Source organism: Anas acuta, chromosome 3, assembly GCF_963932015.1.
Source record: "Anas acuta chromosome 3, bAnaAcu1.1, whole genome shotgun sequence".
NCBI classification, from domain to species: Eukaryota; Metazoa; Chordata; class Aves; order Anseriformes; family Anatidae; genus Anas; species Anas acuta.
In genome coordinates this window covers 42,503,970-42,634,456 of record NC_088981.1, presented here as the reverse complement: position 1 = coordinate 42,634,456, position 130,487 = coordinate 42,503,970, and the positions used below count along the sequence as shown (strand labels likewise).

Sequence of the window (130,487 nt, the reverse complement as noted above, 5' to 3'; positions counted from 1 at the left end):
TCTCTAAATAGCACGGAGGGGAAGAGAGGAAGCACAGCACAGAGGGAAGGGGCAGCTTGAGGGGACGGTCAACTTGAAAAGGAAACAAAAACCACGTTCTTCACGTGGCAGCAAAAGCTTGTCAGTACTCTGGCACCTAAAACCAGAAGACTCCAAACCTTGGCTCAGCTGTGGCTTAGCCTAGCAGGCATCTCCTCTTGATGCCTCGGCTTTCAACAGTAAATCCCCTTTCAGCCTACAGGTCTCCTTCAGGGTACGCCTATGAGGAGCTCCCTCTTGGCAGCAGGGAGGTGTTTGGTGCTGTCAGTAAGATGCAGACATTCCTCTGTCCTGCCTGAAGGGCTCCATTCAACAGGCCTACTTCCTTAATGCTCACAAGAGTAAGTTCTTTAGAAGCCAGCTGGATTTTTCGCTTTGTTTTAAAACCCAGTCACTCAGTTGTGCAAGAGCTTAGCAGTTAGAGTACTCAAAAAAAAAAAAATCTGAAACTAGTTAAACAACTTGTTCAAAAGACCAATTCAAATTCACAGCAGCCTTAGGAGGGGGTCATAGCATCAGGACGACCTCGGCTTGGAGGGCACACGTAGCTTTCTAACCATGTTGAAGAAGCTGCTCCATTTCGTGCAAGTCAGACACGGAGCATGAAGCACTTTTGCTATGGGCTAGGAAATTATCCACAAGCTTCGTTCCAGCCTCCACTCCAAAGGCTGTTTAATATAAAGCACATTAAGCGAACACAGAAGTAAGCCACATTTCTCTCAGTCTCGCAACTGTCGGGCTCGCAACTTGCTTTCTTCTGTGTCACAGCCTCTGTTTTAGGAACTGTTTCTCTAACCACTAAGCAAGTGAATCAGACTCACTCTTTCCAATCGACAGCCCAGTGATCTGGCTGGTAAAAGGAGTGAACTGAATCCCTGGCTTTCACGGTTACAATCGTCTTAATTGGAGATTCACCAGAGGAAAAAGAAAACAAAAAGCCACCTCTAAGTACATTCTGAATGAAAGGCTTAGGCTCTGCCCTTCTCTTCTTTTAAGAAGAGAAGAAGAAAGCCTGTCATACCCTAAATTCCAGAATCGGAAGAAGCGATTTCATTCTACTGCAGTTCTGTGCCCAGGTCTGGAAGCGTTGCTCCTTCACGTTAGTTTTTAGTCATTACTATTTACATATTTACTAATGAGACAGCTCCTACTTTGTGTGCTTTAGCTCCAGTTACGTGTGCTCAGCTCCCGCAGCCCCACGACCTGCCTAGCCAGAGCACCACACACACAGCTGCGGCTTCCACCACTGCTGCCAGAGGCCAAAAACTTAGGCAAGGCTGTCCTGCACGCCGCAGCATCCAAATAGCTCGAAAGGTTATAAATAGAGAACCAAAATAAGTAGGAGCTTACATTAACTCTGGCGCTCCTCTAATAGGGGAAAGGAAAAAAAATAAACCGCTCGTCTCTCTTATTCAGGTGCAGTCCTGGAAAAGGGCAAATACCCTCACCTCTTCTAAAGGTAATGGGAATTGATGGCGTTCATCACAGGACTGGATGTCATACCGAGCAAGTCCAGTACGTCTGAAAAACACCCTAGGTCTGTATACGAAAAAAAATCACCCTCATGGAAAAACCATTCTGTTTCCATAACTAGATCTGTAATTAACATGCAAATTACTTATTCGCATAAATGAAGAACTATCCCCTTCTGGCTTCTGTAATTTTATAGACTGAACACGGCAGAGACTCCAATTTATAAAAAGTGATGTTCTTCTGTAAGCAACTCTGTTTTCATTATACTGAAATAGTGGGAAAGTAATAAGGACTACATGAAGTCATACCAACCAAGAAATTTACTACAGCAGGGTTTCTGTTCGTAAGTTTAAGGCGGTTTGTGTTTTTGCTTTATACCAGGGCCTGACACTAAGTTAATAAGCCTTTTATTGAGATTCAAAAGCTATTACATTACACACATCTTCCTCTACTTACAATTGCTAACCTACTCTGAGGCCCAGGATTAAATTTTACGCTTCGCTGACAGAAAATAGAATCCTAAATCAGCAATCCACACGTAATTGTTAATTTCCCCACTTGTTTCTTACGGTCACAGTACCTGTTTTCTTCCTTACCGTGGCCTTACTTCAAACTTCCACATTTTTAAACCTAGCACGGAGCTTCAGTTCAGGCTTATGAAGTAACTCATTTTCTTTAAATTTAATCTTTGCTAAACTTTCCCAGTTACCCACATCAGGAAGGTTTATTAAATTTCAAACAGAATGACGGCAAATAATCCCAAGGAAAGTATCACAGGATCATAGTTCTCTTAAATCCATAAGAAAAGTTGTACTAATAGCAGCAAGAAGCAGCGGCAGGTTCCAGGAGACAAAGTACCAGACTTGTAGCCAGAATAACTGGTTTCCTCTCTATTTTGTTCTCACCTGGTCTTCTAGGTGACCTTGTGCAAATCACTATCCCCACAGCACAGTTTTCCCATCAGAAAAAGCGAATTGAACTCATTTGCAAAGCTGACTGGAAGCTCCCAGTGAAACACACTAGGAGTTAAACATATATTCCCCTGTCTGCAGATGTATTTGCCTTAGATAGCATTCCTTTATCCCATTATGCATCACCAGCAGCACAAGGTTGCTTTTACTTTCTAAACACACTCGCGTTGTTCTTCAAGAAAGGCTTTAGGCTACTGCCTTACTTCTCATCACGCGCTTGATCCATTTCCACCGCTGCTGTATCTACTCTGATGGAGCATGTTTAACACTTACGTTAATAAATTGTGTCAGAAGTTGCTGCTGAGAATGAAAGGGGAAAACCAGAGCAGCGAGCCAGTTATGAATGAACAGAGACTCCTTCCGCAGACCCTTGCGGGAGTGACTTTGTCCATAATGGTGCAAACATTTCCTCCCATGACTGGCTGCGGGAACCGGTCCTCACCAAAACCCAGCGGGCTTTCACCTGGAATATGAAGTAACTGTGCAAAGCCCTGGTGCGCTACACGCTAGCGGAGCGCAGAAAGGCCGCGCTGGCTACCAGGGGCACGGCGCTCCTCAGCCCGGGTGCCCTTTGCCCACTGCCCTGTGCCATGGCGGGGCTCAGCCGGGCAACTCTGAAGATGCAATTTAGCAGCGAGAGGCTTCGCTGCTGCTCCTAGCACACCACAGACGGCGGAACGAGCCTGGTCCGGGGGGGCAGCGCACACACACACACACACACACACACACACACACACCCCAATTACTCCCCGGCAGCAGCAGGCTGGCGGGCAGGGGCAGGAAGCAGCGGGTGCGCGTCCAGCCCCCGGGGCTGTGCACTCAGAGCTCTTCCCGCACGGCCGGGGCGTCACTGACCGAAACACGAGGGGGGAGGGAAAAATAAATAAAAAAAAAAAGGGGGAAAGAGGAAAAAATGAGGGGGATGGGGGGGACACGGCACGACCCAGCCCTGCCGCGCACCGGCATAAGGAGGGCATGAATCGTTAAAAAAGGCAATAATTAAAAAAAAATAAGGGCAGGAGGGTGCGAGGAGGGGCAGGGGGCACGCTACCGACTGGCGCTCACCTTCCTGCCGCCGCCGGCCAGCGCGGCGCTGCCGCCCGAGTACATGTAGTAGGCGATGCCCAGCACCCAGAGGAAGGCGAAGCACAGCAGCAGCCGGGACCTGCGCCGCATCCTCCTCTTCTTCTTCCTCTTCCTCCTCCTCCCCGCCCCGGGCCACCAGGAACCGGGCAGCAGCCGCCCGCCGCTCCCGCCGCCCGCCGCCGCCGCCGCGCAGGGTCAGGGGGCAGAGGGCGAGCGCCCGCCCCCCGGCCAATCCCGCGCCGCCCGGCCCCGCGGGGGGCGGCACAGGGCGGGGAGAGGCGGGGCGGGGCGGGGGGAGCGGCGTCGCCATGGTTGCAGCACGCCGGGAAGCCGCCGCCGCCTCCCCCCCCCCTCTCCCCTCCTCTCCCCTCAGTGTGGGGGTCCCCGGGGTGTTGCCTGGTGGGGCTGCGCTGCTGATGTGGGGTCGCCTGGGTGGTCGTGGCAAAAAGCAGGGCGCAAAAGTCAAAAGGGAAGAGGGTGATGGTTAAAAAGCACCACACGATTAGCACCACGTCATTAACCCTAATGGTTAAGGAACATCACAACTGTATCTGTGGTACCCACTCAAAGCTGAACATCACAGAATTATCACAGAATTTCTAGGTTGGAAGAGACCTCAAGATCATCGAGTCCCACCTCTGACCTAACGCTAACAGTCCCCACTAAACCATATCCCTAAGCTCTACATCTAAACATCTTTTGAAGACTTCCAGGGATGGTGACTCCACCACTTCCCTGGGCAGCCTGTTCCAATGTCTAACAACCCTTTCAGTAAAGAAGCTCTTCCTAAGATCCAACCTAAAACTCCCCTGGCGCAACTTAAGCCCATTCCCCCTTGTCCTGTCACCAGGCACGTAGGAGAACAGGCCAACCCCCACCTCGCTGCAGCCTCCTTTAAGGTACCTGTAGAGAGCGATAAGGTCACTCCGGAGCCTCCTCTTCTCCAGGCTGAACAAGCCCAGCTCCCTCAGCCGCTCCTCGTAGGACTTGTTCTCCAGGCCCCTCACCAGCTTCGTCGCCCTTCTTTGGACCCGTTCAAGCACCACGATGTCCTTCTTGTAGTGAGGGGCCCAAAACTGAACACAGTACTCAAGGTGCGGCCTCACCAGAGCCGAGTACAGGGGGGTACGCCTGAGTTTAAAGCTGTTCTCCACCATCTCACCGTGTTTTCCCAACAAGCTGTTTGATCACTACCCGTTTTGACCAAACCCCACCTTTCTCTGCCCCATGCCAACGCCAGGCCTCCCCCTCTGCACCGACAGCCTCTCTACAGGTCTGGACTCCAGACCATGCCAGGGTGGTGTCAGCATGGGCCTGGTGCTGGACCTGGTGGCAATTCCGCTGTGTTATCAGGAAAAAGATCCAGCAGCCCAAAGAAATGGCATCAGGAGCTCACCTGCTCACCAGCACGGTTGCTCTGCTGACAATCCCCCCAGGGAGGTGAGCTGTCAGAGGGCTGGCACAGCCTGGGCAGATGTTGTCTGGTATGCAAAGGTTTCGGTGAATAACCACATGCCTTCCTACCTGCCAGGGCCGCGACAGAAAGAAGAGATGGACAAAAAGGCAAACGAAGAAATCCGAGAGAAGTACTCCTTCAGGAAGTGCAAAAATAGAGAGGTCTTTCTTCAGCACAAATGACTCTTCCAATAAACTCATCTTTGTGATTCTTGGTTCTGGAGGGAGCTGGAGAGAGACACCCAATTTGTGCAAAACACAAGTTTTGGAATCAAACCACTGGCATCTATTGAAGTGAGGTACACTGGAGAGTAAGGGCTGCCAGGAGACACGCAGATGTTCTGGATGAGATTTTTTGATTCATCCAAAGCATGTTTGATGCAAGGGAGCAACAGTAACTGCAAAAGCCTTTGTCTAAAAAGACACACACACACACACACCACCCCAAAGGCTAAATTTTCATTAGCAACATTTTCTATGTAATTTGGAGCAGGCTCAGCAGCCCAAGACTGTCAACAAGCTGATAAACTCCAGCCTGTTAAGCTCTGCCATCAGCTTTTAGAAGCGGCTTCCTGCTGCTGGGGGACTCCTTCATCAGGCAGATCTGCTGGGGGAGAGGGTGCCCTTCCTCCCATGGCTCCACACAGAAAACATCACACACCCAGCTGTGTAAAGTGCTCGTTCTGGAGCCATAATCCCATTTAACCTTACAAATTCTGCAGGCCACTTACTCTTTAAATGCCTCGCAAAGCCTACAGAATCTTTTCTTGCCCTTTACACAGCCTAAAAGATCTTGAGACGGCCTTCAAAGGTCTTCCTGAAGCCTCAGGTATTTTCACTGATTTTAGCAATGTGCTTAGATAGATTTTTCCCTTTCCAGCAAAATTAACCAGCCATGCATGTACAGAAAATCCTTCTGTAGCTGCACACTTCACAAGCTTACCGAAATAATCCACTGCACATGCTCAATCACAGTTTTCAAAGGTTTATAACTCAGCCAAATCAAAACTAATTTCCTCTTGAACAAGCAAAGGCACATCTACTTTAAAGGAAGGCTACTTCCGTGTCAGAGTTCACTTGTCAGCCGTCTGCTGATAAAGTTGCAGAAATGCTCAAGAAAGGCCGTAAGGATCTATTTAGCTGAAAGAACACTTTTTAATTGTTGTTGTCTTTGACTCTTTTGATATTCTGAACTGGCTGAACCAGTTTCGTTCAGATCCTTCCAAAATATTCACATTTGGACAAAGTCCAAAGCCAGAAGATTTCATCCTGAAGTATTTTTATTTCAGAGACCACAGGAAGCACAGAAGTTTAGAATGGAAAATGTTATATAGCTTTAACTCTAGGAAAAGCTGCCTGTTCTGTTACGCCACATTCGCATGCACATACTTCTTTGCCTCAAAAGTCTTAACATGTTTAGTCAGCAAAGCAAAACTGAAAAAAAAAAATCAACCCAACCATTTCAATTAAAGCAAGAAAGTCAAGAAAAAAAAAAAAAAAAGACATTTTTTTTAAATGTTTTTTTTTCCAGTGCATTTCAGAAGAAAATATTAGCATATTTTAAGAGCAGCATTGCTAGAATGAATCACAGATTATAAATGTTTCTGTATCAACCACAGCACTTTAAACAAAAGAGAGATCAATCATGTGAGAGTGCAAATAGGGGTGACATTTGCAGAAGGAATCATCAAAACTTTTCCTTTGATCTGTAATGCGGACACCTAGATTCAATAGGCTAAATTCTGATCCAGTTGGCTAGGCTGCAAACCAGAGGTTAGCTCGCTGTATTTGTTTGAGAGCAGGCATAAAAACAGGTACAGCCCAGATCAGAGTCTAGTTCAGGGTGTCAGTGTTCATTTTCTTGTAAGTAAAGAGCACAAAAATTGCTCATCCTTTTCTGGAGTTAAAGGACCTAGTCAGAGGTAAATGAATCCTCCAGCAGTGGGAACGGAAAGTAGTCCTCACCTTTAGGAATAAGTGAGTCAGTTCCTTACTCATGCAAGCAATCTTGCACTTGGAAAGACAGGAATGAGGATTTTCAGATCAGGACTAAAACTCAGAAAATAGGTTTGAAAGACTTTAAAAGGCCCCAATTCCAATCATGCTGTCTGGAACCTCTTTGATATACAGAAGCTGATGTGTTACTGATCCATTGCAGATTATAGTTTTTCAAAACCATGCGGTTATGTCAGAAAGTATATCACTCCTCTCTCAAGAAACTCATTAGTAGGATGTGTTATGACACAGGAACCACACATTAGCATGAAATTTAAAATACATCTGCAGGGATATAGGTTTATTAGTACATTGAGAGCTTGGGCTGAATACCCAGCCTGAGCTGCGCTTGTGTTTGTATTGAAAGAATTGCATTTGTAGCGAAAGATCCTGATCCTGCAAACATTTATGCAAATGTTTAACTTCATTCAGTGCATATTCCCATCGGAGTCAGTCGGACTACTCAGATGTTTAAAATTATATGCTCATGGCTGAGTACTTGCAGGATTAAAGGTTAAGTGCAGCTAGCAGGTCTGAAAATCTATGTGGGTGTTTTGCAATTCCTCACTGCACAGTGGTAACAATGAGAAACAGCCTACCTCCTCAGCTAAAGACTTGGGAGTCAACATGTCCTTTCCCATCTGTTTAGATGCCAAGAACTATGTTTGTTTAATTTTTCAGCACAGTTTCTGATGCTACCCAGAGTAGGCAGACGTGCTGGCAATAGCATTCTAGAGTGGCTCACTTCCAGAAAATCTTTCAACCCTCCAAGAGTGTTATTTGAGCTGTTAAAACCCCAAGTAGCAAATACTGTATCATGCACATTTTACCTTGAAAACTGTGTGTCATCCTGCCTGACCACGGAGCGTGCCGTGCAAGGTCTGAATGCGTTTGGGCCTGTTAGAGCTAAAGTTACCTCATCCCAGACTTCGATATTGATAAGGCAGCATCTTTGGTTTTAAAGCACGAAGCAAGGACTCTTTCCCCTGGTAGCAGGGTTTTTTTTGTGCTGTTTCCCCACCAGAGATCAATCGACGCATTATGTCACGCAATGCAGATACAGCAAACGCCGTATTTTCTTTCACAGGCTTCCAGGATCAGCTTAAGCCCATGTGCTCCCAAGGCAAACGATCCAAATCTGGAAGTCCTTCCTCCCTATTAAAGTTGAAGGTTCAACATTCCTTGCAGTTTTTTGGTTTTATGAACAGAGGAAACGGATCCTTTTCCTAGGGTGGTGAAGACAAAGAAAGAACAACTCAGCCTTTGGTCGGCCTCCTGCTAAAGATGGCAGCAGCCAGCACAAACTACTGTCCCACTGCCAGCGATTCTTCCTGAGCTGAGTCACTTAGCGGGTTGCACTGAACTTCAGCAGCACAAAACAAACCTCTTGTGGCATTCTGGAGGCTGATGATCAGATTTCAAAATGTGATATGGCTCAGAAGCATCTCTCGCAGGGGGGTGATGATAGATGGAAGAGAGAATCAGCTGTGGAGAGAGCCTTGCTGAAACAATGACCTCACCTTTGATTGAGGTAATTTGATCCCCGTTCGCTGCGTTTATCTGAATTCTTAAGGTCATGCCGGATTCCTCACTGCTGCCAGGAGTGGTAAAGACTGATGATCTATGGTCTGAGACAGGGCAGGAAATTCCATCCTCTCCTCTCCAGCACGACTGCATCGTGGTGGTGTGCAGCCATAGCAATGTAAGGCATTTGAGTCTAGGGGTAAATACTGAGTGCTAATGCATAGTACAGCAGCCTATTTTTGAGCGACAAAGATGAATATGAACACATCACACAATGGCTCTGTAATCTCAGTTGGTGCTTTATCTGTTCAAACTCATAATCCAGATCAGTAAGGCTACAGTCAAGTAATGTGAGGCTATCTATCTGTGATACAACAAAGCACAGAAACTGATGCTAAATTAGCCTACAGTAAGATTCCTGGAGACGAAGAATGAGATTTCCCCCAGTCAAAGTGTTCTGCCAGAAGCGGTTTTTGCTTATCTCTCTAAATAAAGTCTTTCCTAGCTATTGGAACCATCATCAGCTAAGCACAGGAAATGTGAGGGAATGAGGGGAAAAAAGAAAGATAAAATGGAAAGATGAATGATAGAATTGTGTTAGGAAGGGAGCTGAGTGTACGAGGAAGCCATATAGAGCTTTTTCTTCCAAAGTTACCGGGCCGTATTCAGACTATCTGTGTGCAGCACCTGAAGTGAGAAGAACAGTAAGTGATTCAGATGGCCAGGTCCCCAGGATGTCAGACCCTGGCTTCTTGTACAGACGGCTGGGAGAAAGTGATGCTTAACAAGTACTTAACCTAGGTATTGTAAATGCTTCTCTTCTGTGACTGTACGTGATCCAGCAGGGCAGCCAGAGAAGACCTTTCCTTGCTATACAATACTTCAGTTTCAGCTGGAAAGTGGAAAACATCTCCTTACTTCTTCCCCACTTCCCTTGCAGTAGGTGTTAAAGAAAGTGCTTTCAGCCTAAGCCACTGAAAGCAGGTCTCCCATTTCCTGGAGAAGCATCCTAAATCACTGACAGTGAGTTACTTCCAGAGGTGCCGTAGCAGACAAGCTGAATACAGCTCAGATGGTTTTGATTCACTTTATATATATATATATATATATATATATATATATTCTTCACATTCTTCTGTGTTCACAGTGCTGGCTCCCACTCAGATGCACACAGTGCAGCCCATGCCTCAAAACCAGCGTGCTGCCTGTAGCAAGTTACCCCTGCTACCCATCCTGGTGCACAGTCCAGCCTGATGTCAGCAGTGGTGCTCACCTCCAGGACTCCTCCAAGCCTGGTGAAGGACTCCACTGCACACACTCCTGCCCTACCACCATGTCTGCTTTTTGCATTACAACCATGGCTAAACAAAGAACCCCCAGTGATGCATTTTTATCAGCACTATAGGTTGTACTCCCAGATATTGCTCAAGAATATTTTACGTTGTGGAATTAAAAGTAGTATTTTCACACAGCACACATTATCACTAAACAGATTACTTTATCATGTTCTTTTGCAAATTTGCCAATTTGTAAACTGTTGTTTGGATCCCACAGTCATTATAACAAATTACACAGGTCTTCTGTATCACACTCAAGAGCATATTTCATGTAAGGAAGAAAAGAGATGCTCACAGCTATTTTGGTTCACATACCCTCTAGAAGTTGTATATTGATTTCTCCCAAATATAATTTTTCAGTACGTTGGAACAGACAGTAAATAGGCTCACTCACCACAGGGGAAGGAAATTGACCCCCTTGTAGCCTTTATGACCCTTTTGGCTTCAAACCTTTATCATCATCTGTTGAAATCACGAAATACATTGTTTCTGAAAAGAGGGCCAAAACCAACAAATCAGGAGAAATTACTTTTACAGCATTCCACTTCCAGCAGAGGTAGCCAGATCCACCCTCTGTGTAACACTCCTGAACCATAATGAACTTGGCCCCAGTGCCTATTACACGAAATAATTTAAAAGAGAAACTGCGATCGCACCAGAGAGACCATGTATTTTCCATGCCCTTTGTTCTTTCAAGAGTTTCAGGTAGAGTAGCAAGTGTTTTCCTCCAAGAAGGCAAACAGCCAACAGAAGACCTTTCTGTCATGTTTCTGTAAGCTGAAGGTGTGCAGGTTTGTGAACTGAGGTGAAGATCTTTTTTTTTTCATTCTACTGCAGTATCCTCCACTGATGTCTCAGGCTTTCTGAACTATTGCTGAGCTGAGAGACACATGCACCACATGGAGAGGTGGCCATATAATGATTTTAGTTTCACTTGCAAACTTCCAGTGCATGCAGGTACAAATGAGGCCTTCACTACCAAAATAATATTTTTGGCATCAGAAAATCCCCAGCAAGGTCATTCCTTCTTTAAGTCTGAGAGAAAGAGACTTTGATTGCCATCTCATGTGCACTGGTGTAAACTAGGAGTAACTCTGCAGAAGGCCACGTATCTGTGACAGGGAGAAACTGGTGGAAGTGGAGAAACAGAACCAGCTTTCCCGGGGAGAGGGAGAAGAGGAGGGGAGACTCAGAAGAGAGGGCATGCCTTCTGCTTGGGTACACACAGGCATATCCTGATTGTGGTGGGACAGCCCAGCACAAGGGACATGTCTTCCCACTGCACCAGCAGAAGCGCTACCTCTAACCAGTAGAGCCTCTGCCAAGCCCAGCATTTCCGCACCTAAAGCCTGATCTCTCTGAGTCATCTGCCCTTTCGGGCTCACGCCTGCTCCGTGGCCTGGAGCAGCTCAGACCCAGAGCTCCTGCTGACGAGAGCGCAGAGCGGTGCGAAGCTGCACACGCCGCACCTGAAGGCAAGGATCCCGTCAGGAAGGGGCTCGTGTCACAGCACGCTAGCCAGGCACACACCTACACACCACGGGGAAACCCTGAACTCAAGAAATAACTCCCTTGGCTCCTGCCCTTCCCCAGGGCTCTGTGAAGCCACTGTTAGAGGATTTCAGCCAGAACAAAAGCAGCATCCTCCGTGCTTGGGTGTCATGGTTTTCCTACTCTCTGATGAGATCTTGGCAGGGGCTGGATGCAATGGGAAGCCTCACCTGCTGCAGAACCACTGTCAGCTTTATCTCCCGCTTCCTTGTTTCTGTTTCAGCTTGTTAACTTCGCAAATTTCATCTTTCTTCCTGGCAAGCAGAGTCCTTTTTAAAGTCAACGAAGGGCAGTGCATTTTCTTGCTGCAATTAATCACATGCTTTCTGGCATGTGACTAAATAACAATAATTAACCCAGCAGCTGGAGTTTTCCTGGGCTGGATCATGATGCTCTGTGCTGGCTCTCCATAGTGTTTGCTTGCTCTTAGTTTGTCTACACTCCTTTCTTGGCCAGCCTACCTTCAGGCATACCATGTGCTTGAGTAACAATAATAAACAGGAAAAAATGAGGCAGTTCTTACAATTATTATTTTAGTTAGATTTTCTGCTCCAAAAGCCAAGAAAACATCAGCAGGCCCAATACACCCATGAGAGCTGGTTTTTAACGATACTCACTAAAACATTGAGTTGTTGTATAGCTGTATCAAAGAATTTGATGGGACACCAAATACATTCAGGATCCCACTGGTACTTCAGCTGCTGGATTTGATCAGCCACAAGCTCGTATCATTGCTCATGAAGGGAGAGAGAGGAAAGATGGGGAGTTTCCATCTGAAAGACACGAACAGATTCAGATCTCACATACTTAGCAGGGTCAGTCAGTCTTTCAGTTCTTAAAAATTGCACAGCTCTGCTGCACAGAAAAAATAAAAAGCTCAAAATGGAGTGCCAGGAGAAGTCCTGATAGGGCTCTGTACTGTGTTGGTGACAGAGCCCTGGCACAGGCTGCCCAGAGAGGCTGTGGGGTCTCCTCCTTTGAGATCTTCAGGAGCTGCCTGGACATGGCCCTGGGCAGCCTACCCTGGGTGTCCCTGCTGGAGCAGGGGTTGGACCAGGCGAGCTCCAGAGGTCCCTGCCAGCCTCAACTCTTCTGAGATCCTGTGATTTTGTGACTCCTGCAGCCCACTGCCGTGGCCTAGGAAGCAGGGTCCTGGTGGGAACTTGAGGTAATAGCTGATACACATCTGAAAGGAGTCGGTGTGCTTCTGACAGCCAAAGAAATGAAAAACCAAAGGGCTCACATCTACACACACACTAAATTCACCAAAACCAACCAAGCAACCAACCAGTAAAAAAGAAACCTCAATCCCCCCACAAAAAAAACAACCAAAACAAAACCATATGCAATTGAAATTTACTGTGTTTTCACCTCATCATTCCCTTTGGCTCTCCAGGCATAAAAACAACCCCACATAGGAAAAACAGCATCAGGTAAAGGCAGGATGAGCACCTTCTGGAAGCAAAAAGATTTGTTTTGTCAACTGATTACACAGATGGGAAAATCATCTGAGTAGTGGCAAAGTTGACGACGGTTTAGGCAACATCCCAAAGGCTAGTGAAAGTATTCTCTTCATTCAGTGCTTCTTGACATTTCCCCAGAGAGCAAGTTCACAAACTGTGCATTTTTGAGTTCAGACAACATCTCCTAGACTTGTCAAAAGTACAGATGCCACAATTGCCAACCCAGGGCTGTAAGACTTACAGAAGTATTGCTTTTTTGTTGCCTTTTTTTTTTTTTTTTTTTAAGAGATGGCTCTTGTAACATCTTGACTTCTGAGCAAGATGAATTCTGTCACTGTGCCAATTCTTTGCACTAGGCAATGGAGGGCAAAGATAAGGTTTCAGATGTGTCCCACTTATACGTCAAAATACTGCAACACTGACAAGTATTTTAGTGCTGTATATTCCCTGAATACTAAACTTCTCTCTAGTTGTATCTTGTGCTGTACAATATGGCTCCTTTCATACTTCTGTTTACCAGCATCCATTTTCATTTGCAGTTAGGCTGGTAGGGGAAGAAAGCCCCTCACAAAAATTATGATTACGTTTTTCCAATCTTTACTCCTCTACGTAGCACGTGTGAACTATCCACACAAGTAGGGATTAGAAGTCATAGAGCTAAGATATACTTACACCTTTTTCACCCCAAAGTGTTCTTTATCAAAGCTTAACTCACTATTTATCTTTGCAGGGTTTAAAAACGAATGTTTTATTACCTGGTTTGGTACCTTCTTGCCATCCTCAGAGATGATGGAGTGGAGAGTGCACTTATAAAATTTGCGGATGACACCAAGGTGGGAGTGGATGTAAGTACCTCAGAAGATGGGATCAGAATTCAAATTATCTCAAGACATTAGAGAAATATTCCCAAACTAGCAAGACAGAATTTAGTAACAACGTGTACAAAGCACTCCATGAAAAAAAAAAGATGAAAGATCAAACGTACAAATATAAAATGCAAAATCACAGACAAGGTGGAAGGACTGCAAAAAAAGAACGTGAGAGCTACAGCAGGACTCAAAGCAAATACAAGCAAACCAGGTAAATCTCCTGAGAGGCAAATATCATATGGAGATGTATTATTACATGAGCACCATATGCAACAGGGATTTATTCGGCTCTGCAAGGCACCGGTCTTCACCCAGCTGGAGAACTGGATCTAGTTCTGGGTGACTTTAAAAAGGAGCACCAAGAATATAAGAGATTTAGGGAATGTAACCTATCAGAAACAGCTCGGGTTGGTCCCTCTAGAAGCTCCGAAGGGAGATTTGATAATAGTTCACCAGCAGGTGAAAGATTGTCCAAGAAAGGACAAGGACCAGTTATTCCCTTTGAACACTTCTCAAGAAAGAATTAACTAGACCCTGCATAATGGCAGATTTAAGTTAGATATTGGCCAAAAATCCAAGGCTGGCTTCTAATCCTTAGGGGGACTGGGAGCTCTCTGCTACTGGAGGATTTTAGGAGGAGATCTGGCAGTGCTACAGGTATATTTGATCCCACTTGGAGCAGGGACATAGGCTCAGTGGTTTCATCCAGCGTCTCAGCTTTCTTAATCTTATCTTATCCATCCAACTCCTTTTTATTTTCAGCTGCACACAACTGAAGCTTAGCTGCAGGTGCTTTTCTGTCTCTTCAACACTTCGGCAGTTATGAATTCAGGATCACGCTCTTGTGGACAAGATGGGAGTGCTCTCATCACCTAACTCTGCTCCCTGTTTTCATACGTAGGTGAGTGTTGTGAGGGGGTTGCTTTTCCCCTTCTTTCCCCAGCACACTGCACATACTCACAGCTATGTGGCATGGGTACAGCTGAGTGCCCATGAAGACCCTCTGGCTCCAATCACTACCCGCTGAAGACAGAGCCTGAGCAGCTGGGATGCTGCAGCCCCCAGCCTGGCCCATGGGCTGCTGTGTAGGTACTGTGTGAGCCCTCAGCTGCTGTGAGACCTGAAACCCTGCCTGCCAGACCCAAGAAGTGAGGATTTCACAGGATTATTCCACTTCATCCCCTGTAAGCTGCTGGGCAAGGAGTTTTGTAAAACAGATATCTCTGCCAGAGCCTGAAAACCCAGCACCCCCTCAAACAAATTCCTCCTCTCCCACTGCACTACAGACCTGTAACAGATTACAGTTACCTGGAGGAAAGGACCAGGCTTGTTCCTCCCTGCAGCACAAGAACATGGGAGAGCCTGTGCAGCGAGGAAATGAAGATGCCACCATCCCCTCACCTGCTGCCTGTCTTAGTGGCAGGGAGTAGCTTGAGCGATGGTTTTCTGGGTCTCTGCTGTGTGCCGCAGACTGTGGTGCAGTATCACCGTGTGCGAGATAACTTTAAATTATGAGAAACAGTTTAGCTGCAGGAGGAAGGAGCACCATGCAGGCTGATTTGCCCTGTTTCACAGTGGCTCTTACAAATGATTTTGTTCGCGGCCCCCAGAACCCCAGCAATGCAATTAGCACAGAGCATAAAACTGGATGGCAACCTCAGGAGTGCGAGCGGTGCGAGTAAAGAGACTGAAGATCTTCCTTGCATCTCCTGCAGTGCGTTTGTTATGGTTGGAGAATATCCTCCCCAGGCCATGACAGACAGCCAAACCTGTGTGAAGAGGTAGTAAAGAGAAACGTAGAAGTTTTCCCACAGTAATTCTTTTTCCTGGGCAAATAAATAAATAAATGCAATTGTCTGCATTTTCAGAAAGCTTTTTTAGTTCAGAAAAAGGCTTTAAGTCAGAAAAACAGAAGGAGCCTGGTGGAACTCTAACTTGCTCATTACATGCTGTTGGGCTTCAGAGACATCAGAGAGCAGTAGCAGGAGAAGTCACTGCACAGTGCACACAGGTGAGCCTTAAGCCACCAGGGAAAAGCACAAGAAAACCTCTGGAGAGGGAGATTCACACCTGCACTCCTGTGCAGACCATTCAGCCACCCCCAGACCTGCCCAGTCTCCAGCCTCTCAAACATGCTGCAGAGAGAAAAAAATCAAAATTTCTTTCCACAGCATCCTGGCATCAGCCTCCCTACAGGAACATGAATTTGTCTCTTCTGTTGCACTTTCTCAGCCATCCAATACTCCGCCTGCCTCACCTTCTTGCTCCCTCCTCTCAAGCAGCCCGTTGCTCTGCAGAGCACCCCCCTGGGTTCATTGGCTTACCCAGACAGCAAGGTGTTGTGGATAACAACAACAAAGTCTGGCTCTCCATGCTTTTTACTTCCATTCACAGTTGATTTTTCCCATCCTATAAATTCAACATGCCGTTATTAACATTTTTAACCTCCTTTAATATCTTCCTTTTTATCCTTCTTTTCACAGCTCATCATTTTTCTAGTTTCTTTCTTCCCATTCCCCAAATTCCCTCCCAGCTTCCCCTAAGAAAAATGAACTCTCAGTAAAATCCTTTTTTTTTTTTTTTTTTTAAACCAGTCTCTTCCCCATTCCTTCTCTTCCAGCTCCATTCTCTAATTTATCCTTTCTTCTGCTTTTCTTACTGCACCCGGGGATGCGTTTCCTCAGCTCTTTGCTGATCTATTTGCTTATACATTAACTGCTTTTGGCTGACGTCCTCACAGAAGCCGTCACGTTTCCTATCGGTTCCCAGATTTGACTCATGCCCCTGGAGCTGGGACGAGTCCAGCTGCAGCTGATGTGCCACCTAGGCTTAAGCCAGCTCAGTTTGAACGGCAGCAGGACTACAGCCATGCAGGGTGTAATACGGACTGCGAGGGCTGCTCAGCACCCTGCAGAGCCCACGTAGAAATAATCTTCCCCCAGGAAGACTGGGACCCTTCACAGCCCCTTGGTGAGCAATGTCTAGGGGTGTGAGAAGGAAGAGGGTAATGAAGGGTAACTTGTTTTGGCGAACAGCTCTCATTACCAAAAGCCCTGATCATGTGCTATTCATGTCCATGAGAAGTTTGTTTTTGTGTTCAAAGGAATAAGAGAAGCCTTGTGGCGTTGGCTTCTGATAAGATACAGCACGCAAGAAGGGGGATGAAAAATGAGAGAAAATAAAAGGGAAAGCAGGTCGGTGTGGTTTAGGAATGAGGTTCTGGAGTTCCCACTGGTGCTGATTTAAGTCCCAGTTTCTCAGCAAGGCCAGATCCCCTAAGGTGCTTGAATGTAGAGCTAGCAAATGAAACAAAGAAGAGGTTGGTACTTAATACACCCGTGTGAAACCCTTTGATGGTAAGCCCTGAAGATAAGGGAGGGAAACTCAGACTCACCAGAGCACAACACGCCAGTTTAACTTGGCTGAGAGTCAGGCACTGTATGCTTTTCCTTCGCAGTGTACAAAACTGAGTGCATTGGCAATGCTCAATAAATAAATAACGATAACAAAATTTGAAGCATAACCAAAAAGATACAAGGAAATGACTTCCGTATGGGATTCCCATAGATACAGGTCATTGCCTTCAGTACAGCGAAATATACTTCCCTTGTAAGCTTATAGCAAAGCAACTATCACTTTTAACCAAATATTCCAGAGCAATAAAAACAACAACCTGTGACTGTGATAGGTCAAATAGTGTATAAGTTATCAGGCAGATTATAGTGCAGGTCCATGAAGCAAACTGGTGGTGTTCTGGGGATAATGAGTGAAGCATTAAAGATATCTGAATTCTTCCCTTAACATACAGTCCAACCTTTGCATCATGATGACCTGCCAGACTTGCCTACAGTGTACCACTTGTTATTTGTGAGAGAGGACTGGGGGAAAATAAAAAGGCTGGATGAGTGCAAAAGGCACAAAAGCCTTGATGGAACAACATCAGTCTCAGAAATTGTCCTTTCTTCTCCTGCTGTTCAGAAATGCTGCAGTGAAGCAAGGGATTTCTAGTCACAGGGTACTGACAAGGGAGATTTTTCTGTGGATTGGTACTTTTCTTTTGAACATGAGCGTAAGGCACAAAAGAAAAAGCTGCAGTAATAAAGCGCTGTTCAATGGGTGATAGATAAATGACTCGGGGCTACGGATGAGCAGGTGAACGCCAGCTGTTTCACTCTGGTATTAAGTGCATCTCACATCGCAAATCAGTACCTTGGACTGGGAGCTACTCGCCGTCGATACACATCTCGGCTGTTTGAACTCAGACACTGCAGGCAGGCGCTCAGGGCCACTGCCCTCTCTGATGCCAGCAGAAGCATTGCTGTGTTGGAGCAAGCACCCGGCCATCCCCATAGCTTGGCCTCTGACCTCCAGCTGTGACCAGAGTGGCACAAAGCACAAGACATCCCTGCGGACTCAGCCAGGCTCCCGAGCCCCTCAACACACGCTTCGAAGGGCGATCCCAATGACTTGCAATTGTCATGGACTCATGCTTACTCCTACCAGAGATAAGGGAGATTTCCCACAGAATTCATCTGGGAGTAGGATAAAACCACAAGATCATATCATCCCTGCTGCTGTGATAATGAAATATTGTGTAGCTGTTATTAATACTGCATCCAGACGGGAATCACATGGGCAAACGTCTCTGAATCAAATACATTTAAATCAGTTTTAAGGCATATCATCAAGTGCCAGAAGAAAACCTGTAATGAAGGAATAGAGAAATAAAGAGGATTAGAAATGATAAGACACTTGTGCATAGGCCAGGTCTGTGCACGAGGAGCACAGTTTTAGTCTTCGGAAAATACACTTAGGAAATACCGAGCCATGTATTAGTGTCTAATAAATATTTACTCAGAACAGTTGACTGCACTTCACAAACAAAGTGAGATTTTCATGAATGAGTTAGAGAAATTTATTCTGTATGTAACAGAGCAAAAAGTACAAAAGCCATCTGCTGGAAAAGCACTTGTTAGTGGGTCTTGTCTTCCATCTCTCCACAGAGAGGAATGTTTACCCCCACTGCTTATAGTGCAGGTTTCCTTTAGATGTTTCCTGACATGCCCACCCTGCTCACGTAAAAGCCACCACCTGGATAACCAGAAGACGTGGATTCTCAGAAAGGGAGTTTCCACCAGGTGAGAATAGCTTCTGGACAGGGGACAGGACCAGGGATCTTCTAGGTGAAGACCACCAGCTCTTTCCAAAAAGCCTGTGCACCAGCAGAGAGGCTGTCTGACAGCACCCGCCCATCAGAGGTGAGTCCCACCTGTGCCAGGACACGTCCCACCAGCCCAGGAGGGCTGGGATGGGAAACACGGAGCTGGAAGAAAGTTGGCTCCAGGGCTTGCAGCACGTGGCTTTTCAGCATGGTTTGCAATGTGGGGTCAGACCAAAGTGAACCAGAATGAATTAGAGGTTTTGTGAAACAAGTATCAGCCCCTGTAATGCATTTTCCTGAAATATTTTGTTTGACTTGAAATAAAGTAACTTGTTTCCATCTCAAATTATGCCATCCTTTAATAGGAATAATAATAAAGGAGATTTCCACAGGCTTCCCCAAGCAAAACATTCAACTTTAAAACCACAAACACAAGGTGTTTTGAAATCTTTGATTTGAAAATTTGACTGAAATTCAGGAATAGCTTGGCTCTCTTCCACAGGTTCCATGATGTTCCAAGCAAAAAATTTACTACTTCTGGAAGAACTGCACCTCACTGTATCTGCACCCACTCTTCCCCTCCACGCATCAGAGGCTCGTAGCACACACTGCTGGGGGCTATGACGATGGGTGCCAAAAACTTCCCCATTCTGGTTGTGATGAGCAGCTAGTGGTTTGGGGGACAGTATTCAAATGGACCTCTCAAACAAACATTTGATTTAAACGTACTTAAAAAATATGAGACCAGTCCCCTGCTGCGATGTTCTGAACATGCAGTTTCCAACAGCAAAACTAGCATTTTTGTACCACCACCCCCCAACACTCCACAGTGCTTTCTTCTGTCTGAACTGGCTGACTTTGACCCATATAAATAGCAGTGCAGCAGTAACAAATGCTGTGTTATCACTGTCATTCTATCTCAAAACACAAACACAAGATTGTCAGTTTTACTTCACTATCAGTATACCTCTATATTTTAGTCAAATCTGCACAGTTCTTTCAGAAGTGATTTTGAGGCCTTTTTTTATGCCTTTTTATGTTACACATGCATGGGGAATCATCAAAGTGCTCTTTACTGAGCTGAGGGTCTGCCACCCAGGTATAAAAGTAGATCTAAAAGATTCAAATGGGAAGGTTTAAGTACTGTTTACAACCTGAAACCTGCAAGAAGCAGGGGAAAAAAGAAAAAAAACAGTAAAATTTGCTTGTTAAACAATATCTGACTCCGCTTAAAATTCACTGCAGCTGTCAAGTTTGTGGGCAGAAGAACGCGTGGTCAGGTAGGGTGCTGCTGGCAGCTGAAGGCTCTGCTCAGCTGAGGAGGGGGCTCTGGCTCCTGCTCCTCTGCTCACGCTGGCAGCTCGAGAGTGGAGCCCCCCACCGATGCGTTGCACCATCGGTAACGGCAGCTTCAGAAAATGGGAATCCTGACTGACCCTAAATATAGGTTCTGTTTGAAAAATCCCTTCCTCAGCAAAACTGGATGTCTCGGAGGACGGGTAATGGAATCACCATCCTCGGCAATTACCAAAAATTGGTGCTGTTTGACAGCATCCTTTTTGTGATCGCACACCCCAAGGAACAGCAGCAGCGAGCCCATTCCATGCCTTCTGCCAACGCGCCATCACTTCACTGGTGTCGCTCCAGACTCCTTCACGTCTGCTCGCCCAAGCAAAACAGCAGTGAGTTCAGATTCAATTATAGGTATTTTATAGTCTGGGAACTCGCAGGTTATTAGCAGGCAAGTTTTTATTTGTACAGATCCCAGCTACAGTCATACATGGAAATTCCACCCGTAAGCACTCTCAGATCATTCCTCTAACATGAATTTTTGCGCTTGCTAACAGTAAAATTACTCACAGAAAGAGGTCAAACGTACAGGTGACTGTTTCCCTTAGCATGTGGGTGCTCAGATTGTGGTAATCACTGTGGCCATAGGTCCTTAGCCAGGATGGTTTTACTGCTTTTGCATTAAATATCTGTCTCTTGCCTGAATGTGTACAACCTTTGTATGACTGCAAATCACCGATTGCATGCATGCAATAATATGCACGCCCTCCTCTTTCCAGTGGTTGAATTTAAGAGTCTTAATATGCAGTCTACTTGTTTGATTTGGTAAATTAGAGAAGAACAAGACTGTGTCTGAAGTGCAATAGGACAAGTAATCACATCCCAGCCTATTCGAACAATGCTGTGCCTAAATATATATGGAGTGTTTTGACAGAATAACGCACGCGTATACACACACATGCACAGAGACAGACAGGACGATATGTCATTTATATGTATGTGTACATACCCATATGTACATATAGAGAGAATATTTCAAAACTGAAAAGGAGATTTAGTCACGCAGCTTCCCGATGCTAACTGATACTGTATATCTGCATACACTGCTGGTACTGCAAAAAAAGCCATCTGCACTTGCACTGTATAGCAATTTTTAGTCATATTTCCCATGGAAATAATGATTTATGAAATCATCTCTTTCTGCATGCTTGCTCTCCTTGTAATCCCAAACCTTTTTAGCAGCTTCAGCTACACCTGGAGCTAACTTATTTCTTACAGAATCCATGAAAATAGGCATCCAGACAGAGGAGAAAGCCACTATCTGTATCATGCTGATGTAAAGGATGTAATATGAACTTATCCTCATCTTAACCCACAGAATCTGCAAGAGACAGCAAATTTAAAAGTCTAGCAATCCTAGGAAAGTTTAAATGGGAACTTTCATTCAGCCACCAGACCCAAGCGGATGGGACTGGCTGTCTTCATCAGTTCCAGTGCTCATGGCACTACTTTGTTTCTGCTGATCTGAAGGAGGTTGTTTCTCCATCCATTTCTGGCTTGGACCTTCAGCAAATTCATTTATCCTGTACAACCATGCTTCTACCCAACATTTTTTCTGTTTGTGAGGAGCTGAATGACTCACTTCCAGATTGTGGGTGAGTGACATATATATTTATGTCAGAAGGAATTAGACCAGTGCTTAACTGATGGAGGAAAAATTGGTCCGAGTATATGGATGACTTCTGGATTTGGCAGCTAGAGAGGAATTAAGCAATACAAGAAATTTCAAGTTTGTTTTTCTTGTTCCACATCCTGAACCTTATTTAGTCCCTTCCCAAAGGCATAGAGGTTAATAAAAATGATACACACCTTAGCAAAGCTTGTCCGCCAAGAAGGGACAGGTAGGTTTAGAGTCCCCACGAAACAGTCGAGAATCTCAGCTGAACTGGAGACTTACAAATCCTGGAGTCCGTCCCAGATGATGATGGGAGGAAGATGGTTTCTTATTTCCAGCTCTTCTGGGGCTCCTGACCAAAACCCGGACCAGACCAGAACAGTACCGTATGAATTGGCTCCTGCACGGCAATTTCCATGCTCTGTCCTCCTGGAGAGGCAGAGGCAGGAGCTATCTGGGCATGGGTGCTCATGAGCAGGTCATGGTACCAAAGAGCTGCCCAGGAATTTATACAGCAAGTGGCTTTAATTGTGGATCTCTAAACTTGCTGAGGGTTAGGCACCTGTGCCTCTGAAGAGCCCTCCCAGTGGAGCAAATCATGCACTTCCACGCTGCATAAACACTACCATATTGTGGACTGTGCATGCAATGGTAGGATAGAGCTCATTGGGATTCAAGTCACCTCATTCCCATTAATCATGTTAATAATTGAAAACATATGTTCAGCTTGAAAGCACAGCAAGAGAGTTAGGCAACCCTACACGGAAGCACATCGTTACCTAATTCAGATGATACTCGTTAGCGTACCCTTGCCAACCTCAGATAGAAAATCCTCCCACCCTCATCAGCTGCAGTGTCTGCTGTTAACTTCTAATCCAGCCTGACAAAATCCTTCCCTGGGTGCTCATTTCACCTCAGGAACTCCTCTTCAGTTGGGTCTGAACCTTCTCCCACCGCAGGGATGTGTCTGCAGAATCATGCCTCTGGTCGTGGTTGGCAGGAGCCAACACCAGTCCTCCTCACCTGCTGGTGAAGCCCTGTCTGGCTTAGACCAAAAGGTGAAATGAGATATAGAAAGGCTGGTTAAAGAGTGAGCTTCAGCTTTAGGAATGTGCTACTCTTGACTTGAGTGCCTGGTTCAGGCCTGGGTCCCCTCGGCTGCTGCCTCTCCCAAGGAAGACTTTCAGATTTCCCAAGACAAAACAGCCCAAGCAAGATTAAATCATCACAGCCAGCAATATTGCCCTCTCATCGCCCTAGCTAAAGTGAAGTCAATGTTTCTGTTATCAACTCCTTTTCGCCAGAGCTTGCATGATGTAATCATTAAAATGAATTCCAGGTGAAAGCCTACAAAACAAATCCATAACAGAGCAGCGAAGCTCCATTCAAACCTCACTGCGTGTAGGCAGGTTGTGTTCCTAACTCAGCACCTCGGCTTTTCCCAGCTATTGAAGCAAAAAGGGGGGCATTTTGCCTCGAATAAGGCAAAGCTGGGCTCTTTGTGAACCCAGACATGCTATCAAGTTGCCGTGGCACCTGCAGAAGCCACAACAGCCTCTCATGTGCCTGAGCCCCAGCAGGAGAGCACAGAGGAGGGAGGAAGTTCAGCTACAGGTGGAGGAGAGGACGGCTGGTTTTTCTCTTCAGGTGCCCCCCTTTTCCCCAGCGTGCTTATAAATCACTGCTGCTACTTTTAGTAACAGGAAATAAATAAGTCTGTTTGGAAAAGAGTTTTGCAATCCCGTAACGGAAAGACAGGAAAAAGGAAAGTAAGCAAGCCTTGTCAAGGTATTAATAATATGGTTTAGAGAGACTTCAAAATCCTGGCAAACAATCTGGTTTAGATTGTATGCTGTCCTTTCCTCAGCCCTCCTCTCCTCCTGCACCCTTTCTCCATTGTTTCATAGGCACTGAGGGACTAAATTTCTCCTCACTGGATAGCAAACCTCGGTTGCTGCCTACCCTTGTGCTGGCGCACCTCAAAGGGGCACAGTGTTTTGTGGGGAAGCTCTGGATGAGGAGCTGGAGGGTGGTGAGGGGGATATGCGTGATGACCACAGCAGGAAGCAGGAGCCTGGGGGAGATGGAGCTTGCAGGGGCTGCTCACAAGCAGAGACGGGCTCAGCAGCACCGAGGGCATCTCCTTCTCTCTCCAGTCATGCCTCTTCTCCTTCTTCCCACCTCCTGCCAAATGGTTCCCCCTGGCAGCCACCAGCAAGGGCAGTTCCCTGCTTCCGAGCTGCACAGCAACAGGAACGTGCAGAATAAGTCGAGGCCCAACTGCTATTCCATCTTCCTTCGGGGAGTAGGATCTTGCAGGCTCTAATGCACTGTTGGCCCATTTCTGCCTCATTTAGGCAAAAGGAGGCGGCTGCCTCTGGGGTGCAGTTTGGAACTGGAGGAGATAATCAACATCAAAACGTCTAAATCCAGGGCCCACTACGGGCTGCACCACAGCTTTTGAAAGCTGGAGTGCCACAGGTAGGGGTGAGACCCAGCAGATAAGGTCCTGGCACCCTGGTGCCTCCAGGCCTCATCCTGCGTCCCTACGAAATTGGTTTGTGCCTTGGGCTTCCCCAGGGGAGGCTGGGGGGAGAAGAGCTCTGCACATCCAAGCCCGCAGACCACGGTAACCCAGCCCTCTGCTGATTAGACCACTCTGGTATTTTTCATCAGGAAATGTTGGAGGATCCTTTGGAAAATATAGGCCAAGGCCTCAAGCAGTGTAAATCAGCGTAACTCCCCTGAAATGAATCACCAGGGATCTGTCACGTGAAGTGCTCGGGATTACTATTGTATAAACAAACTGCAGAGGCTTGGGCAAGGCCCAAGGAGACGGGATTGCAGACAGCCCCAGCACCCTCCATCCTCAGCGTCCCTGCCTCCTCCCGCAGCTAGCAGGTATTTCCCTGCATGGTTTGCTCAAAGTGCCCGCGCTGCTCAGCTCCCACCAAGGGCTTTGCTCCATGCCCTGTGCCGAGACTTGCTTTTGCTTGGGACGTAGAGCTCGTTTCATGCATTAGCAACGAGTCAGAAGATATTTCAGTTGTCAACACGAATCAACAGACCACGTGCTCTGTATCCACCTCACCCCCTTCCTGTGATAATATTCACCCACAAACACCCCAGCAGCTACTCCCTGTAGCAGGCCTTTCCCCCCACCACTAAGATCTAGGGCCAAACCTGAGGTGGGAAGGGACCATCTTGGGGCTGCTCCCACCTAAGGCCCCTGGCAGAGGATCTGCATGCTGGGGGAGCAGATCAGGCTTCACCCCGCAGAGGAGGGGGAAACTGAACCAGCCCCTCTGACCTGAGGGGAAAATCCCTCCTAGCCCCAAATCTGGCTGAGGGTTTAGCTGAGCATGTGAGCAAGGCATATGAGGCAGGCGCTTCTGTTATCAGCTTGGAGGAAAGCCACACTAGTGATCTCATGCAGGGGGAGGCTATTTTGCCAGAAGGAACAGAATTAGACCCGAATTGTTGTTTCCTCTCTGCTTCCCAAAACTCCTCTCCCTGATTAAAAACACGTTTATAGTATCTTTTCCTTTAAGACTCTAAACTTTTTGGCTACATCTTCTCTTTTCCATGTCTGGTGAAGGCCAGAGCTATGAGTGCCAAAATGTTGAATGAAAGTTGTTGGTTTTTTTTGTTTTGTTTTGTTTTGTTTTCTGAGGAACTCTCTCGCTGTTATGGCTTATCCCAAAGCTACAAATAGTTGAACAGAGTTAAAGAGCTGGGAGAGAGGTGGTGACCGAGCCAGAGACACAGACCTGGGAAATTTTTTTGTTCCAGACCTGGCCCTGCTGCAGCGCCATCCGCCTCCCGGAGAATCCCCCTTCGGCCCTGGCCCCGCCAAGCACATGAGCTTCCTTAGGAAAGTCACAGGACTACGCCAGCGGAAAGCCAAGCACGTGCATCGCTGCACTGCCCAGCCGGGGGCCCAGGAGTCTTAAGTATAAATCAATGGGCCCACTCACGTGCTTAAAATAGGGGCATATGTTTAAACACCTTGTTGGATCAAGGACTTAACCCCTCTTTCTCACAGCTGAGCAAGCTTTTAAAAGGCTTCCAGCGTGCTTACCATTTTGTTTTATTATTTTATTTTTTGCTGGCAGTATTTGAAGCATCAAGACTAACTTAAACCAGTGTATATAAAGCACAACACTAATCCAAATGCCACACGCCTAAGGGGATAAGTGGGATGAATGGATAATAACTGCATTTACTAACTCCACGGCTTTCTCCATTTTATTTCTTTTGTCAGGGGGACCTTAAAATCTTTTCTTTTAATCTAATCTCTTGGACATCCTTGCATGGGAACATCAGGAAAAAAACAAGATTCAAGTCCCAGTGCAATCATGTGTCCAAGCATTTTGATCTGCTCATCACAAAAATGAGCCTGATCCTATTTTCCCTGAAGGTCAGTAAAATTCCCTACTGACATCAATGGGAGTGGGAACAGGCAGTCAGACTTGTAGTTAATAATGCAATTATTCCAACTCTTGGGATCCTTTCTTGCCTGAATGGCTTTCATACCTACCTGTCTTCTCTAATGACTCTGCCGAACCCCTGCTCCTGATGCTGGAGCTGGTGGCACTTCGCAGAGTATGGAAAGGAGCTGATGCCGGATCACAGCTTCCAGAGGTTGATGAGCCTAAAGTTAAAGATAGATTAGAGGTTGCAATCCATAAAACTCCCTCTCTATTGTCTTTCTCAGTCTTGTCCCCATGTGTTTACACCCATCAAGTCATGGCTTAAAGCGTTACAAAGGACTTCTGCCACAGTAGACACCTGGAGCTGAAATGAGGAGATTAATTTTGTGCTTGTTCATTACCTGGAAATGTAAACGGCAACACCGGGATGTAAAACAGGCAAGTGAACACCTCCATTGGAGCTGCGGAGCCTTTTGGATGAAATTATTTCTCTTTGCAGATACCCTTGTGGCTTGCCGCTATTCCTTTTGTCCCTTTTCCATTTGCTTGATTTCTTCTCTTTATGCTGCGTCTGTAACATTTTGTTCAGGGTTGCTGCGAATGAACAACAATTTAGGATGATGAATTATGGATTGAAAGAGCAGGCTGGGCTATTCTGGAAATAGTGCTCAGTGCCTTCTGAAGGGACAAAGGAATTCCAAAATGACAGATTTTCAATTATTTGTATTGAAGAAGAGAGGGAAAGAAGGGAAGGGAAGTAAAAGAGGATTGGGAAGGCAGGCAGGAAGAAAGGGAATGAATGAACAAAAGAAAGATAATTTCTTCTGTTCACGGCACTGAGAAAGCTCTCCATTCTCTAAATAATTTTCCCTAGAAGACTTTCCAGGGAAAACATTGAAACCCATGTGAATTTTTAGTGGTGCTTACAAACGCAGTCCCCTGAACCTAATGGGAGTGACTCACGGGATCGAAAGCCGCCCGGTGCTTGTGGGGGTTGCAGATGGTTGTCCTCCTCCTCCTCCTCTGCCGCTGAAATCCCGATGCATAGGACTGTGAAATAACCCAGGAGGGCTCTGCTGGAAATTTGCAGTCCTGTGTTAAAAACCACAAACAAACATTTTCTCAAGTACTGCAAGCAATATCTGCATAAATACTCCCTCCCTTGGCTGGCAGATTATGGGGAAAACAATTGCAATTTTGTTGACTTAACTTCAGCATTTGAAAACTATTAATAATGAGGCATGGGGGAGGCTTCTGTTGGGGAACAGAAACTGCCATCTAATTCAACTGCAATTTAGTGAGCTATAGGCATTTTTGAGGGCTGCTGTGCAGAAATGTTAATCCTTGTCTGAAATGAAAGGACATCATTGGATAGGGGGGTGTTTTTTAAGTAGGTAATTTGTTGCTCATTTTAGCAAGCGCAGCAGTGTGGCTGATGAGGTACAGCACACAACCAGCACACAAAAACCCTGCCCAAAGCCCGGTATTGCTCTCAGACTGTGAACAGGCAGTGGACAAGTGAATTTTGCCATCCTGATCCCCATCTGCAACCGAGAGCTGCAGTGTTCAGACCAAGGTGTGCTTTGGGAGCCTGGGGCAAAAAACTGCTGTCTATGTACATGAGGGTGGTGCTGCAACAGCTGGCTTTTGGAGACGTGTCCTCTTTCTTTTAGACTGCTTAATATCAATTTGTTTTGTTTAATAAATTAACAGTAATGTAGTCATTTCATGCTCCACTCTGCCTGTTTCTGTGACCCTGGTAATATAAGTGTCAGGAAGACACAGCCATGCATCTAACCAATTCCCCACTGTCTGCTCCTCCAGCTTTCCTCTAATCTCGGCTGAATAGTTTCATTACATGACATGTTAACGCACCAGCAGAGCTGGAAAGGCTGAGTGCTCCGCTAGGTGTACACAATGTAAAATCATTAGGGTTGCTTAAGAAGCTTCCCAAATGCTTTCTGTCAGCAGTGAGATCGCAGTTACAGAATTAACTGGAACAGACCACATCTCCCCCTCGCCGACCCACAGCTTGCCAATGAGGGGATACCGTTTCAGTGGAAAAAAGGTATCACCTGTCAGAAGAACAATAAGAACATGAATAGCATATGGAAACCATTTACTGGCTACCACAGTATGCTCTCACCGAGCACCCTGAAAATTCGAGTACTGCTCGGACCAAGATGGGGTCAAGCAACCCGGTGCTGATGCTTGTGTCGCCCTTCCCCTGGAGACCCATGTGGATGAATAAATCTGTGAGGAGACTTTGAGCCACTTGTGCTGATGGGGCAAAGGCATCAGCTTGTGATGATGGACATGTGGGATGGGGTAGGATGGTATGGGGCATGCCACTCCCTTGCCCTCCCCTCTGCCTGGGTATCGTGGGGCCGTGTTGCTGGTGGGGGATGCTGTGGTGCTGTAAGGCAGGAGGAGAGCTCCCTTGGCCTGCCACTGTGGTCCACGCAGAGCAGGGAGGTCTTACAGAGTGCTTCATGGAGGTCCTGAGGGAGGCCCCTGCTTTGAGTTATTCGCTCTAGTCATTTTCCCTGCCTCTCCCTGCATGCCAACCAGGGCCATCCCACTGGTTCTCCCTCCCCGAAGGGACGGCTAATGGAGCTGCTCTGGCCATGGGCACGCTAATCCTAGCCAGATGTTACCCAGAGCAATTAAAATCCATGGACAGCTCGCTACTTCATACTGGGCCACACAGTCACCAGGCTGTTACTGTCACCTCAGCCCCATCCCCACAGAGCAACCATAATCCTTCCCCAGGCCACCACACACATAAGCCAGTATAATGGATAGCTTCCTTTCCTGGCATTTTAACCTTTCCGTCTCCTCTCCAGGCCTGGACCTTATGCACCACCCTTCTTCCTTTCCTATATCCCATCCCAAAGCTCCCCTTGGTTCCCTTTGCTACAGCATCCACCATCAAAGTCTTCCTCCAAGTGGCTCACAAGGTGGCGTTCACACAGAACAGCCACTGCTGTGGGTCTTTTCCCCTCTTATTATTCTGCATTGCTCTTATTTTGACCCTTGTGTATTATCCGGAGAGCTCCTGAGGCATCCCCACCTTGCACACTGTACTGACAGCTCATATATAGACCAGACACAGGCCTCCAGGGCTATTCACCCAGCCCATGGCCTGCTCCTGGTGCCTTTTCCCTTCCCTTCCTTTCCAGAAAGAAGATGGGAACCAGGCCCACCAGGTCGTCCTGGTGATGGCCACCTCCTGGGGCACCCCAGCAATGGCAAGAGCATCATGAACAGCACACTCAGCCCCATGGCTGAAGAGACCCAGCGAGCCATGAGGCCTGTCAAGCCTCATCGTATGCTAGGCCTGACAAGGTATTTCCCCACAGTGCTCCTATAGACAGCTGGAGCTGGGGACTGGGCACCTTCCCCAGGCAGCACACAGTGCAAAACACATGTTTGTGTGATAAACTGGGGAGTGGTGAGGGGATCTGTGGCCAGAGGCTGGGCAGGGGCTCGGTCAGGTAGAGGAGAAACAGTTCTGGCACCCAGCCCACCCTGACACCAGAGTAACAGCACCACCCACCCAGCTGGAAAGTTTGGGCTCCCTGCTTTGTATTTGTCTAGGCAAGAGCTTGCTAAGTGTTTTTACACTCTCTGCTTATTGTAAGGAGCCGTGTATGTTTCTGCTTCCCTTAGAGGTAGGGGAGGGGGTTTGAAAATATTCAGCTCTGGTTTGTTCCATGAGGGACAGGGGGGGCAGAAGGACGGTGCTTGAGGAAGGCTGCTCCTGAAATGCAGAGGAAAACCAATTGCCAATCCATAAAGCTGCTAACAGAGCAGCTGTGAAGGAGGACAGGCCTTAAACAACACAGGGCACCTCGGCTCAGGAAAACAGAAGCAGCAAAGCTGCAGGCACAGCAGCTGGCTGGGCTGCAGCTGGGTCCTGCCTAGGGGAGAGTGACAGGTGTCGAGTTCATTTTTCATCCCTTTCCGTCCTTGTTCTCTATGTCATCAAAGTGGCCTGGAAGTGGAAAGCAGAGACAGAGGAAAGCCTGACCCTCTTGGTCAGCTCAGTCCCAGCCACCGCCAGGCACAGACACCCTGTGCACCCATGGGCATCCAAATCCTCTGCCTGGACACATGGTCTGAGGGCATCTCATGGGGGTAAACACCTCCATGGAGCCACCACATGGCCCTGTGGCTTCCCTGACCCCTCCAGCAGCCCATGCAGGTTAAGTGCAGTGCACGTGTAAAGTGACACAGGGCTGGGGCATTAGACATTTAGCTGCCACTGGCAGCTAAACTTTCTTATTTCCTCACTAAAGCACCTTACAGGTTTTTGCTGATACACAAGTAATCATTTTAAAAGGCACTGAACCTCCTCAGCCCAGCTCAGGTACCACCTTCTAATCAACATGAGAAATTTCATCCTCTGTGTACAAAAAATTTTCGGCAACAGACTTGCCCGCCACATGCCCACAGAGATAATTAAATGTCAATGCCAGAAAATACGGAGCTAGAGGTTGGCAAAATTTCTCTAAGCCTTTTCATCCCCAGCTTTTGAGTTCATAGAGAAGGAAAATGGGAGTTTGGCAATGACTGGAGATACAAGGGAATCTGTGAGAACCATTTTTTCTGCGAGCGGAGAGGGAAGATTTCATTTATCTTTTTATCTGTCAAGGTACTGCACTAACTTATGCACAGCCACGAATCCTGCTCAGTGTATGATATTATACTACATGACTGCTGATGCTTCTTTTTTTTTTTGTAAAATATGTTTTGGCTTATTGAGTTGCTCTACCAAATCACTCACTTCTCCGTTTTTCTGCCTCTTTTTTAATAAAGATCGCCTGACATATATTGTATCAAGGCTCTCCCCATCTCACACACCACAAAGCAGCAGTGTAAATACAAATTTGAGGAAAGAGAGAAGAGAAACATAACTGGATATAAATGCCATCAGGCCTGTGTCACTAGCAATCAGTGGAAAGTGTAGGTTAAGTTAAAAAAAAAAACACACACAGTGGCTGGGAAATGGACTGTTTCGTGTGTGTACTTTGGGGCAGAGGCAGTTAATCGACAGAGGGAGAAAGTCACAGCAGAACCAAGCCTTTGGCTGCACACCAGCCACGTGCCTTCTCTCCCTGGCCAAAATCTTAGTCCAGAAGCGGCTTTGCACAGCCTCCTTGGAGAAGACAGCGAGATGATATTTTTGGTCACTGCACAGGCTGCTGTCCACACATGCGTGGGGTTGTGTTGGCATGATCCTGCCCCTTATCTTTTGTTTTCCTTGTTTCCTCTCCCTCCTCATCCTGATGTTCTTGATCTCTTGCTGGACTTCAGCACTTCCCTTGCCAATGATATTATTGGCTTCTCAATTGTTTTCCTCGTGTTTCCTGTTCCACATGCTTTTGACAGCCTCAGCCTGGTCTCCCACCACTTCCACCTTCAATTACTGCCACTGCTCTCAGCTTGTGGAGCACTTCCCACTGCTCTGTTTCCAGCACTGGGCAGCTGGGAATAACTTGCTTCTCCTCCCTCCTTTTCCTCTCTCTTTCCTGCACAGCCTCAGCTCTCCATCAGGGATGGAGATGTCTGCAGATGTCTGCAGATGTCTGCTTATTCCACCAGGCTGTGAATAGCCTTTTCTGCTTTACATGTGGGAACTGAAGACATGGACGTTGCACGTTTTTGGTGTTCAGATATCACTAGGGACAGGGGTGAGCAAGGGAAATCGGTAATGATCTATTGTAAATCAGCTTGCAGGACTCCACCCTCCTCCTCCTCCTCTATCTTGGCCTCTCCATCACTCTCAACACAGGCAACCACACATTTCTTGTCTTCCCTGCATGTGATTTTCCCACCCCTTCAACTGGGAGGTCTTCTTTGGCCTTTCTTCAACTTTGGGGACTTCAAGGCTCTGACCTTGGTTCCTACTCTTTCACTATCCCATTCTGTCTCTGGGTGGTTTCATTTGCAAGCTGAATTAAAATTCCTCATCATTACCAGATCTACCAGCTATTGCAGTTTAGTCTCATGGCCAGTCTTTCAGACATTTCTTTCTAGATGTCTGTTCAACCCCAACATGGCTAAAAAAAAAAAAAAAAATGTATCTTTATCCCTCTCTTCTGTCCTCCACTCTATCCAAACATCCTAACTAGTCCCTTGTTTAGTTGCTGCAGATCATATCCCTGGTTCAGGTCATCCATGGGTATACCCAAGAGGAGTCACATCTGATATAACCAGCTTGGAGATTCATTTTGCATCATTTATTTTACAGGATGTGATGCAATCACCCAGTGAGAATCTTATCTGGTTCCTCATCTTCTCACATCTCCATTGGTGCAACATCCATTTCTGCAGCTTTGACTTCACTAGAGCAATCCTGTCCTCATCCTTTTGTAAGGCTACTACTCCAGGGATGCACTCCCCTACCCCATAACCCCAAAGCTTCACTATTGCTTTGATGATTGTTATTCCCTTATCTCCTTCTGCTCTCCAGATGGGTTTCTCTCTCTCTCTCTCACACACACATAGTAGAGTATTCAGGGCAAGGACTATCTTTTTGTTTTGTCCTTGCACAGCACCTAATATAGCAGGGCTCCAGTCCACAGAGAGAGTCTCAGAAAGCTATCACTAATCAAAGTGACAAAATAAATACTCCAAAACTGCCACTAGGAGTAAGTAGCCTGCTCTAGCTTGTCTCTTCTGCACTCACACATCTGGTCAAAACTGGTGGATAATGCTGTTACCAGTGGGAGATTTCAAAATTAGAGGACGTAGTACCAGTGGGAATACCAAGGTACTGAACACGTGTGTACCCAGGCACCATCTCTAGTATCTCTGTGCTTATCTGCATAATAAATTTACCCTGATAAGAAACCTGCCAGGTACCTCTCCAACTGTCACATCCAACAGGCTGCAGGCGGCTGGGCTCGTATTGTCACAAACATCTCTCTAAGGCAGTTGTCAGTAAGAAAACCTACCCCTATTTTGGCTGTAGAGCACACTTTTCCATGATAAATCTCTTCTCCCATCAGCACTCTTGCTGAATACTTCTAGAAGTGATGGAAAACCAGAGACGTGGTTTTACAAAATAGAGCAAAGTCATGTTCATTTCACTGAGCTTAAAATAGAGCTCTTTTCTAGCTCTTTTCTATTTTCTTTTTTTTTTCCCTGCAAATATTTTTTATTGAATTTTACCATAATATTTTTCTTTAACCCACCCCTTCTTCACACTAAATTATACATTTTTAAGGTTTTTGCTGAGTTGCGACATGATGCAGGGAAAAACAAATAAACAAACAAATAACCTTTAATCTGAACAACTTCCAGAAATCAGAAAATGCTTCGTCTGTCTTTCTCAGAGACAAGCAGCTCTGTGTCAGGTCCTGTTGCCTCTTCCTCATTCTGCTGGTGCCTTGAATGGAAGGCAGCAGCCCTCTGTGCTCCTCAAACCCCCTTAAACACGAGTGCCATAGGTGTATTCAGAATTACGAGCAAGAGAGTCACTCGAATCAGATGCGAGCAATGCTGCCAATGACATTGTCCAGGGCTCAACATGCAGTGATTTAGGATAGATGAAATATACAAGGCTCTGTTCTTTTGGGGGAAGAGATGGGGGAAAAGGGAGAAGGAAGAAGAAAGGTATCTTCTGACATCAGTAAATATTTGAAGTAAATGTAAGAATAATTTTGCAATCTCCCAGCATATTAAACCAATGTTGGATGTGGTTTGTTTGACTTTCATCTGCCAAACCCAACAAATTCTATCGGGGTGGAATTTGGCCATACTGAAGGTATTCCAGTAAAGAAGCCATGGTGTAACTGTGGGTAGAGAACAAAGCAGTGCAGTGATCCCGGGAGCATATGAGCAGAAACGTAAGTAACTGTAGGACACGAAGAGCAAATGGGGAAAAAAGAAACCAAGAAGAAAGCCACATAAATATTTAAAAACAGGAAATGCCATCAATATACTGGAGGAATGGAAACTGCAGAAAAATAATGGGTCAATAAATAGAGCTCTTGGAAGAAAAAAGTGACAGCGGCACTAAATGTTTTCTTTGCCTTTGAATTTGTTAAGAAAACGTATTAACAATAAGCCTGCAGAGGATGTGTGGGTACTAATGAGCACAAACGGGAGGTTACAGAGATTAATGAAAATGCAAAAGAGCCTCTTGTGTAGGATACAGATAAAAAATGCCAGACAAGTATGAGTTAACCTACAGTTAATATTGGAGATTAGGGACCAAAGAGTTGGACCACAAACTGTACATTCTGAGAGAATTATTTATTAATCATGAGTCAGGAGAGTTTTTTGAAAGGCAAATCATATCAGACAGATGTGGGTTTCTCCACAAAATAACTGGCTTTAGGAAAGGCGAGGTAAAAATTCAGCCAGATTCTTCTGTCAAATAAACTCAAAACCACGTGGATGGCACGGCCAGGGGCTACCTTGAAAAGCCTGGCCTGTCAAGTCTCGGTTCACATTAATGTCAGAGTTCAGTACTAGCAGCCCTGATTTTCTCAGGGGTAGCAAAGAATGACTGGAAAAGCACCAGAAGCTTACTACAGATGAATTGAAAAAATAAAAGCTTGATAAATTGTTTGGTAAGACACAGAATTTAATTTCAGAGTTAAGTGCCAGATAATTTTTAAGAAACCTGAAAAGACTGTAGGTAGGTGGATGCTGGAGTGAAATATGATTTTCTTTGCAAGAATTGGTAAGCTGCGGTCCTGTCTCCAGCTGTTAGGAAACAACTACTTTTGGAGCCATTTTAATACCGGTTTTGACATAAGAATAATGTGTAAAATGCATTTGGAAATGATACTAAAATAGAGTGGCAAAGAGCGCTGTACACCTTGATTAGTACAGTACCCTGAGCAACAATAAAAGGCTCCAAGTTAAAAATGAATAGCCCTAATACCAATCTCGATTTTACCATCATAAATTACAAGCATTTCTAATGAAAGCAAAAAAAAAGAAATGTTGATATTAAAAATGCATGTATCTTTATATGAGGCCTGGTTTAGTATGATTATATAATTAGAGAAAATAGTATCCCCTCAAGGGTATAAAAAGGAAAACTACAACCTTAATTATGGCATTTTTAATTCCTTTTTGCAAATTAAATAATTATCTTCTAGTAAGTTTTGTTTTAAGGGAAGGTAATGACAGAAGCTAATGAGTTGCAGATGAGCACAAATATACAAAGTGGGGCTTGGAAAAAAAAAGCAAGAAAGGACAAGACAAACCGAAACCATCTCCACGATATTGTATGTTTAAGCAAGAATTTCTAATTGAGGTCATTTCGCTCACGAGAATTAGAACACAAGCCGAGGGGCAGGCAGAATATGCATCTAAATAATTTAAGGAGGATTATTTTACAGAGAGAGCAATCAGTAGGTGACACAGATATTCAGCAGAAATGGAGAGGTCAGACAATGCCGACGTGAGCAAAATCCTGCCCTCCACATGGAGCTCTAACGGATACGTGCTTGAGGTTAGCCGAGAGCCCAGAGCATTGCGGGGAGCAAAGAATTTGTCAACCACCACATTTTTCTTACGGGCCGGCTGTGCAGGGCCATTTGTTTTGTATCGATTCCTGAGAGTGCCTTGCCCTCCTTTGGCACACTCTTCCACGTTTATAGCCCGTGTAAACTGGATATAGTCATAAGCTTTGTAAATGTTATTATATGAATTATATTGTTTATAAAAGAGGAAGAGAGATTCCAAATTCACATTTTTCAACATGTTTGGTGAAAAAGAAATGCCAGATCTGACATCGAACTCTTCCCAGCAGGAGGAAAATATGGCCTTTTTCAAAGAGCAAAAAACTGTAATTACATAGACTTCCCCTTCCACCATGAGCCCAACTGCTCTGCCCAGAAGAGCTCACGAACTTGTATTTCTTCCTAGCTGTCTGAGGTCACCTCTGAGCAAGCACTGTGGAATCTTGCAGGGCTTACCTGAAAAAATAAAAATCAAATCAATTCGGATTAAGTCACCTCATGGTTGGAGAAAGAAGGTCTCAGTTCCCGGTTTACACATTCATGAAGAGATATGAAAAGCTAATATCTGTCGACAGTCAGGAAAAAAAAAAAAAGGATTTATGAAAATTCATAATGAAACTCAGGACTTGTTGACTTTTCAGCTTTCATCTGGAGTCCCCCAGCCACTTCAAACGTGCCGCACATCACGCTATCCCCATCCCGCAGCACGGAAACCCGGGCTGGGGAGGATTTCCCAGGGACCGCCTGCCGTCCCAGCAGGAGAGCTCGAAACCAGGGCTGAGTGCCCTTCCCTCAGGTCCCGGCTTTGGTCCCCAGACAACGCTGCCTCCTGTTATCATCACCCGGGGATGCATGCAACCCACACAGGTGCAAGCACTGAAAAGAAGGGGCTCCTTGCTCGAAGAACGGCCCATTGAGCCCGACCGACGCCGCATTGAGACTTCACCCTTCTTGGCCTCCACCCAGCGCCTGCTTCCACGGAGCCAGGAGCCCGGATCAATATTGCCTATAACTTCTCAGCTTGGCAAACGCGCCCACAACAAACGAGCACTTTGTGTGCTTCTGCAGAAAGAAACAATCCCGCACCGCTGACGATCATTTCTTGTGCCTTTCGTTCTTGTACTTAATTGAATTCTGGCTTTGTCCCGCAGTGCTGTTAGAGAAATAACTGAGACAGAAGTGTTGTCTAGCAGTCCAAGCAGGGAAACAAACCAATTAATAAATGTAATCCCAATTCTAATATTACTTTCTTGGTCAGATCTTAATCCAGCTCCTACTGAAGTCAAAGCGCCTTCTAGATGGTAAGGAATTAGCCTGAACAATAAATCTCCCTGCCTACCATCAGTTTGCAACCAGCCACGTTTCATACTTTTATCTGAAATAAATTATAAAAGTCATCACCATCTTTAGCAGCCTAAAAATAAGGGAGAACAAAGCAGGGAGGAAGGGCCCAGCTCAGGGAGTGGTTTGTGCCTGTACTGCGGTTTGGGCCATGGCCTGCTCCTAAGAAGTCTGACACAGAGCACAAGAAGAGCAGTCAAAGTCCCAAAACTAAAAAAGGTAAAACTTGCTGTTCTGGTTTACCTCCTGTATAAAACACCTTGATCTGCTCTCTTGGATAAAAGGTTTAGAGGGACAACGCTTTCCCCCATCGTAGCTCTCTTCTGAAGCCTTTCACGCTGCTGGAACTGGGCGTGTGAGGAGCAGAACTGGGTGCTGACACCAGAAATGAACATTTCCCTGTGGCCAAGGATCGCTGCAGCTGTTTTTGCTGCAGAACAGCAAGCGGAGGCTTGCTTTTATCTGACTTTGCACCCTGGTTGTCCAGTCCTTCAGGGTTGTGGATACCCAAGGCCGTGTCCCCTTTCTGTGAGGGCAGCCTACTCGCCTCCTCCTGAGGCACATCACTTCACTTCTGGCTGCACTGAAATATTTTCAGGCTCCTGTTTTTAGAAGTATTTCAGTTCAGTGGCATGTCTTCTTCTTTACCCTCACTCCCCAGCCTCCAGCAATATTTGCAGGTCTTCTTCTGGGTCATTTCTGTAGCAACGGGTTGAAGAGAACAGGTCAAGAAAGCCCGCAGTTGCCTACAGAAGATGTCTCTACACTTAACAGCATGTTTCGAGCCCAGTCCACTAAACTATTTTTAGTCTCATTTACCACAACTTGTTCATTTGAATAATTCTTGATAAAAACCCTTTTCAGTACCATAACAAACACCTTAGAGAAATATAAACACATTCTCCCCAACACCCCTATTGCTAAACAAACATGATGCCATGCTGGTATTGAACAATTTGTTTCCCTTGAGGCTAAACTGATCGCTGTTGGCTGCAGTTTGTTGGTTTTTTTTTTTCTCCTTGTTGTTGATGACATTGCATTATTTTGCTGCGGATCGGGCTGACACGCATAGTGTTATCGATATCTGTAACTTCTGTATCTCCAGACAAGCAAGTCTTTCCGGTGCTCCTAGGGTTTACCAGTTTAATAGCTCACAGCTCTCCTCACGCAGCTCTTCTAAAACTCTCGCTGCAACCAGACCTACTGGTTAAAAACAGCCAGCTTATTAGCGCATTTAGCACATTGCCAAGTTGCTGTTGGAAGGGAACAGATTTCATCTTCGCCCTTGGTGAATTCTTCACGCAGACTTTTCAAAAAAACATTTGGAGCAACAAGATATATTGAATCTATCTGCCATTTCTACATTAAAAACATGTTTTTACAGACTAGAATCATTGTTAGGATTTTTTTTTTATTAATAGGCATATTAAAAACTTTGTTTTACTGCCATTAGCTCTCTCGCCTTAGGTTTTTCCCTGTGTCCTGTCACTCCACCAAGACATTTTCTGGTTTTCCACCCTTCTAATTTATATTCATTACTATCTCTTTTTTCCCCTATTTGTGTGTGTGTGCGTGCATTTGTATTCAGCTACATTTGCCTACTTCAAGCCAGCTTGCTTCTTTTTACCAGTGTAACTTTTTTCTCACACTTGGGCAGCTGTGTGGCTTTGGGGCATGTAATCAACTCTTGCATAAAATTCCCAGTTACCCTTCACATTTTAGGAAGGCGAGAACGGCTGGACAGGGCGCGATCAAAGGGCCGCCGAGCCAGCCTCCAGCAGTGGCCAGCTCGCCCGGGCTGCACCTCCCCTCCTCATCCTTGTATGCAGTCATTTCCATTCACCTTTTCCGCACCATTTTTAGTCTTGTTACATCATGTTCACTCCTCAGTCAATTCCTTTCCAAGCTGACAAAGTCTGGTCTATTTAACATTTCTCTGAATGAAATGATTTTGGCTGTATCTGTGATCTCCCTTCCTGTCCTTTGCTGGACCGCGCTACTTCTCCTATTTCCTTTTGGAGATAGATGGAAACGAAACTACACATACCATTATGATGTCTTGCATTTTAAATTCTTTCTCCAGGATGATTATATTTATTTTTTTATTCAGCTTCATGAAACCGGATTTTTAAACCGTAAAGTATTTGTATGCTGCTGGTTTGGACTTCAGCTTCTTTGGATACAGAAGACACTCGAGACACCATCACCTGTGCTCCAGCAACCAGCAATTTTCAGTTGTGTGCCCTTCATGTTAAGTTAATGTCTAGTTCAGAGCCATGTGAGGCTGGATGCAGTCCCCACACAGGGAACTGCCAGCTGTGGGCTTTGGCAATTCTAAGGAAATTTTGTGTCAGCCTCATCAAAGCACAAGCCAGAAAAGGTTCAGATGGAAGCTGCAAGTATAATCTGAGATCAGACGACTGGCTGTATAGCAAAAGGCTAACAAAGCTTAATGTTGCTAGCTTATTCAAGAGAAAATAAAAGGTGATGTGATCATGACTCACAAACACCATTATGAAAGGGGTTTCTGGTGGCAGATGGATCTCTAATCTAGTGGTGTAAAGGCGTAATAAGATCCTGTGGCTGAAAGATGAAGCAGGACAAATTCAGATTAGAAACAAGACAAAAATGTTGGCAACAAGGGTGATTATACAAACAGCTTAAAGGGATGTACCAGATTCTCTAACACACAATGTTTTCAAATCATAATTAGCTGTCTTTTTAAAAGATGTGCTGCTGCTCAAGCAGAAATGATGGTCTCCATGCAGAAATAATCAGAACATAGTTTTTAGCCTGTATTAAGCTGGAGGTCAACCTAGATGATCTTAATTACCCCCTTGGCCTTAAGATCCATGAATCTCGAAAACTGAGAGATAACGGCACATATTTAACTACCTTGTGTTTTGAATGAGAAAAATTGGGACAATTGTTCATGGTGAATAATTGATTCTGTAAATGTAGACCATTTTTCTGCTCGTAAAATATCTGGGAACAGACCATTAACTCCTCTGACCTATTATTCACGTTTGATGGACAGCTGTCTTGCCCAGTACCGAATCTAGAGCGTGTGAGTTCTGCTGCCTAGCTGGCTGGAGGACAGGCGATGTGTCAGCTCACCTCGGTGACTGATTAGCATGAAGGCAATCCAGACAGGCATATTTAAATGTTTCACGTTCAGTTTAAGTGAACATGTGTAGGAACACAATTTGGAAACGCATGTTCCTTTAATCAAGCTCCACCATGTAATGGCTACTGAGGAGTCGGCGGAAAAACTGTGTAAGCCTCCCTAAAGCGGATGCATTTATTTTAAATGCTAAGGTCTAATCAAGCCATAGCCACAACATTATTTTGCTCATCAGTCATCCAGGTCCAGGTCGAAGAATGCATTTTGTTTTGAAAATGAACAAATTCCCTAGCCATTTGCATATACAGTGGGTAGTATAGTGGTGTCCTTCTAGGGGCTAATGCAATTGAAACTTCAAATATTCAAGATACTAGGTATTAAAAAAAAGACTTCTCTCACTTACCGTGTGTCAATATGCATGTGAGGAAGTGCAGCATACTGGGAGATGAAACAAGAGCAGGGGCAACTCACAGGGGCTGTAGTTAAATATTACAAAAACAAGGCTATAGTACCAGGATAGGATAAATACAAAGAGGAACATGTGTTAATGAGGAAAAAAAAATCCCTTTAAAAGCAATTTTCTTTAGCTAATTAAACCCATTTATGTGATTTTAGGACCAAGGGAACACATGCCTGGTGGCGATGAGGCACACCTGGAAGTGGTCCACTGTGGAAAGAGGAAGACTCCTCCAGGACCCCAGCACCAGCAAGGCATCCCTGGGACACTGGAAAGCATGGCAAAGCAAAAGGATGGGTGCTCCTCAGAACCGTGTAACACAAAACCCTCTTCTTCAACAAGGCTTTAGCTACGGGGCACTGGCAACCCCTGCCTCATGCTTGTTGCCCATCGGGCACACACAGCTGTGCATGCCTCCGTGCCAAATCACATTCTGGGCAGCGTGGGCAGGACACAGCAGGGGCAGGAGTGTTCCCTCCTGGCCAAAATCCCCGGGTTTTGCTGCCAACCCGACCTCATCCCACCAGGTACTGCATCACCATCAGCACCAAGGTGTCCTCCCTCCATCTCACCCCACCACCAAGCATGACCATGATGAGCACAGGCACAACTGAGCTGCTTGGCTCAGAGCTTGAGTTTCCTTTGGCCAGGACGTGTCCAGACCCCCAGCACACTTTTCCAGCCCCCTTTGAAGCCTGTGCTCCTGCAGCACCTGGTTTTGCAGCCGGCTCTGGACTCCCAGTGCCCTGGGTGTTGCAGCAGGAAGGGTAACGCTGCGCTCCGGCTGCACGTGGCGATGCCCCGCGTAGGAGATGAAGGGCTGCAGATGATTAGAGAAGCACAGGCAGGGGTGACGAACAGCCATTTGGCCTGCGGTGAGCCTGTGAAATGAGCACGGTTTGTATTACAGAGACACCAGGGAGCAGCAGGAGGGCTGCAGTAGGTGGGAGGGAGTATCTGCCTGTGTCAGGGGCCACTTCATTTTTCACCTGCTAGATGGCTTTTCTATTACATCTCCAGCCTGGCATGGAAATTACGCCTGTTCTCTGCCTCCGGTTCAATGCCAAATTGGAGGAAATATATGGCTGCCCTACTTCCCCTACACTTCTCTGCCAGGAGACGTGAACATCGGTTACAAAACTGCTCGGCGCTGCCAGCACCTGGTGGGAGCGGTACCCCCTGGTGCTCAGCATAAAGCTGATGTTTGGGGCCAGACTCATCTCTGCGCCGTTGGCATCGAGAGCATCTGTGCTCCTGGAGACACCCCGCGGTACGCAAATGAGAAATAATGCCGTGAGTGCCCTCTCCCCTGCCTGTGATGACAAACTTCTAAGTCATGGAAGCTTTGAGATGACAGAAACCCATATCGAGGGCAGTGGCTGAGCAGGGGGCTGCTGTTCCAGCAACCCCAGGACCGCAGTGCACAGACCATGCGTAAAACGGGAGGCACAAAATTTGTGTGCCTGAAGGAGCCAGTTCCCGTCCTAGTAGAAGGAGGCTGCTTTTGCACCTGCAGAAAGCCACTGACGCCAGCAAAGTCCCTCGTGTGACCTCCAGTGGCAGAGTGACCTCAGAGGAAGGTTTGGTCTCTGATGCTTCCCCACCAAGGAGAGCACGAACTGGTGGGTGTGCAGCCTGTGTGCTGCCCGTGCATCTGTGCACCACTGGGTAGTAAAAACCTGTGCCCTCAGACCATACCAGCCTGACCAGCCAACACAAAAATAACAAAACTGTGTGTTTTCAGCCAGCAAAGCTGCTCTTCGGTTTCCTTCTGGGCTCGGTGTTTGAATTAGGTGGAAGCAGAGCTAACCCCGGGTCTGGACGCTTTTCTGCTAAATGCTGTTTCGCTGCCAGGAGTAATGGTCGTGGTTCAAAGCACTCTTTGAAGCCTCCTGTTCTGCCCTCGCTGGTGGAGGAACGGTGCTGGGTCTCTGCAGTGGGTCTCAGTCCCCGTCATGGCCAGTGCTGTAATTAGAAGCGTAATTAGAGCCCCAAGGAAACAGCCTCGCTCCGCTCCTCCCCAGATGCGGGCTCATCTCCCCGGGGTGCAGATGGGGAGGACTCGTGTGATGGGGAGGGAGGGCTGGGTGTCTTCGTCCTGAGAATTAGGCAGGAGTGCTTATGGCAGGCAGAAATTTGGAGTCATTACCAGTCTGGGTCCGTTACAGCAACTCCTACCCGTTCTCCCTCTGCATTCGTCAGATTGATGTAGGCTGCCTCAGGCAAGTACCTGCTTCATCTCCCGAGCCCGGTCTCTCCAACACCGGTGTGACTCTGCTGCCTTGTGCTCTTCATGTGCAGTGCTGCGGGACCAGCCCAGCCCTCCGTGTGGCCAGGGAGGTGACACGGGTGGAGGGCAGCACCAGGCAGAGACTTTCACGTCCTTTGTCATCCCCTTTTTACTAAAACCTTCCCTAATTACTCACCACGTGGCCAAAGCCTCGGTCTGGCTCTGAGGAGAAGCCTGGCCGTGGAAAATTCAGGCAACAGGGTCCCAGGTCTGCTCCTGTTTTCCCAAGGGTGCATTGGGAATGGCTCTGCTTACAAATCCAGGTTTGTTCCTGCGTGACCAAGAGCTGGGTCCGGCCTTGCCCTCCTCCTTCGCTCCGCGGGGCAGAAAGCAGCACTGTTTATTTGCCCTTTTGCAGAAAACAGGCTCCAGAAAAAGGCAGCCTCTCCCTTCCCCCGTGCTGACTCACCTTCAAAGCCAAACCCTGGGCTTTCTTCCTACCACAAGGCTGCGGAGACCTGACAGCATGAAAACTCGAGGAAGTTTGCTGCTCATTTTGGGGATTTTGAAGTCTCGTTTCAGCCCAGTGGGCTGACAGAGATGCTCAGGCATCGCTTGCTTGGGATCCATTCATCTACACAGGCAATCAAGCTATTCCCACCAGCTGCCGCGTGAAGGCCAAGGGGACTGGAGATACATATGCGGGACCTGCTCTTTGATTAGTCTGGTTTGTACATCAAGGTTTTATTAGCTTTTACTGCCCTACTGACTGCTGCCTGCAATTGCTTCACGCTAGCCTCCTCGCTAATAGCTCCTCTGCACTCTCTGCTTCCCTTCCTGCTGAGTTTATGTGAGCCTCTTTATTGTCAGCCCCGGCGAGATGATCAAATCTGGCATCTGTTGCTGGACATTTCAGGTTTATTAAATCCGTTAGAAAATCTTTAACTCCCTGAAATGTGCACGGGGCCGGGTAATCGCGGGGAAGCAGCAGGGCCCTGCGCGCTCGAGGCTTGTGCTGGGTGAGTTCTGCACAGCCACCTGTGTGCATGGCCACGGCCACAGAGACACCCTTCGGATAGGTGTGCTCAGCACCCAGATTTTCCTGCCTTCCCTACTGCCTGTGCCTCCATTTAAGGGGCATTTTTCAATGCACAACTCCTGTACTATTCATTATCCCACAGCATTTTGAAAGGCTGAGGTTAATCTGAGGACTAGGTCGCCTGAGTTTTTTCTTCTCCCCTTTTTCCAGTGACAGGCGGCTCCTGGTCTGCTGTTTGTGAGCTCTGGTGACCCCAGGAGGTTCCTTACTTTGTCCTGTTAGCCTCATACTGAGCTTTTCTCTTACCTGCCTGCACTCAGGCTGCTGCTGCCCGCTGAGCTGTGGGAGGCTCTCAGCTCTCCTCCAGAGGATCAGTCTCCTCACCACCAAACTTTAGCAGCTCATTAAAACAAGGCAACATAAACACCTCCAACATGTGCCTGTTGCAGATCTTGGTCCTTTTTTTTTCCTCAGCCACATTCAAAAGAGTGTCCATAGAGAGGGTTTCCAAAGTGACAAAGACATTTTTCTGCCCCTTTCCCCCCTAAGCAACTAAAACCTGAAAGAACTGGAAATTTTTGCTCCCCAGAAAATTCTCAGCATTTCCAGAAATCTGCTAAAAAGATATTAAAAAAAAAAAAAGCCAAAAAGCTGGGTGAAACTTCTCACGCTAGGAAATCTGCATGCTTCCAAAAGTTGTGAGGATGTGGAAATGAGAGATAGTCAGGCAAAGTGCTTTAAATTTCACACCGAGTGGTCACTCTTGGCAGTTCGAAGAATAACCCTGGGAAATAAGCTATTATGCTTGATGACAGCAGCAATAATTAAATGCCAGGGCTGGTCATTACAAGAGTTAACCACTGATTAATTAGTCTGTTTATATTAAAAAGTAGGGTTGGCTTCACTAACTAATAAATTGCCTGTGTACAGCTGCTACCAAAAAGATCACTTGTTAGATAATTACTTAAGTCATTTTTAAATTGTTTTAATTAAGTTTCAGTAATTGGACTCCCCCCAATTTATTTTCCTTTTTTTTTTCTGGAGTGGAGAAGAAGTGAACCGACACCACCGATGTGCACGTAATAGGAGGCAGTGGAAGTATGATGGGAAATCTATAGGAAAACAAACACCCATCGTGATCCCTTTGTCCTCCCAAAGGCTTGCAGGAATCTAGAGAAAATTAGATTTTAATGTTATTTTATTTACTTTGCCTCGCAGAGACTGAGCTTCTGCCTCACTCCACTTGGTGCATTCATAATCAGGACAGGGATGCTCAGGTCAGTAAACCTGTGTGTGCTCCTCCAGACTCTCACACGTGGTGTGTGCCCGTGCTGCAGGGGGCAGCTCATGGCTTGACCCCAAAGCCTTGCTCACGGCTTTGCTGTGCCAGATCCTCTCTGCAAACCTGCCTCTTGCCTTTCTCTGCCTGGTCTTCGTGACTGCTTGTCCCACCCCAAGCCTGGTGGAGGTGAGGGCAGGGGCAGCCGTGCCCAAGGCGAGAGGGGAAATGGGACCGGTGCTGATGGGGACAGCAACAGGGAGGGCTGTCTTCCCCAAAAGAGCCCCCCGGCATTGCCACGCATCAGGTAAAGCAAGCGCTGGCATGACGAGCAAGTTCTTTTCTTCCTGGAAATTCAGGCACAGGGGGTTGCTAGAAAGGGCCTTTTTAATATGTTGCTGCTCTCTGTGTTACCGTCATTACTGCAGAGCCTGCTCTTAAAGAAAACCCTTGGGCATCATCACGCTGGGCCCCTGCATTGTCTCCCCTCTCCGTGCGGTCACTTTGTTAATGACTTCGTTGATCTACACCTCTGCGTGGCTCAATTTGCCATTTTCTACCATGCTATTGCAGTGACATGGAGCTCAGCTGTGGGGCAGAGCCCCCCGGGCGCGACACCACGTCTTGCTGAAATGCAGCTGTTTGGCAGCTCGCCGGCCAAAGTGCAACCTTCAAGTGCTCACATCAAGGCTGCAGCTCGAGGCTGCAGAGCCAGGAAGGCAGTAGAGTAAGGCAATCAGAGCAGCAGGAGCTATCCCATTCTGTTAGTGAGGAAGGAGTTACCTGCCTGCACCACGCCTAAAAGGCAAGCACACGCGTGCACCTCCCCTGCCCAGTGCACAAACAAACCCACCCTGTTCATAAACGTGCACTGAAAGCCTCCTCCGATACCAGAACGCTCAATTTATAGCTGCAACCTACCAATGTGGCTCTGCAAATATTGGTCCTCACAGCCATTTTCCTTTCATCTTAACAAAACGGGATTGCTTTTTAATTGAGGAACGGTCTCACTGGGGAGCGGCCAAACCGCAGCTGCAACCACCAGGGATGTCGGACTGCTCCCTGCAGTCAGCAGTGGTGCAAGGAGTGTGAACTCTGAGAAACCCCACACACTGGTGGCATTGCCTTCCTCGTCCTTGGAGCAGGACAGAAGGAATAGGATGGGGAGAAGGTTGGCTAGATGGTGCCTACACAGCTAGTAGCTGCATCCCGCTGTGAGTCGGGTGAGGCTGCAGGAGGGGGCGAGCACCTCGCTGTCGCATGCAGCGTGTCTCCTCCTTCTGCACGTTGCCTTGCGAACGCTCGTTCTCGACGTTGCTGTTTCCCAAGCCTCCTCCTGACACCCTGCAGACACAGGACCTCCGGCTGAAGCAGTCTAGACGGATCTGCGAAGACTTTGGGAAGCGCTGGGGTGCTACCACAGAACGTTACGCAGAGAAGTTAATCTGGAAATTGCAGCCCATTTCCTCCGCGGCGCAGCTTCAATCACGGCTTGTAAATAAGGCATGAGACACGCTCTGAATAATGAGGAGAAATGATGAAAAGTACGAAATAGCTGATCGTGAGATCATCATTTATTTTGGACGGGGAATGTAGGAGAGGTTCCCAGGGAAAAATTAGTATGCAAGTACGTAGGTTCAAGATGCAAGATTGTGTCATAATCCATATGGAAATGGAAATCAAATGGATATTGCCCAGACACCCCCAAGTCTAACCATGCTTATATTCCAGGAGTTTAACTTGGCCGTTTTGAAAGCCTCTTACACTCAGAGGATCGAGGCCTCACTTTGTTAATCACTGGTATGGAAATGCTCCCAGTGCGGAAGAGGAACTCAGTGACCAATAAAATAGCATTTCATGTTTTTGTTATTTTATTGAAGTTTGAATTGCCTGTGTATTGAAGTGTGGGGTTTCATCCATTTCTTTACTTAATAGAAAAACAGCTTTGCTGAGCAAGAAAGAAAAAAACAAAATCCTAGGGAAAAAAAAAAAAAAAAACTAGTCACATAAAAACTGTTCTTTGCTTTTGGTGTATTCAGCACTTTTCCTGAGTAAAGTTCACAGAACACTCGCATGAATAAAGCATTTTTTTTTTTTTTAATTAGATTGAGCCCAGAGAGAGGGAAAACCAAATAAATCTTTAAGTGGGGGCAGGGAGGGATGGGAGAAAATATTTGAAGTAAAAATGAGAAATAGGTAAGACTCTCCCTGAAATTTCCTAAGGTAGGGTGTTCTGTAACGTTGGGTTGTTTTCCCGGCCATGCAGATTAAAGGCAGAAGGTGCCCGATCTCGTTTCTGACACAGCTCACAGGATTTCATCCAGCTGGTCCTGCTTTACCCCGCACCTTGCAGTGGTGAGCTCAGCGTGGACGAGCTTTGCTCCAGCTGTCCAGATGGTGGGATGGGACGAATCCTGGGGTGGGCAGCAGGATTTCTGTGCCTTCGCAGCAGCTTGGATCCATTTCACATGCCCTTGGGGTGGCGTTGGCAAAGCTGGCTCAGCTACACCTTTTGGTCCCCTAGGCTAGGAGTGAGCTGGGAGCTCCTGCAACCTGGCATCCTCATCGCAATGATCAGAAGCTGCCCATGTGCAGGTCGTGTTGGCAATCCCAGGAGGGAAATCAGGAATTCAGCTGGAAGGCAAACTGCTCGCACTGGGATCTGACACAGCCAGCACCGCTGCTGCCCGTGCAGGACGTGAGCAAGTCAGGATGCGGGCTTGCTAATCCAGTGCCTCTCAAAAGCCCTCTGAAAACAGGCTGGGAGACACATTATTTACAAATGAGCTATTATTTTTAACACCAGGGAGAAAAGACGTGCAGAAGGCTGTGGCAGCACTCTTCACGCTTGTTCATTTACCCAGGCTTCCCCCGGGGAGCCCCGCAGCCAACACAGGCTAGTAGGAAAGGTTTGCAGAAGGAGAGCCAGTTTACACAGCTCGCTTATGGAAAGAAGGCCTTTCGGGGCACTCTGCGGCACGAAACGTGTTGTTCTGCAGCACGGGGCGAGCTGTCTCAGGCAAATGCTACCTATTCAACAAGGAGATGAAGAGGAGCAGATGGAAAGATGAATTTCCTTTTCGAGGATCCAAGAGAGTGGGCTGATGCTGTGGCAAGCGGAGACGAGGGCTGAGTTGGAGAGTGAGGATCTGGCTGCAGATCTAAAATTTGTCAGGTGGGGGGGGGGGAAAGAAGTGCTGGCCCAAATGTTTGCAGAGGAGCTGCAGGATGGAGAAAATTGCAGGTACTCTTAGCGTCGCTCTGACCTTCGGCACAGCAACACCTGCCTGCCCTCTGCGTGTTTCTGTAGCCCTATATCACCAGGGATGGGAGCACCCCAGCCCATCCCATGGCAGGAGGATTACTTATTGACCACGGCAGTCCGGCTGTCAGAAGGACATCTCCCCGCCAGCACCTGGGCCCATCTCTGACCTGGTCTGTCCCTCAGGCGAGGGCAGTCTCAGCTTTTTTGTTGCCTGTGCTGCCTCTTCTCTCCTCCCATGCACCAGATCTCCCACTGCTGTCCTTGTCCTTCCCTCTCCCTGCCTGATCCTTGCCCCTGCACTGTCCCAACGTGACCACATCCTCAAAATCTTTCCCCACCAGCTCCTTCATTCCCAATCTGTCTCCACAGGGCAATTCCTATCACTCCTCCCCAGCTGAGAGTCATTTCACCCCACCTTGCTGCTAATAGATAGCGTGTCCGTGCTGCCCACCACTGCGCACTGACACGGGTTGGTCTGCTCCCCCCCAGCCCCCGAGACAGCTGCATTTCGGAGGCAGCCGTACGTCTTTTTATAGAGGGGACTTAATGCCACTCGATGGACCACGGCGCTATTTTTATGCCACGTTAGCTCAGGCTTTAGTATTCCGAGCATGCGAGCGTTTCACCCAAGACTAGTTGCTGAAATATAAATACCACTCAACCAAAGTTATTTAGAACTTCAGTCGGATCGACCAGATCCGAGCCAATTATTTTCCCCAACGAAATTAATTAGAAGGCACATAAAGTGAGTGAGATGTGAAAGGCAGGTCTGCAGAATTACTTATTCCAATAACAGCTGGTTTTGGGGGGAGAAAAAAAAAAAAAAAAGGCTCTGTCCTTGCCTTGGCTTTGCCTTGCCTTGGCCTTGTCAAGAAGAATCAGGGTTTTCACATGGGAAGCTGCTCTGCTGGCAACCACGGCTCACTTGGTGTTGGTTTGCATCAGCAAGCTCCCTGCACTTGTACGCTGGAGATGATAAGGGCTGGCTGTTCAAACGCTGTCGCAGAACCCAGGCTCCCTCCCTGCTCAGAACAACTGTTGCTCAGCCCTCCTCTGCAGAGCTAATTTATTGCCAATGAAAGGGAAATGTAAATAGTTTGCAGCAGGTAGGCACGCAGGCGTCTCTTCACCGAGCAGCACTTGGGAAAGAGCCAGCCGGTGCACGCACGCGGAGCTGGGGGAGCAGCCCGTCAGGCACGGGGGAAGAGTAGGACTGACTTCAAAAGCGATGATTATTTTATGGGAACAACTCCAGCAAGGTGGGGATAAATTGAGAAGCTCGTTCTCCCGAGCTGAATATTCATGCTCAAGTTTCCCTGGGACTTTTCTCCAGGTCTTGTCCTGTTTGAGTAGTTCATTCTGGGGCAATGTACATCCCAGTACGTTAGGACAAAGCCTGTTTTCTTTTCAAGCACAGACCATGAGAAACAGGACAAACCACTCTGTAACTGTACATCACTTCCTGGCAGCTCCCGAGGTGTCTGCCAGGGGTCAGACCTGCAGCCCTTGGAGCCGTGCATTCACCCCCAGGCCTTCGCTCGCCTCCCACAAGGAATAAAGGCACGGAGGTTTGGCCTCGGACAGTGTGCTGCCTGCATCCAGCAGGCAGGTCGCTTGCACCCTCTTCTCATCCAAAACCAACCTCCTCCTGGTTTCGGAGCCTGGGCTTCCAGCCCTGTGGGAGGTGAGGCAGGGAAGCAGGGGGAAGGCACCACCTTGTCCCTGCAAACAGCTTTCCCTTGGATGCGGTTTTATCCCAGCTTGACTCTTCCTCCTCTGTCTCTTTTGATTTAACTCCTGGCAGGCAGGTTAATATGAACAAATCAGTGACCTACAGAGCTGCTGACTGCTGTAAAACATACCGCACATAACCCCACGTCAGTCACAGAAATGGAAAGCATTATTTCCTATTTTGTGGGGCTATTTTAAGCGCTGTTGTCTTGTTTCCTGAAACACACAAAAACTTTGTAGTCAGGCATGCTCTGGGGAGAAGGAATGGACCACACAGTCTCCCCGAATCTCTTCCCAGTCCCACAGCCTGTCTCACAAAGGAGATCAGAGGGATCCTGAGAGGTGCTTGGCTTGCCTACATCCTCTTGTCTGCTCTGAAAAGCTTTCAGTGAAGACAATGCTGCAGTATCCTTCCTTGCCCCCTCCAGGGCTCACAGCTCTCCTACAGGCTTTTGTTACACCTACCTAAGGATACGCTGCTATAAATTATACCAATTATTCCTCATCCTACCTGCAGGAGGCAAGGAGGAAAGTAAAAAACAGCTCTCTTTATATTGAAAGGTTTGTGATTCCCCTCCGCTATCTTCCTTCTAGACAAAAAAAAGAAGTTCTACATGGCATCCAGACCACCCAAATCTGGACCAAGTGGGATGTCAGCAGCGCTGGGTAGAGTGGCATAAGTAGCTCTCACACTGCCTGCCTGCTAACGCCTCCTCCCTGAAGATTCACCTGTTCCACAACACCAGCATGTTACTGGCTCACTCGGTTTGTGGTGTGCCGAGACCCCAGCTCCCTTTCTCTGGTACTGCTGTCTCAGCAGTTTTTTGTGCAATCTGGATGTACACATTTGATTTCTATGCGTAATACTTCCATTTTGTCCCAAAATAATTCCATCTCGCTGGGCCCAGATCAATTCTCCAGCTCACCAAGAACGCTCCTTCTCTGATTATGCCCTCCAAACTCATTATAGCTCCATCCCAGCTTGGTGTCTACTGCACATGAAGTCTTTTCCATCATCCAGCCTGATAATGAAGACAGTGAACAGAAATAGTCCCAAGGAAAAAATTCTCCTGTAGAACCCAAAGCGAAATGCCTTCCCAATTTGACGGGAGACCATCGCACACCAGCCACTGCCTTTTTTCAATCACTTCAATGCTGCTTCATGGAGATTTCTTTTCTAATGAAGATTCAACCAAAAAAGCGTTGAATACTTCAAACATCTCTTTGTCATGCTTTATTTGTTCTCTGCGTCCATTAAGCAGTGGAGCTGCATCTCCCTTTGCCTTGCTTCTGCTCCTTATGCATTCAGAAAAACTGGTTATATTGCCTTGTTGCCTTGTTTTTACTCTTTGCGAGGCTCCTTTTTTGGATTTCCAGTAATGTAGTGCTCCTGATGCAGCTATATGGGTTTCACTGTAAACTCTATTGCTCCTCTGCACTGAGACAAGTGGCTGATTTGCTTGTAATATAGCCACCAGCTCCCTGCACTTCTTCCCTTAGAATTTCTTCCCAAGAGGCTCTGCCTAACTGCCTCCTGAAATTGCTGAAATCTGCTTTTTCGAAGCCCAGGTCTTCATTCTGCCACCCTTAGACCCTGAAATAGCCAGTGATTTGTTCCCCGTCTGCAGTTTCAGCAGAAGATGAAGCAGACACTGAGAATGTCCAATTCTCATTTCATAAATTGGCCCCCTCCAGGACTGAGATGGATGGGCAGGATAATCTGAAAACTGCTGCTCTCTTTGCTGCTCTTGATCTGTAGATAAAGTACTTTGACTTTAAGAGTTGTAAATCTAGAGGCCTCCGTGATCACAACAAAGAAAGGGGAAAAAAAATAGAGCCCATCAATAAAGAAAGGGATGGAAGGAAAGATATAAGACCTTAATTGACATATGAGACAGTCCTGTTTTAATTTGCTCTTTGAGAGATGGACAGGACTAGCAACAAATTAGGGTGACTGGCTAATTTGGGCAGTTGCCAGAATGGACTGGACATAATTTGATAAACCCAAATCAGATATCAAGGGGCAGGATGTTGTTATTAATCTTGAGTGATCAGAAATCATCCAGGGACATTAACATCAAATGTTAAAAAAAAAAAAAAAAAAAATTCTAACACAACATTAAAATCAGAAATGAAAACCATGAAGCAAGTCAGAAAATCAACTGACAGAGCCCCTTCAGCTGACTTTTCACATGAGTGCCCCGAGAGGAGGAGGAGGCACGTAGCTTTTGGTGCCTGATCACATATCACAGCCCCTGGGATGGTGAAATAAGCTACTTGTTTGGGACTTCAAGGAAAAAGTAATTTTTTTATTTTCTTTTTCTTAGGGAATAGGGGTTAACTACTGCAAAAGGAGATTTAGAAATATTTCAGAAACTAATTATAGTGTTTTATCAACGTATAGATGAAAAATTACATATGTGACTTTCTGAGGAACGCTGGCAATGAGCCACATCACAAAAATACTTCTCTGCTTCAAGAAGAGACCAAGTCCATTTACGACACGTATATTAATTCTCCCTAGATACCACAACCACTGCTCGAATGAGGATCACAAGCCTGACCCTGAAAGCTGTTGAGTACCTACCCATAACTTTCACAGCCTTCAGGAAGAAGCACAGGCACTTAGCTGTGTCACCTGGGGAGTCTGACAATCATGTAGGCACCTGGATACCTTTACAGACCTCGATCTTTGTCGCTATCTCTAGGGCCGGGCTTTGTTTGGTCCAGGTTCTGAAATGGCTGATCAGCGGAGGGTTGTACCACTTCAAGGAGGATTTCAGTAAGTGGAAATGTGGCCTCCTCCAGATTGGGGTGTCTTTCCCACCAAAGCTTTCCAAGATCTCATAAATATCGGTAGGGTTGCCTCATGCTTGGACAAAACAGCCACTGAGCCACAGATTCTGGATCTGAAACCTAATGAAGCATGTCCATAGGAAATTGCTGCTTCACTGGTAGCAGAGCACCTTTAGCAGAGGCATCAGCTGAGCTACAAAAAGGTTTATCTGTAGGGTTTTTTTTTCCAAGCAGCTCAACTAATTTGGAGTAAGGACTAACCTGGCTTTCTGAAGTAATTGCTTTCCTGTTCTCTCTCCATATCTCTTTTTCAGAGGCCAGGTTTGCCAGCTGCTTTGCCCGTTTCTCATTTTCAAGCCAAATTGCTTCTTCAGGTCTATCCCCTCCCCCAGGCCAAGAGAGCAGTACATGGGGCCAGCCAGCAGACAAGGCCGTATGGCTGATGTTTGCCAACAGCCCTGCACGGCACAGGGCTGGGGGATTACTGTCTGCTTTAAAAGGAAAATAAAGCCCACCCTGACTGACTGACTGCCCAGATCCCTGCAGCCCTTCAACCCCAGGTGCGGGTTTTTAACCAGAGCAGCACTCAAGGGGAAGTGAGCTGTAGTCAGGAGCTGTGAAAGCTTGGGCCAAACCCAAGCCATTTGAGCTCCTTGAGCCTGGCACACAGCTCCGCAGGCCGGCACAGGCAGAGTCTGCAACTGGGAGAAGGACGAGCAGCACGAGGCTGTTTTTAGCACGCCCTTGGCTCTGCTCACAGCTGAAGTGTGCTCAGTAACCCGTCCTGCTAAACAGGCTGCCAGCCGCTGTTTGATTTGTGATAGAGGCAAGGCAACGCGCGCAGTGAGTGTACACAGCGAGCTGCAGTTTATATTTGGAGGACATTTGCCATGGGTTGGTCTGAGGGTATGGACCCAACAGAAGAGTTGCCAAGTGATAAGATCAGAAGTGCTTTTACAATCATTTATGTGCTGTGGTGAATGTGAGGTATTTACTCCACTTTCCTCCACAGGTAAGGCACCTTTCTTTTGCCGTAGGGTAAGGCTGTGAACATGAATTATGACCATAACGTAGGTGACAGGCTTTAAGTTGACTCTCTAGGCTGTTCATGGCAGGCTGCTCATTTGCCCTTATCCTCTGGAGTCCTTGAGTTTGATGCTAGGCTCCTCTTGCAGAGTAATTTGCATTTTGGTGTATGTTTCCAGGAGAGAATAATAGCATTTCACATGTGTAAATGACTATAAAGTGCACCAGGGAAGGGAAAATTAGACCTTTATCTTTTGAAAAGATATCCAAAAAAAAAAAAAAAGAGGCAACTTTGGACTGGAGCCAAAGGATATTTCCTCATTTTCAATCTAAAATACTAAGAGAATTGCATTAAAAATTATAGTTACAGAAGCAAAAAGGTTTAGCTAAATTTATGTTGCTAAATATTCAAAATCACCTTCTGCACAAAATCTTATCCCTACAAAAAAATTAAAATAATGCATTCATTTGAGAACGCAAAAGATTTCAATTTCCATTTATTGTCAAGGTTGAGAGGTTTTGAATAGGACTCCTGGGGAAAAGGGCAACTTTACTATTAAAAATGTAGCATTTTATTGCTTGAAAGTGATTTCCAAATACTAACTAATTCAGCCACAGAATAAGACTGTAGCACAGGACAGCTGTAATTCCCCTTGCAATTCCCATTCCATAGCTGGGAAGCTGAGATGCAAGTGTTGAATAGTTTCTTCAGTGCAAGAGTCAATGAAAATGCAGGACTTGGACAGGATTCCCATACTCCCAAGTATGAACATGCTACAAAGACTCCTTATAGGTTATCAGAAACTTTCTGAGATGCATTCCTGCACAGAAAAAAATAGTGACGTAATCTTCTGTAGCCTTTCTGTAGCACACCAATCTCCTACATGTCAACAGTTCTCCAAAATATAACCTACAAATCAGTTTTCAGAGATACAGGTACAACAAAAGCCACTTGGCAAGACAAATCCTTTGCAATAGACCACTTGCTGCTTCTAAAGGGTGATTCTGTTCAGCAGTTAGAAAAATAATTTTGCCCATCTCATGAGATGATTAAACATCATTTCCTATACCTAAGAACAATTTCTCATCATCTGCATTCCTGTGCAGTTAGAACTACCCAAATTCTGCCTTCTGGTAGTGAAAGGGTGACTAACTGTCTCAGGGGGAGGAAGAATGGTTTCTTCGTGACTCATATGGACCATTTGGATTCAAGTGGTTTTATTTATTTTTCCGCATTAAGAAAAAAAAGTCACCCACACAAAAGCTGTAGATGCCCAAAGAATCCATTTGAGTGGCTGAAATCCATTGCTTTCCCTCTGTTCATGGAGAAGTCTCTGCCTAGTGCCTGAGCAGAGAGAGGTTTCTGTGCAAGAAGCTGCGACTCTTCCTAAGTCTGAGATCCTAAAAGTGGCAGCTGAAGGAAAACTGTGGCCCCAGATGCACTTCTATGAGGAGAAAAGGTTGTGTACAGCAGATCTGCAACCTGCTGCCTCAGTCTTCCATATGCTTGACAATTTGGAGGATACAGCGAAAGTCAGAGTTGGTCCAAGAATCATATTTTTGCTGAGCTTTGAAGATGAAGTCAACCTACAGTTAAGGATGTTGTGATTTCCTTCAAAACCAGACCTTCCACGTTATATCAAGACAAAAGTGGTGGGATATATACAGTTTACCATGTAACTCTGCGGCTGAGGTGAGCCATCAACTATTATTATGTCAAGCTGAGAAGGAAAAAGGCCCAAACACCTTGAACTGGTCTTTAATAGTGAAGGATATTTCTGCACGTGAGTGTCACTAGGGAACTGGCTCTGAGGTAATGGGTTTTCTTCAGGAATAGGGAGGAGTTTTAAAACAAAGGTCCACATATAAAATTCATTTTTGATGGCTCTGAACCACAAACAGGTTCTCAATCTGAGCTAACAGGACATTAAGGCTTCAGTTGACTTCTGATGTGAATGAAATGTCTGGACCATTCAGATAAATTGTGTCTTTCTCTATGCTCTTCTAGAGGTAAGAGGTTGGCAGAAACATTTGTGGTCTGAATCAGCAAAGACTCACTAGCCCGAGACAAAAGTGTGGTAGGAAAGTGGCTACTATAAAACAGGACTAGAGCATACTGAATTATGTTTCCACAAGCATTACTTTTTAGTCAGATACAATCTGAGTTTGAGTTACCACCACTTACATTGTGCAGAGAAGTAGCCAAGTATGGCTCTTGTAGAATTGGAAGTGATTCCAATGGTTTCACCGGGATGAAAGCTACTTATCACGTACTTGGATTTGATTAAGTGCACAAAACATTGATGAGCATTCTACAAGAAAAATGCTTAACAGCATTACATTCTTCTGTTAGATCTATGATGAGGACTTGATCAAAGTTGTACATGCTTAAAAAAAATGAATTGAAAGAATGTTCCTTAACAGGTAGACAGTATATTAATGAAAGAAAGTGTTTTCCTCAAAGTATGCCAGAGGAGAAATTAATTACTGGGAGAATGGGGGAAGAAAAAGATCTCCACCTTCTGCAGTCTCCGAGTACTGTGCTATTTTTGCCCCTTGAAATCTAATTTCCATGAAACATTTCTGCAGAGCGTATGTTTTCTGAACATGAATTCCTTAGAAGACTTGCTAATACGAATGCCATAATTCCAGACTAAAGAGATAGTGCCCTGCTCCAAAGGGCACTTTGACTGGAAAAGATCATATCTCAAAGGGAACCTGCAGCTCATGCCATGGTATTATAAGTACCCACTGCCCAAGTGGGAGTCAGACTGACAGAGGGAGGTGTAAACTCCCTGAAGGTGGATGATGGGGAGGGTGTATATTATCTCCAGCAGCATAGGCTGAGTTTATGCCCAGAATATAAATACAGTTCCACTTTGATTTTAATGTCCCCTGCTGGCTTACACTGATGCAAGATTCTGGTGTAGCATCATGAACAGCATTTGCTTGTAGCTGGTTTCATTCAGTGGCATTTACAATAATAACGAACTGGCTTGCAGAGCATTTCTGTATGTGTATGCTTTGAGCAGTGCTACTTAAGGCTCCCTGCTTCTTCAGCTCCCTTTCAATATCCTTTTTATCCCATCTGCAACACTCTCCCTACCTCCTCCCACCTAGCAGACAGCAGAAACACTTGAGCTTTTCCCAGCCAACCTCATTTTCAGAAGAATGAATGTTTCAGATTGGCATGCCGGGACTGGGTCAGCACCAGCGAATTGTCCACCTGAATACATCGCCAACGCTGCCCCCAGCGATGGGCTGTGGGTGAAGTTCTGCCCCAGGAAAGAGGGATCTAGGCTCAGCACCTGCTTCTGAGACCTCCACAGTGGTATCACCCCAGTAGGACCTCTATGGCTGCTGCTGCAGGAGATGCTGCCTCCCATTCTCGCATGTCTGTGGAGCGGCCCAGCTAACAGCCACTTTGGCTTCACTCCAGGAAGATTTCTGCTAGATACCTGTGGCAAAGAACAAAACTCCCTGGGGTTTTATCATTGCCACCTAAAGATGGAGAGAGATGCATGGCAGAAGCCTGTTTCTATCAGTTGTTTTGGGGTAGGGTTGAACTCATGATCCTGTCCCACACTGTCAGCCTGTGGTGCCATCCCATGCATTCTGCTTCTGGGAACGGAGGAGAAGCCAGCATAGGGGGATTGGTGTATGTGCGTGTGAAACATCTGCTCATCACCCCGTCATCCCTCACTGTTTAAATGCGGCACTCCTGCATATACATGAGGTTTGAGGCTGTCAGCATTAGCCAGTCTTCTTCCCACAGGTGGGAGCCCTTCTCTGGCATGCGCAGTACGGGAAGGGCTATAGAGGAGGCACCAGTTACTGCAGCAGGTAGGTGAGGCAGCCCTCGCTTGTGGGGCTCTGCAGTTCTCTGAAGAACTGCAGGCCAAAGGAAGGAGGAAGATATGTCCTCTCTAATGCTACTACAGCAGTGAGAAGAAAACAGAGTTTGGTGTTTCTTGTTCTCTGTTGTTGATGTTAACTCCTGGCATGAACAACTTGATGAAGCTTGGGGCCCCGCAGGGTGTTTTAGTTCTTAGGGGAAGCTGTGACCAACCACCAGGTCTTTGATAGATCCCTGTTTATCTGTCAAGGCCAGGGAAAAGTCCTGATCCCTGGACACTCAAGACTCAAACAGGAGATCATCCTCTGCACACCACAGCCGTGGCTGAGAAAGTCCCCTGACTCTGGCATTTCTTTCAGTGCCAGGCTCCCAGCAACTTTCCAAGTGCTGCTGAAGACTTTCTCTGCTGCCTCCAGTTCTGGCTTCTCTGGGCTTCCTGCTTTCCTCTCCTAGGCACATACATTCCCTCACACTGTGCCCTGAGCGTGCCCTCCACTTTGAGCAGGGACCACTGCTATTTCAGCCCCTTGACAGTGAAGAGGCCTTACCCTCTCCTTAAAGCTCCTGGAAGAAACAGGAAGAAACAGGGCCAGGGAGGGAACACCTGTGATAAACCTGTCCAGCTTCAACTGGCCGATGTGCTGTGTCCTCAGATGAAGCCTCCTGCCAGGCAATGTCCTACCTGGTTCCACATCCAGCGCTGCAGGGATGAGTCACCAGGCGCCAAGGCCCTTCACAGGCACGTTTCCACCCTGTCAGCAAGCCACAGCTCAGGTTCTCGTTAGCATTCCCAGGCTTGCAAATAACCACCAGCATGTGACACCACATCCTCTCTTCGGGAACAAGTGACTCGGTGTGTGGGTTCAAAGTGGCACACTCAGAGGCTCCCCGGTGGCTCCACACACAGCAGGACTGAGCCCAGGAGCTCTGACTTGCTGGCAGGATGGTGAAGAGGGCCATGTACTCAGATGGTTGCCTTGTTCCTCTACGGGAGGTCCCTGTTCCCCCTGCAGAGACATCTCAGGTGACCCTGAGGTAGATCCTGGGCACACCAAAGCATGAAGGAGAAACGGGTGGAGAATGTGAACTGACTGGGAGCCAACTTGGGGAGGGCTGCAGGGAAGGTGGAAGAGGGAAACAGGCGTCCTGAGGACACTGTCCCCCTCACAGGTCAGAGCCCTCAGGGAGACCAGAGCCAAGGCAACAGCAAGGCCTGCACAAAATGCTCACAACAACATTTATGAAGTCTTCAAATGTTAAGCTCTCACATTTCAGTTTCTTCCAAACAAGCTCATTCAGAGACACGAGTTGTAAAGTGCTGGGGGAAGGCTGTTGGAAAACAGCATTTCTGAATTTCAATGGACTTTCGAAGCAGACTTGCTGTCAAGCCAGACTCAGACCTTTCCTCCACTGGAAGATGTGTTAGAATGAAATCCGGCTGTCATACAGGCAAGCTGGGGTGAAAAGGCCTCAAAAACAGGAACGCAGCCCTTAGCTTCAAGACTGCCCACCAAAGTACTTTTATTTTTCTTTTCATTATTGTTTATCTCAGCTATTAACATTCTGCTCATACCTCTATTAGCATACAAACTGGCCCTGTCCCTTCTTTTAAATCTCTCTGCAGAAACAAAAGAAATACTCTTGCTCTCAGTAAATACAGCGGTGCAGGTGCTCCTTGCAGATAAGGTAAAAAAGCGACTTCAAACATTAGTAACAACTTATGAAAGCCACAGCTGAATTTTTAGTAGCTGAGTACCACAAACAAGTCCTGGGATATGAGTACATATTTCATATTTGTCTTTATTCCAGCACAAAAATCCAGTTTCGGAGACAGGCTAAACAAAGGGATTTCTCCGTTGTAATAAAAGACAGCGCTGAGGTTATGTTCAGGTCTATCAGACACGAGCATCTGGTTTGTTTTGCGTTATGAGATCAAGCAATATCAACGGAGATGCCCATTCTGGGGCGGGCAGCTCAATCCCAGCAACAGCAAGAGGCCACAGGAGAAGCAGACTAATTTCTGAAAAGACATAAAAACCCTCGCTCCGAGTCACTTGACACCTAGGCCGAGGTAACGATCTGCGGCGGGGTACAGATGTGCCATGGCCGCCAGCCAAACCCCACACATCCAGCCCAGAGGAGCAGCACCGACGACACTCTCCTCCTCCATCCCACCTCCTCCCTGCAAACAAGGCGAATTGCATCGTCCTCCAGCCCACTGCCAATGTGCTGTGAGCTCTGCCGAGGCGTATTTCCACGTTGGCGGTGATTGCTGCAAGGGGACAAAGCGACAGGGCTCTGCGCAGCCTCCTGTGTGCTGCCAGCCCCTCTCAGCCGAGCTCTTCCTCCAGCACCAGCCAAATTTTTTGGCATCCAAGCACCACAGGCCACACGTGGAGCTGGCGGCTGACACGATCTTTCCTCCCAGGTTGGGTCCCAGGCGGAGGCCAGGTTTTCAGAAATGATCCTGCTGTGGAAAACTGGCTCTCGCCACCCCTGGCTCGCAGGCTCCACGTCCCCATTTCCCAGGTCAGGGGCTGGGAAGCTTCTCAGGTGATTTGGGGGTTAGGAAAGCTTTGTGCAAAGCCATCTGCTTTGAAGTGCCTACCTTAGGGCAATGGGGAAAGTTGTCCTGTGAATGACTTACAGCACTGGATCCCTATATGGTCCCTAAAGGCAAATGATCAGGAATTTTTAAAACTAATTAGCTACGATTAAGTGTTTGACATTTGTGTCAGCCCTGTCCGCTGAATTACAGTTTCCCAGATCTTTTATGTGCTGCAGTTGAATTTCCTTTTCAATATCAAAGAGTGCTTTCTTTTTTCTTCATAATATATTTTTAAGAGTGACAAGAGATCGATAAAAACGTGTAATTGAGGGATCCATAAAGCCTACATAATTTAGCTCCATATAGCATGCTTTAATAAAACAAGACACACCAGTTGGTTGGTATGCAGGCAGGTATATGCATCTTTGTCTCTGATTTGGTTTATGTTAGGCTTTGTTCTTTTAAACACTGACAGCTATTTAACACTTTATTAGGAAAATCAAAATTTAATTAAAACACTGTAATGCAAGGTTCCTCTCCTCAGCTTAAATTAAAAATAATGACCTGTCCCCTTTTTTTTGGCTAGGAAAAGAAAGAAAAGAAGTGTTGATCATTCCCCATCCCTTGAATTTTTTATGGGTTTTGTCACAGTTAAACAAACAAGCAGTGTTTTTCTATAGACTCTCCCTTATAGACCCAGATGACTGTGACAGTCAGCAGCCAACCTCAATTACAAATAACTTTTGGTTACTTCATGTTACTCTGCCTGGAAAAGGGCAAGCTGTGAAGCCACCCCAGTTCTCCCTGTAGGGCTCCCCCTCTGCATAAAGGGCAGAGCCACCAGCTAGACAAGGAGCTCACGGCTGCACAGCCACTCGGCAGCGGCTCTGTGTTAGGAATCAACCAGCCACACGAATATGTCACTTGATAGCTGGCCATGGTCACACCAGGCCAGTAGAAGAAGCCAGAGGAAAAGTTTCCTTCTGTAAAAGTGAGTGGCAAGCTGCTGAATCACTCTGGCAGGCAGGAGTCAGCATGTCTAGGGGAAGAGAAAGTCAATGTCTCCTGCAGGGAATATTAATAATAAAAACCAAAGCAAGGACATTCAGGACTCGAAAGGATCTTTACATTTAGTAAAAAACATTCCAAGAGTGGCTCCACGCACAAATTAATATTTCAGGAACCGTAAAACAATATTCATTTTATATTTATGATACAACATCATTCATCCACCAGGGTTTCAAAGTATTTTACAGTCACACACCAAGAAAGCATCTCATTTGCAGTGAAATGCAGCTTCCCTGTCATGGAAGTAAAGCAGTTGACAGAACTGCCTAGGACACAAGGGAAAAAATGTTGCCATCAAGGGAATTTGAGAGAGCTCACTAGTGCTGCTCCTGTTTTTTAAGCCCAGGATGGGCCTAAGTAACTGCAGAAGCTGGGCACGGGGAGAAGAGACAAATGGAAAAACTGGGTAGAGCAACCACAGATGTATGTAGAAGTTTTAGACAACTCGTTGCTGAAACCTGGCCGGTCCTGTTCAGATAAATAAAGATGTAATAATTTATGAGAAATGGATTTTATTGTCCTTTCCTCCCAGTCGTCTCTCTGTTAAAACATTGGCAAAAAGACTTAGCAGAAATTAGCCAGACCCAGGAAAAATCCACAGCTGCAGCATGCAAACCACTGGGGATCCCTGTCCCTCGTGGGGCCCATCCCCACTCAAAAATTGGAGGGGAAGCCTCCCTTTCTTCTTCTCTCAATCCCTGTCAGCCCTTCCCAAGCAGAGGAAAAAGGATGCAAAGTTAGCGCTTGTTTACTGGGGACACTGAGTATTCACCAGCCAATATATATTTCCACCGATGCTATAGGTTGAATTTTTGCAAATACTGCAGTCAACTTCATCAGTAACAACCAGAAATACCCTTCAAAAAGAAAATAGTGAATGCAACACCTCTGCCACCAAACTAAATAATCCTATATGCATAAATATTCTTAAAATACTGGATTTGTATCAGATGCAACAGAAGCTGTGATAGGGGATATGCTTTGTTACAGCCTGATGTAGATTTAAACTCAAATACTGCACTCTCATAGACAGACACCACCCCAAATCCAATTTTCCTCTCAAAATGGAAGTGCAATAAATAAAATAGACTGCCCAAACTGTCTACATAAGTCCCGTCAATGCCATGTTTTGGGGTTGCTGTTGCTGTTGCTTTGTTTTGCTTGTTTGTTTGTTTCATATTTCGGTATGTATATGCACGCACATACACACGTGGTTGAAATATAAATTTATGTTCGCTCAGGGACAGAGCTTGCTTTTGGTCTCTCTGTGAAGACTGAATATTTTTAAAATAATCATTAGAAAGAAAGAGAGAAGGGGAAAGAAAGAAAAAAAAAAAACTATTAATTTTCATTTGGAGAAAGCTTTAGCTCATTAACAGGGCTTGTCTTTGATGCAAAAGTTGCTAGGAAAAGGAAGCACAGAATGTTAGAGGCAGTTTGCCTGGTGCAAAAATGAGCGTAATTTGGCCAAAACACGTATTTTATTGGGCATCAAGGACTATTGATTGAGAGCATCGCAAAGGGCACAAAACCTTCCGTAGCTCTGTAGCAACACTGACACCAACAAGGAGGGTTTTCAGCTGAGGCATGCAGTGTTTTGCACAACCCCTTCTCGCTGCATATGGCATTTCAGATGGCAGCTGTGACTTCCCGAGAAAGATCTTGGAGCCTTCTAGGTCAGCAAGTCAGGTGCCAGCGCTGTTTTACAAGCAGCAGGGCCCTGTCGGTGCTGCCACCAGTAACCTGCTCTCCAAAATCCCTCCTTCGCCTGCAGTCCAAGCACTGCAGTGGGCTTGCTGCCTTGCTCGTGCCTGAAACTGCTCCTAATTTTACGCCGCTGCTCCTGTCTTTAAACGTACACTCAAGGCACACTTTCTGAAAACCTGTCCCCCTGCACCTCTGTGTGTACACTGCATCGATAATGCGAGCGCTGTGCAAATGCTTGCAGAGCAGAGCGGCATATTTGGTGTAAAAATATTTAAGAGCCAAAGGTGAGTTAGAAATATATCACATGTGCTTTCCAGGGGAAGAGGTTAATTCAGCAGTTTAGCTGGGACTGTGCAAGGAGCAGAGAGAGACTCCAGATGTATCTGCATGCCCTGCAAGATGGTCTGTTTAGCGGTATCGCATCACCCCAGCAAATTTCCATTGACTACTCATGCCTTGGTGCTGAATATTATTTCCAGCTTTCTGTGAAAATAGTAACTTTTGGTGGGTGACAATGTGTACAGTAAAACTTGTAGATATGAGAAAAAGAACTGCAAATGGTCTAGCTCATATTTTAGTTCCAGTTCCCGAAACTCTGGTAAATAGCATGAGCAAGCTTTTGCCAGATCAACACAGTGATGCTCTGTTAGCCAGGTGCTTGCATTTATCGTGACTCCCCCCTACACACACACACATACCCAGGCACCTTCTGTAAGGTGGGTCTTTTAATTCAAACACAAAAATAATTTTAAAGCAATCCACTGCCACTCTATTACGATTATGTTCTCTGCTACTGAATCTAAGCCAAGGACTCTGGGGACAGCGAACACATTAATGTTCTTGGAAAGTCATTTAACATATGTCTCTTTCCATTTAAACCCTGCTGATCACTCCATGGATTTAATTTTCCCAGCCATAAAATAAGCCTATGATATCTAGTTACCTGGTTTGTGGATATAGATGGTTGCAAGTAAAGGACTTGAAGAGTTAAGTAATTAACAAAGAAGACCTTCACCTGCCACAGGGCTCACCCTCTGTGTGAGGACATGGTGTGAAGACCAAGCTGAGCAGCTGAGATGAGCACCTGGTAGACCCGCTTACGTGGCCAATGAAGACAACTGCAGGCACAAGATGGCTGTTGAAAAACACTGTGGGTGAATGGGACATTGCCCGTGCTTTGTGGGATGAGAGGATGAGGCAGATGGGATGCGGTGGTGGGAAGAGCACCGTCACCCTCTGCAGCACTGTCACGAGGGCTTGGGAGAAGGCATGACACCAAGGAGGCCCAGGGCAGGGCACACAGTGGGGAAGGAGATCAGAAATTTGTGTTGACGGATGGTCAACCCCCTATCTCAACACTATTAAAGCTGACACCACCATCCACCCTGGATTCAAGCACCGTAACCCAACCACCAGGCATCTCTCCACCCCTGGCTGCTCTCAGCTGACGCTTGTTGGAGGGCAAGGACATCTCCTGTGCAGATCTGTGCTGCTCCCCTCACAACCACAGAGCCAGTTAAGGACTGCCTCTCGGTGCCACGACTCAGACAAAAATCAAGAGGCCACACTTCAGGCTAAGTATCTAATTGCCTTTTCATTCCCTGGTGCTTAATCATCAGTAAATACAGGAATAAAACATCACAAAGGGCAGCTCTGACATACCCGAATAGCTCCCTGCTCTGGTGCCCGGTCTGCACACCAGCCACTCTGCCCTTCCCTCCCCCTCCTTGGCCAAGGTGTCTCTCCCTCTTTTAGGGTCCTTTTTTAGGACTTTAGGACCTCAGGCACATGCTTCCCTCCCTGCCTGAGGCTGGCCATCGTGCACAACCACTGCCAGAGGCTACAGCCCAGGTTGTTTTCTTGTAGGGCTTACAGAAACCTCTCCTAAAGCAGAGGACAAGAACAGCTCAGCTCCTTCACACCCTTGCAGGGCAAGGAGGCTGCGTGGGATTGCTCAGGATCAAAGGTGGGTTCGGTGTGGGACTGGCCACAGGCAGGGCCGGTCGCAAACACAGATCCCAGCACAGATTTCTGGTTATCCAACAAGTACTTGTCACGTCCTGCAGGATGGGTATAGCATGTGGCAGCCCAATTACAGCACGTGGAGCAGGAGGTGGCTGTGCCATAAAGCAGCAGACAGTAATTAAAATTAGCCTGGGGAGGTGGGGGGGGGAGCATGGAGGGAGAGACTTTAACTCTTCCTTTTCTTTATTCTATTTCCTATGTTTAGTTCCTTTCCCATTCTTTTCCTCGGCTCCTTTTGTTACTTTCCCAATCATCACGCCACGCTTTTGCAGCCCGATATTTTCCCTGTTGGCAGGGAAAATCGCCCCTCCCTCCAGGCAGGGGCAGAGATGCTGGAGGGCAGCAGCAGGGCCCCCTGCAAGGCAGTGACCCCACGAGGGCAGCCCCAGATGCCCTGCAGGCCCTACGAACGCCTCCCAACCTCGGAGCCTAACGCTGTGGTAATGCCGCCTGTGGTAACAGCAACCCAGCGCTCCCCGTGAATAATCACAGAATTTATTTATAGTGACAAAACGAGAGGGCCTTTTATGCAATATTCACTAAGGTTACCCAGGTCAATAGCAGCCTAGTCAGCGTGACTCATCCTGTGGAATTAAATATTTTATACATAGCACAGTTATCGGCTGCGTCTGGCTTGCCTTCCAGTAACTGCCTTGGTCTCATTTTCCCCTTTTTCTCCCCAAAACAGAGCAGAGAATTCAAAGCACCCCGTATGGCACAGCATCTGGTTCTCCTTACTCGATGTCAGACAAGCGATCAAAGATGCAGAAGGAGTGCTTGCACTAACGCCGTCTCTTGAAATAGCTTTGCCTGGTGATCTGTAGGAAATAATGGCCTGCGCGTAGGACGGGGCACCCCGCAGGCTCCCAGCCGCTGCGCGGGGTCAGGTCGGTGCCGCTCTCACAGGAGGGTTGCTCCAGGGCCCAGGAAGCCGAGCGATTCATGCAAGGTCGCCGAGAAAGCTGAAAAGCAGGGCTGGGGACAGAGTTTAAAAGCTCTGAGTGCAAGACCCCACAGGGAAATTGTCTGCAAGCTTTCAGGGTTCAGACGGCTGAATGGAAAGCGATGCTCACCGGAGCCTTTTGCCCTGCCCTGACACATGCAGAAGGAGCTGAGCCTGCGGGTCCTGCCCTGCTGTCCCAGCACAGCTTCAAGGGAGACGTGTGAGAGCATCCCCCACCAGCAGTGTGGGTGGTGCAAAGAGCAGGTGGGAATAAAAGTGTCAGAGAAACAGCGCTGTTAGGGCTGGAGGGCTGTCCGCACCTCAGGCCCAAGAGCTCTGCAGCAAAAAGCTCGGGCCAGTTGTGGGAGAGGATCCGAGCAGAGCATCAGCGGGGTCCCAGCCCCACAAAGACCCCCAGAGCTGTGCCCATGGGGTAAGAGTCACTGCACACATCCACCAGGCTGAGCAGGCACGGGGCAGAAAGCTCAGCGGCTGCGGGGGCAATGCGAGCTCTGCAAGTGCTCCTTAAACGTGCCACGCAGGAGGCTTCCCGAGAGCGCTCAGCGTGAGGGCTGGGACCATTATTCCCCACTGACATGCGACTGTGAATGTATTTTCATGGTCTCTTTCTTTTTTTCTTTTTTTTTTTTTTTCCCCCTCAATAAAATTGGCCAGAATAGCAATTACATTGAGACAAGGACTAAATTGTTTTGATTTAAGCCGTTCCCATTTGGAAAGGGGCATTACTGGAACAATGGATATAATAAAGCGATACTTGTTTACATGACTTTTCCATTAGCAGAGGAGAATTTGTGGGAGGTGTAAACTTTTCCAGACATTCAACTCGAGCTGCTTAATGAAACATTTTAACTAAAGCATCAGGGTACGTAAGGGTGATTTACCACAGCTCATTGCTTCGTTGGGGTGGCGCAGAACATCCTAAAAGAGTGTAAGCAACTGATCTCATAGCCTCCTTCTGCACATCTGGGTACTTAGCAGGTCATGCAGATTTCCCTGCTTTGTTACCCAGCTCCAAGCCCAGACCTCGGTCACCATCTCCAGGAGGTCCACGGCAGCCCCACCACATCTGCTGAGGGAAGCAAACACTTCACTCAGAAGCCTCTGGTCACGGGGCTGGGTCCTTTGAGGGCAGCAGGGCGCCTGTGCTGGTGGAGGCATCATCACCGTGTCAATGCTGTGCAGACGGCAGTGGAGGTCAGAGTTGGTTGGGATGCTCCTGTATGGTCCAAGCATCAGGAAGCGCTGCGAGGAAGCATCTCTTGCTCTGCGTCAGGTATCGATCCATCACATAGCTGCTGCTCGTGTAATTAAGTCCCCCGAGCAGATAAGGGAGAAAAATAACTTGGGAAAAGAAAAGTATCAATGGCCGCAGCTGAGAAGTTAAAGGGTTTTATGGATTCAGGATGCAGGAACAAGCACCGTGAGCTTCTCTTATGGAGAAACAGACATTTCTGACACACACACACACACAGCCAACACCCAGAGGTCAGATTATGGTCCCAGCCATTTCAAATGGAGTTGTAAATGAGAGGAGCTCATACCCTGAAGTTCAGCCTTTGGGCATATCTTCAGAAATGCTGGCTTTTGCTGGGGAAATACTGAAATTTCACCACGCACAGCATCAGCCCATGGCCATGGGTGGCCCTGCTCTCCTGGGAAGGGCGAAGGGGCTCTGCTCCAGCACTGGGACACGTTTCAGACCCACCGAGCTGAAGTTCTTGGCCTTCTCACAGTTTTCCACTACTGTAAATTTCTTCCAATAATGAGCTCTGACTGCATCACCACCAGGCTTGAAATTTGTGTGCATTTCTACCCTAACAAACCCTGCTCTGCCACACAAGTAGCCCGGCAGCACTAATTGCTCCCATTAGCTAATAGCGCTTGAATCATCTTTGTGGGTCAGCTGTGAGTTTGTGCACATGACATTTACGCGTGGCATGGGAGAGGAGGTCCCTGCAAATACAATTAAAGAAAAAAAAAAAAAAAAAAACATGAAAGAACAAGCAACACTAAAGAGAAATGAAATACGAGAAATACAAGTGATGAGGTGACACCAGGGTGGCCAATGCAGCCCTCTCAATTTTGAAGGACCTAGTGGCCCCACAGTTCTTGCATTTGGCCCTACAAAACAGAGAAACTCTGCCACAGGAATAAATCACAAGTGCAGCAAGCTGTCCTAGGAGTAAATGTACGAAGAGCTCAATTTGTCCTGATGGATGGATAGACAGTGTCACAGTTCACTTCATCTGACAGGACTAAGATTCGTACACAGCACAAATTGATTCAGAAAAGAGAAGACTGCCATGTGCTATTACCGTTACATTTGATCTTAATAACTACGTACTATAAGCAGATTTTGGTGTCGGGCTTCTTCAAGGAGAAAAAAAAATACTAAAAACAACAACTAAGAGAAGCCCAGTGCATCTATACACAGCAGGAATCAAGCCCCCTGAGCACACTCCTGTTGAGAGAAGACTATGATGGGTGGGAGGAATCACACTAAATCCTGTCCCATTTTCCCCCTTTCGTCCTCTCCCTCCACCCCCATCATCGCAGTGCTTGGTACTCCTAGAGGCTCTGCTAAATGCAAGGGAAGGAAGGCACACAGTTTGTGCTGCGTGTGAATCCAACGTTGTTACAGCTGTTAATTCTTCTCCTCCTGCCCTGTTTACCAGAGCAGTTCTGGTTTTGTTTACCCTCCTGTCACACGAGGCAAGCAGGACTTTAGGATTCCTATATGCTCTGGCCACTTGTCACGGTTTCTTTGCCTGGACATGCAGAATGGCTGCATCCCCAAAAAAGGGGGATTTAAGTGAGAAGAGGTATCACTGCAGAGTTAATGCAAAGTAGTTAACCCTTCTTTTGAATAGGAAAAAAGGAAAGGAAAAAATAAATAAATAAAGAAGGGAAAAGACGGCGTTAGCAGGGAGGTACAGGTTACATCCCTCGTTCCCTCGCCCACCACACAGCACACGAAATGCCAGACAAAACATCTCCCAGGTCCCACAGCTGGCGGTGGCAGCTGAGTGCCAGGAGACGTTTCGGGCAGCTCAGGAGAAGCCGAGCAGCCCGGCACACCCTGGGCTGGTTTCTGTCCTCGGAGAGCCCACCCCGGCCCTGGCTCCTTGCCCGCCTCACAGTGCAATGGGATCCTGGCTGTGCCACTGCCTGTCCTTTTGCTGGGAGTAGAGCAGCCTCCCATGAGGAGTGGGGGGAAAGAAAAGACATATTTGTTTACATGCGATTGCTTACTGAATGTATCTGCTTTTTTTCTTTTCTCATGAATGGCTTTTATTTCTTCTTGGGTACTTCCTGCCAACTGGAGCAGAGGTGAAGGGAAACAAATTTAATCCGGGTGTTAGCAAAAGTCACCCTTTGCAACCAGAAAAGCCATAAACATCGTCCTTTTCCTTTTTTCTTCCTCTTCTCTTCTAAGCAAACAATCACATGCAATCCACCGGGGAGAGTGATTCACCATAAAATCTCTCTGTTTAATCAGCATGCCCAAGAAGATTGTCGTCTTCTTATAATTACGTGGAGCACACAAGTTCGAAGCCGTGCTCCCTCCCAGTCCGAGTGAACCGGGAGAGGAATCCCTTGGAGTCCCACGCCCCGTATCTGACCGGCAGCCTCATTCCCTAGTCACAAAGCCGAAATTAAATTCGGTGTCATTACCGCCAAGGGCAAGCAGCCTGACACCAGATTATCAGACTCCTTCCCACCTCCCGCTCCTCTCCTCGGCCTGCCACTTGTGGGTGTATATACACGTACACACTCCTCTCTCTCTCTCACACACACACACTTAGCCCAATTTCCTTATCTACGTGATATATCACCACTGGATTTTGACAGCTATACAGGTAGGGGCTGTGAGCTGAGAATCTGTATGGAGAAAATATTTAGCTGCGGCGTGTCAAGATAGAAGGCGAGGGAATTGGAGCAACGTAATGAAGAGAACGGCAGCAAATGAAAAGATGGAGTGGATAAGTAAAGAAGAAAGAGCCTTTAACAAAAATGCACAACAAATAGAGGAATGCAAAAGATTGTTTCTATGGCAATGTAAGAAAGACTGCAAAACTGCTGTCTGCAAGCAAATGTATTTAAAATGAAACATGAGGTAACTGAGGTAACAGAGCCTGTGTCACTGATGGCAAAGCACTTTAGCAGCAGTGAGCCTCCAGCGTCCCCTTCCCTTCCCACTGGCTGCAACACAAGAGTACGGCCACCACAGCTCGGCTGGGGGACTTGTGGCGGTGGCCCCACAGCTCAGGTGGCCAGGCTGCTCCTCGATCCTTGCCAGGAAAAGCCACCCTGCCTCTTTCTCACCCACCCCTCAAAAAAAAAAAAAAAATACACGTCCCTGGAGGCCCCCTTCCCATGTGTGTACCTGAGGTGTCAACTTGGCAGCTTCAGCCAGTCCCCAAGGGCTCCTCACGGGATGGGGCCAGCCTCTGAGTGGGACTGGTGTCACCTGCTGAGCCCCCTCTTTCTCCTGCCTGAGACCTGAGGCAGGCACTTGTTGGGGCCGTGAGGCTGTGCACGCGTAACGTGCCATAAAACAAACCCCGTTACTTTGCGTATAAATTGACAAGTAAATTAGAATTCATTCTTAGGTCAAAATGGCTGAGATAAAAGCTGAAAATAGCGAGGAAACGAACTCAGATATGCCTACCTGTTGATGAACCTGTTCCTAATCCACTGCAAGGAAAAAAGAAAATTAAAAAAGAAACCCGAATTTCCTCTACACGACCCCTCTCGCAGAGCCCGTTTGTCTGCACTAAATGCTGCTGGGGGGGGTCTAAAGCACAGCAAGGGGGCTGTGGCAAGGCAGAGGATGTAAACAGAAGAGCAAAGAGATTACTTCAACACAAATTCTTATCAGTTTTGCTATTCAGTGCCTGTCTTTCAGCGATGTGGCATTTCGGCTCCCGAAACTCTATTATGCCCTATTTATATCCATTTTCTGAATGGTAAAAGCTGTAACCTAGCACCTCGGGCACTGGGCTGAGGCTTTGAAAAGTTGGGTCTGGCTTGTCACTGCGTATGCAGCCATAGCAATGCCTTTATCCAAAAATCAGGGATAATACATCCCTGCTGCAACCAAAGCCAGCTTATGAGATCCTCTTGTGTGGGCCCTTTAAGTGCCGAGGGCTTATGCTGCTGCATGTATTGCCTTTGAATCAAATTCAGCTTTCTTTCAACATGACAGCTTATTTATTCTTAGCGCTCTTATTTGTGCTAATGCCACTGTCATCTATCAAAATGCAGCTGGTGTCCGCTGTATTTCTCCGGTGTCAACCTGAGGAAAATAGCAGTGAATTAGGCCCTCTCCCTTCAATTAGCCACCTTTGTTCCTGCGAACACTCTGCCTGGATGTGCTTCCCGCTATACTGACCGAGCTGCGGAGCCTTCCCGCTGCAGCCCCTCTCCCCGGGCTGTACGGACACCACTTCTGGCTGCCCACGGTGCTCCTTGCTGCAGCACGACCAGAGACTGATGGCATACACAAGGAAAGGAAGCGGTGCTGGGGCCTGAAATACTCTGAAGGAGTGATCCCTTCTTTGATTTCTCAGTCATCCAGGCTTTGCTTCACCTGTGCGTTCAGCAAAGCTACCCTCAGCCTGCTGTTAGGACGGGCTGACAGGCACCTTTCCTGCTCACAACAAACACCCATGCACGGCACATCCAGAAACACATCAAACTCTCCTTTCCCATCCCCTTCAAGTTCAAGGTTTGTTTTTTGTTTTTTTGGGGTTGGGGTTCGGTCGTTGTAATCACGGCCCTTGTGGAAGCAGTCTGCCTGACAGCCTTGCTGACTGAAATCTGCTGTTTATCCACAGAGCAGGAGCGGTTTGTGCTGCTGAAGCTTTCTTATTCACATCACCTACATGCCGCGAGTCTGCTTTGAAGAGGCACCTCTAGGGGTGAAAGCATACTTCTGTCTCTAAGCTAAATTCAATCCCTGATCTCTTTGCAGAGACTAACAACAAGGGAGACATTTGGCATGATTGATGGGAGCCAAATGAATAATTCATGGCAGATCATTTATTTTGATGAATTTTAGCCTCTTTTTCTGTTTGCAAATTGTCTGCGAGTAGCTTATGAACATCTCAAATGTATATGGGATTTGAAATTAACTGCTGGATACTTTCCGGAAATAATTCCTAGCCAGCAGATTGCTCACCAACCATTCAGGGGAAGCATTTGAAATTTCAAATTCCAGCCACGTCGATTAGCTTTGATTGCTCTCATGAGCCAGAAGCTCATCCACAACACTGGTGTAAATGCAGAGGAACTCCGCTGACTATGCTGGAGCACGACTGCAGGTTTACTTTGGTGCTACCAGCCTCAGAATCTGCCCAGAGAACATTTCTGTTCTCCAGGCAGGTAGCTAACGTTTTAAATCAAGTGTCCTCAGTGACCGGGAAAGGAGAAAGTAAAACAAAATAATTATATGTTTACATTTCTTTTCCATGAATCACAAAATATTTTGCTCCAGTAACTCTCCCTGCCAGTAAATACCCATATCTTTAACATGCCTGGCTATCAGTCAGACACCTGTCATTTCTTACCTGATGCATTCCCCATCAGTTACCGTGACTTTCCTCCTTCTAGAAACCCATTAAATGAGTTTGCTGAGGCAAACCCTGAACCAGACTCCCCATCAAGCTCTGTTTTATGCCGGTGTTGCCAGCTGAAGCCAGTGGTATAATACTGGTGGGGTACAACGGGGAACCACACTTGCATCACACATGTCACAGTGAGCGCTGGTCCCTTTTGGTGCCTAAGGCTGCCTGGGTGCAGGGCCAGGCTTTGCACGGTGCAGACTTCATGTCCTGGTGACCCAGTGGACCAGGTGCCTGGTACAAGGCATAAAAGGGTGCCTAATGCTGTCAGAGGGGAAACATCTCTGCCTCCAGACCCCAAATCTTCCTGACTGGGAGGAGAAACCGAGTTCAGAGGGAAGGCAGGGAGGGGTGAGGGACAAGCCGTGTCTGTGACCGACAGGATGAGGCTGAGGTGGTGTGTTTGGGGCCAGGACCAGATGTGGCTAAAGCAGAACAAGGACAGAGCACCAAATTCAGGAGCAGTAAGTCTGGGGGAACCCAAGGGACAGATTGTGTATTTTGGGTGGAATATCTCAGCTTTGCAAAGGGCGATGCAGTCTCCCAGGGTGACAGGAGGAAGGAACTTTTGCTTTAATGTTTTAATTAGTCTTTTAGTAAAGCAGACCAAGAGAGGGCTGCAGTTAATGGAATGCTATTTTGGGGAAGCAGAAGAGAGAGCTCCTATTGGACTGGGTACATCTGGATACCCTGTCATTCAGTGCATGCCATGTCACCTGGGCCCGGCAGTCCCTGTGCCAGATTCCTGCTGGCTCTCTGTGGACCACCAGGTCTATTTTACACAAAGCAATGAACAGCCAGGCAGCCAGCAGAACCTGCCACACAATTCACATCAGACATGCCAGCAGTGAAAGGCTAAGGCACCCAGCCCCTGAGCAACAGTTGTCACTGCGAAGCAGGCAGATAAGAGCCTTAGTTAACTGAAAGCTGACAACCTGACCAAAAATCCTCTCCAGTCGGGTTCTCTGGCTTCAGTGAGGCCACAGCTACTCAAAAGTCAAAACACACTGCTCCAGCCGTGGAGACAGAGCCCCGTCTGAGCGCTGAGTGACAGCTGGGTGTTTGTTTCCTCCAAACCTCTCTGCAAACACAGCACAGGGAACATAGGAAGCTCTCCACCGATGGCAGCCAGCAGCTAATGCTGCTCCTTCTGTACCTTTTCCCACCTCTGCCCTTGACCCTCACAATTACAGACCTCTGCTGGCCTTCTTCCATCTGCCACGGCTGTGTTTCACCATGCCTGCTGCAGCCTATTTGTTTTCTCACCCTGTCCCGATTGCACCAGAATCTGCAGGACGCCGGAGGAGGAGGAGGCAGATGCCAAACACGAGCACCCTTCGCTGGAGGGCTGGCATGGGTAGAGGCAGGATGGGGGTGACATTTCCTCACGGCAGAGCCTAAGCTGCATGGCACTGCTGGCCCACCCCGTGCTTGCGTGAGCTTTTCACTGAAAAACTAAGCTTGTCATTGCTGAAGGCTTTTTGGCAGCCAAGTCTTAAATATAGATTCTAATCACAACTGCACATGCTGTACGATCAGCCCCAAAACTGATTAACTTTTACATAAGCTTATGTTCAAGGGGCAATTCAAGATGTGGGAGCTGGCACCGGTTCAGGGCCTGAGTTGGTGTCTCTACGCTGCTCATCCCATAAAAACAGTGTACTGCATGCTTAAAGAGAACCAAATTATATATAATGGGAAATTAAGATGAACAACCATGGAATAGCCTTCATAAATTAAGTAGACCATCAGGCTGTATTACATACACGTATATATGTACGTATAGTGTGATGGAATGAACCGCTGTGAAAATGCTTATTTTACTGAACACAGCCTTCGTGTGTTTTATTATTCAGTAGTCTTATTTCACCAACAGGGGGGTTTTCATTTCATTTTGAGAAAAATGCAGGAGGGAATAATAAACCACTTCAGTCCATATTGTTCCTGTAGAAGGAAATGGATGGTGCGGGAAAAGGAGGCATTTGTCAGTGGATGTATCCAAACCCATCACCGAGGTACGTAGCTCTGTGAGTTCAGCTCAGAGACATTGCAGTAGCTGTCTGTAACACAGCTAACATCATAAGGGACAGCAGTCGTACCTCAGCACGTAAGCAGGTCTACAGCCAAGGTCCAGCAAGAAAATTCCCTCTGGAACCGAACTCCAGAGAACTCTGCAGCTTCACTTGAAATGCAGTCAGAAGACAAGGAGTTTGACTCGATGGCCATTTGCTCTGTTCTTGTACTTTAATTGTGCACTGTGAGTTTCTGGTTTTCCTGAGCAAATGGACATTATTTTCCATGCAATCTTCCATGCAAAAATAATCCCTTTATGGGTCTGTAGTCCCCACTGGTCGTATTTCATATCCCAAGCCCCCAGCACTTCTCACTGACTCCTGGTACACTGAAAGTGAACTGTAAGGCAGCTAGTGTTTGAACAGCTGCCAGGAAGCGCTCCTACTCACAGGGCTACTGGCTTTCTTTCCCAGGCAGTGGGTGCTTCATCTTTAAAATCAATCTGATGCATTGGCACAAGCCCAGCGAGTGTTAGTCCATCTGCTGCCTAACTCTCCCGGTTTGTTTGCAGAGGCTTGCCATCAGCTGTTCAAATCCCTCCTTTTCCCCTCCAAGGAATTTCCTTCCCCCCCCCCCCCCCCACTAACTCTCCAGGATCCCAATAATCCCCACTTCACTTTCTCTCTCTTAATCAGCCTCCAGAAAGCCATGGAAAGGAGCTTAGGAGCACACGGTGCAATTAACAGTACTTCTAATTTAGCTGGCATGGTGATCACAGTACAATGGGGTGGGTGAGGCGGGAGAAACCCAGGTCTCTGCGACAGTGCTTGGCACAGTTAATCCCCAAGCCAAGCATTATTTCTCCGTGGGGAGAGAGAATAGGCTCCCGCTCCCCACACTTCCCTCCCTCCTGCTGCAGTTAACAGCAGCCTACAAATCATGCCTGGTAAGAGACCAGTAGAAGACCCCATTGATTATCTGCTGCCTGCTCTTTTGGTGCATGTATCAGGAATGCAGCTACTGCAATTAGCCAGGAGAAGGGGCAGGAGGACAACCAGGGGCTGACCAGCTATGAGACAGGGTACTTCAGCCTGGGACCGTGGGGAAGGTTACGTTGCTGCTGTCTACAGTAACTTGTTCTGTGGCTGTTGCCTCCAGTCTTTAAAGCCTCAGGGGACACGGTTTTCACAGCCCAGCGTGAGCCTTGAGTTGCCTGGAGAGGGACTTTCTGGGCCCCCTGCAAAGGGTGTTGAAGTGAACGTTGGGCCCAGTGCTGAGCATGCCTCAGCAAAGGCAGGAGGGGAATGCCAGCCACCTGTAATTTCACCTGGTTGAAATTAGGTGTCTGATGGAGGCACAGGGCCCTGCATCTACACTTCACACTCCTCCTCACCACCCTACTGAGGCCTCACCTAGGGAGGAGACCCTGCCCCAGCCACCTAACACCTAGTGCTGCTCAACCTCTCCCTGGCATCCCAGCTAGCTGCAAGAGGAGGACCTCCTGCGTGGCTCGGCTCACCCCTGCCTGACCTTCCCTCCCAAATTCCCCTGGGAGAAGCACCAGACAGTTTCTCCTTCCCTTCTCAGCACAGAGCTGAGGCAACCCCAGCATGGGCAGGCCCTGACTGTGGCCCCATGGGAGAGTCGCTTGAGGATGGCGCTGGCTTCTCTTTGCTTTCTAGCAGGAGGAGGGCTTCTCGGTGTCAGGAGCACCTCCCCTGGGGCACAGGAGACACTGGGTAGGCTGGGGTAGGCCTTACCAGCGTGTATTTTCTCTCCCTCCCCCCTCTGGTGCTCGTGGCAAAGCTGTGTGACACGGTGCTTTGGTCCCGATTTGCAGTGCTCCTGCTGCTCCGGCCCTGAACAAAGGCAGCCATTCAGCCCCGGCCACACAGCGGTTTCATGCTACAGATGAACATCTACCATTGTCGCCAGGACTGCAGCCCAGAGAAATTAGATGCAAATTGTCGTTGTTCCCAAGCACAGATCCCCACTTCTTCAGCCCCAGGAGCCTAACAAACACCCTCTGTGCTCCCCATTTGTTCTCGGCGTATCACCTGCTTGTCAGCTAATGCTCTGCTAGGCTGTGGATTTAGCCATGGGCACAGCCTGGTTGTGTGTAACAGCATAGATACTCTCTTAGGGCTGTAGCTGCGTATGTATTGTGTACAATGGGAATGTTTCAAAATAATTAAAAAAAAAAATAATCTCAACCAGGGGGTCAGCAAGCAACATGGGTAAACGCAGGAGGTTTCCTGTTCGTGAGGGAAAGGCATCGCTGCTTCAAAGCCTGACCATCTACAGCTGCTTCACAGCTGGGGAAAGGCTGATGCTGTGCCTCCAAATCCTGATGCAAGAAATCCTGCATCTCCTGCCACTGCCTCTTGTATCCAGGAATAAGAAGATAGAATTGATCCAGTGAAAGTCAGGCTGAAGCTCAAAGAAAAATTTCCATTGCATTAGTCTTCAAAGGTGGGAAACAACTTGCTGAGGATACTGAGAATGCTCCATCGTTTGGAGCACTTCATCCTAGGACAGAGGAAAACAACACAGAAGGGAAAACCTTTCTGATGGTACAGGTGAGACACTACCCAGTTTACCAAGACACTTCTAACAAAGCAGAGGCACCCATCCTGTGAGGACCCAGAATACACAGACCCCAGGACCCACAGAGAGCTCTACCATGGTCAGCTGGATCTCCTTCAAACACAACCTGAAGTACACCCTACCACAGCGCCCTCTCCTTCTTTTGGCTGGATCACAGATAGTGTTGCAACAGTTCAGTCTTGCAATAGCAAGGATGGGCCTCTCAGGCTCCAGTTCAGATAGGTGAGCTATAGCAACTCACAAAGCATAGCTGCTGAGCTGCACTGGCAGGCCGCATACACTCCTGGCCTATCGCAGAAGTGAGATAAAATGTATTTGCTTAAATCATTTTCATTGAGGCTTAAGTAAATACACTTTACTTTGTATTTGGTCACTATGTGCTTGCCCGTCTGAGCCTCCAGCTCACAGTGGTTTGTGTTTTCAGATCCACAAATTGCAGGTTGGAGCCTAGATGATGATAGTGCTGAAGGCCATGATGTTTTATCAACACAGGACACATGACCTGCACAGACCTGTCAGCTAGGCCACCACTTGCATGGTTACATCAAGATTATCAGCACGTATCTGATCAGCTCTATCCACCACCAGCCAGCATGTGCCTCTGCACAGCACCAACATTCAGGTCACCAGTTATGCAATTTGTGAGCAATGAGGCAGAGTAATATGTGATATAGAATAGATGAACCTGCAATTGGCTGATGCATAAAATTAGCTTTATTTAAAATGGCCAAATATGGGTTTTCCCCCACATTTAGAAATCTGCACATTAGCTTATTGGCTTCCTCACACACAGAGATTCACTCTCCCAGCACACTGGGGGAAAACTCCATTTCCATGAGTCAGTTCCTGTAGGGAAAGCACAGAGCTGGATACTCCCTTGCCAAAAGGAAATGATTAAAGCCATAAATCAGCCAAAACCATATGGCATCAAACTGTTGGGGTCCATTACCCTCCCTCTGTTAGGGTAGGGCAGGGTTCTTGCAGATGTTGAAAATCTCTTGGCCTCCAAGATGTGGATTAGTCCATTTGTTCAATGCTTAGATGCAGAAACATCCAACCCAAGACAGGAGGAGCAAGATGATCAGCACAGTAGCATGGCTTCATGCAGCTGGCATGTGCAAGAAAAGCTGTCACCAGACTGACAAGTGGCAGGGCTTATGCTTTGCATGATGCTGCAGAAGACCCATGGGAACTGTTGTCACTGGAATCGAAGAAGGTGAGGGCATTTCAGAAGATGTGCATTGAAAACACAAGTTGAAAATATGTGGGACATTTAGAGCAAGTTAAGCGGCTCAGTGATCTGCTATAGAGCCTGCCTTCCCCTCAAGTGCCCTGATGCACCACATTAATTTCTCAATTTAACATCTCAGAAACCTGAGAGCTATTGACACAGTTGCCACATCGTACTGAGGAGCATTTCACACGAAATACCAAGCTACAGCTTTTCTTTTCTTTAACAAACACAATAGCCTGCATTTCTGGAACCCATGGAATGTTGTACAGCAGGCAAAAATTATTTCTGTAATCGGTATGCAAACAGAGGAAGTGCACGAAGGGGTGAAATACTGCAGATGCTGGGATACAGCCCTTCGCAGGGAAGATAAGCGGCCTGCCAGAGACAACCGTACCCAGCTCCAAAGAGTAGAACCAGGACAAGATAAAGGCTCATGAGCCAAGGTGTCCACAAAAGCTGAGCACAAAACCATCTCAAGCTTTGGTCAAAGAGCAACAACAGACATTACCTCGTACAAGGCCACAACACAAGGAGCCCACACTCACCATATCCCAGCTCACACTGCAGTTGCTAACAGGCCACAGCCGAGCAGGGCTCGTGTCCAGTGCTAAACATCTTGACAGGGAAGAGCAGCGTGTCCTGCGGGAATCCAGGGCAAGGAAAGTGGAACCACCCACACCGTAACGCATGCCATGCAGCCTTCAAGAGCTGCTTTTCAAAGCTGGGGAAACCACAGCTCCAGCTAACATCTGTCAGCTGCAAGAAATTAGTCCCTCTGTTACTCACCTGCATTCTGCATCGGCTCTAAAGGAACAGGAAAAAGGGGCTGCCCCTGAACTGCCTTTTTGTTTCAACCTGTCCCGCTCTATGCTGCAATTCCCATCCCAGCTGTCTCTCATACCAATAAAATAAAAGCATTCTTGAAATACTAAAAATAGGAACAGCAGGGCAGGCCATGCTTTGAACCGGGCTGCACTGGGAATTTCTACTTCTGCTGTCTGTGTGTGACTTGAACATTTCCTACTGGCTTCAAAACAAAATCCAGAAACATACTTGTGTTTGAATCCCTACAAGTTTCATTTTAAGACTGACTCGAAAAGATGGATTCCCAATCTATCTGGTTCCCAAACAAGTGTTATCATTGCACCTTTAAGCAGGGAAGCCTCAGTGTCTCATTTTCTTCTCATTCACTGAACCAGGGCGACAGCTCAGTTCTAGCTACAGAGCAGAAGCTGCCCAACAAGCCCTACAACCACAAACTTCATTTCACTCCTTTTTTTTCCATTGCACTCTTTTTCTTCCCCTCACTCTGCTGCACAGTCAGAACACTCCCATGCTGCTGCAAGAAAGAGAATCTGTTCTTGTGCCCATGGCCAGGTTTTAAAGCCAAAGTATGCTCTGCCGTCAGAAATACGGCTGCAGCACTTCTGGCTATGCTTTGGCCACCTTTAATCAAGGTAGCTGTAGTGGCAGCACCTGTGGTGCTAAGGCAATAAGGGCTAAAGCAAAGGTTGCACCCACAGCCAAGGCTATCAGGTAGCCAGGACTGAAGCCTGACTTTTCAGCACTTCAACATGCGGGACATCAGCTGAGATCTTGTTTGCCTGCTGGTGCTGTGAGTGCCTCCAAGTGACTGAGGTCACTTCTCAGCCTATTTGTTTGTTTCCCCCACTCCTGCAGATGGCAGGCAGGCAGTGGCAAACTCTCCACAGCCAGAAGTGCAGAAGGGAGGAGATGAGCTCCTGTTACAACCAGGCAGGTGGTTAAAAAGGATCCTTCCATTCCTGCCCTGACACGATTTTAAGTCAGCATTTTTTTCCTTCAAGATTTCAGACAAGCTTAGCTTTTTCAGTAAAAAAAAGATGATGACAAACATGTCTTGGTCTGACAGAGTTTGAGTGAAGCTGTCAAAGTGTCAAATGCACATTAGCCAAAAGAACTCTTACCCTCCAAAAAATTGCTCCATTTGGCAAGCCACTCTCCATCAAAGCAGCACAGGCATACTACTTGAACTTTAAATTAGGCATTAAGATGTATAAGAATAGGGCTGATTGTTTATGTTGTTTAATAAAAATCTACAATCAGACTCATAACATTTATCCTGGATGCCACCAGCTGTAGCATTTTACTCCCTTACTACTTTATGGAGCTCAGTAACTATTTGCGCCTAACTGCAAATTTACATTTGCTGGAACACAGCTCCTAGCTATGTTTTTTTTTTGTGAATTTGTTGTTGTTGTTACATCCTCCTCTACTGTATTAAACAACACTCAAATACCTGGTCTGTTGCCCTACAGAAGTATTTGCATACTAGAACTGAAAAAACATCTCTTAGTCTCCTTTCTGCAGCGATTCAGTTTATAATTCTGAAGGCTACAGATGATATATAGTAGCTGGCTTCACAGTTTTAAAGTCTTTGCAAGCTTAACCAATAAAATATTAATAGATTTTTCTAATTAAAATTATTGATATCACCCTTGTTTTTCACGGTGTTGATGTTGGTTTAATAACTACTCAGAACACACCTCCTGGCCTGAAGAGCTTAATGTCAAACATTGGGCTTGGTGGAAGACATGCTGCAACTACCCACAGGTTATTGGGCTCACTACAGCCCTAACTATATTAAGCTCAATGGACTGCAATGTGGTACATGAGAGGTCTAGCCAGACGATCTAGTTTGTAGTCCCCCCCTGCTTATAAGCTTCTGGATCTAAATAAACAGGACAGGAAGAAGACAGAGGTGAAATCATTTAGCAACCAGCAGAGCACTGCCCAATATACAAATCACTGAACTCACAGTGCAGCACTCAAACCTCTAAATCACAGGGCCTCAGCGCTTTTGTGGGGGTATGCCCTTATTCGGAGCAAACATTTTATGTCCTTCCCCCAACGTTTACTATAATAGTAGGAGCAAAACCAACATATGTATGGTAACATCTATATACCGTGCATTTGTATGTGCTTTGAGGATATAATAATATTTGAGGGGTAAAGATGGGGATGGAAAGCAAGATTTCATTCGTTTTAGATTAAAATTTTCAACCTGAATAGAAAGGTGACCTGCCACGATCTTCTTTCATGACCTTCCTCCACCCCCTGAGTCCTGCAACTCACCCACTGTGAAATAACGTGCTAGATTATACACTAGTTCTCATAGAAACACTTCAGGCATTGAAAGCATACGTAATTCAAACATTTAAATAGGCTTTCTTCACCTTGCAACTGCAAGCTATTTCTACATTTTCCTTTCCTGCAGGTCCCCAACATACATGACCTCCTTTTCTGAAGTTGTGTGTGCTGACATAAAGGTTGGATAGATGTGTGATGACACGGAGGTTAGGGGAGACAGAAGCAACAAAGGCTGCACAGATGCCAGGTGGGAGTTGCAGGGGTAGGTGGAATTACGCCTAGAATGAAATTGCTCCTCTCTTTTCGCAGTGCAGCTTTATTTACCTTTGTCCCTTGTTCTTCCCATCATCCCTGTTCCCTTTCATGTCTTGGCTATTAACGTTATTAGGAAAATTATTCATTCGATTGCTTGTAGAAGCTGCCCAAAATAAATACATTCCACTTAATAAACCTTCTTAGCAGGAAGGAAGGGGAGAATGCCTAATTAATGTATTAATGATTATAATGCACTTTGAAGATGAGAAGTGCCATGAGTTCTAAGGGCATGTTTCCGCCCTCAGAAGTCCCTGGGAATCGTGTGCAGAAGTTAATTCTGAACATTACCACTACTGCACTCTGGCAGGGAAAAAAAGATGCACGTACAACTGCTTCTCAAGGCCCTGGACCTACGTGTAGAGGTTGAACCATTTTTCAGGTACTGCCTCTGTGTTAAGACAACATTGCTTTATATTCATCTCCAAAACCAGGAATGAAAGAGTGCTAGGAGGAACCATTTAATGCAATTTATCCACGCTTTGTGGACACATGGCCCAGCTGTAATACCATTATACTTACCCAGAAAGAACAAGTCGAAACTTCAAGGCATTGAAGTTCAACACTACCACTCACTAATGGATTTTCCCCACCCATGTGTGCTCAGCCTCCCCTCAAACACGTGCTGCTGGGGCACAGTCCCCTTGCTAGTAGGTGAGAAGTGAAAGATCCGGTGCTGCTCCTACAGCAACAGCAGCTTAAGGCAAAAGCGAGGGCAGTAATACCGTGAGAGATGATAATCCCTAGCTATTGCAGGGAGAGAGCGTTTGGGTCAAAGGAGATTTCCAGCTGGTGAAGTTTCCATGGTTCAGGAACAAAAGTATTTCTCCTCACCCAGACAATACAGCACAGGCTGAGATCTGAAGAACAGATTTGCCCCTTGCTGCAGTAAGAAATCTGCCTCTGAAGCAAGGGAAAAATAAGTAGCTTAGGAAGTCTCTCAGATGTCACTGCACAAACAAAATATGAGCTGCTAATAACAGGTTTCTTAGACACACATTTCTTTTGGATGTGCTACCAGGAGGCACACACTCTAGGCTCTCCCTGTTACGGGCTTGGGTTATGAAACCATTAATGAACGTACTTGAAAATGTCAGTTTGAAAGAATCAGGTACCGGCAGCACACATTTGCATAGCCATCTCCTGAAAACACCGAGCGGTCTCGACAAGTCTGAGAAAAGAAAGTAAAGCGCACATTAAGAGAACAGCAAGTTTCATGCACGGCTAGCGGGAGGACAAAAGGGGCAGGAATTAGGCTGTCAGTCTACACATTTTCTGATAATCACTTGGGATATGGTGAATAAACGCAGGGATGCTGTACTGCTCACCTCTAGCACAAAACAAAACAAAGGAGCTCGATTCAGCCGGGAACCCGTGGAGCACGTTGTGCAAACCTCGCAAGTCCTTTCTAGGGAAGACTCTCGTCTGTGCGAGGGCCACAGAAAGCACAGCCTAGGCAACACAAGTGACCTGCAGCAGATCCAGGAGCGAAGCCAAATGAAAGCTTTGAGCTTTCCTCCCAACGGAGAGCTGAGAATCAGCTGCATCGCTGTGCCCCGTTGGCAGGAACAAGCAGCAGTCCCTTTGTTGGGACAGACAATTATTTATTTTTTTTTTCTTTAACCAGGCTAAAATCAGCATCTGTTTGCTCTAGTGCTTCTCCTCAAGCGATGAGTAAGGATGGGTACTTTCCCTTTTGGGCTGACAGCCACTGAGTCAGCCCTCCCTCCTGAGTTAATGCCCTGCCCGATGAAGCTGAGGCTTCCCCCGCGCAGGCCGTGTAATTCACCCAATGGCAGCAGCTGATCAGATTCGTTTTTATGGATTTTTCCGTCTGTGTCATAACACAAAAAGTTGATTATTTTGTAACGTTGGCATTTACTTTTCACTCCTTTTCCCAGAAAATTAACAAAGAAAAAAAAACAAACCCAGCAATACGATTCCCTGAGGTTACTGAAGGGAACTCCCACAAGCTGCTCTAAAACTGGCACGACAAACTGAACAGAAACCAGCCTCTCCTCCCTGCAATGTTGTTGCTTCTCCCACCCACTGTCTCTCACACCTGGTGGTGTGCTAGGACAGCGAGTGCCCGCTCGCAGTTCACACTGCAGCACACGACGGAGGTCTGTGACCAAAAGAGGTTTCTAGGTGCTTGCAATACCACAAATAAAGCAGCGGATGTTTAAGATGCTCTGAGAACCAGAAACAGCCTGGTTTTCAAAGCTGCTCTGCTTTCTGCTTACCAGAAGCTTCTTTCTTTATTTTTAAGCTGCTGATTTCCTACCCGAAACCAGATTGTTAATAAGGTCAGCTCATCAGCAGAGAACCCTAGTAATAGTGTGACTGCATCCTGAGCTTCCTTCCCTGCTCTTTTTCTTCTCTCCTTTCTGGCAGCAGAAGCAGCCCATGGCCCTCATCCGTAGGACAGTGATGCTCAGCTTTGTCCCTGTTCCCGAGAAGCCCCAGCACAGCTCTGTGAATGTCTGCAGAACGAGTCCCTCAAGCTGGGGCTAGAGAAATAAAGTAAAGGCTGCCTGAACTTAGCACAAAACTCAGCTGCTGCATGAATTAGCAGGGGACACGTCCCTGGCTTCCCTCTCCTTTTCCTCTTTGCTTGCTTTCCAAATCCTCTCCTCTCCACTGGCTGTCAGCAGAAAGACTCCTCTCCTCTGGCTGTGGGGGAATAGTTGAAAAGATGTTACATCTGGAGAGAGATGGCCCAGGATCTGTGGCATCCTCCCTAAATGACATCTACTAGAGGGCAGGAGATCTGTGGAACATTTCCCTCCGGGAAGCAGTTCTGAATCTAACCTCAGCAGGAAGCAATCAAACCGATGCCAATTGCTTTGGGGCGTAAGCTGGTCTCCATCAACCTTAAAAATGCCAGGACTGTGTCAGAATCAGGCTCTCCTATACCTAGCAAGAACCAAACAGCCGCTGCTGCCAAACTGCTGCAGGCCTGTACCTCTTGCCACCCCATCCTTGCGTAAGAAGATGCTGCAAAAGACCAAGTAAATTTTGCCATTTTCTCTCCTTACTGTCTTTAGAAATAAGTACACAAAAAGTCAGTGTTCTTCTGCATGAAGAAAGGGCTGGCAATACGGCGTCAGCACCTGGAGTACCTTAATTTATTCTTCCCAAATTCTGATGAAGAACTGATGAAGAGTTTGCTAGAGGGCTCTCCTAGACTAAAAGCTGTGAGAAGGTCAAAAGGACACACAGTTTCACAAATTTTCCAGGCTTGAAAGTTACCAACCCCCCTTCTTTCGTATACTCTCACTCACATCTGACAAATCGTACAGTGCAGATGCGATAACACAAGCATCCTCCTTTTTGGGAACTTGAACCATTTGCAGGATATCTCACTAATCATCCTACAGTGGGCAAACAGCCCTGCCAGAAAGTGATACAGTGGCACTTCTATGCTTATTATTAAGTCATTTTGCTGAAGATAATTAAAAAAAAAAATCATTTTTCCTCACTCGCAAACACTGCTTAAGACACAAATGCAGTCCCCATCTGAATGGCTAAAATCCACTTCGAGTAGAAAAGCAATTATGGCAGCTCAAGGCAAGTGTCCTCACAAGTCAGTACAACACAAAAGCCCCTTCAGTCCCACTACGGCTACCATCGCTGCCAACATTTATTGGTTCAGTAACAATGATAGGTGAATCTGTCAGAGTCCTCCTTTGCTCATGCCATTTTGTTTTAACCCAAAAGGGAAGCTTTGGAAGGAGACGTCTCTTATCCAAGCCACAGCCCCGCAGCAAGCAGAAAATCAAATCTGACATTTCTGGACCCATTTCAAACTCAAAGTAAAGTACTCGGTACGTTGTCTCCTCCCACCAGGTAAGAACAGGACAAATAACTTATTTGTAAATGAGCAAAATAAACCATCTTGCACTATCATCTTTGGGGGTATTTCTATCCTATAAAGCAAGATAAACTAGGAATCAAGCCCCACCCTCAATAAGTGGAAAAGTCTGCCAATTTTCACAGCAACTACATAAAAATAAGGGGTAAGGAAAACCAATGTGATGCCTGCCAGTTGTGACTGTTTTTCTCACCCATCCTGTCTCTTACTTCATACCTGGGCTGATTTGGGCATAGGGGAGGCAGGTTCAGGTGCTGCCCAGACCTAAATAAAACCAGCACACCCAAGTCACAGGCTGAGCCTGGGGCGCAGCCATCGGGACCCTAAAAACCTCAGCCTGTCAGCAATACCTATGTGAGGCATTTCTGCAGGCATGGTAGCACGGAGAGAAGCCCTCGGAAGGGATGCACTGCGTCACAGCTGGAGCTCTGGCCAAATTGAAGTCCCAAAAGCCCCTAAGGACCACGCAACTGAAGCTCAGCTGGGAGGCAGGTGGTAATCCCATCCTTTAGTCATGAGACGGGGCTTCTGCCAAGCCCCCTGCCCGCCTGGTGCTCCGAGCTTTCAGCTAACCCAGCCTGGCAGAGAGAGGACCCCAAAAGCAGGAGCTCCCGAGCTGCTTCTGTACCTCTGCAGGATGGCTCCATCGTGCGACAGCAGAGGAGCGCTGCAGCCCAGTGGGAACGCGCTGGAGAAAACAAAGCCTGCTTTCTCAGCAGGTGGTCCTATGCCAGTGATTTAATTTATGCGAGCTAAAAAGCCCAGAGCAGCTCTTGGACAAAGACCTAGGATTAGCAAGTGAAATGCAGCCTTATTTTTAACCCCTCTGTAGCTTCCACGCTGAAACGCGGCTTTGTGCTTGCGAATTGGGATGGTTCGTCTGGAGAAGGGAGAGGGCTAAGGGATAAGCAGCGGTTGCATAGCACGCTTGAAATAAAGGTTTATTTGTGGCAGGGTTTCAATTTCGCATTCATTCAGGCTCCGCGTCCTTTTTACAGCGAGATTTTGTTCCTTCCACCACCGCTGGCCGTAGAAGGCACTTACACGTTTTCATTTCCAAGCCAAGTTAAAGCTGAGAAAGATTAAGGAGTTAATACTGATGAAATAAAACTGATACCAGCACTTTACCTCTTGTAAAGTGATGAGTAAGATGTTATTTACGCTGTGGTCTACACTCGGGGAGCTTTTGAGCTGCGTGTGTGGCTTGCAACCATATGGCTATATCGGGGGAGCCCTGACACTTACAAGCCAGAGCTGCTACCTCACTTCCTTCCTCCCACGCTTTAAACCTAGCTCTTTTTTCACTACTCTTTCCAGATCCTCTCCCACTGTCCATAACCCTCCTTTTACTAGTGTATCAGCAGCCTTCCCTTCAGCACAGAGGCTGCGCCCAGCTCACACACATTTCCCTTCTGAAACCTACCAGGTACTTCAATGCCCCACAGCCCCGGGGGCTTGATGCAGCTGGAATTGTTCTTCCAGTTCTGCCCCACAGCAGTGTTTCAGCTTTGAAATAAAACAGAGAAGTGGCACAGGACAAGCCAACAGTGGCAGGCACCAGGAAGCTGCCCCAGGCACTGCTTGGAGCCACCCAAGGGGGCCACCCGCCAGGGACCTGCCTCTGCTCTGCAGCCAGGGTCCCAGCAGAGGTTTGTGGCGTGCCAGAAGCACCCAGCCAGGGCTGCAGCCAGCGGGCAGAGCAGGAGGAGCTCCAAGGCTTTACAACATCAGGCACCCAGGTCCAGCTGTCCCACAGCACCGCTCACTTTTTCCATCTTTGCCACGTGGAGACTCTTGTGGCAGCCAAACTTCATCCTCTGGACTGGTGATGGCACTCCTCATGTCCCCAACAAGAAGCTTGGAGAAAAAGCCTGGATGCTGTGCAAAGACCATTCAGCAACAGCCGAAACACTGGCATGTTACCAACTTGTAACCACAAATGCAAAGGCCGCCACCAAAAGAGCTGCTATGAAGAAAATTAACTCCATTCCAGCCTTCCTCCACATATATTTTAACACAGCTAATCACGTTAGAGTAACGAGGCCTAGCTACTAACTGTGTGCACATGTGAGGAGTTCCAACACTTACGAAAAAGTTTGGATCTTTACTCTCCACCATTTACAACACAATAATCTTCAGTAGTTTGGCTAATGAAAGACAGTTATTTGATGAAGCTTCTACAGGCCTGAGTGTGGTTAATTTACCACAACTTATTACCGTCACCTGGGTTACTCTTAACCTAGAGTGAAAGCAAAGCAACAAGGCTCGGCTTAGACCAAAGAGGTCTCAGATAGGCCTCGGTACCTAGCATTTATCACAAGCTAAAAATGCAATGTGAGAGCTAGCAGAGTTCAGATAACCAAGTGTAATTGCTTAATGACAGTAAATCGACCAGAGCTTTAAGTAATCAGTCTTTCTGATTATCAGGAGGATCGCAAGATAAGTCAGTCGAGAAGGAAACTCAATAGGTCAGGTCGGGTTGCTCAGGATTGGACTCAGCAGCAAAAACAACCAAGTAAAAATATAAGAGTTTTCATTTTTTATTTTTTATTTTTTTTACTGTATTTCCACGGTATTGTGACAGTAGCCTACCACACAGCTGTGTGATAGTCACAAAGTTCCTCAGTAACAGATACGAAGTAACACCATATAAAAAAATGCATATAATTGCTTTAATTCTGCTTCCCATGTAAGTGAGTTACAACCCTCAGAGGCTTTTACACTAGGTTATTGCTTCCACAGAAAGCACCGTGATGTGCCAAAGCCTGAAACCCAGCATCTGCTGCCAAGACTGCAGCAAGCTCCCAGAAAGTTCGCTTGGGGGCTGCACAGGTGCAGGTGCAGCAGTTCAGTCTGCCATTAGTGGCACGGAGCAGGACACTTCCTCCCTGATCCCCTTTTCCCCATTATGAAGGTTGGTTGTACAGAAAATACGCAACCCATGCTTAAAGGGCCCTCTTCAGATTTGATCTTACTCCTCATCCCAAAGCAAACAGAACTGAGGGTCTTCTGAGCACTGCTGGATCAACTCATAGCTGACCATGCAGCACCAGGCAGAATTCATCACGCAGTATATTTTTCCTCCCCCTGCTTTTTTGCTTTGTGGTAGCGGTTGTAATCATTGTACAGATCCTTAAAGACCTCCCTTACACCTGCTGGTAGCGACGCATTTAAGAACTTGACGTCCCGCTCAATGCAAAGGTCAAGGATGTGATATATCCCCTCTGTGAGATGCTTCTTCACAGCTGGGTGCAAAGTCACCTACAAGAAGAACAAAACTGCATTAAACTTGAAGACAAAAAAAAAAAAAAGCATGAAAACACCCTTTCCATGGCCAGTGTACATTAAAAGTGCTGACAACATGTTATTGAATGCATGAGACCACCTGGAATAATCCATTAGATAAAATCCAGCATGTCATCTTGTGTAGCATTTTCCTGATTTTTGCAAACATATTTTGCAGAACAAGCATGTTCCTTGCAATAAAGTGCATGTGAGTGCTACTACACACACTGCTGCAAAGACAAAGACACTGATCATCTTTAGAACCAAGTGAAAAGTCCTCAGCAGGAAAACTGTAACTAAAATATTTGCCCTGGATTACACATTTCTATAGATTCCGTACGTATCGTTAGCTGTATGCTCTGAAATCGTGGTTTCAAACAAGCACTGACTTGAAGCTAGTCTATTGTTCACACTGGGTAATCAATCACTTAACAACTTGATATTTATCTAACAATTTGTGTCTGAGGATTTGAACGTGTAAGGTTTAGTGAAAGAAGCTTTCTGAAAGCTCAGGAGATGTGCATTTCCTTGATCTGACATTGGAAATCAAGTACCTCACCTGAAGTCACGCAGAAAGCTGACGGCAGAACTGGGAATACAAACAAAGACGCCAGACTCAGAGCCCTGCTCCTGCCATTACCCCTGCCCAACCCCACAGCCTGCTAACCAGCCACTAACCAGGCTAGTTAACCAGGCCACTGGAGGTGGTGGACAACCCTGGAGTCCTCTGGTGCTCCACATAAACTGGAATTTGTCCTGTGCACACAAATCACTTGCTAAATGCTTCACTGCCTTAGGCAGTGCTGGCCTCTGGCATAATCACATTATTTTTGCTGCAGAACCACATCTTATCTTTGCTGAATCCCAAAATTAGCTTTATGCCTCCAGACCTAAGCCTCTGCACTCCAGGCCTGATGAAAATTACATAAAAGGCTGCCATTAAAATTCAGAGTTCTTTCTTCCTCAGGCAACTAATAAACTTTCCCCTAATGAAGTGCACTCCTAATCACTGTGACAAGCTCCTGCTCTCCTTCTGCCCTAAACACAAAAGAGAGAATATATTTTATTAGGGCTGCTAACATAACTTGGAAGAACATATAACAGGCATTAAAGCACATAAACCTTTCTTTTGATCTCTGACCCTGAAGAGTTTGCTTGACCAAAAGTTTGTCAGCCAATCTATTAGCAGGTTTGTAAAAGATGTTATTTCACCCTGCCATGCACTAAAGGAACAGAACAGCTGAGCATCACAGCTCCCAGCGAATGCACTGGGCTTGCTTCTCCCTCCACAGAGCAGAGAAGGGATTGCAGGGAATAAGGCAAGGGAGACACGCAGCTATTGACGATATGGAATAGATGGCCCACTTGGGATGAGCAGATACCTCAGAGCTACAGTTAATGGAATTACATCCTTCACATTGCAAACCAGCCTGCACCCGTGCCTTATTTGGGCCGTTCCTGCTTTGCAGTGCAGTTTCCTATAAACACCCGCCAATAACACCATGGGAAGCAAAAGCAAAGATTTAAACAGCTGCCACTACTAGCTGGCACTTAATTATGCTTCTAAGTGTTTTATGGTCTATATAGTTAGCACAACCAATTTGTCAAGCATTACAGAGCTCTTGATGTGCGACATTAAGTGTGCGAAGAGATATTTCACTACTGCTGAACCAAGCAACAGCTCATACACAACAAGGGAAGAGCGCTGTCAAGAGTATGAAGGAAGCTAGAGATGCCACCCACTTCAGCAAGAAATCTTTCTAGGTTATCACAAAACAATTTGCAAGTACATTTATTTTCTGGTATAAAAAGGACGCACTGAGGGAACTATTACACAACTGCATTAGGAGCAAATAACTGTTTAGGCCAATGGTTTTAGTCTGCAGACCCTTAAAAAGGGATCCAGTAAGTGTGCAGATGCCTACGTGAAGATTTAAATTTATCAACAGCATGTTTTTCTCAGTGATATTTCACAGACACCCAAGGTCTTTGGACCATAGGCAGACAGTCACTTGTCTGGACTCGGATGAAATAAATGGCTAGAGTTTTTCTCTCCATCTGCAGAGCAACATAAAAGATATGTATGATATGTATATACCCCTTCAGGACCAGCACGCTGAGTCCTCTCCTTCCTCTGATACCCACCAACTCTCACCAGGCTAATGGTGAAATAAATCACCACCTACTTGTGATCCATCTATTCTGTCAGAGACAGAAAACACCCCTTTGTTACAGCTTCTCACGGCTCACTACACAAATTCACCTTTCCACACTCAAATGCTCCACGCATACATTACCTATGTGCAGTTTCAACTATCATCCATCATTTTCCATTTATCAGCGAAAGCATTACACAAAATTTTCCCAAAATCTTCTGAGACTTTGTACTCAGTCTTAACACTGAATAAGTCTCCTTCTGACTTGAAAAAGTCAACGTAACTCAAAAGGTCATTTGATAATTTAAGCCAGGCCCCATTTGAGGAAAGGCTCCATATTCAGTGACGAACAGACTTCAGAGAAGTTCAGAGCAAGTTATATAAAGCAGTAGCCTTAATTTATCCCTAGTTTTGCTGGACTTCTGCATATACTGTGGCACTGAAACAGGCTACCAGGACAGCAGTCATGGCACCCAGCCTGCTGGAGTTCAAGAAGCATTGGGACAATGCTCTCAGACATATGGTTTAATTTTTAGGTAGTTCTGGGTGGAGCCAAGGAATGGACCTTGGGAGTCCCTTCCATTATGGGATATTTTCTTCTGTTCTCTCCAGGTGCTGTCTGCCAGAGGCTCCAGGTGGGGTCATGCTCCTTGGCTATGGTGCAAAGCACATTTTTTTACATCTTGTCCTGTCCAGACTGGCTCAAGGGCTACTGCATGAATTGCCTGGTTTAATTTGCTCATAGGCTTGTGGCTGGCCGTTCAGGGCCCCCTTTGAAATCATTCTCCTTCTGGGTCACTTGACAGAGAGGACTTACAATCAGACTGTAACTTGGAAAATCCATTTTCCAAAAACCCACAACACCTAAGAAAGCTTGTGCTTGTTTGCTGTTAGTTGGTAGAGACAGCTGTTACTCACTAATCATATCCACTGGGATCTGATGGCACCCATCTTGCTATTTTATTCTTAAAAACTTGTTCTCCAGTGCAGGTCCTTTGACCATATTTTGTTTTATGGCAAAACCAACTTACAGAAGAAGGTGAGGTTCAACCTGGATATTCAAACAGCTTTCAGGTGAGCTTCAGACTAGATATTAGGAATAGGCTTTACACTGGAGCAGGCTTTTTAGTGAGTGGCTGATGCCCCGTGCCTGTCATTTTCAACAGGCATTCAGGAAACGCCCTTAATAACATGCTTTAACTTTTGGTTAAACCTGAAGGGTCAGGCAGTCAGACCCTATTTTTTAGGTCCCCTCCATTCTAATAACCAACTCACCAGGAACAGTAAGTAACTGACATATCCTATTGTTTTACTCCCAAACCTCTGAAAAAAGCCAGGCAGGCAACAGAGAAGGCAGCTGAGTTTAAGCTTCAGTTTTCATTACTTACACTGCTTAACATAATCCTTTAGAAACATAGAACCAGTTAGGATATTTTTGTGGAAGGCCTAAAGAAGACTACAATTAATTTCTCTATTTTTGGCCCATGTCCAGGCCTGAGCCACAAATAATCAGTTTGCAGGTGCTGACAATGCAGGCAGCATTCAAATCCTTGTGAAATTTAAACCATTAGGTTGGAGAGAATGACAAGTTGAATTTAAGTCTGGATGTGAGAGGCTGCTGACAGGCTCTGGCATCAATAATAGCAGGAATAGCTGTTTTCAGTAAGGATACTAATGATACCTTTGGTGTGGAAGGAGAATTACTGAAGAGCTAACAATTCCCCAGCTTGGTAACTTTTTTCCTTTCACTCATTCATTTAACTCAGACTAAAAGAGAGTTTCATGAAGGATTTTCCTTCATTACTTTGCCTAGATGGGGCTCTAAGAGACAGGCCTGGACAACTGACACTACCTGGGAGAAGAACCTGAACTACCACATGAAGAAAAAAACAAGACTCAAAACATGATAGAAAAAGCAAAAGTTCTGTAAATAAGTGGATTCTCAGGGATTTGGACCAAAACGGTATCCCCATGAGGCACATGCCAATACCATGGCGCTTTTAAAGCCGATGAGAATGTATTACCTTCTGCAATTCGGTCACGTACTGAGCCACAATGAAAGCAGAAAACACAGTGAATTCCTCTGTTTTTGCAGCAATGTGACTATACATCCGTTCCACTAGGTGTGCACACTTCAGTATAACTTCAAAGTCTTCTGTGTTGCCTAAAACAGAGAGCAAGTTGCAGTCTGGTATTTGAGGCTTTAAAATACTACTTAAAAAAATTAGGCAATCTTCCATGATTCTTTAACTACACAAAGCCAACATCTGCTTGCCCATTTTATCTTATTTTCTTATCAAGCCACAGCTGAGAGACCCCCTCCCATGCTCACAACACACCATACACATCTCTTACAATGGCTAGTTTGTAAGAGCACACTAATTCCAACTTCATACACACTGCAATGCTAGAAGTATTTGTTAGACATGCTGAAAAGTGAAAGCAGCAGCTATGGTCCCTGCCATAATTCAGTCCCAGCTAGCACTGTGGAGGTGAAACCAAGGAAACTGGAAAATCATATTCTCTACCTGACAGAATATCAGAAGACGTCTCTTAGAAACAGCATAGTAAAAAAGCTTTCTAATGGCATTTACTATGTGCAGTACAAGAGTAGAAGCCACATCACTGGAGAGAGCACTTGAATTCACTCTTTCAGTAGGCAGTGAATGAGGAGAATCAACACAAACAAGAAGGGAAATCTAGAAGTCATTTTCGTGTTATTTTTTATGCAAATAAAACAATTCTGCCAAGATAAACAGCGTGATTTTTATTTTGAGGACGTCATGTAATGATACGTTTTCTGTGACTATTGTCTCACATAAACGCATTACAGAATGCAAATTCTCTAATAACTTCCAGTAGAGTCCTTTTTTTTTTTTTTTTTGAGATACTTAAGCCAGTAACTTGAAATCCTTGACCACACAGACCTATCATCTAACTCCAATATATACTAAAGCTATGTAATGCCTTGGCTTTATGCTTAGCATAGACTAGTGAATATTCAGGCCTGAAGTAAATGGTTTCAGTCTCAAGAAGCTCCAGAAACTCCATTCAGCACGACCAATTTGGGGTTATCACTCAGGTGTGCTAACATGTATCAGCAGAGCTCACAACCACCCTGCTATAAATGTCTACACTACTTTCAGGAGCAAAAGTTGATAGGAAGAGCTGAAATTGGACACAGGAAGCCTTACTGATTCCTGACCACTTGCAAGCCAGTTAGCGAAGAATACCTTACTCCCCCAAAAGCAGTGTTGTCTAGATGCTACTCCAAAGGAGGCCAAGTTATCTTTTGAAGTCCAAGATGCTACATGAGGATGCTACAAAGCTCATCCTCAAATTTACATGCAGGACATGTAAATTTGGGACTGATGGTTTCCATGCCACAGCTAGGTTTCAAGGACTTTCCTTTTGGTGTCAGACTGCCTTCTTCTGCAACTCCTCTTGCAGAACACACAAAATTATTATGTGTATATACAGTGTGAAAATGGAAAAGATATGGTACCTCTGTCTCCTCTCTGCCGTCCTTCATGCATGACAGAAGCAACCAAGCGATGAAAACTGTTCAGAAAAGATGGCGCAGCTTTCAACATCACCTGCAAAGACGTGAAATAAAAACACCTGAGATTACGTAGTAAAGGCAGTGGAGAGGGCAGATGCACACTACCCCATAGTCAGGGAGAAATCAATTCCTGTGAAGGAGACTATAAAGCTTACACAGGTGTCAGGAGCACAGACTATCTTTTCATTCTGCATCTGCACAGAACCTAGCACATGAGAATCCTGGAAAACTACACTCCTGAGTGTATTTAAATATAAGTAACAAGTAAACGTCACATTTCCCTTTTGCTTTCACCCCTATCTGCCTCTTCTTTGCATGAACACCCCTGCCCCTGTGCAAGCCCTGGCATGCTTTCACCTTCCCATGCCAGAAGGCTGACAAGAACTCCCAGATGGTACAAAGTCTGAAGGTCACCAACTTCTAACATGCCTAAGCCCCGTTTTCAAAGGCCTGAAAAAATCTTGGTCTCCCATGAGACTGATTTGCTGGACCCTGAGCTATTTTTGCTTCCAGAAGTCAGACTGCATGGGACATTTCATTTTAATCTAGCATCAGGTTTATAAGCAATCTGCGGCCAAAGACTAACAAAGCAGGCCTAAAACAAAGGAGGAGAGCAACTGACATGAGGTGATTTTGAAGCTCTTAAAGAACAAGTTGTACAAAGCACTTACATACTACAAAGGGAAATTACATCAAAACCACTCTTGAAAAGTTTCTCATCACCAGCTTCTGTCTTGGTTCTTTTGACCTTTTTCCCCTTCTCCTACCACCCCAGAGATATACCTTCGGATGGCACTGCACGACAGAGAACAGCACTTCATGGACTCCCAGAAAGACACTGCCATAGTCTTCGGTCTTCAGATGATCCAGAGGGATGGTGAGGAGAATATTGAATGCCAATGCTACATGGTGCGGATTCAGGAGAACCCTTTCTCCTTGTCTTAGCAGAGCTGCTGCAGTCTCCAGAATAGGCACAACTATGGTGGCAGTCAGTGACTGGTCCTGGCAGGCCTCTTTGGTTTGCATCTACGCAAGGACAGGACACAGAGGGAGCACATTAGCCACCCATTGCAAGCATTCAAACACCAGGCACTATAATGCTCTGACTTGAGCCAACAGGACAAGACTGGTGCAAGCTGGGCTGCAGGGAGACTCCTTCATTTCAGTAGTTTTGGTATAACTGCACCCTGGGCAGAGGATGCACGTGATGCATTTCAAGCAGGCACTGCTCTGAGTGTGGAACTGTAACTGTTCCCCAGCCCCCTGACAAGGTAGAAAGGCTACAGCAACCCGCACCTCCCCACAAGTGTGCCAGTCCAGTTCTCTCTTGCCCAAGCATGCCAATCTAACAAAAAGGGCAGAAATTACAAGCTCAATTTCCTGGTGCTGCAGAGCCAGGATCTGACAAATCCTGGTCTAGAGACACCATCACCAAGACAGAAGAAAAACCTACATCACTAGGTTTGCATGCTGGACAATCAAGGACACAAAAACTGGATTTGGTTACTGCCAATTAAGTTTCCTATTCTAAAGTCAGTGACTTTTTTCTTTTTTTTTTTTTTTTTTAATTAATATGAGCACTTTTTTCCTTTTTGTTTTGCTGTCATTACTTTCTGCTGTAACACATGGCTGACAGTTTCCTTCTCTTTTGGACAGGAAGGAGGAGGACAGGAGACCCAGACGTATCTGCAGCCTAACAAGCCTCTCCCAAGCTCCAGATTACACAGTTCAACCCCAGAAAATTACTGATAAGAAACGTCTGACCTACACATTGCACCCACAGGGGGAGACTCACTTCAAGAAGGAGAGGAAAGATCTACAGAGACAGTACCATAGTGCTGATGAATCTGATAGGGGTTTGTCTAGCATTCACAGTTGTTTTGCTCTGTATTCCTCTGTGCGAGTTACAGATGCAATCACTACAGACTCCAACAAATAAAAGGGATAGGTAATGAAGTTACAATAAATAGATACTTACAGCTAAAGCTGTGATTATCTGCGGGCTGGCAAACCAGAAAGCTTTCTCTTTGTCTCCACTTAATGGGCAGCTGAGCACCGATTTGATTAGCATAATAGCTGACAATACTTCCTGCAGAAAGCAGATTGACAATCAGTCACAGGTACAAGACGCACGGGCTCCTCTCAAGTACAAAAGAGCCCTTTCAAGGGCAGTGACGGTTTTGAGCATTACCAGAGCCTTGATACATGGAAGTCCTCCTACCAACACATCTCTTTAGAAATCGTGATGTAATCAGCAGCTCAATGAAATTTGGCGTGCTGAGGGCAGCACTGGCCCAAATGTCCTGACACTGCATTTATTTTAGAGTCAACTTACTGTACAAAAAGGTTTGAAGTGGTTTTTAAGAAAGGAAAGCCTTTTTTAACTGCCACTACACAAGAGAGGTAAGCAGGGGGAGTACAGGGATACTGGTACACTAAGAATGCTGCACTCAGCAGCAAGGTGGGCTTAGTTTTGTTTAAAAAAGTAATTCTGACCATTAAGCCAGACTGATTAAAGAAACATACTACAAGCCAAAACAAATAGGTCTTATCAGTGTGTATCAACCCCAGAGTGCACACATACATATTCCAATGCTTATGGTGGCTGGACTTAGAGGCATACACAGGAACTCCAGATACACTTTGAAAAACAGGTATCAAGAATCAAGGTGGCATAGCCACATCTATTTCTGACACATACGACCGAATCAGATAAACCCTGATTTTAATCCCAGTTTTGATCTCAGGTCACTGGGCCTTCTATGAAGGGAGCAGATGGCTTTTTAACCTCAAGTGTTCTGTGTGTTACCAGTATTGCCTAAGCTTCTCTGGAGAAAGGCATAGTATTTAAAAAGCTACTGAGCAGTATCTTGTTATTACAGAGTAAAAGTCATTACAGAGACAAATGCTGAAAGCATGAGCACAGTTTTGGTTTTATTTAAAACTACTAACATATTTAAGAATGGCATGCTTTTAGCCCTGTTAAGAAGAGCCATAGACAAACAGTGGTTAACCTCACTGACTGCCAGTGTCTGCTGTGCTACAGCTCTGATCAGCAAGTAAAAAAAAAAAAAAAAAAAGAAGAAGATTCAGCATTGCATATAGCATCACAGACAATTTCTGCTGACAATACAAGGAATTAAGGCTATTGAGTCCTTAAACTAGACGGAAAGATTTTCCAGGAAATTTCTATGACCCTTCCACCTCTCTCAGCTTATGTCCAGAACACCACACAACCCACTTACCAAGCCCTTAATCATGTAGATTTGACTCAACCATAAAGCAGAAAGAGGAAAAAACCTTTAACCAGATGTCATTCAGCTAACAGTTTTCTCTAACTTGAAGAAATGTGAAGAAAGAACTTGAGAATAAACCGAGCTCATTCCTTACTTTAGCCTTCTGTTGCCAAATGGTCTTCACCTCAAGCCCCTGCAGCACCAGCCTCATGATGGCATAAAACTCCTCGGCAGAGCAGCTTCCCAGCAGCTGGGCAAGCACCTCCATCAGCTCTGGCTCTATGCTTTTAATCACCTGGATTGTGATTGCAGGACCTGCACATTCAAGAGACACAAGCATGGCTCAACCAATTCCCCAAGACAGGGACCTCCACAGGTTAGAACAAGGGAAACCAAACCTTTAAACAGCTCCGTGCATGCTTTTTCACCACTTGAAGGCACAGAGAACCCCATGAATTCCCTTCTCACACACACACTAGTGCAATGCATTACCATTTTCAGGAATTTACTACCCTGGAGTTTACAGAGCAGTCATCATACCAATAAAAAGCCCTCAGCAGCATGGAAAGGGTGACAGGACGAGGGGGAATGGGCTTAAGTTGCGCCAGGGGAGTTTTAGGTTGGATGTTAGGAAGAACTTCTTTACCGAAAGGGTTGTTAGGCACTGGAACAGGCTGCCCAGGGAAATGGTGGAGTCACCATCCCTGGAAGTCTTTAAAAGACATTTAGATGTAGAGCTTAGGGATATGGTTTAGTGGGGACTGTTAGTGTTAGGTCAGAGGTTGGACTCGATGATCTTGAGGTCTCTTCCAACCTAGAAATTCTGTGTGTGTGTGTGTGTATCCACTGGATTTGTGTCAATGCTGAAAGAGCCTTCTTCACCAGGAATCTGTATTTCAACTTACTTAATGCTTTACACATTTATTAAAGATTCTTATAGCTTTTACAGTGATTAATTATCCCTCCAGGCTAGAACACTTCACCAATGTTCAGTAAAGTTAGGCACAGGATGAGAGAGAGAAGTCAGCAGAAAAAAAAGAGAGAAGTCAGCAGAACGATTACAGCAATTGACACCTCCTCGTGGTCCCTAGTCCTGGTGTGAAACCCCTGCCCTGGCAGAGCAAGAACAGATTTTTCTGCCACTTCCTAGCCCCAGCTCTTTATTTGATGGGGATAAAGGGTCTGATTTGCCAAATTCCCCGATTATCAGAATTACCGGTGTTCGGCAACCTTAAAATCCAGTATTTCTGCCAGTAAGCCAGTACTGTTTGAAGATTTCTAAAATAAACAAGCAAAACTTATCCTTCTCTTCAGTGCAACACACAATAAGGAACTGTGAGATGCAGAAGCCATGCATGTTTACATACAGAAGATCCTTACCAGATTAGATGGCAGCTGTGGCCCAGGTACCACAACACTGCCTCCTTGAAAATTTTCTTGTTATGTATTTAAAAAAAAAAAAAGGATAGCTTACTGATTTAACACAAGCAGATTTTTTAAAAAGCTGTATATTTTGCAAAAGTTTGGGTTTTTTTTGTTTGTTTGTTTTTGTTTTTTAAACTTGCCTCTATCCTGCAAAATTAGCAAAGGAAGTGAAGAAAAGGAGTTTTCATACCAGCAAGAAGCTTGTTTATAGCGAAAACAACAGTGACTGCAGTTTCTTTCCCAGGACACAGCTCCGGCACCGAGCAGAAGACAGTCAGGAACCGCAAGGCAAACTGAAGGAACTGCAAGTGGCCTCCTGCAGAGGGCAGCTCTCTCAGTATCTGAGAGTAAAACTTCTGGTACAGTTCAACACGGGACGGCTCCAGAAACCCATTGGGCTCCTCGGGATTCTTCTGCCAGCCTTTTGTGACAGCATGGCTCAGATCTGCCTTGAGAAGAGTCGTGACAGATGGTATAAACGCTACAGGCAAAGGCTGGTTTTGGGTGTTACTCTGAACACCGTGTTCAACAGTTCTTCCCATCTGCTGGACTACTGGCTCCAGCAAAGCAGACAGTATGTCTGTAGACTGCAGCTTCTTCTCTGGCTGCTGCTGAAGGTAGAGCGTGAGGACATGACACAGTGTGGTGAATGACACGAGCAGTAACTGCTCAGCTGCAGGATTCCAGTTTTTACAGCTTATGGTTTTGGCCGCACCAACACCTGGCTTGCAGCTCACCAGGAAAGACATGAATTTTTCCAAGTTAAGCCTCGTGCTTTGCCTTCTTTCAACAATCATGTGGAGAAAGTGCTCCAAAGAGGCTTGGACTTCCTGGAGATACTCTGCCCAGACAGGATCAGTCAAAGTATCACTGAAGAATTTGCTAACTGTAAGCTGGGAGGTTATGACGGCTTCTAGAACATCGCTGGCATGAAAAACCTTAAAAACAGAGTTGGCATTCCTGCCAGCTTGCAGGTACCTCAGGAGGTGGAAGCAGGTACGTAAAAATTTCAGAGATAACTGCTTGCTGCAGGAGGCGCTGGCCCTGGTATTGGCTACCAGGGACAGCAGCACCAGAAAACACCGGTTACAGTCAGAGGGAAAAAGGCTGTCCAGCTTCAGAAGAGAAGTAATTTCTAGCAAGCCCAGGCAGCTTTCTAGCTGGCTTTCCTTCAGGATGACAGGGGAACCAGTTTTTGTTAACTGTAAGATACACTGGGCAACTTTCTCCAGGGTTTTCCACAACAAACTGAGCTCCTCCTTCGGCTGATTGTTACCTAGTGGTGCTTCTACCACACCAAAAGGTTTGGAAGGAGCCAGGATTTCTTCATGCCACGAGATATTACCTGCAGACAGCTGCTGAAGTGGCAGACCTACTGAATCCCTAGCAGCAGAGGGCAGCACCCGAGTGAACTGATGAATAAGTCTGGTCACAAAGGCACAATGCAGAACCTTCATTTCTGGGAGAAAGGGACTGTGCATGAAACTGAGACAGATCTTTCCGATGCTGATGGAAGGCTCCTGGTCTGCAGCAGCTTCCTGAGCTCTGGTCAATACTAATGCCTCCAGAAGCACATCTGCAATGTACTGTACATCTTTCAGGGAAATATATGGCAACAGGATAGTCAGGTTGGAGATGACGAGGTGCCAGTGCGCTGTGGGGTAAGTAAGCTCATTTATTGTGCTGATATCTCCATCCCATGGTTGGGATTCTTCCCTGTTCATGGCGGCTCTGCCAGCTTCCAGGATGAAAGCTGCAGCACACTGCAAGGCCTTTATGTCACCTTGAACCTGCATTAAAATCATCTTCATTTTCTGAAGCGTGAGCAGTTCTAAGCAGTATTTACCAGTGGAGGCAAAACTACTTGCAAGTTCCACAACGCTCTCCCAACACTGCTCTTCCACACCAGGGAAGAAAGCTGAAACATCCCAGGGCTTTGCAGCAGACGTAGCAGCAGCACTGGCATTTTCAGGCAATGGAGACTCATATTTGGTGCAGCTAATAGCAAACAAAGCATCTACCTCAATCCAAGTGTAAATGAGGAGGAGAGCAGAGTCACTGGCCTTTCTTAGCCAAAGGTCTGGCTCCTCTTCCTCTCTCCCAGGAGCCTGCAGCAGCTCTATCAGCGGCTGAATTACTCCCTCCTGCATCTTGGTCAGCAGACTCTGGGTGCGAAGGACCACAGGGGCAGGAGTGATATCATCTAGGCTCCCCATGTTGAAGAGAAAAGCGTGCAGCACCGAGCTGACTGACATCAGCTTCAAGGCCATGTCGGCAGACCCTTCAACAGCCGGAACCAGGATCTGGCACTTCTCCACTAAGAGACCCACAATGTCCAGAACCTGGTTGGGCGGCAGCTCGAGGAGGCACTCACGAAGCTTTACTGTCAAGCCAGCAGACAAGACAGGCAGCCTCAGTTCATCGACAGCGGGCCAGCAGATGACTGTCAGCACCTCTTCAAAGAGCCGTGGAAACTGCCGCAGCTTGGAGTACGTCTGAAACACAGCATGAAGGAGAGCCTCCTGGGGCTTCTTCGTACGTAGCTCAGCGACCTTGGCATCCACCCAAGCAGAGGCCACCAAGTCAACCAGGTCTGGCTCTATTATGAGGTGGTTTAAGGATATCAAGAGTTTGAGACACCTGAACCAAGCCGGGATGGAAGCTTGGGAGTGACTCAACAACATCTGCGCCAGCTCGCGGTAAAACCCAAACTGCACCTCCTTGTGTCGGATGCGGTCGCTGGCAACGTTGTAGATATCGCTGCTCAGCACCAAGCTCAGAAGCTGCTCCAAAGCAAGCAGCTCTGTGCTCCAGTCTGCAGGGGTCAGCGCATCCTCCCTCGCTCCGTGCTGCAGGCCCGAGAGCCTGAGGCAGCCATACAGCCTGCTGAGCATGTGGAAGCACACCAGGTGGTTTTCTGCTTTGCAGTAGGAGTCCAGGAAGAGTTTATACAGCAGGGACACTGAACCAGCCACCACCGCTCCATGGATGGCAGGTTCACAAAAGCCACTGGCCAGCTTGGTCTGCACGGTGTTTACTGGTAGCAAGAGGCTTTTCAGAGCTCCTTTCTTCTTCTCCTGGAGCTCCCATTCCGGCAGAAGCTCCTCTTTGTAGGATGAGAAGAGCTCAGGCTGGAATAACCCAGCCCGCAGCAGCGTTTCCACTTGATTTCGGATTTCCCTGCTTAAGTGCTGACGCACGTGGCTGTCATCAGCCTGCGTCCAGCTCCTCATGGTCAGCAGGTGCCTCAGGAGCAGGCTTGGCTGGAGCAAGTGACTTGCCACTTGCCCAAACACCCGATTTGGGTTGGTTTGCTGCCTCTGGATCAGGAGGTACTGAGCAAAGGTGAGGTGAAGGATGCTGAACAACTGGGAGTCCACAGCGTCATCAGAAGCCAGCTGCTGACACGCCAGCTCAGCGAGCTTGCTGAGGAGATCAACCAAGAGCTCACACTTTGCTGTGTAAATGATGGAGAGCGAGGGAGTAGAGAGAATGCCACTGGAGCAACTCAGCACCGTGCCAATGTTTTGCTGTGTTTTCTGGGAACAGGCCTCTGATAACCTTTCATTGATGACCTGAAGGTTGAAAGAAAAGAAAAAAAGTTGGTTGATTTTGTACACAAAGACAAAGGTCACCATAATGAACCGATGTCATCTTCTAGGAGCTCTGGCTGCAAGCAGAAAGCACCAGGGACCTGCTAACAGTTGCTGCTGGGCCTCTCATATTATACATCTCAAACTAGAAACTCCTCTGGCCTAAACTGTGTCCCCTCATTTGTTTGCTAAACAGGATGTATGCGGAACCACTCGTTCAGTATGAGCATTACCAACAGGGCAAACTGGACATATTTGATCCTAATAAATAATCTTGCAGAAAGGGAGGAGAGAGAAAATTCCCTCCCTTCTTGCAAGGTCCCCCAAATTGTTTTCCAAACAAATTAAAACAAAGAAAAAAAAAATCCAACTTTTGATCCAAGAAGTCTACCATAAGCAAGCATGTCTATGACTAAATACCATTGTTCCCTTCTAATAAAACCCAAAGTTTCCTGTACTGATACCTGGAAGACGAGTGTCCTCTCTCTTCTTTGAGAGATTCACAGTTCTAAAGAACTGAAGTTTAATCGAACTTTCATGTCCCTTCCTTTTCTTAAACTTTGTGTTGATTTCCCTACACTTTTCTCCTTTAATTTCCCTTTTATCTGCTCCCTTTTCTCATCTCCAAATAGTTTTGTCTTTAAGCTACTCCAGCCTACTACCCAATCAGACAGACATGTTTAAATTTGCACACTTGCACTGTAACTTCTCTGGAGCACAGCCCCTCTCATCAAACCAATTTTCTGTAGTTTGCAACTCAATTTCTGCAGGTAGACAGTCTTCTCCTGTTTCCTTCCAACCAGAGCACAACTGAAAAGGTCATTTTTTCCACCCATTTTGACTGCCAACACAGGCATCCATTAATTTTATCATCTCTGTAATCACGCAGCTGAATAAAACTATCAGGTTCAATTTTGAACAAAGTTCAATTGTAACTGAAGTCCCCCCATCTATTTTCATCTGAGACTAGAATAATGATGATTAAGATCAATAATGATTTGATGTCACTACTAAATTGGTTTAACTTAGTGAGCAACATAATACTTTAAATGGGAAAGCTGTGAGACAAAACAGGGTTTCAGCTGACAAAAAAAAAAAAAAAGTCTCCTGCTCCCTGGTCTCCTGCTTCACAGCCAGCCTTTCATCTGGGAACGTGACTCTTATTTCCAGTACAGCACAATAACATGTACCCAGATTCATGCAGGGTTCTTCAGATGAACAGAAACTGGGGAGAACTGTGCCAGAAACCCAACACGTGCAAGACGTGTACCAATGAGTATGGGTTAAAGCCCTTTTTGATCTCCCACACACATAAAGAGGGAGCCCAGAGAAGCATAGATGTGGATTTGGCAGTGCACAAAGTTGGTCTGCTGGGGAGAGAGAGGGTTCTTAGCTCAGAGGAGAAGGGGAAATGAAAAGGGCATCTCATTCAGAATCACCATAAAAAGTTGCAAGTTCCTAGACAGGGCCTGCTGAAGAGCACATCACACTGCATAAGTACTCATGTCAAACACACTGATGAGCCTCACGTTCAGGGAAAAATCTCTCCTTCCCAGGCAGAATAATAATATAAACAGTTATTAACATACAATAATAACATATGTCAATGAGCCTTTACTTACCTATTGAAATACTTAAACCAGTTCCTTCTCAGACAGTTTGAAGAAGTTAAAGACAGAGGGGCAGATTAACTTGGAGGTTACTATTAGAATGCTCTGCCATTTTCAGTCTTAGTTCTGCACAAACACAAACTGTATTGCAGAACAGAAACACGAAAGTTTGTAGTAAAGGTCCTAAAAACCATCAGCTTTATTATTATTTATTTCATACAACACCCCACACTGCAAGGAAGGGTCACATATTGTAGAAGACAGGCACTGCTATTCAACATATTACAAAATACCCATAATTTTAATTACCTGTGCAATTGAAAAGCTGAGAGTGATCGTCTTCCCACTCTTTAACAGATTCTGTAGTCTTCTACTGCGGATAACATCATCTAGATACGCCCAGAGCTTCTCAACAATTTCATCCTCCAGATCAAGCTTCTTATTGTAGTATGAAACCAATGTATGGCTTACCCAATCAAGTAATACCTGTTAACAAAAGGGAAGAAAAAAAGTGAAAACGTGACAAAAGTAGTACCTCTTCACAACCACAGCACTTGGGCCATGAGAACTGCTTTATATCTGAGTAAAACAGGCACTGAATAAGCAGAAAACTTCACTTTTGAAGGTTTCAGTCAAGGCCTAAATTCCTAAAACCTTTAAGTCTTAATCCAGCATTGGTCCCGTGCTCCCCTGAACCTTCTGAAGGCAGCTTCCAGGAGCCAACATCCTAATGGCCTTGCATCAGCTTCTTCAGCAGAGGCTGCAAGTCTGATTGTTGTTATTAATGATTGTTGTTAATGAGCAAAGGCCATCTTTTGAATCAAAGGCTTGAAATCGTGGAATAGAATCACAGAAGGGCTCAGGTTGGAGGAGACCTTAACGAAATCTGAGATGATCTTTGCTTTCTTACGCTTGGTGTGCCTCTCAGATCTCCCTTTGGGCAGGTTCAGATTTACCATATAGAAATTCAGGCCTAAGAATTTAGAGGCGCAGAATGAAAAAGGTCGAAGGCTACTGATTTGTATTGTTGTTTTCAAAATAGGGTGTGTGGCTATATGTATTATCTAAGTAACTTAAAGGACGGGAATGCCAAACACTGGTGTCAGACGGTGCACACCCTGGGTTCCCACAAGACCACCGGGCTGGAGGCGCAGCACAAGACGCCCTTGTTGAAGGGAAACGCCGACCTTTAGGGTGCAAACCAGAGAGCTGAGGGGAGAGGTCTGGAGCTGCTGGCAGCACGCAGAGCTCTGGTCAGCTCTGGCACCCTGAAGCTCTGCTCTCACCCAGCTCCGACCCAGCCGCAGGCTGTGCAGGGGCTCACAGGGCACATCCCCGAGGGCAGCCCTGCAGGCAGCGGCTTCCCCTGGAGCCACGAGGCGCCACACACGTGCTGCCCGAGGGGCTGCCCCCCAGTGCCTTATCGCAAACCCTCCTGCCGATAAACCCCGCCGGGACATTGCCCCGCAGCACCAGCAGCTGCCTGCGCGCTGCCACCCGGCACCCACCCCCCGTGGCGGCCAGCCGGGTGCCGGGAGCTGCTCCTGGAGGAGGAGGAGGAGGAGGAGGAGGCGGCGGCTCCCCCTTTCAGCCGGGCAGCCCTACCTGCTCCTTGTTGGGCAGCACGCACTGCTGCGACACCCAGGCGAAGCGGGCGAGCTTCACCTTCTCCCCCCACGGCGTGCGGCCGCTCTTCAGCTTCAGGTGCACGCCGGAGTACACGGCCGCCATTTCACCGCTCCCTCCTCCTCCTCCTCCTCCTCGCGGTCCCTCCCCGGCTCCCTCGCCCCGTCCCGTCCCGTCCCTCGCTGCCTCCCCCCCGGTCCCTCCCCGGGAGGCGGCGCCCATCGTTGCCGGCCGGAGGGCGCCTGCGCGGGGGCCGCCCCGCTCCCTGCTCCCCGCTCCCCGCTCCCTCCCCAGCCGCAGCCGCAGCAGCAGCCATGGAGCGGCCGCCGCCGGCCGCCGGTCCCCGGGCAGCCCCGGCCGCCCCCGCCAGCCCGGGCGGCAGCGGCGGCGTCGCCCCCGCTCGGTGCCGCCGGGCGCAGTGACAGCGCCGCCCGCCCCCCGCCTCCTGCAGCCCGCAGCCCGCAGCCGCCCGCCCGCCTGCCGCCGCCGCCTGCGATGCTCAGTGAGTGCGGGGACCCCGCGGGGACGCGGCGGGGACACGGGGACGGGCGGCGGCGCCGCCCGGCGGCGGGAGGAGGCGGCGGGGGCCGGCGGCAGCCTCGTGGCGAGGCCCCGCAGGCCCGGCCCGGCCCCGGCAGGAGGAGGCGGCGGCGGCGGCCGCGGGCAGGGCAGGGCCGGGGCTGGGCGCCGGGAGCCGGGCGCGGGGGGGGTGGGGGGGCGGAATCCGCCCTCCGGAGGGTCCAAAGGGGGACCCGGGCAGCCGGGGGGGCTCCCCCGAGACGCCGCTGCCCGGCTGCTGGGGCCGCGGGGAGCGCCCCTCGGCTTCACGCCCTGCGGTGCGGGGTGATCGGCACCGTGCTGGCTGCTGAAGTTTTGCAGCCCCGAGGTGAGCCGAGCATCGCCAAGCTGAAAGCCAGGGGGATTCATTAGCTGAGGCCCGGGACGCTATTTTTGGTGGAGGACACTCGAAATGGGCTTTCCTGCTGGTGGCTCGCTGTTTGTTTGCATTGGGGCTGTGTGCTCCTGGTGGCTCTCTGCCCACAGGTCTTCCTGGGAGCAAGAGCGGGCTGTCCCAGAGGCAGGACAGGAAGGCAGAGTCCCAAAAAGCAGCGTTTCCAACACTGGTTTTCAAGCTTTTTTTTTTTTTTTTTCCCCCTGTACGTCTGTGCTGGTGATGTTTCAGGGCCGGGGAATCTGCCTAAACCTGTATCCAGGAGGTAGAACAGGCAGGAAATGAACTTCCGTGGCCTAATGCTTGGTGCTCAGCTCATCTTCTAGGAAAGAGGAACTTAAATTTTGTATGATTGGTCTCTCTGCTGGGTTTCTTCTCCGTTTTTGGTTCCTCAAAGAAAAGTAACCCCGTACCCTTTTCTGGCTGCTCTGACTTGTGACGCTCCAGCATTGTGGCTGGGCAGACCCTTGATGGGATATTTCTTCTCTCTTTCCTTATGTGTTTGGCTTATCAGTAGAAATAATGAGTGGTGTTAGTATTTATCGCTCTCTCTGGGTGTTTGAGCAGAGCGAGGCAGCTCGGACTCATGCACGATCATGTCAAGCTTTCTGCAGACGCAGGCAGGGGTTGCTCCGTGCGTATTTTGAAGGTTATCTTCAGCTACGAGATCTAGTCTCAAAAGTGATGCAGAGGTTAAAACAGCAAAGCTGTCTTTTTTTTTTTTTGTCTTTAAATTCTGCATCATTGACCTGTTGTGAACTGGCTCAGCTTGAACCCGTTAAAGGCGTTTTGGCAGGCCTTTCTCCTGTTTATTTTATGATAAACTCTAGTTTCGAGGGCTCGCTAACGAACATTTGTAGGAATGTTGGGTTTTGCTCTTCTGGCACTTTTTGTTTTATATCTTTCACTGTGAGCGCGTTTCCCTGCTCCTGTGATGTTTCCTTATGAAATGCTGAGGGTGAGAGATAATGGGAAGGTGAAAGAAACCTGAAATGAAAGTAGGGGTGGCAGTGTGGGTCCGGTGAAGCCTTGTTTCCTGGAAGGCAGTTGCTGCTCTGTCACCTGGGAATAGGCAAGAAGACCTCCTTGAGATGCTGCTTTAGCTCTCAGTACTCTGGCAGCTAGGAGGAGCGCACAGAGTCTGCGAACGGAGCAAGAGAATGGACAGATTGCACAAAGCAAATGTCACCTTGCTGATCCTAGTTGAAGAAACTGGGGCTTCCCTGTTATCCCCAAAGCTCTGCAAAAGCTCGGACTTGAATCAGCTGCCAGTCGCTGCTCCTTTCCCGGGCCCTTCTCTCTTGCTGCTGAAATACTTAAATCCTGGTGTTGGAATTTGAGGCTACAGGTCAATCAGTTGTGTATTTTTTTCCCTCTGTTTTCAAATGATCCATTTCTGCTGTTGCTCACCTGCCTCTGCTCAGCAGTTGAAGACTGATTTCGGTGCTCCTGTTGTTTGTCACTCCAAAGGCTGCCCTGCGCTTCTGCGTTTCTCACAGATCAGTTTTCAGTTTCTCTGCTCCACGAGGAGTTAATGAGGAATGATCCATCTATGCACGGTGTCCCCTAATGGATAAGGGCTTTCTCGCCAAGTCTAGTGCAGATTGGTCCTGTAACTACAGAAAAATGCACAGGCAAGGATATTTCTAGATTCTCTTTGTTTCTGAGCCACAGACCTGAGGCTGATTTACCCAGTTTTGATTGCTAAACCACTTCAGAAACAAGGAGTTAAGTCTGTTCAGTGCTATTTTGGGAGCAAGTTTCTTTGGACTATAATCCAAATCTAGCAATGTTAGACACAAACCCTCCAAAACAGTTTCTAGAGCTGAAACGCACAACTAGGAGAGCATCACAAATTCAATTAGGTTGCTGCCCTAACCCGAGCTGTGTGGCAGACTGCATGCAGAGGCATTAGGGTGGACCTGGGTGGGAAATTTGTACACGAGCCCGTGCTGCTGGCTGAAATGCAGCATGTCAGTGTAACACATGGTGAGGCTTAGATAAGAGCTGTTTTTTGGGAGGGTGCTCTGCTGCTGGTCAACCCCAGTGTCCACCCTTCTTTGTAGATTTCACTGGTGTTGTGTCTTCTGCTGTTTTGTGCAGCAGAAAAAGTGTTGGATTTGAGACAGGGTAAGTCGATGTAATTTATTTTAATTGCAAGGAAGATTAAAAGGAAATTTGTTTTTGGAGTGGAATAAGCTGTGGTTGAAGCTGATGATTTTAATAGGTCTATCTGGAAGTGCTTTCCAAACTCCACACCTGTTGGTGCCCCTTCCCCACCCTCAACAGTTACTTCACCTGTGAGAACAAATGGAAAGCTTTTTAAGGTTTTCCCCAGAGCATATGGGTTTGCAATTCCAGGTATCTGTTTGAAGCGAGTTTTGCTAAAACCTTGCATCCCATCTGCCTGGAACTTCACAGAGAATTTATTGCTCTAACACCTGGGGTAAGCACTAGAGCGTGCATGGGTACTGTAGAAGGCATCATGGTTCCAGTCATGCTTTTAGAAATCTGCTTCTTGAGAGGGATGAGAGAAGGCATCCCTGTCTGCCTCTCTCAGAAGCTGTGTTTTGTAGGATTTAGCTGCTCAAACCAGAAAGCAAGAGCATGTGCAAAACGTGTGCTGGTCTTCAGTAGCAGTGCTGTAAGGTGTGGAACTGTTTTGAGGCAGCCAGTACCGTGTTGTTCTAGTAGAATAAAACTGACACTTAGTTCTTTTTGTTTTAAAGCCTTTCAAGTTGTCTGAAGTTCTCTGTAGAATCGATAGCTATTGCCTAAGGATTGCCAGGCCACTAACTACTGGTAGCTGCTCAGATAGCAGGGGAGCTGTTGCATTCATCTTCCCGAGGCGCTCAGTACAAGGCAGAGGCTAAAAGCGAGCACCAGGCTCCTTTTGGCTTGGAGATGCTACCAGGTGGTGTTTGTGAGGATGGCTTTCAAAATCTATTTAGCAGAACCTTCAAAAGATTAAAATATATATATATATATGTGAGGGAAATGTACGTATATTGGGACAGGTGTAAAAGGCAGAAGGTTTTGCTTTTGATTTTAATTTCCTTGTTTTTTCTGGGAGCTTACCTGACTGAAGCACCAGAAGTCTGGCTATAACCTATTGCTCCCCAAACAGTTCAAATAGGTGTGCTATTTAAAGCATTATGATTCTGAAATTTTCTTCTTTGTATCTTAATTTCTCATTTCCTTGACTCTCGGTATCATTTTGTAGAGGAGAAACCTTCACTTTTTTAAGAATTGTTTTTAACAAAATCAAACACTTCAGCTGATCACTGCAGTTTTAATCCAGAATCCTCAATGGTATTCTGGATTCCTCAGTGAAATTAGTAGAATTAGGCAGCAAAATATCTTCAGGGATCTGGTTCAAAGTGTCTGGTTATGCCTTAGTACCGAGCCTGCAGGCTTTATTTCATATTTCAGTGACGAAGTTTTTTGACTTCAGCAATGAAAATGCTGAGCTGTTTGTTCTCTGTTGTTTTTCATACAGCTCTGGTGTATGTTGGTCTTAACAGATACCTACACAGTAACAAACCATCATCTCTTTCTTGTCTTTTAGGTCATGAAACGCGTACGCACAGAACAGATTCAGATGGCGGTGTCCTGCTACCTCAAGCGCCGTCAGTATGTGGACTCAGAAGGTCCCCTAAAACAAGGGCTGAGGCTGTGTCAGACTGCTGAAGAGATGGCAGCTAATCTCACAGGTAATCCTGATGTTTTCTGTGCGTGCAAGTGTGAGCAGATATGTTGGTAACTAGGTGAATTTGTACCTATGGACAGCTTTCCTTTTGAAATAAAGAAATTTCCCAGTCTGAAGACGGTGTGAGTTGTGAGCCTTTAAAGAATGAAAATATGGATGGAAATGGAACGAGAGGCGTGGGCAGTGAAACAGCAGGTTTGGATAGTGGAAAATACTTGTTATATCCCAAAAAGTGTGAAGTCTGGTGAGTAATGGTGCTTTGGGACAGAGGTGAGAAGAACCTAGATGAGTTAAGTAGAAGCAAGAAGATGTACCTTTGCGCTGAAGGAGAGGGGTATCACGTAAAACAGGAGTGATGCAGGCTGTTTCATTTTCTGGCTTTGTCAGTTTCAAGTTGTGAAAGCTCCTATGTGTCACTTGGAGAAAAAAAAAAAAAAAAACTTCAGTGGATGAGACAGTTTATTTCCCTGTGTGCCCTTTCTCCTCTTTCTTAAAGGCTTCTGGATCCTGCTACGCTACCAGCTGGTCCAAATTCTGCCTGTGACTATCTTCATAGGGATTATTATCTTTGTTATAAAAAACTATGCTAGTACTTGAGCAGGTACAAATGTTGAATGGATGCAAGCAATGTGGAGGATATAAAGATTAAAATTACATTTAAAAGTAGTAGAAAATACTAGGCCAAACTCTGGGTGAGAGAACAAGGAGAAAGTGTTTTCTTTTAATGAACCTGCTTGGTTTGTGACTGTATCCCAGGCTAAGACTGGTAGGGACCTTACTTATTTGTGATGTAACTTGATTTGACACAACATCAGTTGCTGTATAACTCTGTGATTGTAGCTAGATAAGACCAGATGTCAAAATGGCTTTTTCTGCCCATATTTTGCTGTAATCACAATCCAAAGATGAGTGGTAGATAGGTAAATGTATAGGCTGACACTTTTGGGGACCTGAAGGAAATTGAGTAATATTTTGTTACTAGAGGTGACTTGCACCTTCTTAGTACTTCTGATTTCCTTGCTGTTTTCAGAGTTAACAGTCAGACACGTACTGCAGCTCCCCAAAGTAATACTGGGGCAAGCTGGGGGAGAAATTGAACCAAAATAAAATGACAAATTGTTTTGGACTGGTTTTGGTAAGAGGTTTTAGGGTAGAGTTGTGAAGAAGGGACAGTGTTGGAATGAGATTAGAACTTGAGACCAATCAATACCAGGAGGAGGCAAAATATCTCAATGAGAGCTGGATTGGATTGCAAATTCTTTCATTCACATACGGCATCATGCAGGAAAAGAACGTCAGTGAAGTGTGAATGAGTGTGTGATTGATTTTTGTCTTTTTACTAATCTTCCAACAAACGTTATTAGTAAATTTCTTATAATTAGTCTGTATCTTCATGCTAGCGTAAGGGCTTTGTGGCTGGTGATTCAGAACTTAGTCATCAGTTTTCATTAGAACTGAAAATGGCCTGCTATCATGTATTCTGCTGCTGCTGACTACTTTTCCATGTCAGACATGCTGGTAGTAAGCTACCAGTGAATATGCTGCAGTTCCGTGAATGAATGTGCCGAAAAAGAAAATCCCAGCGTGTACGTATCCTGATAAAAGAGGCAGCTGAAGGAAAGCTGACCAGATTCTGAAGCCTGTGTTGCTTTATTTCAGGGAGAGCAATTAAGTTGTTTTTTTTTTTTTCTGAAGACGTCTTTGATTGTTTGTTAACAAAACTCACCTTGCTTTTTCTGTTCACATATTTTATTTATTTATTTATTTTTGCCTTTGAAATTAGTCAGACTCTATAAATGGGAGAGTTGCCTACTTCTGTCTTTAATTCTGTGATTTCTTCTTTCAAAGTGAAAAGTGTCCACTGGTTTGGGTGTTTTGAATAGTTTTCTTTTTCCGTTTTACCTTGGCGTTTCTTTTTGTCTTACCCCAGAGCCGCCTCAGTTCAGCCCTTCTCCACACTTGCTATATTTGTATAACTCTAGTTTTTGCACTAAAACACAGCTCAGAGCTTCATCGTGACAGTTCCATACTTCTTTAAAGAAGCGGAAGGGTGTCTGAGGGACAGAATAAGTGGCAGAGGAACAGGTTTCTCTGATGTTGTCCGCAGGATTCTGGCAACACGTAGGACTGTTGGAATTAATGTAAAATTCCACTTGATCTCGCTCGCATAAAAGAGGAGTCAGTTGCTGTGAAACGGTGTTGACAGTAGCAGAGGAGCAGCGCTGCTCCTGCCACAGCAGGAGACCAGGAGGGTGCTGTCGGTGTCCCTGAACTAGGAACGGGTTCCTTGGAATTTGCTCTTGCGTTGCAATTACAGGAAGTGCAGTCAAGGAGCAGATGTTTCCAGTAAGTGTTCTTAGGGCCACTGGGGAAACTGGAAAAGAAACTAGAGTGGATCTGTTAATGTGCAAGAAGGATACAGACAGTGTTTTACTTCCAGCAGGAGTAAAAAAAAAAAAAAAAAACCCTGAAAATTTACTCTCTTCTTTTGGGATCAGTTGATCCCAAAAAAAAAAAAAAGCAAGAAGTCCATCTTCATTTTGGAATTACATTATTTATACAGGGAAAATTAAAGAGGTGGCAAGGAGGGAGCATGTTATAAAACCAAAGAAGCGTGGCTCGTGTTTGTGTGGCACAGGCAGGGTGGCAAGTCATGCATGTTCGTGCTGAAATGAGGCCACCAACACGCCGTGAAGAGTTGGCTGTTGCATGCAGCCCTGTGACAGCACAAAAGTCAAGCCCTCATATTTCTGACTTTCTGGCGTCTTTTGCCACAAGTGATAGGGGTGACATTAAAAGCTGTTGTTAATTGTTCTGGAGTTGCCGCGTTTGTGTGCAGTGCAGAGTTTAATCAGTATTCATCATGAGAGAATATATTCAATTGTCAGCCCAAATAGAAAAGATTCTTGAATTAATTAATACCAGTACGCTGTGTTACAGAAAAGTTAAAGAAAAAATGTTGCTACTTTTATGAATTGCTGCTCTGAGTTTTCATGCAAAGCCCTGAGCCTGGGACTGTTACCAGCACTGAGTGTATGAAGCAGCCAGGCCACAGAAAGTGTGGTGTATCTGTGTCTTTGAATGGGTTGTGTTTGTTTTGAAACTGACTGGATAGAAGATAAGGTGTTGGTACTGGAATCTGTATTTCTTTTCCCATGGGGGGATGATGAGCACAGCCCAGCTCTGTTTCTGAAGCTGAGTTCAGGGTTGGTACGTACACCTCCTGTACTTCTGTAAGCTCTGGGAATACGGAGTGAGGGGAAGATGAAAACAAGATTAAAACTCTTTGATTTGTCATGATTTTAGAAGAGTAGAATAATTCAATATATCAGTTATAATTTAGAAATGTAAATGTTATTTCAGTTTCTAGTCATTAGTATTTGTGTACTAGTTGATGTTGGTGGGTATTGTAAACTTGCACCAAGCCCCGTCAGGTTGTGAGTGTTTAACAGAAGAGCAAAGGTTTTGTGCCAGAGGAAGAGAAGCCGTTTTCCTCTCTAGATAATTCAGAAAGACATTTACGAGAGCTGATCCTGACTCGGAAAAACAGTTTAATACCATCTCAGGTGACCATAGTACTCGGAGGTGGTGTTACTGCACACCTGATGTCCTCGATGGGTGCTGGGTCTAGCTGAAGAACGGACTTTGTTTTGGAGGAAGATGTTGTTTGCTTTCCTCATCTTTTGACTGTGAAGCAATAAAGCTGTAATTATCTCGTAAAACTCTAAAGGGATCTGTGACAACATTACTCTGTTTCTTGTAAATTCAGTGTTATATCTGAAAGCTTAGAGACGTGTTTGGGGCAGTGGGGGAGCAAGCAGAAGCTAAGCTTTTTTTAAATAAAAAAAACACCTTCAGTATAGTTTTCCATTCGTGATATGTCTAGATTGTGTGACTTTAGATTAAATTTAATAAATGCTGTGCTTAGGTGTTTCAGACTGTGTCTTCCCTGGACAATATGAAATATAAAATGTCATCTTGGTAGCTGCATTACCTGGCATTTTATGAGAAGCTTTGTTTCAAGACACACATGCAGAACTCCTTACATCCTAATCTTATTTTATTTCGTTTCGCAGTCCAATCTGAATCTGGTTGTGCCAACGTTGTGTCTGCAGCTCCCTGCCTGGCGGAGCCACAGCAATATGAAGTACAGTTCGGACGATTACGCAATTTTCTCACAGGTAAATATCAGGAAGCAAGGAAAAGAAAAGTATGTGAATTTTTGTCATTTCAATGAGTAAATGACAGAGTAATAAAATTTAAAGTCTTTTTTTTTTTCTAACTGAAACTTGATTTCTAGTTTTGAGATTTCAGTTACTACAATTAGAAAAAATACGGATTTTCTTGGCTTTGAGACTAGATGTATATGACAGAAAAGGAAAATACTATCATTCTGTAGTGTGGTGCAGAGGACAATCATGTTGTGTTGGGTTTGGTTTTGTTGGTTGGTTTTAATTTAAAAATAAAAAATAAAATTGCTCCTGGAAATGTCCTTATGAGTGCCAGAGGTGGGACTAAGAAAGCAGACAAGATTATTGAGAATAGTACATAGAAAATAGAAAGTTAGGGAGGGAAGTAGGCAGGAAGAGAGAGGCAAAAAAGTCTTGGCCTTGCCCCTGTTCTCAAGGCTGAGCAATTTGGTGAGAATTTCCCTTGCTGCAGCTTGCCTGTTATCCTTCCCCTGTGCACCTCCGAGAAGGGGCTGGCTCCATTTCCTCCATAGCATCCTACTGGGTACTGAAGGCAGGAGTTAGATACATACTTTGTCTTCTCCAGGCTAGACAGAGCCAGGTCCCTCAACCTCTCCTGGTGTCTTCTTGGAACATTTGCATCCGTCCCATCTCTGCCAGCTTCCTACATCTTCCCCGTTGCTCCTGTTGCAGAGTGAGGTCCTTCCCTAGTTGCGTTTCAGGACTCGAGCACCTGCTGACATAGCAGGAAAAGAGCAGCTGCCAGCTGCTTTGTGCTTTTATTACATATAGACCACAGATTTCAGAATTACCACAGTAATTCAGATGTTGTACTTGCACATCTGGGCCCCCAGTAAATCGTTGTTGTGGCCCCGTGTGGTGCCACGGTGTTGGGCAGCAGGGCTCAGCTGCATGCAGCCCCGAGAAGGAGGGGTGGAGCTGTTGCCCAGATCAGTCTCTGCAAGGTACAGCATAGCCTAATCAGGAGTTGGTTACACTGTGTACAAGGAATTACTGCTGGGATTTGCCTTGGCAGAGAGAGAGGGAGCGTGCTCATGAGCAGGCACAGAAATAAAACCAGCCCGGCGTACTGCAGTACGTTTTGGAAGCTGCAGCTTCCTTTCCCCTGGAGACAAATCAGTTCCATCCAAAGCACCACATGTGAGCTTTATTGAAGCTGAGGAAAAAAAAAAGCCACCAAAGTTCAGGCCCACACAAGCCAGATAAATAATTTTGACTTCTACTTAAAATAGCATTTAATATGTTTAATGAATATATTTTAGAGTTTACTGCAATAAACACTGTACACATTTTTTTCTTAAATACATGGGGGAAATCTAGTTGTCACGTAGCTCGAGGTGCTATTTTACTAAGTGACCCACACCTAATGGGGTTTTGAAATCTCTGCCTTTTATTCTGATAATGTAACTCACTTTTAAATCTCTGGTGAAATCTGTAGCAGATACTGGGTGTCCCCTCTAAGCAGCTGAAGGGGTTCAGGAAGATGCACCTACAAAGGTCTCCAGAGCCCTGCTCTCTTATGCCACCATTGAGACTTTGTGCAGTAATTGACCTTGCTCTGTTTTATTCCTAGAAGAAAGTAGATTGAGAAATCATTCAAAGCTTGTTGCTTCTTTTTTTTTTATATATATAGATTCAGATTCTCAGCACAGCCATGAAGTGATGCCTCTTCTGTATCCCCTCTTTGTCTACCTCCACCTGAACATGGTCCAGAATGGCCTGAAAAGCACAGTGGACAGTTTTTACAGCCGCTTCCATGGCATGTTCTTGCAGAACGCCAGCCAGAAGGATATCATTGAGCAGTTGCAGACTACCATGACTATTCAAGATATCCTGTCCAACTTGAAGCTCCGGGCTTTTCTGGACAACAAGTACGTCGTCCGCCTTCAAGAGGACAGCTACAACTACCTTCTTCGCTACCTCCAAAGTGACAACAACAACGCCCTGTGCAAAGTCCTGACCCTGCACATCCACCTGGACGTGCAGCCCGCCAAGAGGACCGACTACCAGCTCTACGCCGGTGGGAGCTCCTCGCGCAGCGAGAGCAACGGGCTGGAGCCCAGCGAGGTGCCGGCCGCCATCCTGCAGAACGAGGCGGCGCTGGACCTACTGCAGGACAGCATCAAGCGCGTCAAGGACGGGCCCCCTTCCCTAACCACCATCTGTTTCTATGCCTTCTATAACACGGAGCAGTTGCTGAACACGGCCGAGATCTCGCCCAACAGCAAGCTGCTCGCTGCCGGCTTCGATAACTCGTGCGTCAAGCTGTGGAGCCTGCGCTCCAGGAAGTTAAAATCTGAGCCCCACCTCGTCGATGTGTCCCGCATCCGCCTGGCTTGTGACATCCTGGATGAGGAGGTCTGGATACCCCTTCCCCAATTCCCCACCCCACACACATACCCCTCCTGTTGAGGCATTTCTGACGTGCGTGTTGAGTGTCTTAGGGGACTGCGAGGCCGTTCACAGCCTGTCTGCCTCGACACACGGTTTTCATAGGCTGCTCTTTTCCCTATTCTTTCCTGCCGTGGTTGTAAACACTGCACTGAGGTGTAGTGAAGATGTTCTCAGGTCACAGTTTTAGTCCTAGGTCCTGATTTCCTTCTTTCTCTTGACCTTGAACAGATCCCATTATGCCGGCAGCCCATTAAGGAGAGGTCATTTGGGAAGGCTCCTTCCCTAGGGAGTGTGGAGCCTTCTTATGGGTGGGAGGGTGAAACAAGGAGATGTGGGCAGTAAAAAACACATTGTAGTGAATGGAAACTGGAAGACAAGCAATTCAGAACAAGCAGTCAGAAGGATGGAGAAAAGGAGAGAGAAGCAGGAAGAGAAAAACAAAGTAAGAATGGTCTGAGGGCTCAGAACAAAGCACACCAAAGTGAAAAACTGTATTTTTTTTCACCCTAGTCACCCTAACAGAGGTGAAGAGTTAATATGAAAAAATTATGCAAAATAATTGTGTTAACGAGTCAGCAGGGTAGAAACTTCAGAGGATTCTCATTTTCTCGAGTGCTAGAGATGAGGACAGGGATATCTGTGCCTTCGCATGCCGGGTTAGATAGCATCTTCTAGTGTTCTCTCTTTTTTTTTTTTTCTTTTTACCTCCTAGTCACACCCTTCCACCCCTCTCGTCACAGCTGCCCACGTAGTGTCTTATATCTGGTTAGAGATCAGAATTTATGACTCCTCCTTTGTTTAATCACTCCCCACTTGAAGGGAAAAAGAAGAAAAAACGCGTTTGCTCTTCTGTTGAGCGTTTAGCACGAGAAGCATCCTTTCTTTTTCCACTGTTTTATTTTCTACCCATAAAAAAATACCTGGTGGCAAGGTTCTGTTTGTCTTGGAAGAATGCAGAGAGCTTGGAGTACCGAGGTGTCTGGTTAGGGATTGCTTTGTTAGTCAGCTGCAGACCTAGAGGCAGGCAGCCAGGTGAGATAGCAGAGCTCGCCACTGCCCAGCTTAACCCCTTCTGCTGAGGTAAGTGGGTCAGGCCAACCCAAGGTGAAGCTCCGGGTTTGTTTTCGTTACGAGCTGCAAGAGTTCATAGGACACGTGACAGTGGATTGCATGTCATGGAAACCTAATGTACATAACCTGTGACAGAGGAGGACTTCTCTGGTAAACCAACAGGTCACCTTCTTTGGCTCCAGACTAGAGAAAAGAGAGATCGCCAGGTTATCAGGAGCGTGTATGAGCTTTTTGTTGGCACATATTTGCATATCTTACATGCATTAGGAAACAGCTGCAGGAGCTTAAGTACAAATGGCTGCCATTGGTTATTTAATATTTCGTGTATCCCGCAGCATTTATGCACAGGTCTAAAAACATGGTCAAAGACAACCGCAAGTCAAAGTTGTTTTTACTCTGAACAGTTTCACCGCTAGCTAAACAAACAGTGACCTGACCAGGAGTTAGGAGTGAAGGGGGAATACCAGCCTGAATGCGCTGTTGTGTGTCCTGAATGCAAATGAAAGCCTGAGGACTATAAAGGAAATAAATGCTGGTGTCTGGGAGCACTGAGTGAATATATCCAGGCACCTGTGTGGGGTCACGGGTGGGAGCAGACCGCTAGCTGCATGGGTAGCACTGGAGCAGAAGCCACAGGTGCCAAGACAGAGCAAACAAAACCACCCTGGCCACAGCCTAAAATTTGATGGAAACTGCGATGACAAAAAATTCTGATGTGCTTTGACATTACTTCAGTGAGTTCTGTAGAATAGCTTGTGAGGGTGTTACACTTGGCTGATTTTTGTAGGGTTTTTTCGTTCTGTTTGATTCCTGTATGGTGTAATTAGACTTGGATGCAGTGTTACATTCAAGTAGAGCCCCAAATGATCAATCTTTAGCTCAGTTTCTGACCTGCTGCAAATGAGTAAGTCATTCTGTTTATGGAGAAGTTAACAGGTGTCTGGGACTGTGCCAGTTTCAGTGAATCTCTTTCAGGATGGCACTAAAATTACACTGTTAGGTTTATTAGCTCTTTTTGTGTGTGTATGTATATATATATATGAGGTTGTAGTTTGACAAAAGTGCTAGAGATCAACAGTTTTTCCTAGTTGACATAAGGCCCTTGAGTCAGTGAAGTCAGAGTTGGCTTCTGGGTGTTACCAGATGTATTTTTAGTGAATTTTGCTCAGCGTGATGCCCTGCTGTGCTTACCGGCCTTACCATTTGTCTCTTTGCAACATTGCCGTGGTTGTTGCTGGTACTACATAAATCAACAGCAGAAAATCATCTTTGTTCCAAGCCGTAATTGTGGCAGCCCTTTAAATTCTGGGGAGCCAGACTCGACCCCATTTGGCCTCACTTTTAGGGCACTGAGTGGCAGTGGTCCTTCAGGTGGCAGTGCGCAGGGATGATGCTGACAGCTCGTGTGGCAGAGGGGAGGGAGTTTGGGAGGAAGGAGTGAAAATGTCCTGCAAAGAAAGCCAGGGTGGCTGCCCTCCCACCCTTCCCTGCTAGGAGATCCCTGCTGTAGGCAGGTAATGGAGCTTTCCTTTTCACACCTTAAGAATGCTGCAAGATGAGAGAGAAGATGGAAACTTGTTACTGGTTAGAGCAAAATAAAGCTTATTTTGGGGTGGGGACGGAAGGGCTTTTTGTTCTGTGGTTTATTTGGTTTTGGGGCTCACACATTCCCTTGCGGCTTATGCCGGGCGGAAGGATCGAGATAATTTCTGTCAGCTAGGTAATGTTTGCTCACAAAGTCAAATGCAGTAAAGCATGTAAGTTTGCTGAGTCCAGATGATTGCCATGTAACATCCATTGCTGATTTCAGCAATAGCTGAGGAGTTGGGGTAGCCTGTTCAGAAGGTGTCCTATGTAACAAAACATGGCAATGTTTTATTTTTTTTTCCAGTTTCTTAATAATGTAACTTTGGGGAGTCTTGTACTTGCTGAGGAAGATTTCCTACTCACTGTTGAGGAGTAGATTTTTTTGAGCTCATTTTAATAGTGTTGGCTTTCCAGTTCTCTTCTATTACTTAAAATCTGTTTCGATAGTCAGTCTTTTCAAAGTTGGGAGTACAAATCCATAAAAGCAGCTTCTAGGTGTGTCCATAGGTTATTGATTAAGATAGGTGTATATAAGTTAATTTCTTGACCATTCCAAGGAATTACAGACTGTTTGTGCTGACCAGCAGCAGCAACCACTTCAGAAGGAGCTAATGGCTGTCTCGGTAGTGCCTGGTGTTGTGTTATACCCAGGAAACGTACTCAGTGCGTGCAATGGGAATCCTGGAAAAAATACTACGAAGAGGGTTTCCCTGCCCCCCTGCTGACTTATAGCACAGGCTGTAACCTTTCCGTAGCTGCTGTAATCGCTCGCCTACGTCGCGGCAGGATGCGAGGAGGAACGTGCTTGACCTGACAAAGAAAGGAAGATGGGCTCTGCGAGGCAGCAGTTCGGCGGCTGCACTTCCAGCTGCTGCATTGATCTGGTCAGCAGACCGACTTGGACGGGGAGGAAGCCGAAAAATGCGGTGACTCAGAAGCATTATCGGTGCTCCATTTTCAGTGAGCTCTGACACAAGTGTGCAGCGTTTCTGCTAAATGATTCCAGCAGAAGAGGAAGATGAAACTTGCTACCTGCGACCTTACAGGAGTGTGAGGTCCTGTAATGCTTTTTATGAATGCTTCTATGGGCATTTTTAAATAAGCTGCTACTGTAATGTAAGGGAAGAAGAGCGTGTGCTTGTAAGAGGAAAAAGTGTAGGGCCTCCTCTGCTAACTTGTCAGGAATCCTTTGGCTGTAATTAGGGAGTACAAAACGCTGCAGGTCCCAGTGTCTCTTTTAATGCGGTAAGGTAGCCTGGAGATGCGGTGGATCCCAGCAGGCAGCGCTCTATCAGAGGCAGAAAAAAAAATCCATTTGAATAAGAATGGGGCTCTGCGTGCTGGAGCCTGCAGTGCCTCGGTGCCTCACCTCCGTGGCGGGGATGGAGCTGGCTCCGAGCCATGCCACGGAGCTCCCATGGGCAGCGATCGCTGCGGAGAGTTCACACTGCTGAGCGCGGCTCGCCACCTGCCCCCGAGCACACGGCCAGCAGGGAGGAGGGCAGCGAGCTGGCAGAGCTGCAGGGCATGAAACTGTGGGGTCAGTGCTGTTGGAAGGGGTCAGCGTGACAGTCCTGAGGAGGGGTGGGCTCGGGAGACCACACGGATGCATCCCAAGCTGTGGTTACCGTCCTGTACTCTGCTGTGAGACCCCAACTTGCTGGGCGAGGACACTTTTTTGGGTTGAGATGTGTTGTAACCTATGCAGTCTGTAGCCTTGGATTATCAGGAGGTGCTGCTTGAGCAGGCTCTGGGGTTGATGCCCTCTGAAAGGAGGAGCCAAACGTTCAGATTCCTTCAGCACAGCTCACCGAAAGGCCTTTAAACCTGGAGGCCTTTACTTGGTGATCATCTGCCCTGGTGCTTGAATTGGAGAATTACGGGATGAAAAGGTTTCCACTGCCGTCCTTTTTGTGATTATTCATCCTCTCCTACCCCAAAATAGATCATTTGACCTAAATAAGCCGCATATATTTTCTGTTCTTGAAGGGTGGGGATGTAAAAGCGTCCTGGTGGAGCTGGCACAGGGAAATGGGTATCACAGCCTTGCTGCATCAGGTGTGGGGTAGGGAAGGAATTAGCAGGCAGCTTGTCGGATACGCCTTGTCCTTCCATCTCCTGCCTTTTGTTGAAGACATCTGGGTTTCTTTTTCTCTGCTGTGAGTTTCGCTTCCAATAATGACCACACTGAAAGAGCAGATGCCAAGATCTGTTTTAACATCTTAGCCAAAAGTTTAGCAGAGAGCGGGCAGGGAATAAGCAGATGTTTTTAGCAAGTGTTTTACAGCAAAAGACGTTTGGAAAAATATCTTAAAATGCTGCTACTCTTTTTTTTGCCTTATTTGCATACAGTCCCAGGTTAAGGTGCCTTCTTAAGTGGGCATGAGGTTGCATAAAATAAGGGTAAAACGTTTATTTAAGAAGTCTGATCTCCACATCTTTTTCAGCATTGCTTAGATGTAGCGGGCGCGCCAGCAGCGTGTCTCAGAGTTGCACAGAAATGCGCCACGTCTGAAATAAATTCTGCTGTCATAACGCCAGCCTGCTTTCCTCACGGCGGTTCCTGTATCGCAGAACAGATAAACATGCTTCTTCTTTGTTTGTTTTTTTTTTTTTTTCCTCCTCCCCGACCAGGAGGAAGAGGATGACAGCGCCGGCACAGAAATGAAGATCCTGCGAGGACACTGCGGGCCTGTGTACAGCACGAGGTTCCTTTCGGACAGCTCGGGACTCTTGTCTTGCTCAGAGGACATGTCCATCAGATACTGGGACCTGGGAAGCTTTACAAACACTGTGTTGTACCAAGGCCATGCCTACCCCGTCTGGGATTTGGACATCAGCCCCTGCAGCCTGTACTTCGCCAGCGGCTCCCACGACCGCACGGCGAGGCTCTGGTCGTTCGATCGGACGTACCCACTGCGGATATACGCGGGCCACTTGGCGGACGTGGACTGCGTCAAGTTCCACCCCAACTCCAACTACTTGGCCACGGGCTCCACGGACAAAACCGTGCGCTTGTGGAGCACCCAGCAGGGCAACTCGGTGCGCCTCTTCACCGGGCACCGCGGCCCCGTGCTGGCGCTCGCCTTCTCCCCCAACGGTAAGTACCTGGCCTCGGCGGGCGAAGACCAGCGGCTAAAGCTGTGGGACTTGGCTTCGGGAACCCTCTACAAAGAACTGAGGGGGCACACGGACAACATAACCAGCCTTACTTTTAGCCCCGACAGCAGTTTAATCGCTTCGGCCTCCATGGACAACTCCGTCCGGGTCTGGGACATCCGGAACACGTACTGCAACGCCCCTGCCGATGGGTCTTCCAGTGAACTGGTTGGTGTATATACCGGGCAGATGAATAACGTACTGAGCGTACAGTTTATGGCCTGTAACCTTCTTCTAGTGACTGGAATTGCACAAGAAAATCAGGAACATTAATCGTTGTGTTTTTTTTTTTTTCTTAGGGAAGCGGGTGGGTGTGGTGAATGCCAGAGTCCATTACAAGCTGAGATTACTGACTGTGAAACACTTTCTTCCTCTGCCCCCTTGGAAGGCGCGTTCAGAGTGATGCTAATGCTTTGCAATTTCTTGCCCACAAAAAGGCCTGTGCTGTTGAACGGAGTAAGGGGGGAGGCGGAGCAATGGAAATCTGTACACGTTCTAATCCTGTATTTGTAGGGATGGGGAAAAGGGGAGAGGAAGTCCAGTAGCTTGGGGAAACCAAAAGCCTGGTCCAGACAAACGAAGCTGCCAGCCAGATAAGCTGCTGACCTGCACTTAAATATCCTGCGTTGATCGATGGGCACACCTTACCTACTGTTAACTGAGGCTTGAGCGTGTGGAGAACTACTGGCCCAGTGTTTTTTGTTTTGTTTTGTTTTCCTGGTATTGCAGAGGACCAGCATTTGAAGACCCTTATATTAAAAGAACATTCTGTATTTTCTACGCCGATTGTGGGTCCAAATATTACAGCTCCCTATAGCACTTCTGCAATATTTTGGACGAGCTAAGTAGAAAATACCATCTTTCTTTTTGCATAAGGGGATGGAAATCTGACCTCAGTTGGGGCCCATCTCTGCATTGTCATTTGGGTTTGGTTCCTGGTACTAGCTGTGATACTTGTATTTATGTTCCATTAATTAGGGATCTTTCTGAATCTGGTTGCACTGTGTTTTGAGGGTGGGAGAGGACGGTGAGGGCTAGAGTGGTGGCTTTAGGGATGATAAGTGACTTGCCTTGGCTGGAGGAGGGCATGATAGGACTGAAGGGGCTAAGTTTGGACTCCTGTTTGGAACAGGGCTTGTCAATCCACCACGGCACCTCACAGAAATATTTCTGTAAATGGAAGTTGGCAATCTAGGAAGAGGGAGACAGGGGGAGAGAGAGGCACACACAAAGTGACATGGGAAAAAATAGTATTACTAAATTATTGTGCATACGCAGAGGCAGCTTTGCCAGTGTTGGATTTTTCTCAAAATGTTGCAATATCAGTTTCATGAACACTTTGTGAAATAAATCATCAGCATTTAAAGCAAGGATCTGCAGAAAAAGCACGTTCTAATTTGTCATTTGGAGAGATTAAATATTTCTGCTTTCTGGAAAGAGTTATTTTGTATTTTGTTTTCTATTAAAAGCATTTAGTTTAAAAAAAAAAAATGGTTTGGTCCCTTTCTGGGGAACTTGCGTGGGAAGGAAAGGGCAGGAGCATGTTTTTGCACTGCTTGAGGCTGCTTGGAGGCTGAACTGGTGGTCTTGGTGACTTGTTTTTTATATCCCCCTGCTTGTTTTCCTCAGAGCTGACCCAGCAGGTTGTGGTGTTCCTGACACAGCTTTGTAGGTCAGCTGAGATGCGTGTGAAGGAGCTCGGTCCCACCTGAGGTCAACACTGCACCGCAAGGCTTCGTTCTATAGGGCTGCGTTTTTGGTTTGTGGCTTGATGTTCTGAAACTCTTCCTCCAAGCAAATGCATGATCCTAATATCACCTAGATGGTCTGTATGGAAGCCAGTAATTTGGCTTCCCTCAGATTTTCTGGACCTTCATGAGCAAATCCTTTTGAGAACATCAAACAGCCCAAGAGTTTAGATGACATGACGCCTCACAACTGTCTTTTAAAAATAAGTCTTCTTAGGTTGGTAAACAACAAAAACCTTTTATCAGAAAGGTGTGTGGCCTTTCTGAGACGAGTAGCTATGTGTGCTGCAGCTCTGCTCTGAGAGTACCAGAAGCTCCTTTGTACATGTGAGTTGAATGGCACTGCTGATCTTCTGGCAGCTGGGTATCAAAGCATGCAGCAGCTCAGCAGTCCCAGTCCAGGACCAGGGATTTTTGAAAAAACAATAGAGGAAACAGTTGTATTGCTGATGCGTTGTGCTGTACAGGTCTTCTGGAGAGATCTCATCCAGATTCACTGAGCTGAGGCTGCTCACCAGACCAAGCGCATTGTATCTTCAACCCTGCAGTAATGTCTGGGGTTGTTTAGAGCATTTCTTGCTAGATTCTGTTGATTCTAGCCCAAATATTTCATGATGAAATGATTACTCTTGGATCTTAGCGAAGTATCAAAGTGTCTGGTTTGATAGCTGGGTGAATACCTAGAAAGACCATGGCTCATCAGCGTTCACTGGAAGTCGTTTGCTGTTTGTTGCCACATCCTTAGCAGCGTTGAGCTTTAGGACAGTTGGGCTTTTGGTCCAAAGGCAGATCCAACAGCAACCAAAATGAGGGAAAAAAAAAAGGTGAGGTGGGCAGTGAACAAAGCTTTCTTTTAACATTTTTACTTTTCTAATGGAATTGGGCTTTTTATTAGTTGGGTTATTCCAAGGTATTTTGCATACAAAAGTGATGTGAGAGTGAAGAGAGTTAGGAAGCCAATCACTGCATACACACATAGGAAAAACAAGCAAAAGTGACTTTCTGAGGTGTTAGGAAAATGGCACCACTAACGAGGTGCTTCCAACCTATCAATTTCTACTCACTGTGTGGACAGCTTTTGTTTTGGTGCTCACAGAATCTAAACATTTTGACGGCAGGAAGCCAGGAAACAATCTAGACTGTTTAAAGTAAAATAAAAAAAAAAATCTGCAAATGATTGACAGCCTGAATTTCAAGGCAGAATTAGGAGGGAAGTTTGAGTGGGAGGAAGAAGTACCTTTAAGTCTGGCAAAAATTGGGCGGTAATTTGTTAGCTGTGTATTTCAAGTAACTGCATTTGCACAGGCCTCTTCCTTATTGCAGTTTAAATACATGATAAAACACATGAAAGCATTTAAGCAGGCTTAGCTCTGCTCGCTTCGTTTGCAGCCTGGATGCTGCACGAGGCACCGCGTGGTATCAGACAGTGGCTAGAAGCAGGTGCTCAGAGAAGGAAGGTGAGAGAGAGGTTGTATAGACACAATCCCTCCATGGTTTATACGCTAGGGCCTTCTTGCAGTTATTACTTTTGTTTTTAATAGGCCTCTGGAACTGCAGGCTCTGTATCAGCAATAGCTGCTGATGGATTTGGTCTCCCATTAATTTTGTCTCAGCCCATTTATTAATCGGCCACATGCTTCTAGCTTCTGCAGTTCTCTGCAGCAACAAGTTCTACACCTTGATTTTTGTGGGTGGGAGCCTATTTCCCTGTTTTTTGGCATCCCTTGACTGGTACTCTGTTCCCTAACCTCTTGAACTGATAAAGGCCTTGAACAGCGAAACACCCTTTCAGGTGTCAGGTAGTCCAGCACAAAATAAATATAGATGAAGTGAGGTAGAAGTCCATGCCGAGTCACTGAATGCTGGTGAAAGGAAAGGCTATTTGCTCTAATAAACAAAGTGCTGTGCCTATTCACGGCTCTATCTTAGAGCTGCCCTTCCCACTTCTTACATTTGCTTCTCTGATTAGTGTCCCGCCTCACTGCTCAGTCTTAGTTTTCGCTCCCTTGGCAGTGGAGTTTATATTTCTCCCCATTCAGGTTCTTTTGTTAAAAAGCTGTCTCCCACAAATGTCTTGTAAGTCTAAGAACGTGTTACAGAAGTGATATTTCCATTAGCAGAACCTTTGGGTTTGCCAAGAAAAATAAAGAGGGCTCCGGGCAATTCTGCTAACCTCGTTTTCTAACTGCTGCCGACTGCTCGTCCTCCGGGCTCGGTATGTTCCTCAGCTAAGTCCTGAAATGGCCTTCCTTGTGAGCGGTGTCTTGTTGCCAGCACTGAGCCAGGGTCTAAAACCGTACCATTACCAGACACCAATGTGACAGTTAAATTAACTGCCTGGATGTCCCTAGCCAAAGACTATCCCATCATGCTGCACGTTAGCTATGATTTATATTTTTATTTTTTTTAAGTACTGGATAGGAGCCAGAACTGACTGAAATAACTCAACAATGCTCACCAAGCTCAGTGCATTTCAAGTACAAGATTGTCTTAGGACTGATATTTTTTAATTTTTTAACAATCTTAAGCTTGCATCTGGCTTTCTGTTTCCTGGGTGCTGTTATGCAGCAGTATTCAGCGGCAGCTACACAGAGAATATGGCATATTCCCTATTAAGTGCCCGGTTTAAGACACCGTGTTGCCCACTGCATCTATCTTCCTGCAGAAATGTTCTCTCCGGACTGTGAAATTCTCAAATGAGGTAGCTGTAGAAGCTATTTCAATAACTTAATTATCATAGGTGTTGCCCTGCAACTAAAACATGCATCCGATCTTCAAACACGAGAAGGGGTCAGCTGCATTAGCCTGAGGTTCAGAAAAGGAGGAAGACTTGCTTTCTTTATCAGCAGCCCTGCTTTCTTTACTTCAGATCTTCACAGTTCAGTTTAGGATAGAGTTGTCTCCTCTTTGTGTAGGTTTGTAATCTTCTGTGAAGTCACGATCCTCTGTTGATGACAGGCCTGATAACAGCGCTACTTTTAGCATCAGCTAAGAATAGGACTTTATGGTGTTTGGTAGTGTATAAGCACATTGGTTACCCCAGTTCAAAGAGCAACAGGGGTCAGCAGAGTGAGCTGTAGGAGTTTGCATTGTCAGTTTGCTGCAGGATTAATAAATAAAAATAGAAATAATTTTGAAAGGGTGAATTCACCCTGTCTTTCAGTTAGTTGACAGGCAAGTCTTCCTCATTCTTTCACAGTACTGTGATCTTTTTGGAATCACTGTCAAGGTTTGGCATGTATGGAAGGAAGAGCCCGACTCTCTTCTCTCTGTGCGCTTTTCCCCCTCAGGCCTCAAATTTTAGGGACAGCCCGTCCCTGGGAAACTCCGTGTTGTGGAGGATAGTCCAGCATGATACCTCCCGACCCCAGCTGGTCTTCATCTCCAGACATGCCCCAGGCCCATGGGCAGTGCTTCCCTGATGGAAGGAAGAAACCCTGATTTTTTTTATTTTTATGTTTTTTTTTATGTTTTTTGTTTTGTTTTGTTTTTTTAACTGTGGCTTAAAATAGTTTAGCACAGTTAAGTGGTAATGTACATGTTTCTGTCTGACAAAAGCCTTTGATTTTGTGATATTCTTTTGGATATTTGAGGGATATCCCACTTCCCCACACCCTTAATATGGAAGGTGCCACATCAGACTTTCACTTAGGCAAGCAGGCTGCCCAGACAGAGACATGGCACTCAGGGTGTTCCTATAAGTGGTCACTAGAGGAGGGGTGGGTGGACGATAAGGGGAACAAGGCTGCTAGATTACTCTTATTACTTACACTAGATACTCTGGAGCACTGGGCAGTAGTGATAATACCTTTCTGCCCTGGAAAGCAAAAATCTTTAATGGAGAATCTCAGTTTCCTCTTTTATTATTTTTAAACAATGTTCCTGAGAGAACTTCATGATAAAACACAGACGAATTGATTATTGGAAGCAGAGAAAGAAGGCTGTTCCTCCTCCGACTGCATCCCCTCCACACTGTGAGTAGGGGTGGTTTGTTCCATATTCACCATGTCCATAAGCACAGCCTGTGATGTCTGCCTTTGGCCAGCGCTGGACCTGGCTTTGTGATAGCTAGCGATGCTTCACAGGTCACGGAGAGGGTAAAGGTAAGTGCCGAAACTGATGTGTGCTTACTGCCGTGGTAAACTGGGAGCTGCAAGACAACCCCAGACAAAAGTTAGTGCTGACTGCATGTTGAGGATGGCCCAGCATCCAGAAAATCACAGCAAAGCTCATATACTGATATTTTGTCCTTTAGGATGAGCACAAATCCTTCCTGAGCTGCACATAGTTCAAAAACAAACAAAAAAAAAACAGCCAACCCCAAGCTATTAGCTCTGACATCCCGAGGTTTGGAGGTTTTTTAGGTTAATACATCACTTCAGTCTGTGGCTGGAGTTGAAGCAAGGGATGTTTGCACAGCTTCTGCTCATTTTTGTGCTGGTGAGCAGCTTAGCTGGAGACTTGCGTGCTGCGCTGCTGCTGCTGCTGCCGTTTGTGCTGAAGGCAGTAGTGGGGCAATCTGCACGTGGGGTAAACAAGCTGGAAGAGAATAGCCAGAATTTTAGGCACCCTCTTCCCTCCTGGCAACTCCACTAGTGCGAATATCTCATGACCGCCTAGGCTGACTGGATAACCATCTGTGAGTTTGGGGGTTGATGTGTTTGTTTTAACACTTTTTTTTTTCTTTTTTTTCAGAACCCAAGCTTAGGACAAGTTGTAATGTAAAGCTCAGCTGCATGTGCCTTCAGCTGGCTCTGCAGACGAGTTGGTATTGAGGGCTCTGGACGCTTTATTTCGCTTTCACACTGCTTCAGCGCGGCTCAGGGCTCCCCCCCCTCAGGGCAGCGGCCGCTTCCCGCCCAGGCCGCGCCCCGCCCCGCTCCCCGCCCGCGGGCCGCGAGCGCCACAAAAGTCCCCGGGGCGGCCGCCGGGGGGGAGCGGCGTCAAAAAGCGCCTCAGGGGCCCCGGCGGCCGGGCCTCGGGGGGAGCTGTGGGGGGCGTGTGGCGGCTCCCCGGGCGTGCTGGTGGGAAGATGGGGTCTTGGGAAGTTTATTGGGAAGCGGTGTGTGCTCTGTGCAGCGATACGTATTAAAAATAAATAA

At 46.5% G+C, this 130,487-nt stretch overlaps 2 protein-coding genes and 4 long non-coding RNA genes across 8 annotated transcripts; 2 read left to right on the top strand and 4 right to left on the bottom strand.

Annotated features, from left to right (window-relative positions):
- Window positions 1-6,560: 6,560 nt before the first annotated feature.
- LOC137853940 (uncharacterized) lies at window positions 6,561-22,997 on the bottom strand. 2 transcript variants are annotated; one of them, XR_011094843.1, is made up of 6 exons: window positions 22,084-22,997; window positions 16,088-16,172; window positions 13,650-15,532; window positions 12,803-12,886; window positions 12,049-12,204; window positions 6,561-11,910 (listed from the first exon to the last, which is right to left on the bottom strand). It is a non-coding gene; the product is annotated as an uncharacterized lncRNA (long non-coding RNA). The 2 variants fall into 2 exon arrangements; XR_011094842.1 differs by lacking the exons at window positions 6,561-11,910; window positions 12,049-12,204; window positions 12,803-12,886; window positions 13,650-15,532; window positions 16,088-16,172 and adding an exon at window positions 17,113-18,466.
- A 3,127-nt stretch (window positions 22,998-26,124) lies between these two features.
- LOC137852996 (uncharacterized) lies at window positions 26,125-27,421 on the bottom strand. The gene is made up of 3 exons (XR_011094140.1): window positions 27,286-27,421; window positions 26,724-26,916; window positions 26,125-26,543 (listed from the first exon to the last, which is right to left on the bottom strand). It is a non-coding gene; the product is annotated as an uncharacterized lncRNA (long non-coding RNA).
- Window positions 27,422-53,665: 26,244 nt separating this feature from the next.
- Window positions 53,666-66,129, top strand: LOC137853938 (uncharacterized). The gene is made up of 3 exons (XR_011094840.1): window positions 53,666-54,084; window positions 65,144-65,243; window positions 65,991-66,129. It is a non-coding gene; the product is annotated as an uncharacterized lncRNA (long non-coding RNA).
- Window positions 65,820-88,051, bottom strand: LOC137853939 (uncharacterized). Its single transcript, XR_011094841.1, has 2 exons — window positions 87,828-88,051; window positions 65,820-68,219 (listed from the first exon to the last, which is right to left on the bottom strand). It is a non-coding gene; the product is annotated as an uncharacterized lncRNA (long non-coding RNA).
- Window positions 88,052-88,597: 546 nt separating this feature from the next.
- Window positions 88,598-106,699, bottom strand: URB2 (URB2 ribosome biogenesis homolog). The gene is made up of 9 exons (XM_068676806.1): window positions 106,534-106,699; window positions 105,238-105,414; window positions 99,916-103,300; window positions 98,455-98,615; window positions 97,043-97,153; window positions 95,848-96,090; window positions 95,008-95,098; window positions 93,527-93,666; window positions 88,598-89,322 (listed from the first exon to the last, which is right to left on the bottom strand). Exons 1-9 carry the CDS (start codon window positions 106,657-106,659, stop codon window positions 89,125-89,127), a joined length of 4,632 nt encoding a protein of 1,543 aa, XP_068532907.1. The 5' UTR covers window positions 106,660-106,699; the 3' UTR covers window positions 88,598-89,124.
- A 129-nt stretch (window positions 106,700-106,828) lies between these two features.
- Window positions 106,829-125,128, top strand: TAF5L (TATA-box binding protein associated factor 5 like). Of its 2 annotated transcripts, none has more exons than XM_068676807.1 (5): window positions 106,829-107,056; window positions 111,075-111,219; window positions 115,292-115,396; window positions 117,060-117,784; window positions 123,113-125,128. In XM_068676807.1, the coding sequence occupies exons 2-5, from the start codon at window positions 111,078-111,080 to the stop codon at window positions 123,908-123,910; spliced, it is 1,770 nt and encodes a 589-aa protein (XP_068532908.1). In that variant the 5' UTR covers window positions 106,829-107,056; window positions 111,075-111,077; the 3' UTR covers window positions 123,911-125,128. The 2 variants fall into 2 exon arrangements, with proteins under 2 accessions (XP_068532908.1, XP_068532910.1); XM_068676809.1 differs by lacking the exon at window positions 106,829-107,056 and adding an exon at window positions 109,836-109,952.
- Window positions 125,129-130,487: the final 5,359 nt, after the last annotated feature.

Coding starts and splice junctions, on each gene's coding strand:
- URB2 (XM_068676806.1), bottom strand. CDS start 106,659: ATGGCGGCCGTGTACTCCGGCGTGCACCTGAAGCTGAAGAGCGGCCGC. Junction 103,301..105,237: donor TCAGCTTTTCAATTGCACAG/GTAATTAAAATT, acceptor TTCAACCTTCAG/GTCATCAATGAAAGGTTATC. Junction 98,616..99,915: donor TATAAACAAGCTTCTTGCTG/GTATGAAAACTC, acceptor TTGAATGTGCAG/GTCCTGCAATCACAATCCAG.
- TAF5L (XM_068676807.1), top strand. CDS start 111,078: ATGAAACGCGTACGCACAGAACAGATTCAGATGGCGGTGTCCTGCTAC. Junction 111,220..115,291: donor GATGGCAGCTAATCTCACAG/GTAATCCTGATG, acceptor TTCGTTTCGCAG/TCCAATCTGAATCTGGTTGT. Junction 115,397..117,059: donor ATTACGCAATTTTCTCACAG/GTAAATATCAGG, acceptor TTATATATATAG/ATTCAGATTCTCAGCACAGC.